Source organism: Diadema antillarum, unplaced genomic scaffold (genome assembly GCF_040938485.1).
Source record: "Diadema antillarum isolate AM-2024a unplaced genomic scaffold, OU_Dant_1.0 seq00000233_RagTag, whole genome shotgun sequence".
Classification (NCBI taxonomy): Eukaryota; Metazoa; Echinodermata; class Echinoidea; order Diadematoida; family Diadematidae; genus Diadema; species Diadema antillarum.
The window spans coordinates 890565-1030000 of record NW_027271282.1 but is presented as its reverse complement, the minus strand read 5'-3'; the positions used below and the strand labels follow the sequence as shown (position 1 = coordinate 1030000).

Genomic DNA, 139436 nt, shown 5'->3' with positions numbered 1-139436 from the left:
TGTTTTTGAGAATAGCCATTTCTCTTTCATCAAAGGAAACACTGTTATACAGATTCTCAAATTTGTGTGCAAACATTTCAGCAATATCCTCTTTTCCCTGCTTTCCATCAACTACATTTGGATATCTTTTCACATTTTTAACACTGTTACATTTTTTTTACCTCTTTCCACAAATTTTTTGAATTACCAGATGCAATAGCCGCAGCAATTTTATCACTTTTTATTGATTCAGACTCTTTCAGTATTCTTTTTAGAGCTTTATGATATTCAGCCCTTGATTTCTGTCTAATCTCAAACAACTGACCTTCTTGTGGACGTCCATTCCCAACCCACATCTTATGCCAAAACAATGCATTTTTAAAAAACGGATCAACATATTCATTCCAGCCAGGTATCACTTTACTCTTGACTTCTGAAATATCTTTATCAAATATCTTTATCAAATATCAAAGCAGAATCCAACGAAGTTTCCAAAGATTCCTCTTCATTTGCAGGTTATTTTATCGAGTGATGTACAAGTATTTGCTTGTTTCAACATCTTTCTTTTTCTTTTTTAAGTTTTCACATAATTATTTCGCGTATTGAATTTAAGATCTTGTTGCTTGTTTATACATGTTTTCACAAAATTGCTCCTTCTTACCTTTCAGAGCTCCTTGTGAAATATGAGCCTATGAGAGTTCCTAAATCGTAAGGGGAATCTGTATGTGATACCCTCGATCCATTACAACAAACTACTATGACAAACGATAGTTTATGCCGCCCCAGAATTGTGGAACAGCACCCCAAGTGATAAAACATGCAAGTTCCATCAATAAGTCCAAAATGTTTTTAAAAACTTATCTGTTAAAATAGTAACATAGTGATTGTAAATGATGATTAATGCAGCATGTTGCTGTTTCTGAAATTACCTTTTCCTGTTTATCTTCTTGTTCCCCCTCTTAATCGCATAGAGACCTTGCCAAAGGTATTGTGCGCTTTATAAGAACGGCAATGATGATAATATAATAATAATATCTTTAACAATAGTCAATAAAAAGACATATTATGTACATTATACATTATCAAAGAAGCATATACAGTATGTGTGTATAGTTTCCTCTTTACTTACAGGTTCACGTAACACAATAATGGTGATTTTTTTTTCAAGTTTCAACATTGCTTTTCCCTCTACTCTCTTAAGTTTCTACATAATATTATCTGTATCAACATAACATATTTACATAAGTTTTCTGTGTATAACTGTAAGCTGTTAAGCTTTAATAAAAATTATGAACTCACCTTTTAATGTAAATGATGGTTTTAATGTAATTGAGTCCATTCAACATACCTAACAACTTTTTGAACATTAAACTTTATTTCTTACTGTATATATGTGTTAAAGAAGTAAAGAAACTATAGCATTCAATATATTTACCCGATCTTGGATTATGGGTTCATCTTTGCTTTTTTTTTTTCTCCATTGATTGCTCCGCCACGAAGTGTCGCCGGAGCCATTATTCTCTTTTAAGTTCATTGTTTCTTTTCGCTTGAAAATTATGGCGGTGTTAACACGGTATCGTCACGGATCTTGCGGTGCAAACACGGAGGATGCCGTTCTTTACACGATGAACGGCGATGTGAACACGGTCCATTTCAAACCGCCAAGACCGCCACGAAAAATTAAACATGTTTAATTTTTCTGGGTGTTCCCCGCGGTTCCCCGCGGTTCTCGGGGTTCATGGCGGATGAGTGACGGATGACCACGGTTTGTGTACGGTGTAAACACGGTCTTTGGCGGAGCACGGCGATTTGCTGAACCGCCATGAACCGCCATCTGAACCGGCGATGTGTGATTGCACCTTTAGTAATGGCGGATCGGGCTCCATGGTCCGCACTCTAGTACGTACACACTAAAAAATAGGAGAGCAAATATGTACCCCTAGAGGTACAGATGCTTGTCGCTATACAAGGAACCCTAGCGGTACTTATATGTACCCCATACAGGGGTACATATAAGTACCCCTGCCTTGGGTACTTATATGTACCTCTAGGGTACAGATTGTGTACCCCTGTATGGGGTACAGATGAGTACCCCTGCATAGGGTACAGATGAGTACCTCTAGGGTTCCTTGTATAGCGACAAGCATCTGTACCCTTACCGGTACATATTTGCACTCCTTTTTTCGTGTGTATGTGACTGTCTAAGTAAACAATATGACACACACACACACAAACACGTACACAAACACGCACACAAACACGCACACAAACACAGGCATGCAATCTATGAGAGTAAGTTTACAGCATACAACTGTATGTATAAGACATGCTAAGGTGTTTTTCCTTGATATATACAAATTACACGCTTTATTTCCTGGAAACTATAACAAAGCAAAAGCATCCACGTGTTGATATTGCACTACAAACACAGAGGACTATACATACGAATAAGGTTGTTGCATGAAAAAATAATACATGTACATGATGTAGTAGTGCACTGTACCAATATGTTGCCATTTTTGTGAATTTGTGAATCATTTTTGGTTTGCAAATTTGACAAGCAAAATTCTCACCAAGCGCTATACTGGGGTATAATATTTAGTGCATTTAAGAGGGTCTCAGTGTCAATTTACGAAAACAAAATCTTGTGACAATACCTGTGACCTTCTCATTCACAAAAATATATATGTATGCAAAGACGAACAGCTTATGCAGTACATGTAGTTGAGACTGTTTATCTTTGGCACAATGTACAACAGTGTAGGTGCCTACAGGAATACATAGAATTGCACAACCAAAAAAATATGTCATAAATACACTCAAATACTAAGATTACACAGCCATGAAATCCATATAATGCTTTAAATTCACATTTTCATAATTTCTCATCAATCATAAAGTTGGCTTGAAGAACACCTTTCACTTGTCCACACATTGAACATCCTACATTATCATATCAAACGAAATATCACTTGATTTAATTTGTTGGTAAATCACTTCAGTTACTTAACTTATAGAAACAGCTGTTCATAATCTTCAAATCACAGGTAAATCTGTGACAGAAAAACACTGTAGCACTAATAGGTAAATATGGAACGAAATTTGGCATCAAAATAGCAAAATGAAATAAGTATATCAGAATTGCTCTGAATTAAGAAGGGTTTTGTTTTTGAATTTTGAAATGGCCTTTTTAATCCTTTACCTTTGAATTTCAAGAGATATGGAATAAAACTAGAAATGTTGCTATGGTAAGTGGTATGTATCCACCATAATGCATGCTTCTCCCAATAGGTCTATGTTACGTCTGGATGAGTGACGACAGTTTCACATAAGTGGCAAAATAGTAAAATGACAAATGTCACAAATGTCACAAATGTGTTGAGTGTTTACTTTCCTTAAACTAATTTTAATTGGATAATAGCTAAGAGAGAGACTTATAGTCTAAGAAAGCAAGTATTTGGGGATTGAAGAAAGTTCTTTGCTTTCATAATGCACATGAACCGATTTTATGTCCCATGTGTATATCCACTTCTTCGCAGTAACAGATACCTACTGTCAATACACTGTAAATGTCTACCTTTGCTCATCAAATTTCCTCTTACTCTGTCACGATGAAAACTACGTTCAACTTGATGCATTATAACAAAATGTACAGTGAGTTTTGATTCAACCAAAGTGATACCCCTTGCTCTTCACACAAGAAACACATTTGTATCTCTGAAAAAGTAAACAGATTATGCACCATTGACAAATGGGTAGGCCATAGATATGAATTGGATGGTGGTAGTAGACATACTGCATGTACATGTATTATTATCGCACTGTTTGCACCATCAATTATATTTCAAAGTAAGATATTTCTTCCTTTAGAACACAATTTCATACACTTGTGCATTTAGTGAAAGAGATTATCTTCATCATGTAAAAGCACACTGGTCATATCATAATGCATCAAATCCATGTAGTGAGTGCTTGTTTTGCACGGTGCATAAATACAGCTTTATATCCAACTGGAGAGAAGATGTGTGAACCCGCTGAAAAGTCCCGAGTATACTGAGGCAAATGTCTATGGAAAATGCGTGTTGTATCAAACTCAAAACGTCCTCAATGGGTTAACATGGTCTTCTCTATCAGTTCACCACTGAAGAGTAACTTTTGGACGAGGATCACATAAATTAGTTTTGACCGTCAGGCTAAATCTAATGGCAATCTCCTTATAGTACTCCCATCGGTTGAGGTAATCTCACTATGCACAACACCACCCACTGGCACTGGTAAAACAGTCCAGGACTCAATCACCGTTGGACCAGTAATTTTTCAGGAATGGACCAGTAAAAATGGACAAACTGGGTTACCTACTGGTCAAACAGATGGATATGGCTAGTAAAACAAAAAATGGGTTAGTGTGCAGCCATGTCATGCAAACCATTCAATTGTCTACTCATGTCTTGCACACCACAGGTACTATGTATATCAATCTGTTCAAACATACATAACACACTGCTGAAATGTAATGAATGCTCTCAGGGAAATGAATAACTTACAATGTAGCTGAATATCGCTAGATCCACGCAAGGTCAACTAAAGCAAGGTTGGTTGCACTTCATATTCATTCTAAATAAGAAAATATAGATTTAGAAACAGCAGTGGCAATTACAGGAATATTAATGAAAGTAAAGCTCATGCTCGTGTATTTGATGTTGATTACTGGGAAACATGTAAGATCCTATTGTACATAGAAGCTATGTGGAAGTTTGTGTTTTGCTTTTGTGTGAGCTTGGAGATCTAACTTCAATATAAGTAAAGAGAGGGCAGGTGTAGAACCCAAAGTAACCAAATCCTCACCATGTTACTAGCAGTGTAAAAACCTCAAGAGTGATTCAATTTTCCATTAACATCTGAACCTTTAGAATTTCTTGTCTCTCCTTTGGCTGTAACACATACACTGCAGTCAACCTATAATTTTGTATGGTAAGCACTCAGGATTAGTATCATTTTTAGTGAACTGCTTCAGTTGCCAATATTCCTGTATCAAGTTAGTAGGCTCTGCCTGCAAAGAATATGTACACTACAAACACATTATTGTCAAATTTTTCAATTGATACTGCATCTGGTGCATATGTACATGAGTACCTCAAACGGGCAAGGCAAACTATGATTTGCAATGAATTCAAGCAACATATTAAAAGATTTCCTTGCTCGTAACTATGATGGAAATCACATTTTAACCTTACAGTGTTAAGAGGCCAGAGATGTACAATCACTGTAAGCAGCAAAACAAGAACCGTATTTAAGGATATTCTTATAACTTCAAGTTAACATACATGAGACATTAAAGCTCTAAATGAGAATTTGTTGCCTAAATTCAGCTGAGGTAAAAGGTTTCTGTCCTATCAATGGGCCAGAAGAAGTAAAACCACCGTGAATTTATTGGGATATAACGTTATCAACTTTCTTATCTTAAGAACGAGATGCTGGAAATATTCAAAGCAATTTCCAGAATTGACCTGAATATATGGGATATTTAAGTTGATCAATCTTTGTACCTTGAATGGTAATTACTTGGAATATCCTAATCTTGTGAGAGAGGTTTGGATGAAATATTGGTGCGCTCTTCGTGTTGGGCTATTCCAGCCCAAATGTGCACTACACAGCCAAAGTTGAAGCAATCCCTGCAGAAATGTTGGTGCAGGTGCAGAGAACTGTTCCTTCCACCTCCACGAGAAGGCCATCTGGTGCAAAAGGAATCCCACATATTGCTAATAGCGACTTTCTGATTTTGTGACACAGCCACCTTTCTTGTACAAGAGTAGTTCCAGATTGCTACAGTCCGTTTGTCACATCTGGGATGATATCGCCCATTTTGATTTTCAGTGCACGTCGTTCACTACGTACTGCTACGACGTCATGGCTCCCTTTCCTCCAACAGGCTGGCGAGTGGTTGCACTAAGCGATGACATCACTCATGTTCTGAATATAGGTGGCAATGAAATCCTTGGCAGACGCGTTTGCGATTCAGGCCTGGGATGTACTGGAGAACATGAAAGTATGCACAATTCCTCAAAACAACGTCATTACCTCGATGTCGACAGTCAGGAGGTGAAATGGATTTGGATTTGGTCCTGCAGGTTCCTGGACAAATAGTGAGAAATGAATTTACAACAAATTTGTTAATAACAACAAACAAACTTTTCTTCACATTTTATCTAGTGCCATCAAAAGAGCAACATTCAAAAACATTATATTATCAGTTAGTTTCAAACCCCGGTTGACATTGAAAATATTACTACATGTATAATCTATGCTCAAAGTAACCATCACCTTTTATATTATTTGAGGTTGATGTGAAAAAAAGAAGCAGCATAATTGCAAAACTTATCAAATTTGCTTCAATGATATCTATCAACCTTTCTTTTTTTCTTTTTTTTTTTGGGTGGGGGGCAAATAATTAACTTACAACTCTATAAACATTTACTTTCCACAAAACATTTGGAATGTACCAAAAGCTCTTCTTATTTTGTGACAAAATATCCAATCAAATATGGACTCATTCCCTTTCAAATCATATTTCACTTTACACAAACCTGTGGTATTACAGCCAGGGTCTTCCATGATGGGTGCCCTTTTGATGAGAGTCCTTCCAGCTTCAGAGTATTGTAAGGGCGAAGAGAACCTAAGTGTGAATCTATGGACAGGAAAAAAAAAGAAAACAGGAAAAAAGGGGACAGTTTACCTTATTTGAGATAAAGGAATTGGTCACTTTATCTGATTGATAATTCATAGGAATTACCATCATGTCATATACATCCTACTGTACATATACAGTGGACTCCCGTTAATAACGAAGTCCTCGGGACCGGCAGTTTTCTTTCTTTATATCGGAATTTCGTTATAACCGAACAAAGAAACAATATACATAGAGTGGATGAGATTGCAGCCCAAATTTTTACTTCGTTATAACCGGATAGCACTGTAATAGGAAAATCATTGCTTACGATACTTGCAAAGTCATTCTTTCTGCAAAGGTCTTGTAAGAATAACAGTAATTCACAGCCTGTCATGGACCGCACATACCACGTATCTTGCCACTTGTTCACTGATGCTACATCCAGCAGTCATGGGGCCATCATGTCACTGCCACACAATCAGTAGTAGCCCTACCCAAAAATGGACATGCATCTTCTGGTGTTACAAGTCACAATTTATCAAATGATAGTATGACCCAGGGCTGAAGTCATGTAACTACGTGTACATCATGTAGTATTGTGCTCTGCATGGTTCTTTCCCGTTTTAACTACAGTACTTATGTGTCATTAAAAGACTTACCATTACCAAGTATGCTTGATAACGTCCTTGAAGAGTTCTTGAATAATCTTTGCTCTCCACTGACTTCCAGATGGTTAGAAGAGATGCATTCCTCTCCTTTGTCACATCCATTCACAAGTGACATGAAGTAATCCACAGCTTGATCGTGAAACAACTGCATTAGGAGCTGCTTGTCTAAATAACAATAACAACAAAAAAAGAAATATGTAAATGGTAGCACTAATATGAGGTTTAGGTCTTACATCAGTTTATTGTACCGTGGTAAGTATTTATTGCCTTGTAAATTCAGAAAGGGAAAATGTTTGGGTCACACCTGCTTCCAATAAGAATAAAAGTTTGTGAAGGTAGGAATACACTGATGAATATTGCAAGTGACATCAACAATAGGTTCATAAATTTTACTGGAATGGGTAAACTGCCAAGTGTCTCGAGTATTGATGACATGATCTAAATAGCAGTAGCAACACAGCTAGACTGGGATGTTCTACACTGTCTTCTCAAAAAGGCCATCATAAATCCATAAAAAGAACTGGGATGTTCTACACTGTCTTCTCAAAAAGGCCATCATAAATCCATAAAAAGAACATCTAAAACTACAGTGAATATTGGTAACTATACACAGCCCTGTCACTGTACAGAAGTCACAACAGGCATGCTTCACATGACGTCTGGTTGGGCTAGGGATGGGGAGACATTATGAGTACACTCTATGATTTTTAGGACAGTATCAGCTTTTAAGTCAATGAACTTATATTCCCTTTTACATGCCATGTTACAATTGTGTTGATTGTATCCATGGGAATGAAGGCCTACATTGTATCAATGCATACGCAGAATGAAATTTCATTGAATGGAAGATCTTTACACTCTTGGCACAGTCAGCATTTGGATTTATATTTCAATTACAAATATATCATCCAGTCATCAGACTCTGTATATCTTAGAAGTTAGACTATTAATACATTGTATTAGAGATCTACCAGTCTATGTAGTTGACTAGACATCACTTAGTCTTGGTCTGCCTTGTGACCATCCGGCTTATTAATTCCGATTACAATAGAATCTATAGACCCTATTATAAAAGTTTGAACTCAATCGGCCATGGGAAAATGATAAGATAAGGTGATCAATAGACTAACTTGTTAAGACAGTGCAATTCACTTGATTCAGTGTGGTTCACTTGATTAAATCAGGGGTGGGTACAGGAATTCCGTAAAGGGGAGGGGTCTTTACAAAATCAAATGGGAGATGCAGGTTCCCCCCCCCCATATTTAACTTATTATTTCTTTGTTTTGGTTCAATCTAATAAAGAGGGAGCAGGCGCCCGGTGCACCCCCCTCTGGATCCGCCCTTTCAATGGTAAATTAAATTCAAACGGCCACGCATTGTATGTGTATGACGCGTAAACCAAAGGTATCCTGTAGTCTGTGGTCTATGTTGGATGTCACACACTGGGCTATCGAAACGCAATTTTATGAGGGTTACAAGGAACTCTTTCTGTAGAGGGATGCAACTGTCTAACCTTACCATCTAAAGCAGCCCAGTAACAGCACAAACCATTGCTGCCTTTCAAGATGCTCCCCTTCCACTCAAACCAGCGATTGGAAGACTAACTTTTAAAAAGCCTCCTGTTGGGAGACAGGATGCTGCAATTCATGAGTATTTTTTGACTCGCACATGGAACACATGTTTTGGTGCCCATGTTTTAATCGTATATCTTGCTTGGTATAACTTGCGCACCATCACATACAGTGACATACACTAGAGCTCTACTGCCACTGCACAACCCTAACCCCTGGGCGCTCCTTGTACGGTACACATTTATTCTCGCGTTGGGGCTGGTCGTAGTTAGCACTACTATTCAGTACAGTGCAGTGTGTACGCTATGCGTATGGGGCAGCTGGTCGCAGTTACGTGTAGGAAGTTAACAGTAACACTGCACCATTGTACTGTATACTAGTAGTTTGGCTGTAATGTAATTGTTGGGACTGTAGACAACATTTCGACAAACAGGCCTTAGAACTGTTAGTGGTCTAGACACTATAATTATATACAAAGAACATTCTAGCTAACACTGTCTTCAGATCCTCAGACAGACTCTTTGTAAGTCCGTTGTGATCCGTCATGATCATGCACTCACTCACCTAGCCCCGGAGACCGCGCCGCCAGGCGCGGTCCTGGCGGCTTCCCCGCAGTTTCGCTTATGTTAAAGTTCAAGTATTCTGTGCGCTTGTGCAAGTGATTGTGAATTCTGTGAACATCGGTGAGCTGCTTATAAGACATCATTTTGTGCATCACAAGCAATGAAATGCATCAAACAGTCGCCGATGATAGTCATTTAGGTTTCATCGACCCATGTAAGTATTCCTAGTAGTTTCTGTTGAAAAATTAAGGAAATATAGCGCCGCAAAGGCACCCGTTTGTTCAACATGAAGATCTTTTATGGAAGCACGGCGCAGCCGCCACACGCAGTGTGGCGGCTGTCGCAGTTATCACTCACCGTGACATTACGAGAAGTGGTCAACACGTCTTGTCCAGTGTCGAAGTTGTGCATGCATCAGTTAATGGTCTTCTGTCGACTGCGTGCTTGAATTGAAGATCCTTGCAGTTGCACGTTTTGTACCAGCTGAAGCGCGATAATAAATGTTTAATCTCGCTAGTTAGCTTGATGATCGGCACATTTTGTTGCTCGCGGTTACATTCGGTTACGTGTAAGCTGTATGCAACGCGATCATCCTGCGTGAAAACCTACCGCTCGGCGACAAGTCGTCGCCGCTCCAGATATTTGAATGAGTGGCCAACTTAGCGAGTTGTACAGATGAGGAAAAAAAGAATAACTAAAATAATCATACGTAAATTTTTAAGTAAATATATCATGAAAGATTATTTTGTAAATATCTTTAGCAATTTTTTATGTAATTACATTAATTAATTGAGTATATCATTTAGAAAATAACGCTGGTTTTTGATAATCGCAGGAATTGATTTCCTTCTTTTCGCTTATTGGTCAACTAGTTAGGCGGTAGGTATTCTCGTTATCAGAACGTGAATTTAACAACCGTAAAGCCTCCGAAAAAAACATTTCCAAGATTGCAGGTGTATTGACACTTTGTCTTAAAACACGGTACTTGCAAGTTTTAGGTATACCGAAATATGCAAAATGTGTACTTTGACATAACCGTTGTATCCACTACCAAGATGTAATGTAACATGTACGTGCATAATTGGTCTTTGTGTCAAAACTATTCACTGTACCGACAAGTAGGAACACCTACCCTCAAGGATGCCTACCCGTTCGCGTACCGACGAGTACCCCTAGACGAACTTACTTGCTCACAAGCCCGATACGGGTACGCAGGCGGAAACGCCTACCCCAATTGTACCGCTAGTTTTTAGTGTGTATAATACAGCTCTATGGGACGGACGTACTCGTCTACTACTCCAATGCATGCCCGACACCGTGGACCGCCTCTACGTGAGAATGTACGAGGAACGCAGGGTGTACTAGTATGGTTACTTTAAAGATTTGATGCCACTGGTTTCCCTGTTCAGTTCTATTAGCTCCTTTCAGAATTCACTCAAATTGTTTTCAAAATATACTGAAAAGATTACTTTGTTATGGATTCTATGTTGTGTATCAATGGTTTTATAAAAATCTCCAAACTGTTTGTTGTTATTAGGAACCCCCAAAAACATTGAAGACACACACAGCATACCATAAACTTTAAAAAAATCGACTTACATTGTACACCTGGGGGTGTTTCACAACGGCGAGCTTAATTAAAGATTGACTAAAAATTATGGTATTTGGATTTGGATTTAATTATTCAATACTTCATACAAAACCATATGAACAAACAGAGAAAATACACAGCAATATGATTGGCATGCCACTGGTTTCCCTGTTCAATTAGCCTACTCACCACCTTCTTCATAATTCCATTGTTAAAAATCATTTTTATCTTGCATTATCAATGGCTACATGAAAAAAAGTCTCCACAATCTTCATTTTCATTAGAAAGTGAGCAACATAGAAGACACACACAGCATGCCATAATTTTCAGTCAATCTTAGATTTTAAGTTCGACTTAATTCGTGAAACACCCCCGGCGCGGTAGTGTTTTATGAAGAGTTATTGATTATATAGCTGATTTCTATCATTAAGTTTATGGCAGCCTGTGTGGTAGGGGAATTTATAACTGATTATCATATCTTTTGATAAAACGGGGCCCTGTACTTGTGAAACACAATGCTGGCAAAATCTAAAAAAAAAGAAGGTTCCTTTACATAACTTACCGGTACCTTAAGAAGTAATTAGAACATTATTGTCCCCTTTAAACAGATAACTTATCATTGTTTTATCAGTGAGAAAAAACAAACAAACCATGAAATGAGGGATGAGACAAATGAAGAGGAAATGACTGATATAATGTATTGTACCTTTCCTTTGTATACCCAACACATTTCACTCTCAGTCACGGACAGTGCAACATATTATTTCATTTTATACCTCATAAGTGAGATTCGTATCACTGATTGGTCAAAAGTATATCACGTGACAAGGTGTAGTCCCGTCTATCTTGCCTTAGGGTTTTCATGTAAGTGATAGAAAGGCAAAACCCTCGTGATAGAAAGGCAAACCCTCGTGATAGTAAGTCAAAACCCTCGTGATAGAATTCGTAAACCCTCCGCGACTTTTGTACACATAACAAGTATACTAGTACACTAGACTTCGCGCATGCACGGTGTCCGCAACCCCTCCAAGGACGTTCACTACGCGCATCGTAGATACAACACAAATGCGCACAATCATCGCACTAGCGCACAGCAGGCATGTTTCAACATGGCATAATGATCGAGCGCTCCTCCGTGATTTGAAATGAGCTGAATCAAAGATCTAAGATCGTGTCTTCAGGATTTCTTAGGATCCCGAAGCAGAGACAAATCTCAGCATGTTGGAAATATCGAATTAAAACACGAGCGACGGGAAACTGGATGTATATGTAATCTTCTGCCAAGATTTTATGCAGGAGCTCGCCGAAGGCCGTGTGACCTACTGTGAGTGATTACCGTGCGTTTTGGGTAGTCGACTACGAAATGCACGAAAACCATGCAAGCGAGCGCTGTGGCCTGATTTTAGGGCTAACGTGAGGCCTAACAGTTAGAATTTACTTCGTATTTGCCTAGCCAACGCCTCGGGGCGGTCCTATAATGCAAACTAATGCAAACTGATGCAAACTAATGCAAACTGACGCAAACTAATGCAAACCCAATGCAAACTCAATGCAAACTACTAATTCATGCAAACTAATGCAAGCCGCTAGCGGTGAAAATTAGGGTGAATTACAGCACCAGGGCCCCGTTTCATAAAGCCGTTCAATTCCATTCAATTCAATAGTTTATTTATTTCCATCATCACAAAGAAAAGAAAAGAAAAAGTTGACATAATCCAAAGTGATACAATTTTTTTTCGTTTCTCTTACACTCGTCTGATAAAGGATTTTTTCAATACAATGCACGAATGATGTAAAAAAGAAACAATGCACTTTGCCATGGCAACACTTGAAAATAGTAAATAATCACAATGATGGAAAACAGTGTTCCACTAAAAAAGCCAAGCTTGTAAGACTTGGAACACTGGAACAAAACAACAACAGCACCAATTTGTTATACCAATAAGACATATATATTCATTTTAAATTCTTCTACACTATTGTACATTTTACTCATTGATATAATGATGCTGATACTATGAACAATACTTACTAGGATTTTAGAATGCAAACGAATAAACTATGTAACATATCACATTTGTGGCACAGACACTATGGGGCCAGGTGTGCCAGGAAAATTGAACGGAAAGGAAGATATGCAATCGGCCACAAAAAAACATAACGACGACAACAACAACAATAACACAATACCCAGAAATAACAGAATTTGAGAAAATGCACTCAGACAGATATACTGGACAACGAAGAACTAGGAAAAGGGAGCAGGGAAGAATAGAGAAGGAAAAGAAGAGGGAAAAGGAGAGGGATGGAAAAGGTCTGCGGACACACTACAAAATCTCAAGGAAAAGTGAAACATGACGGGTTTTTTCATTGACCAGAATTAACTGGTATATTTAGAAAACAAATATTTTTTGAGTTTATACTTAAATGTAATTAACTTCACAGATTCTTTTAGATCATTATCTAAGCTATTCCAAAATCTGGGTCCGGTATAAATAAATGTATTTTGAGTGTGTACAGTTTTCACTAAGGGAAGATGAAATTCTTTAGATTGTCTCGTGGGATAATTATGTACGTGGCAGTTACGGTGAAATAAAGAATAAAATATTTTGGGTAGATGGTTGCAGTTGTAATTAAACATAAATTGACCAAGTTGAAACAAATACAACTCTTTTATTTTCAGAATTTTGTGTTCAAGAAAAAGCTTATCAGTATGTGCTCGGATATATGAAGGTTAAAACGATTCTGAGCGCCATCTTTTGCAGAAGAAAAAGTTTATCTAACAATGTCGAATATGTATTCCCCCAAGCAAGAATTCCGTAATTCAAGTACGGCAATACCAAACTTGAATAAAGCGTAATCAAAGCCGAAGAAGGAAGATAATATTATTTCAATCTATTCATTATGCCTATATATGTTACGTGCAATTACATTACAAATATTATTTTATGTGACACTTCCATGATAACTTATTATCAACACAAAGACCTAAGAATTTGATAGACGAAACCTCTTCTATAGGGGAGTAGTGTCAAATATAACATTACCTGGTAATCTATCTAAATAATTACTGAAAAACATATACTTTGTCTTCTCAATATTCAGTGACAATTTATTTGCATATATCCATTGTGAGACATTCTTCAATTCATAATTCACTGTACTACTTAAAGTATTAGGGTCAGGGTGGGAATAAAAAAGATTGGAATCATCCGCGAATAGTGGGGGCACTGTGGCATAGTGGATAAGACTCCCGAATCCCGATCGGAGGACCCGAGTTCGAATCCCGCCCAGTGCTTACGTCCTTGGACAAGATGTTTTTACCCACTGTGTCCCTCTCGACCCAGGTGTATAAATGGGTACCTGGCCACGCTAGGGTAATAATAATAGCAGGGCCCTCTGGTAGAGCAGTGGCAACACTGAAGAGGCTACCCTGGGTAAATAAGACCTTATTATTAATAGTATGAAAGAGAGTTTATCTGAAGATCTATAAAAATCATTAATGTAAACTACAGTGGGCCTAACAAACTTCCTTGCGGAACACCACATTCTATTTTCTTCATAGAAGAATCAAAACTGTTCACATGTACATATTGAAATCTGTCAGATAAATAACTCGTAAACCTTTGCAAGGCTTTTCCGCGAATACCATAATGGAATAACTTAGAAAGAAGTATACAGTGATTAATCGTATATCAAAAGCCTTGGAAAAGTCCAGGAAGATGCCTACACACTAAGAAAAAATGATTCATTCTTGCACCTTTTAAGGGTGCAAAGTGATGTCACACTGGTGGCTCCCTATGGGTGTTATCTTGCACCCTCGAGAAATGGGTGCAAAAGTGGTACCTTGCGCAAGGGTATAACCTTGCAACCTGTGGGTGCACCTTTGCACCGCCAAAGAAGGTGCAACATTGCACCCTTTATTGAGGGTGCGAAGTGGTTCCCTTGGGTGCATATTTCCACCCACACTAAGTGGTGCTAAGTTGCACCCTTTTCTTGAGGGTGCATCTTTCCACCCACACTAATTGGTGCTGAGATGCACCTTTCTTGAGGGTGCGATCTTTCTCCCTTTAATTTTCGGCGCAACTTTGCACCCTCCCTTGCCTCTACTTTTGGTGCAACTTTACACCTTTCGTGAGGGTGCAAAGAAGCACCCTAAGTTCCAAGATTGTAGCCTCTTTTGAGGGTGCGATTTTGTGCCATATATATAGGTATAATGTTGCAACTATGTGGTGCTTATTTGATCCATAACTGCAGCAAAATTGCTTCTTTAAAGGAGCCAGTCAGTGTCACTGTCTACGCCTTTAGAGGCGCAATGTTGCCCAGTATAACCTCAAGTGAACCTTGAGATTACTGGGCAATATTGCGTCTCTAGAGGAACAGGCAGTGACACTGATTGGCTCCTTTAAAGAAGCAATTTTGCAGCAGTTATGGATGAAAGAAGCACCACATATTTGCAACATTATACCTATAAGGTAAATATACTTAGCATCACATAACAAGGTACAATTTGGTTACTTAACTACTTTAAACCTTGAATAGTGCGAACTAATGCAAACCTGTTTGCTCAGTATATCAAACTTATGCTGTTGTTGCACTCTGCAAAGTAAATAAGATTGGTGTAATTTGGATCCTGTGAATCATGAAATGTGTGCGTGGAATTTGTGAGTTTTGAAATGTTAATGTAGAAGTTAACTTATAGTTGTGTTTGAATGACATACTAAAACCAAATATTTACCCAATTACCTTTCCAATGAGGTGAGCACTATCACTATCTATCAAACAAACCCTCTAGGCAAGAGCATACATCTGCATGAAGGAAGAGGTAAAAATATGATATACATTTGTCTGGATACGTTTTATTCAAAACGTACTTGAATACGTACTTATTCACATAATCTATAAGAATAAGATATGCTTTTTGCCAGTACACAAAGCCTCAAAAAACAAAAGCATGCTACGTACATTTCTAAAGTATGCACCATATCTAAAAAAAAAAAATGTAAGAGGATTCAACAAGTTGTTTGTATGCATTTAAACGAATAGGCCTACATATTTCCATGCGTACAATATTCATGTAACAGTGACGTCATCATGAATCATCAAAAAGATATGTGTCCAGCATAGACATGAATTTATCTAAAATTTAAAACATGTCTTACAATTAGGAGTTTGTTTTATAATGACGATGCCAATTGTCTTAAAGTCCTTATCACGACATGTCTTGGTGTTCACACTTATTCAAATCATGAGATTCTTGGCACTTAGATTACGACTACAATTTATTATGGTTTAGATACTTAACTGACATACGCATACCATATTCAGGTATACGGGCATTTCGATGAAAACATCTAAATACAAGGTATAATTATAATATGAAAATCGAACTTGATACCAGCCCTTATGGGCTACCAATGGAGACTAGGCAGAATCGCAGTTATCATGGTTATGTATTCAGATTTTGTTTTGGGTGATCAATTCGAGTCCCTCGAGCTGAGATTCCGGAACTGCAATGAGCAAATCATCATAATGACTAACAAAGTGACTGAGAATAATACATGCACCAGTTTCTGTTTCGTTGTTCTATACATAGAAAGTTGTTACGTTTTCCAATCCCCTGTAGGCACACAGGGATTTGCAGATCACCTTTGGCTATAACGCCATGGTCGCGTGCAAAATGATTGCAGCTTATCTAACTTGTAGTTTCCGAATAGGGGACTACCGTGCTTATACATATTAATCGGATGATAGACCCCGTCAAAGAGTAAATTGCGGATATCGTATACCATTGTCAAATCCACTTTTTGTTCTGTACACAGTTTCACTGGACTCTTATGAACCACTTAAGCATTACCAAATCATGGAGTATAAGAATAATCTTATGTTATTTCCTTGAAACGGCTGCATTTGTATGAGCGGGAACAGTTTGGCATCATACATGACTAAATGCATGTATTATACAAGGTTTCAGGACACTTTGAACCGTGTCCCCCCCCCCCCCCCCCCCAAAAAAAAACCACAAAACAAAACAAAGCAAAACAACAACAACGAGTGAAATGTTGTATACCCTAGGCCCATTAGTGTATGATCTTTGTCCTTTGAATACATTGCCCATATTTTTCAACGAATAAGCATCTGGATGCAACGTAGGTATATATAAAATGATTTTTTTTTAAAGGAAAATACATTTAACCACTTCAGAAATAACTATGGAACAAATAGCATAATATTGACACGTTCCCTTATTCCTAAATGACGTGACAGAAAACTTTCCTCACCGAAATCATTCTGTCGTTATTCAAGTACAAGACATTGATGATTATATACCTAGTTCGATTAAAAGTATACATGGAGTCATTGCAAAAGTATCTAATGAATAGCATGCTTCAGAACTACATCATTGTCATTTATTCTATGACGCTAATAATAGAGTAATTGTTCCGCCATACTGCCTGGCAGGTTGTAGTCCTCCTACGACGTTTGTTCAGCAAATAAGGCACAAAATAAAATTTTGCGAATTTTACATGCTCTTGCCAAAGTATCTAATCTTCTTTACCACTATTCTCAGACATAAGGTATGCTGATGCTGTATGAATTAGAAACGGAAGCTTCACAAATATTCACCATCTAACAAGGTAAAAGCGAAGTGTTGTCTTGCCCACATATCGAATGTGTGATTACACTGATTTTCAAATGTAAGCTCATTGACTTTTTGACTGTTGACGGAGTCGGACTTCACCAATATCAACACTTGACAGCCATCTTTAGATGTTCTGGGGAGTGAATTTGGTGGTCATATAGCTCAAAAGTGTGGAAAGTTATTAAAAGAACACCACAATACTATGTCGACAGTGCTTACAAGGTGAGATACAAAGAAAGAGCACGAAATCACATCGTAGAATTTGACAATGACCTACAATATTTGACCTTGAACGCTGGCACCCACAAGGTGGTAGAAGTAACTTCATCCAATCGTACATTTATGCAAAGTTTCATTTGGATACATCAAACAGTACTTAAAGGGGAATGAAACCCAAATGTACCCGTGGATTGGAGCAATATCATAAGAACACATAAGTGAACATGGAAAATCGTATGATCCAGTGGAAGTTATGCATTTTTTAAAGTTTCAGTGTCACTTTCATGTATGGAAACGTATATGACGAAAATATCAAGGGAATTCCATAAAATCTGATTCTAAATGAAAAGTACAAATTGCCTCCACTTATTTGTCGTTGCCATAATGTTAAGGGTAATATTACCCCCACCCCCTTCTGGAAGAAGTAAATCAAGTGCTCCTTTTGTAATGCTAGAAACGTGAATCTATGCCTATTTTCTTTACATTTCTTTATATAATTTTCCATGGTTGACGTCAAAGATGTAGCTTTCTCATCTCGTAATGGCGGCACTGAAACTCTAAATATATGTGTATATATAGCTCTTCAACGGATTTTCCGATATTCCTCAATTTGTGACGATGTGTTCAACTGCTAAAGTAATCTCCCTGCATTAACTTGTCCACTTGTACTTTTCGTTTCATTTCCCTTCGTGATACAACGTTGCCATAATCGATAACAGACTGATGTACGAACGGAGGGACAAGCTGAACAACATCATTTCTCTGGTGACAATTCCTTGTAAAAGTATACACCATGAAAACTTTAGGCTGGTAAACTATATCAAGACAATTATTGAACAATATTGTTAATGAAATGCCGTAGGTTTTTCTTCGTGATAGTTGCCTGTTCAGATCAAGGCTTGCAATGTACTGCTGAAGTATGCATCGGGTGTTTCTGCCTTGTCTGGGATACTGAAAGCCACAGAGCACAGCAGGCCGGAAACATTGTAGCGAAGGAAGACACGATTGTATACAGGAATTCGGGCAGATTTCACAACCATCCAGCCAAATAGTGAGCAGCATTCACAGTGAAGATTGTGGGATTTAGTCCTGCCAGGTTCTGAAAGAGATTTTGGCATGAATAAATAATGACTGAATAAAATTTCGAAGGAAATAGGTCGTTTACACTATAGGCGGTTTTGTTGCTTACATAAACTAACAGGTTGCAACTATATGACCATCGACCAGAAAATGGAAAATTAAATTGATTGCATAGATCTACTTCAGGTTTCTAACGTCTTTTGCTGAAATAATGAGAAATGGTTTTGAAATAGCTGCGATATCCAAAACAGAGCAATAATAATATAATATAGGACTCACTTTTTATCACGATCGCTGCGTTTTATTTTGTTTTTGGATGGCTCATCCATTTCAAAACCAATTTTCATCAAATAATCTTTAGAATTCCTCTTAGAATGGCATACTCTCTATTATTTCATAAGTAGGTTCTTGGTATATCACAAAAAGTTAAAAGCCCAAATCCTCACCTCCACCAATACTATACCATCCCTTTAAGCTTTGATATTGGTTTCTAAACAAATCCGGTCGGATAGATTTATTTCAGCTCTTTGTCATATAAGTAAAACATGATAATGTTGCAAAGAAATATCCCTCTTATATTTCTAGTCACAAAGCAGATGGAATTCCCGTCTCCCATAAAAAAAATAAAAGTGCAGCACTTACTTTGTCACAGACATACAGCATGTCCTCTCCAGGCAGACGGGGAATTAGGAGACAGCATGCCGACATCACTAAGTAAGAGCTGAAAAAAAGAATAAATGTGGAATAGCCTGAGTAAAGTCATGTTGAAAAGAAAAATGTGGCGAATTTGGACTGAGATGAAAATACACACCTTTTATGTAGGCCTGCCTACATTTATGACATAGGGCATATTCAAATATTCCCACATTTTTCCTGACCAACTCAAAGTCTTCATAACATGAAATAACAAAGTAAGACAACATCAAATTACATGCCAATTTAACATCAGTTTGCTGTATATTTTACACAGTTAGGAAAGGAGTAAGACTTATATAAGCAGACCTCAGCCATTCAGCCGTTGCTGAACTTGCCACAGATGATGGTCCGGGTGCTGGCCATGGCAATGGGTGTAATGATGCCCATTATGGTTGACACCTCTAATCCTGCTACCACACACACAAAAAAGTGAAAATATAGCCCCCTCTACTTATTCATAACATTGATTTGATTTACTTTGATAATACTGGTTACAGAAAAGAAGATTACCCGCCCCCCCCCCAAAAAAAAAAAAAATAATAATAATGAATAAAATAATATAAAATAAAATAAATAATATATAAATAAATAGATAAATAAAAAATGAAAAAAATGAAGATTCTTGCGGGGTAGAGATGCTGCCTGTATGAGTTACAATCCATCATGGACTTTTCAGGAAAAAGTCCAAAAAAACTGAGAAGACGTAGAACGGAAAAGGCAAGAATGAATGATCGCAATGGTCCACTTGAGTAACATATCTCTCGATTATAGATGGTATCAAAAATTGCACTATAGTCTTATCAAATTTTCCGCAACCCACTAAACGGTGGCTACGTTATAGTAACTGATAAAACTGCGTTCGTGTGTAATAATACGCTTTAATATAATATACTTCACGGATATCACATGCTGAAAATCTAGATGAATCAATAACCTGAAAATACATATACAAGTGTACATGTATTACGGATTAATCCATTAATGAAACTTACATATTCTGTTGAGGAATCACTCTGTCCTTCAGAATTGCATATCAGTTTACGTGATCAGGAGAATGCGCGCAAATCATTGTATCTTGCTTGAATACCTGAAAAGGAAAATCAAGTGTCATGAGTTCAAGGCCACTGTTCATGCGTGTGTAATAATTTTGCAGAAGAGCTAACTTATGTAAATGTGACTACATAACTCTCTCCATGGCAGCTTAATGTATAGTTCAATTTTTATGCACTGCCTTGCTGCATACAGGGTGAACTTAAGTCCACCACTAACACTACCTGACTACAGAGAATTATCCCAGCATAAAGATAAGCGTGCAATGTTTGCCATTATAAGTTTAGTTAGTACACTAGTCTATTTATCCATAAGTTTATCAACAATTATTCATCAACTTCAGTTCCGTTCCTTTTATTCGTTATTAATCAAATGTGGTATGGCACGACGCGATGTATTATTCTTGGGGATGTGTGTTTGTGTGTGTGGGGGGGGGGGGGGAGGTGGCGTAAAGGTTATGTTAAGGATACACTTCCTATAAGAATATCCGATTCCACGTTTTCTTAACTATTTTGTTTTGTTGTTGATCGGTAAATATAAAGAATTACTTGAAATTTGTGATTATGTATGTGTTCACTGTATTGTGAGTATAAATTATGCTTGTATAATTGTGTATGTAGTAAAAATTGTATCATTTATAATGTGTACATGTACATGAATATATGTGAGTTTATGCATGTATGTAGATATTCCTATGTGCACGCCCATGTACCAACAAAAAGAATTTCCTAAATGAACAATAAATGAATCTGAAATCTGAAATCGGAATGCCATGACGTCTTTAGCAAGACATTTTATCGCTAAAGCTGCTCTAATTCCACAGAATGGTTACGAAACAAAACAAAATAGAACAGAAAACAGCACGCATAAAACTAGCCAGTTTTAACAGAACTCTAAAATGAACATTTTAATATTACTGCCTGCAAGCCTACATTTTAAGACATGGCTATACAACCAAAAACATAACAGATACAAGAAATTTGATGAAGGGTAATATCGAGAGTAAGGCCTTGGTCGAGAACATTGTGGATATTTCAAATCATGCTTTACGATGATGTTTTAACTCACCATTTTCCACGTGGTAGGAATCTGCGGGGTCTTGATATTATGAAGTGGACAAAATAATTTTGAAGTCAGAGTTGCAGTAAGCCGCTACGAAAAGCCTCAGAAGAGCTGATCTGCTATGGAAATTGAATTTGCGCTAGATGCTCAGCTCAAACACGCATGAACGAGCTGTACAATGAGCCATCTGGGAGTCAACTTATGTGCACATAAGTTTGCACGACTCAACAATTCATTGAATTCATAAATCATGTTCAAGAAAAGAATGAACATGCCCACACCAGGTGACCAAACTACTGGGTCCGTGAATTGACACTCTAGGAAACATCCATGTCATTATTTTGCATCGAATGTATTCTATGGATTAATAGGCGTTTAAAAAAAAAATTCCACTTTTGATTCTTAATAATTCAGTAACTATATATCAGATAACACTATCATTGATATGGGAGATAGTTGTATAGTGTACAATTTCGTTGGAGGTGGTTTAAAACACAAATCAGTTTCATGAAATCCATGATCAATTTCACAGTTAGGTTACAGATTTTGCTCTATTTCCAACCCTCTGTACAAAATGTTCACTTTGCACAGGGGTCAATGGGTGTGTATGGGAGTATGTGGTTAACACCCTGACTTTGGTGTTGAACAATAGCCAGGGTTTTAATGCTTTATTATTTATTCATGAGAAATTCCACTATCACAGCTAGTCTTTATTCATTCTAAAATGTGGTGTTTGCAAGCACAGGGAAACATGTGCTTACATTTTTCATGTGCATGCATTTTACCCTTAGGCTTTACCGTGCATGAATCCATGAAAAAAAGGGGAAAAAAATCAACCCTTACAAATAAATCGTGTAGTTTGCACCCTTATATATCCGCGAGTTTGCTCTCTAAATGATTTTAGTTTATCATTTCCTTTACGTTCACTTAATAAAATATGCATACATAAAATGTGACAATGGTATGAATAAAATGACAATGTGACAAACAAACAAACAAAGCAAACAAACAGCAAAAGATATCAAGTGAAAGGGTGAGTGAGAAGGCAATTGACCTTATTTAAAACTAATCCCGGAAAAGTAAATACATTGTATATACTGAGAAAAACATTGGTACACACACACACACACAAACACACACACACACTCACACATACACACACATGCATACACAGACAAAAACATGGACCAGCGCATATTAGCAATACACAAGATGTCATTTTCACAAACACACCCTATCTTGCTAGTCTCTTATAAATTCGTAAAATGATATTGGTAACTTCCAGAAAACCTTTCAAGTAAAATACGTTTTAAAGCTTCCTTGAAACTTTGTACCGTTTTCTTACATTTCACATCAGAGTGGATGGAATTCCAGATTTGAGGGCCTTGAAAAAATATTGACTTTTTTTTTCTGTCCCGAGATCGAGTCGCAACGAAAATCTTTAGCGTGTAGTAGGGTTTGATTCCATCATCGCACAGTAAGCATGCAGGGAATGCTGTGACATATTCCATTTCGATTGGTCAATACCAGACGAGCAGTCAAGTATTCTTCGTTAGCTTGTTCGCAGACCCTTTCATCAAAGACTCAACTTCATTTAAAGATGCTCCGATGAATGATTATGAAATTATGGGAGAACATCAAGTTTTATGATGTCTTTAAAAAAACATGTACATAGTAGCACCACGACGGTATGCAATATTGTATTCAAGTGTCAATCAACACCATATGGGTCTTTCTTTGAGACTTGTTATGGGCTCAATATTGCACCTTAGCAAGAATGAACCACAAACAGGAAGATATGTCTTTGTAATGGTAATTACGTTTCGACATCCCAACCAATAAGAGATAGGTTAGGTGAATGTTAAAGACACGGGGATACACGAATAGAAATTGCTAAAAAAAAATGAAATAAAACGAACATTATTCTGATAGGCATGCCTGGGCAGTAATCTGATGTTTCTATTGATAGAGAATTCTATTTGAAGATTCATATCAGTTTGCTTTGTCAGAATCATGAGGAAAAGTGATAAAATAAACCGGCTATCCAGGGTACAGTTTAAACACTTTCACATGAAACAGCTCTGATTAACACTTTTGCACAATAATATTTCTGTTCAGAATTGACTTTTGTTTTATATGTTTTTATCTTAAAGTATAGGATTTCATTTGAAGCAAAATATAGCCAAAATTATGTAAACGTCCAAAATGAATCTTCAGATTGCTCAGTGAGACGGCGGCATCGAATCCCGATCAGCGAAGGCACAAATGCACCTGTGGAATTGTTTTGTACAGCAATAGAAATCTGACGACTATTTGAATAATTACATCCAGTTGGAACTTCATCTGTTAAACATCCTAGGTTATGTGTACAATGTGATCGGTCAATACCAGACAAGCAATCAGGTATTCTACTTTTGTTTTTTTAGTAGACCCCTTTCATCATGGACTCAACTTAATTTGAAAATATACTCTCGATGAATGATTATAGAATATGAAAGAAATTTAAGTTTCCTGATATCAAAAAATATATGTTCATAATATCAGCACAAGGATATGTAATATTGCATTTTAGTGCCGAGCAACACCATAGGATGGCCTTTGTTTTGAGACTAGTTTGGGGCGTAATATTGCACCGTCAATGACCGTGGCAAGATCGAACCCAAAATGAACCATATAAGAAGCAAAGTTCCACCATTTTCTCAAATCGTGTAGTTTGCACCCATTTTCGCGACTTCGAACCCTTCTAGCTCCCTTATTGAACCTTTTTTTCTTAGTGTGTATTGTATGCGAAAATGTATCAAGTGCATGTGTAATCTCTTCCACAAAGGTAAGTAAAGCGTGGGTGGTGTTGTGATTTTCTCTGAATCCAAATTGAAAATTCGTAAATATATTACTCGTATTAAAAAATTTTACAGTTCGGATATATACTATTCTTTCCAAAAGTTTAGAAATTGAAGTTAATAACGATATTGGTCTGTAATTATTGACACCATTCTTCTCCCCTTTCTTATATATAGGTATAACTTTGGCAGTCTTCATCTGACTTGGTACAAGCCCAATAATAAGTGATAAATTAATAATATATACTAAAGGATCTATAATTTGAAGAATTATATTTTTCAACAAATGATTATCGTTTCCATCACAACCTGGGCTTTTCCCTTCTTTCAAATTATAAATAATATCAATAACTTCTTCATTATACGTAGGGTCCAAAAATATAGTTTTAGGATTAGGTATATCTAAAAAAAATCATAAAACACTTTATTAGATGAAGGGATACTTTGTGATAAATTTTTCCCAATCGATGCGAAAAAATCATTAAAAATTTCGGCCATGCCAGCAGGTACATTGATTGAGGTATTACCCCATCGTACTTCTGAAATACTAGATACATTATTAGATGTATTCATAACATCTTTTATTGTTTTCCAAGTATTCTTAATATTATTTTTATATTTCATTATCTGGTGAACATAAAATTTTCTCTTTCGTAAACGCAATAAATTAATAAGCGTGTTTTTATAAGTCACATATTTTTGTCTATTTTTATCCGTAGGGTTACTCCTGTATTTATAAAACAAATTATTTTTTCTATTAATCGATCTTAGAAGTGATTGGGTTATCCACGGGAGTCTTGGAGTTCTTTTGTACGAACTTTTCCTTGTACAAAACGGAATATGTTCATCAATTTTAGAAGTGATAGTTTTCATAAAATAATCATAACACAAATCAAGATCGGTATTGTTGTATACAAAAAACAATCAATATCTTTTAAACTATTTTGCAAAATAATAAGATTATTGGCCGTAATCTTACGACGTCTCTGATGATTATTTTGCCTAGGAGATAGCTTAATTGGCACTTGTGTTAAATATAGGATAATGATCACAGATGTCAGATAAAACAATATCAGACTCGGGGATTAGGAGAATATTACAAAAAATATTATCAATCAAAGTGGCAGATCAGTCAGTAACACGGGTCGGCTTAGAAATTAACGGTAATAAAGAAACAGACATTAAGGTTTCTACAAATTCTTGCGAAATATGTTGGGAGTTGCATTTCATAAGATCAGTGTTAAAATCACCCATTAAATATACATGTTTATTTGTAAAAATAGAGTTCTGCATTAAATTTTGTATAACTATACAACAAAAAAATCATTCGGATTCGATCCAGGGGGTCTGTAAACAACTCCAATCAATATGTTTTTCCCATTCGGGTTTACCATTTCAACAAAGAGAGATTCAACTACATCAGTCATGACATTCAATTCTTCATGGATAGAATATTCAGATTTGTTGGGGATGTATAGAACCACGCCACCACCCATTCTTTCTTTTCTATTTCTGTACACGAAATCAAAGCCGGATATAGAAAATAAATGACTTATATTGGGAGTCAACCATGTTTCGGTCAGACCTATAACTGAACAGTTATTACCAGAGTTTTCTAAAAATAATCGCAACTTATCAAAATTTCTACTTATGCTTCGTATATTCAAATGAGCTAACAAAAAAACTATCATCATCACTATTCATAACATATTGTTTATACTGGTTTACAGTCAGATAAACACATGATGAACTTTGCACAGGATCTTCGGGATCAAAATTATATTCAAATTCTTGTGCAGTTCTTGTGTTCGTAAATTCTTGTGCAAATTCTTGTGTTCGTAAAGTTACGAACAACTTACGAGCGACTGGTGATCAATTAAGAATTTCCATAATTCAGCACAAGAACTGATCACCAGTCGCTCGTAAGTTGTTCGTAACTTTACGAACAGCTTTATGAAACACCCCCCTGGACCTGGCTCTTCCCAGGCCACTCTAGCCCTCTCGAAACAGATATCGATCAAGCAAATCCATCCTATCGAAGAATGATAACGTCACGCTTTACTTCAGTTATTATCAAACACTATGATCTCACCTCAACAGTCAACAATAAGTCGAAAAAAAAATTATTGAAAAATCATCAAATTCATATTTTTGACCAATCAGATGTCGTTTAGATTTTAGTTTGCTTTCAAAATTCAGAAAATGTAGAACAGAATGAAGCGCAGAAATACGGACTGTAGGCCTAATGATCGATCATTGATGGCCGAACTACTACAATGCAAACTCAATGCAAACTCAATGCAAACTCAATGCAAACTCAACGCAAACTCCAAGTAGGAAGGTCTCACCCATAGATCCCTGCTCCAAGACACAACGATATCCTAGCGTCTATCCTATGTCAAAACCAAGTAATATCGATTACAAATGTCGGAAAATGACACCCCGAAATACATTGTACTAATTAATGCAAACTCAACGCAAACTGCAAGACACAACGCTATCCTATGAGAAAACCACATAAATCGATTCTAAATTTCGGAAAATGACACCCCGAAATACTAGCGTAATTAATGCAAACTCCAAGACCCAACGTCATCCTATGTGAAACTGACCTATTGTAAATCGATTACAAATATCAGAAAATAACACCCCAAAATATATAAAAAAATGTACATTATTGACAACCTATGTCTCACGGAAAGTTGGAACAATCAAGCATCAAATCTCACTCTAGCAGAAGCAGAAGTACCATTATTTAGCGGCAGATTAAATCATAATTATTTAAAAGGAAGAGTGGCGCATAGATGTAGAAGAAATTTCAATCCCCAATGTTGGCACTATCGAATTTTCAACCAGGAGCTTCATTTTAAGAAATACCTCAAGCACTTGAATGTTACGCAAGGAAATTTTCATGCAAATTCCGTTGTGCTAATCACAAATCCCATTTTTTTCTGGAAGATATAATCAATTTACTTCAATTCAATTCAATTCATTTTAATCGTTCAATAATAATAAAAAAAACTTTACAGGAAATTCAGTGCGGGATTTTAACATATGTAAATACGAAGCATAACAAATACAATATATATATATATATATATATATATATATATGTATATATATATATATATATATATATATATATATATATATATATACATTTAGAGAAAGAGAGAGAGAGAGAGAGAGAGAGAGCACGAAATAATACATGATAAATAATACATAACTGAACATGCATGCAAAGTCAAACTGAAAAGAACAATCGTATAAAAACGCGGCATAAAACCGACTCAATTGGCATGATGTTAAAAACTCCAGAAACCTTCCCTCTTGCTACGTTCCCAGTCTCGTGCACCCCCCCCCCCATGTCAGCCAGCGATAAACTGAAACAACTCAAACCAACTCGCCCTAAAATATAACACAACAAGCAAATTTACACATGCGAAAACAATATCAGTGATTATATCATCATCTACATTCATTTTCTTTCTCTACATGAATTCCACCATTGTATTGCACATAACATATGCACATTGCACATAATATATTGTAATTATACGTCAATTTGGCAGAAAAAAATATACAGGGAGGATTAACGGTAGAGAAAAGAAAGAAAAATAAGAATGGAAGTATAACAACTCATAAATAACATAATCTATATCAAGCATCAGCAGCTATTACTCTCTAAAAAATCGAGTGAAAATATTCACTCTTGAAGGAGTGAATAATAAGACCATGAGGAGGGACAAATCCACATAAGATTACAATTTTTAGTCTAACGTTAATAAGTTGATTTAGAAATTAAGTCCATTAGATTTGACATTAATAATCTTATTTGGATTTGTCCCTCCTCATGGTCTATTATTATTCCAAGATTCACTACAATATAGGGCACACGTGCCTTTGGCCATGCTGCTCCCACCTTATGGACTAACTTACCTTCAGCCATAAAAAAATTGTTCTTCATCAGACTCCTTTAAAAGCAGTCTAAAAACTCACCTATTTAAGGCCTCCATTTAATTACTCATTACCTGTATTTGATATTTGTGTGTCCTTTATCTCCTTCACTTTCTCTTCCTTCCGCGCCTATGATAGAGCACTCTGCAGAGTGGATTTGGCGCTATATAAATCATATGAATTATTATTATTATTATTAGATTACTTTTTAATCCAACGAATTTAGAGTTGAAAGATGATAATGACCCGTCTGTGGCAATGACTGTAAAAATGACAATGATTATGATGGTTAAGCTGATAATGAAGGTAGCAATAATGTTGTCGTTGAGATGATAATGGTGGTGATTAAAAACAAGCAAACATGGGATCTTCAGTGCAGTTTCACTGTTTTACAATACCGCCTCAACCCGACAACTTTCCAAACCATAAATCACAATTCGTCCATTTGAAAGCCCAAGACTCCACCAAAAGACCCGCTCATCGCAAAAACAATTCCGACACACTCCTGCTGAGCCCTAACCTCCCCCAAATTACTCAATGACAGTAGTAATTCCACGTGAAAACAGTGGAAACAGTTAAACACAAAATTATCAGATAACGGACGGGCAGGCCTCTAGTAGCCCATTAAAGGGGGCAACCTCAAGGGCGGCCTATAGGGGAGTTCAGCTACTAATGAGCAGGCGCGCCGGAAGCAGGTTTGGATTGGGGGGGCAAACATTGGAGGGGGCTCAAGATTAGACCATGCATATGTTACACAATATACACACACACACACACACACACGCACACACATCTATTATTTATATATATGTATATATGTATATATATATATATATATATATATATATATATATATATGTAAAGTGGCGTATACGGTGGGTCGAAACATGGGGGGAACCATAAAGTAATTTTGACGGTCTGTATGCTTGTGCGTGTGTGCGTGAGCAATAATGGGACTACAATACATTACGGAATGTGATACATTCAACAACGCAGTCATTGAGGAACATTGTAAGTTTTCCTTACATGGATTATGGAATGACGGTGTGAAGCGATCGACAAATTATATACTGTCAGCAACATAAGGTGAATGGCATAACAATAAAATGCGAGCGAGCGAAGCGAGCGAGCTTGAAAATTTTGATATTCTACAGTTCCAAAACTGGAGTTTTAATTGTAGCTACATTATTTCGCTTTGAAATAAATGGGGGCGCATCGGGCGCAACTGCTGGCAATATATTGGCAGCAACATTAGGAGAATGGCATAACGATTCAATGCGAGCGAGCAAAGCGAGCGAGCTTGAGAATTTTGACATTTTACAGTCCCAAAACTCCCGTTTGTAGCTATATCTTTCGCTTTGGAAATTAAGGGGTGGGGGCATCGGGCGCAACTACTGGCAATTACTGTCAGCAAGGAGAATGGCATAACGATTCAATGCGAGTGAGCGAAGCGAGCGAGCTTGAAAATTTTGACATTCTAGAGTCCAACAACTGCCGTCGTAACTATGTTTTTCGCTTTAGAAATTAAGGGGGAGGCGCACCGGGCTCAACTGCTGGATGCGAGCGAGCGAAGCGAGCGAGCTTGAAAATTTTGACATTTTACAGTCCAAAAGCCGCCGTTTGTAGCCATATTTTTTCCCTTTTATTCATATATATACATATTTATTTTATTTTCTTTGTTTATTCATTTATTTTTATTATTATTATTTTTTTTTTGGGGGGGGGGGGCTTTTTGGGGGGGCAAAAATGCGTTTTGCCCCCCCACTTTTTGGATTGGGGGGGGGGGGGGGGCGGCCGCCCCCCCTGCCCCCCCACTTCCGGCGCCTATGCTAATGAGTTAACGGGTATTCTATTTTTGTTTTTAATCACCATCATTATCATCTCAACGACAACATTATCGCTACCTTCATTATCCGCTTCATCATCATAATTATTGTCATTAGAGTGGAAAGATGATAATGACCAGTCTGTGGCAATGACTGTAAAAATGCCAATGTTTATGATGGTGAGGCTGATAATAATGATCTTGTCACACAAGTATCACTACTTTCTTTAAAATAGTTGTTACCATGGCAACCATCTTTGATATGAGGTAACCATGGCGTTATAAGAATTGTGATTTTTAATTTGATTAAAGAGATGTTTAGATTGATTTATTTCGGTGTTTTCTGCATGTTTTTATGATGTTTTTAATAAAGAATATACGTTCTTTTAAAGGTAATAATACAAAATTGTGTAATATAATTATAATAAACAAAAATTGATCATTTATTTATCTGGTTTTTCTTTTAACGCGATACTTCTCCTTTCTAGGGAAAAAAGTTGTTGCCATAGCAACGTTAATAATGTGGCGTGAACGTAGTGAAAAAAGCTGATAATTATCATAGCAATTTGTAATGAGTATGCTACTCAAACTTTCCATCTTTTCATGCTTTTTGATGAAAAAATCATTTTCTTTTAAAAAATAGCTGTTACCATGGCAACCGTTATTGCTATGAGGTTGCTGTGACAGTCGGAATTTGTGAGTTTTAATTTGATTGAAGCGTGAAATGTTTATATTGTCTTATTTTGGTGTTTTTAGCATACTTTAGTGATGTTTAATGAAGAATACACGTTATTTCAAAGAAAATAATTTGTTGCCATGGCAACGGCTAAAGATGTCATTTAGAAATATGGCAACAGGTCGATTCGTGTTTGGCACCGACAAAATAAAGGAAATAGCTCAAAAAATCTCACTATACAGAAATTTATCATCTATGGACGTATTGCTTTTCTTTCAAACGCAATGCTCAATTTTTCTTTAAAAGGCAGCTTTTGTCATGCTGTTGCTATAGCAACGAAAGTGATGTGAAATAAACATAGTGGAAAATAAGCTGATAATCTAGATAGTAATTTATGATAAATATTCCACTCAATCTTGTCATGTTTTCTTGCTTTTTCATGAAAAATATGATCTTTTCTCTATAAATAGTTGTTGCCATGGTAACCGTCATTGCGATATGGTAACCATGACATCATGAAAATTGTATTCTTTCTCAAGTCTAATTAAAAAGGATTTATAATGACATATTTTGGTGTTTACATCATGTTTTTATGATTTTTATTGAAGAATACATGCTATTTTAAGGAAAATAATGTGTTGCCATAGCAACGGGTGAAGACGTCGGTTAGAAAAATGGCAACAAGTGAATTCGTGTTCAGCATCCCTAAAATAGGGGAAATAGCACAAAAAATCAAAATCTACAGAAAATTTTAAGAACATTACAACTCGCCGTCGCTCTGGGGTCCCCCACCCCCTGGGTGCGGCACTCTAGCTCTGGGGTCCCCCACCCCCTGGGTGCGGCACTCTAGCTCTGGGGTCCCCCACCCCCTGGGTGCGGCACTCTAGCTCTGGGGTCCCCCACCCCCTGGGTGCGGCACTCTAGCTCTGGGGTCCCCCACCCCCTGGGTGCGGCACTCTAGCTCTGGGGTCCCCCACCCCCTGGGTGCGGCACTCTAGCTCTGGGGTCCCCCACCCCCTGGGTGCGGCACTCTAGCTCTGGGGTCCCCCACCCCCTGGGTGCGGCACTCTAGCTCTGGGGTCCCCCACCCCCTGGGTGCGGCACTCTAGCTCTGGGGTCCCCCACCCCCTGGGTGCGGCACTCTAGCTCTGGGGTCCCCCACCCCCTGGGTGCGGCACTCTAGCTCTGGGTCCCCCACCCCCTGGGTGCGGCACTCTAGCTCTGGGGTCCCCCACCCCCTGGGTGCGGCACTCTAGCTCTGGGGTCCCCCACCCCCTGGGTGCGGCACTCTAGCTCTGGGGTCCCCCACCCCCTGGGTGCGGCACTCTAGCTCTGGGGTCCCCCACCCCCTGGGTGCGGCACTCTAGCTCTGGGGTCCCCCACCCCCTGGGTGCGGCACTCTAGCTCTGGGGTCCCCCACCCCCTGGGTGCGGCACTCTAGCTCTGGGGTCCCCCACCCCCTGGGTGCGGCACTCTAGCTCTGGGGTCCCCCACCCCCTGGGTGCGGCACTCTAGCTCTGGGGTCCCCCACCCCCTGGGTGCGGCACTCTAGCTCTGGGGTCCCCCACCCCCTGGGTGCGGCACTCTAGCTCTGGGTCCCCCACCCCCTGGGTGCGGCACTCTAGCTCTGGGGTCCCCCACCCCCTGGGTGCGGCACTCTAGCTCTGGGGTCCCCCACCCCCTGGGTGCGGCACTCTAGCTCTGGGGTCCCCCACCCCCTGGGTGCGGCACTCTAGCTCTGGGGTCCCCCACCCCCTGGGTGCGGCACTCTAGCTCTGGGGTCCCCCACCCCCTGGGTGCGGCACTCTAGCTCTGGGGTCCCCCACCCCCTGGGTGCGGCACTCTAGCTCTGGGGTCCCCCACCCCCTGGGTGCGGCACTCTAGCTCTGGGGTCCCCCACCCCCTGGGTGCGGCACTCTAGCTCTGGGGTCCCCCACCCCCTGGGTGCGGCACTCTAGCTCTGGGGTCCCCCACCCCCTGGGTGCGGCACTCTAGCTCTGGGGTCCCCCACCCCCTGGGTGCGGCACTCTAGCTCTGGGGTCCCCCACCCCCTGGGTGCGGCACTCTAGCTCTGGGGTCCCCCACCCCCTGGGTGCGGCACTCTAGCTCTGGGGTCCCCCACCCCCTGGGTGCGGCACTCTAGCTCTGGGGTCCCCCACCCCCTGGGTGCGGCACTCTAGCTCTGGGGTCCCCCACCCCCTGGGTGCGGCACTCTAGCTCTGGGGTCCCCCACCCCCTGGGTGCGGCACTCTAGCTCTGGGGTCCCCCACCCCCTGGGTGCGGCACTCTAGCTCTGGGGTCCCCCACCCCCTGGGTGCGGCACTCTAGCTCTGGGGTCCCCCACCCCCTGGGTGCGGCACTCTAGCTCTGGGGTCCCCCACCCCCTGGGTGCGGCACTCTAGCTCTGGGGTCCCCCACCCCCTGGGTGCGGCACTCTAGCTCTGGGGTCCCCCACCCCCTGGGTGCGGCACTCTAGCTCTGGGGTCCCCCACCCCCTGGGTGCGGCACTCTAGCTCTGGGGTCCCCCACCCCCTGGGTGCGGCACTCTAGCTCTGGGGTCCCCCACCCCCTGGGTGCGGCACTCTAGCTCTGGGGTCCCCCACCCCCTGGGTGCGGCACTCTAGCTCTGGGGTCCCCCACCCCCTGGGTGCGGCACTCTAGCTCTGGGGTCCCCCACCCCCTGGGTGCGGCACTCTAGCTCTGGGGTCCCCCACCCCCTGGGTGCGGCACTCTAGCTCTGGGGTCCCCCACCCCCTGGGTGCGGCACTCTAGCTCTGGGGTCCCCCACCCCCTGGGTGCGGCACTCTAGCTCTGGGGTCCCCCACCCCCTGGGTGCGGCACTCTAGCTCTGGGGTCCCCCACCCCCTGGGTGCGGCACTCTAGCTCTGGGGTCCCCCACCCCCTGGGTGCGGCACTCTAGCTCTGGGGTCCCCCACCCCCTGGGTGCGGCACTCTAGCTCTGGGGTCCCCCACCCCCTGGGTGCGGCACTCTAGCTCTGGGGTCCCCCACCCCCTGGGTGCGGCACTCTAGCTCTGGGGTCCCCCACCCCCTGGGTGCGGCACTCTAGCTCTGGGGTCCCCCACCCCCTGGGTGCGGCACTCTAGCTCTGGGGTCCCCCACCCCCTGGGTGCGGCACTCTAGCTCTGGGGTCCCCCACCCCCTGGGTGCGGCACTCTAGCTCTGGGGTCCCCCACCCCCTGGGTGCGGCACTCTAGCTCTGGGGTCCCCCACCCCCTGGGTGCGGCACTCTAGCTCTGGGGTCCCCCACCCCCTGGGTGCGGCACTCTAGCTCTGGGGTCCCCCACCCCCTGGGTGCGGCACTCTAGCTCTGGGGTCCCCCACCCCCTGGGTGCGGCACTCTAGCTCTGGGGTCCCCCACCCCCTGGGTGCGGCACTCTAGCTCTGGGGTCCCCCACCCCCTGGGTGCGGCACTCTAGCTCTGGGGTCCCCCACCCCCTGGGTGCGGCACTCTAGCTCTGGGGTCCCCCACCCCCTGGGTGCGGCACTCTAGCTCTGGGGTCCCCCACCCCCTGGGTGCGGCACTCTAGCTCTGGGGTCCCCCACCCCCTGGGTGCGGCACTCTAGCTCTGGGGTCCCCCACCCCCTGGGTGCGGCACTCTAGCTCTGGGGTCCCCCACCCCCTGGGTGCGGCACTCTAGCTCTGGGGTCCCCCACCCCCTGGGTGCGGCACTCTAGCTCTGGGGTCCCCCACCCCCTGGGTGCGGCACTCTAGCTCTGGGGTCCCCCACCCCCTGGGTGCGGCACTCTAGCTCTGGGGTCCCCCACCCCCTGGGTGCGGCACTCTAGCTCTGGGGTCCCCCACCCCCTGGGTGCGGCACTCTAGCTCTGGGGTCCCCCACCCCCTGGGTGCGGCACTCTAGCTCTGGGGTCCCCCACCCCCTGGGTGCGGCACTCTAGCTCTGGGGTCCCCCACCCCCTGGGTGCGGCACTCTAGCTCTGGGGTCCCCCACCCCCTGGGTGCGGCACTCTAGCTCTGGGGTCCCCCACCCCCTGGGTGCGGCACTCTAGCTCTGGGGTCCCCCACCCCCTGGGTGCGGCACTCTAGCTCTGGGGTCCCCCACCCCCTGGGTGCGGCACTCTAGCTCTGGGGTCCCCCACCCCCTGGGTGCGGCACTCTAGCTCTGGGGTCCCCCACCCCCTGGGTGCGGCACTCTAGCTCTGGGGTCCCCCACCCCCTGGGTGCGGCACTCTAGCTCTGGGGTCCCCCACCCCCTGGGTGCGGCACTCTAGCTCTGGGGTCCCCCACCCCCTGGGTGCGGCACTCTAGCTCTGGGGTCCCCCACCCCCTGGGTGCGGCACTCTAGCTCTGGGGTCCCCCACCCCCTGGGTGCGGCACTCTAGCTCTGGGGTCCCCCACCCCCTGGGTGCGGCAAAATATTCACTTGTTAGAAGACAGAAACACTCGACCAGACAAGACTCAGTATCATGTGCCACACCCAGTGGATGGGTTGTAAACAAGAGTACTCCTGTTTAAACTTCACCCTTTGAGTGTGGCACATGATACTGTGTCTTGTCCAGTCGAATGTTTTTGTCTTTTAAGAAATTAATATTTTTCCATATCGTTTTGTATACTCTTGTTTACTATGTGATAGGACACCACGCCGTCACTCCAACACAAATTCAGTTTGAAATCATTTTGTATACTGTGATGTATACAAAGTGAAGTGGATGTCACATTTCACACTTTGCACTTTCACAACACTCCCGAAATTACAAGCCTGAATAAATGAATTTTATTTTCCACTTTCATTTTGTATGCCAGAGTATATATGGGATAAATATGTCAAAAGTGCAGAGTGTACATACCCCAGGGGGTGTACTGTCACAGACGGTGCTGACAGCACACCCCGTGGGGTCTGTACATTCTGCACTTTTGACATATTTTATCTTATATACTCTGCATACAAAATGAGATGGGTGTCACATTTCAATCTGGGAACTCTGAAAATAAAGACAAAACAGGGTTTGGAAAAAAAACTTTTATTTTCATTTTGTAACGTTATTTCTTCTTTATTGCAATCAACTGTACAAGATATCTACAAGAAGTCCATGAAGCAATTTGTATTTCCACTAAAGATTTGATGCTAAATCAGGTCTTTGAGCGATTTTCAAGTCTTAAGATGAAGCTGTCGTTTTTATATGGTAAGTCATGTTATTCAGCTAAATGTCTCGAGGCAACGGGGAATACTGTTGTACATACGACATGCATCACAAAGCACGTCGCCAGCTATTTTGTTGGTTTCTTGGAAGAGAATTAAACCAAAAGAAGGGTCTGTCTTATGGTTTAAGATATTAGTAGATTTATATCGTCCGTCAGGAAATACCAAAATGGATTGTGGGTCTGATCTATCTAAATATCATCTAACCTTACTCGATGTACAAACGGTTTTAACAGCAGTTCCAGCCGAAAGCACTATTATACAATTAAAAGCGAAACTTGTTCGTAGTCATTTGCCTTCCAAGATCATTCAGATTTTATCGTAAAGGAATAAAGTTATCTGGGATAAAGCAAAGAAGCAGCCAGTTCCCAAAAAGACAGCCAAGTCACTTAACAAGACTCAAGATGCATTACCCGGGATGGTAAATGTCGTCCCCACGTGCACCGTGCTGATCAATGTGAAGTACGGGAGGGAAGGCCCCGGACGTCAAAGATGGCTCTATGGTCAGCTCTAGTAATGGATGTTTGAGCGTGGATTAGTCCCGTTGGTTGTATGGTATGCCACACTAAGGCAATGGGATGCTCGGCATTCTGGGTCGTAGACTGGACAAGTAACCTGTAGAAGTCTTATTAACTAGAGACATAAAAAACATGATATCGATCACAAACTTTTCTGCAATCTATATCTCACTACACTGATCAGAATCGGTATTACTTTTCACTTTTTCAAATAAAAAGAAAACCAAACGGAAGTCGATGATATAGATATGGTGGCACATAGCATGGAGTAGCATAGCAAATTTCTATACTTCCGTCCCAAATATGGAATTCAAAAACCAAAGGCAATGAGAGCTTACAGCCAATACATTATCACCGCTTAAAACCGTATTCTGCTAAAATGATATCCACTTGAGCTAACTGCTAGATTCTATAAATGGTTACGGAACCCTGTACAAGAGATAAAAGAGATAAAGTGGCATATTGGACACGCCCTATACTGTAACACAGGTGAAACAATATCATTTTGCAAGCATAGATTTAAAAAAAACACAAACTAGTAATGCATGGCCCATTCGTGGCGGGTACAGGTGGACTGGTGTCTGCTGCCGGGGATGGCTCCGTGGTCGGTCCAGCAAGTGTTGGAGCTTGGATTGGTCTCACTGGCTGCACGTCCCCCATAAAGGCTGTTGGGACACTCGGCATGGTGGGGTTGTCGACTAGCATTCACCTTTGATACGACAGGCATAAAAAATATAAGTAGCCAGTTTAATACAGTTTCCACACAAACAATGTTACATAACATAACTTGTAAACATTAAAAAAAAAGCATTGGACAGTGGATGCATACATTGTGTGTAGTTTTTTCCTCACTAAGACCATAGATCTATATAGTCTACAGATATTTCGTGAAGCAAATAAATAGATAGATAAATAAATAGACGGCTAAATGTGTTTTACTTACATTTGCTTTGAATACCGGTACAAAGGAGCCAAAGTAGACAGCTGCCCGACTCCTGGGAGAGATGATGTCCACGAAACGGCCGTGTGGTCTCACCGGTTTGATGTCGGATGCCTTGCTGCAGGGAAAAATGACTCGTTCCTCAGCATGTACGACTCCTCCATGAAGCAAAGACTCTCCTCCAGCGGCGATACAGGCTGGTCTCTATCCACGCTGTCCCCTTTAATACTTTTCACCAGGGAGGTGGTCCCACCTTCCTGTTTTCACTGAATCTACCCCCTAGCCAATGACAGGAGTAAAAACTCTCTTCAACGCCCATATAAGAAATCCCTCGTTTTCATTGGTTCTCACAAAATCAGCAGTTTCTCAATATATTCTGTCACGCGACCCAAAGTGGGTGCGGTTAACATTCCTAGTCTCCAATCATAAGTCTAATTTTATTCAAATGCATGCGAATTCCCGCCAACTGATGTTATGTGGGGCAAACTATACTAGGAACAATACAAAAGGGGCAAAATGTCCACTGACTGCCCTATTGACAAAATACCGTGTCTTCATTGGTGCTACGAACAAAATCAGCTGTTTCTTTGAGTAGGCCTGGCCTATCACATGAACCAAACTGGGTGCGGTTAACAATTGGTTAACATTCTTAGTCAAATGATTCCTGTCAAAAACTGAAATATATTCGAATGCATGCGAATTCTCGCTGATGCTGTGAGAGGCAAACTACTACGAACATTACCAAATAGGCAACCTGACCACTCGATCGAAGCCTTATCGAGAAAATGCCGTATTTTCATTGGTGCCAACAAAATCAGCAGTTTCTCAAAGTAGGCGTAGCCTATCGCACGACCCAAACTGGGTACGGTTAACATTCTTAGTCAGTTGATTCCTTTCAATACCTGAATCGTATTCAAATGCATGCAAACTCCCATCACCTGGTGCTATGTGAGGCAAGCTACTACTAACATTACAAAAGGGGCAACGTGACCACTCCCTGCCCCATTAACAAAATACCGTGTTTTAATTGGTTCTATCGAAATCACGCAGTTTCTTTAAAAGAAAAAAAGTCGCACAAGGATCCAAACTGGGGGATGTTAACATTAATGTGCTTGCTTTCAAAACCTGAATCGTATTCAGATACATGCAAACTCCCGCCGCCTGATGCTATGTGAGGCAGGCTCCTATCTACGGACGGTACAAAGGGGCAACCTGATCACTCGCTGCCCTAATGACAAAAAATACCGCGTCTTCATTATAATGAAGACACGGTATTTTTTGTCATAATAGTGCTATCGAAATCAGCAGTTTTTCAAAGTCGCCCAAGAATCCAAACTGCGTGCGGTTAACATTTCTAATCATGATCCCTTTCAAAACCTGAATCCTATTCAAATGCATGCAAACTCCCACCACCTGGTGCTATGTGAGGCAAGCTACCACGAACATTACGAAAGGGGCAACCTTATCACTCGCTGCCCTAATGACAAAATACCGTGTCTTCATTAGTGCAATCGAAATCAGCACTTTCTCAAAGTCACCCAAGGATCCAAACTGGGCGAGGTTATCATTTTCTAGTCAAGTGATTCCTTTCAAAATCTGAATCGTATTCAAATGCAACAAACTCCCGCCACCTGATGCTATGTGAGGCAAGCCAATTTCAACAATACAAAAGGAACAAGATGTCCTCTGTTATGGGTGCCCTATGGACAATTCCCCGTGTCTTCATTGGTGCCATCGAAATCAGCCGTTCTTGAAGGATGCCTATCACGACGTCCGTCTGAGAGGTGTTACAGAACATTTTCTTTTTTATACCCCAAAATTGCTCCATGTCGCTCAGAAGTTACACGCTCTATCGCAGGTTTTATACTGAATTGCTTTGACCATGGACTTTCATCACCCGTTAATTACAGTTTCTGTCAAAGGCGTTACAATAACATTTTAAACATGCTTTCCCACTTGGATCCCATCATAACCGCCGACAGCCTGCCTGGATAAAAACAAGGAGGCGTTATAGAGCGGTTTTGGAACATGGAACACCAAAGCCAGAAGAAATGCTACTTTTTCAACTGTCATGCTATCGGGCCTATGCATAAATTTGCAAAAGCGCGAAGAGATGTCACTTCTTTTCTAGTAACCACCTGCCTGCGCCACCAAACTGAGTGCAGATAACATTTCTAGTTAAGTGAATGCTTTCAAAAGCTGAATTTTATTCAAATGCATGCAAACTCTGACTGCCTGTTGCTATGTGAGGCAAGCAACGGCGAGCATTATAAAGGAGGAAAACAAACAAACAAGTCTCTTCCTTCAAGACGAATTCCTTGTCGTCTTCAGTGCTAACAACCAGAGATTCAGCAGATTTCATACAGTATGTCACGCAATCAAAACAGCTTGTGCTTTACATGACTGTGATGGGGCCTGTCATATGAATCCTGCAAACTGTGAAAATTGAATTCTATGATTACTCAAGCAATTATCGGCGCCTGTTACCTTTGAGACCAACTGCTGTAGACATAACCAAAGGAGCAAGATGTGTAGACCTACTCCCTGCCCTCATGACGAAATCTTTTTCTTCACCAATGCAAATTGAATCAGCAGTCCCCCCCCCCCCCAAAGCTCCTATTATATTTTATGTAATTAGTCGTAATATTGGTCTTAGCAGCCATATTGGAATTCAATATGGCGGGCAAACCGTTCGTCAGACAGATCACATTATTCCATTTCCTAACCAAGCGTGTTATAATATTTATGTGCAACCAATTTCAGCGACATTCGTCATTTAGAACTTAAGATAGGGATTTTCAACTTTTGGGTCTAGGCGGCATACTGAAATTCAAAATGGCGGTCATTCGATATGTTTGTGAGACATTTCAAATCCATCCGTCACATGAATTTGAATTTAGCATGTCTAAAAGCCCTTGTGTACGAAACATATTATTGCCACAAGTCATTTAGAAGCCAAGACAAGAATTTTCAAGCCCTAATTGTTTCATCATGGCGGCCATGATATATTGGAATTCAGGATGGCGGCCGACCCAGTGGTCATGTCTCTTGGATTCTGCAATTTTTTAAATCAGCGCCCCCAAAATACCTCTAGAAACAAGATGTACTCACTAAGATGCACATAATCAGGTGTCGGCGACGATCATATACATCAAAGAAAGACTGCAGTGAACAGCCCATGCATATTATGTCCATGGTAGGGCAAGCCTCCGGCAAGGTTTGCAACTTTTGTGAATCATAAGCATGCATGATATCTTAATACATTACCTGTCTATTCATATCAACAAAGAAATAAAAACAGCGAACATTATCTTTATGCAGGAGAGGAATATGAGCTTTAACGGATTCATCATCTCATCTGATTTGTCTATTGTTGTTCATTATGACTTTGCTGGGAAATCATGAAAAAAGCCCTGCATTTCCAAATTTTCCATAATCTAATCTAATCTTCCTTTAAATGAACTGTTACTATAGGACCTATAATGCAAATGCACGTGGACTTTGCGTTAATTCATGATACCCTCGACGGCATGTGCAATGACCAATGTCTAAATACATGTCATATGTTTCATAATAGTCTTCTATTATTTTTCTTATATGCCCATTAAAAAAAAACACTTCAAAACCAAAATCCTACCAGTGGCCTTATCTGTCAGTCGATTAGGTACTAATGATTAATGAAAGAAATTGGAATGCGGCTTTCCCAAGCCTAACTGTCATGCTTCCATGTTCAAAAGACATTGCAGTTGAACACCCAAGTTATGTCCATTATACTGTGAAGGTGCATTCCAATGTCTTTTGTTAATCAAGTAGTTCCTGAATTTGGGAGCGTTGTGAATGTCGGGGGGGGGGGGGCTGGCTGAGAAAACAGAGGTACATATGTACTGTATACAACAGTTTCGTAATCAAAACATCACTCTGTTATGGCGATCGCGTCTAAAATAACAGCTAATGCTCTCCACTACTATACCCCCCCCCCCCCCAAAAAAAAAAAAAGTGTTGGAGAAGAAGTGGAGTCTCTTCGCAATTTGTGCGAATAGCATATGGGGTCTATAGCAAGACAAACCCTAACGCTAACCCTTAGCATTTCACTGGCTTTGATGATCCATGCTCCACACCGCTCTTCCATAGAGTTTGGATATGGAGACCAAAGAAGAGGTTCTTGGTTTTAAGAATTTTGAACTGTATACAGAGGAAATTTTGAAATCTTGTATGCAATTTGGTGGTAATCGTGTATGGAATAATAATTTTTTTCTTCTTCAAATCTCCTTGTTATTAATACCTCCGGACTGAATATTGATATCTCATAAAAAAGGTAATATTTAACAATCTTGCGTATATTATTTTAGTGCATAATATTGTTTGTCGGGTTCAACACTCAATTATCAAATCTTTCGAATTTAGTATTTGGCAATTGCGTGTTTCTGCCTGTTTAGTCGCATTTTACAGTTAAAGAAGTAAATATTTTACTCCATTCCTTCGTGTGTCCTATCTAAATTTATGTTCTTTGCACACTGTACAATTGCTGCTGAAAATATTGGAGGAGCAGCGCATTGCTGCTGGCTAGGTACAAGTATGTTGTATTTTAGGAATGATGCATACTTAAACAGAAGTGCTGTCTTAGGTCAAAGCAACTTATCAACACCTGCCGTATAGAGTGCATAACTTTTCGGCGGCATGGAGCATGGGCAAAAGAAAAGATTCTCGTTTCTTCTCCTTCTCTGACACGCCCATCATGCTGCTGTCAATGATGGGTAATCCCGGCACGTAAAGTAATGCGTTAAATAATGTGCCAAAGCGGGTAGCGTTTTTTATTCAAATGAAGCCTTTCGATCGTCGAATATCATGCAAATAATGCATGTAAAGCTCGGGGCTGTTGCTATGCTGTACAGGGATTCGCAGAGATACGCTAGAGCTGACTTTTATTTTGAACATGTCCAAAAAAAACAAAAACTGCTCCAGCTTTAGCGTATCTCTGCGAAACTATAGCTACTGGAAACAAAGAACGTCAAACTTGGTGATAGTTATGAGCTATTCTTAAGCATTAGCAACGAATCCGAACGCATCTCAGTTTTTTTTTTATTCGTTTGGGCATTCGTTGTCTCGATAGCCCTTTAGGCTGCGTTCACATAGAAGTATACTATTCGGGTATACGGTGCTCGTTTTCGAGGGCACGCGAATAGCTTGAATCGAACGATAGGATTTCCTAACACCGGTTCACATAAGAGGGCACTATTCGAAAATGCAGAATAGCATAGAATAGTATAGCATAGTGGGAATCGTGCTTGTTCGATTTTCGAACAGCGTATACCGTCTCTCGTTTATGAAATGATGACAATAATGGTCTGGATTTGCCCTTTAGCAAAAATAAGCATGTAGACTGACAGTCTGATGCAGTTTAGAAATTGTTAATAAGATTGCTGGGATGGTTGTGTAGGAGGAAGAAATGCGGATGGTGCGGGTGATGGTGTACTGGGTCGACTTGACGGCGCATAGCGAATAGCGAATAACGAATAGCGAATAGCGAATACCGTATACCGAATACTTCTATGTGAACGCAGCCTTAGAGAAGGAGCGAAATCTCTTCGCACTTTGTGTAATTTTTTTCGTAGATTCATTGCATAACAATTCTTGAATGCTTACAGACATTCCACTGTCTTTGACTGTGCTCTAAGCCGCTCTTTTACAGAGTCTGAATATATTACGGATACCTCCGTTCTGAAGAAATGTGGAAATCCTGTGTGGGACTTGGGGATAATGGCAGGAACAAATCCCTTCAGTTTTTCTTCATTAAAAAAAAATCGATCAACTACCTTGCGCACAAAATGGCTTCGTTTGGGAAGTTCAGAACTTGAATGTGAAATTTTTCTGATTATGAAATGTAATTGGCTAAAGCAGGGACCTATGTGTATATGCTTAAGTATCATGTTACAGTTAACGATCCGAAGTATGCCTACATTTTTTTAACTGATTTTTGTTCACGTGTCCTGTTCTCTATAGACATTGCTGCCGAAAGTATTGAAAGGGGCATCGAACTGCTGCTCGTTCGGTTTGCTGTGATTGAGAGGAACTATGCATATTTAAACAGGAACGCTGTGTTTCGTCAAAGCAACTCATCAACACCTGCTTTAGATCTCATTAATTCTTCCCTGCACGGAGCGACATTAGTCATTTAGAACTTAAGATAGGGATTTTCAACTTTTCGTCGAGGCGGCATACTGAAATTCAAAATGGCGGCCATTCGATATGTTTGTCAGACATTTCAAATCCATCCGTCACATGAATTTCAATTAGCATGTCCAAAAGCCCTTGTGTACGAAACATATTATTGCCACAAGTCACTTAGAAGCCAAGACAAGAATTTTCAAGCCCTAATTGTTTCGTCATGGCGGCCATGATATTGGAATTCAGGATGGGGGCCGACCCAGTGGTCATGTCTCTTGGATCCGGCAATTTTTTTTTTTTTTTTTTGATTAGCGCCCCCAAAATGCCTCTAGAAACAAAATTTCATACTCTCCGCCGATGCAAGCATCTCGACCAATCTTTACAACTGCGCCACTACCAGTGTTATTATATACATACCCATAGGCGTACCCAGGATTTTTTAGAGGGGGGTGTTCAGTGGCGTACCGTGGGTCAAGACATTGGGGGGGGGGGGGGGCGCACCTCATGGAAGCAACATCAGAATTGCATAACTGTACAATTAAATGCGAGCGAGCGGAGCGAGCGAGCTTGAAAATTTTGACATTTTTGACAGTCCCCAAACTGCCGTTTGTAGCTATATACAGCTGTATAATAATGTATGTATGTATATATATATATTTGCTTTGGAAATTAAGGTGGTTGCACCGGGTGCAACTGCTGGCAGTTGCTGGCAGTAACATCAGGAGAATGGCATGACGATTAAATGCGAGCGAGCGAAGCGAGCTAGCTTGAAAATTTTGACATTTTAAGTCCCCAAACTGCCGTTGGCAGCTATATTTTTTCGCTTTAGAAATTAAGGGGAGGGGGCGCACCGGGCGCAACTGCTGGTAATTACTGACAGCAACATCAGGAGAATTGCATAACGATTAAATGCGAGCGAGCGAAGCGAGCGAGCTTGAAAATTTTGACATTTTACAGTCCCAAAACTGCCATTTGTATTAGCTATATTTTTTCGCCTTAGAAATTAAGGGGAGGGGGCGCACCGGGCGCAACTGCTGGCAATTACTGACAGCAACATCAGGAGAATTGCATAACGATAAAATGTGAGCGAGCTTGAAAATGTTGACATTTTACAGTCCACACACTGCCGTTTGTAGCTATATTTTTTCGCTTTAGAAATCAAGGGGAGGGGGCGCACCGGGCGCAACTGCTGGTAATTACTGATAGCAACATCAGGAGAATTGCATAACGATTAATGCGAGCGAGCGAAGCGAGCGAGCTTGAAAATTTTGACATTTTAAGTCCCCAAACTGCCGTAATATCGTCGGTGAAAAGATGAACCGACGTATCTGAGAATTTTTTTCAATTTTATCGAAAATTAGATTTTTGCCTTATTCCACTGTTCTCACTTGCATCTATCATCGTAGAAAGTTGTGTACTTCAAATTACAGCCAAAAGCCATGATTTACGCACACGCCGTACATTATTTTGTCACTGCTGTTGTCGCACTGACTGCATGAAGTGACGCATCCGCATGCGTCTGTTCATAAACTAGCGCGTATTTTGCATGTGCGTGAATGAACCGACGCATCGCATAGGATCGCACGTTGTAACTTCGGGGTGAAACGCCGGTCCTCTGCTCTTCATCGAATCCTCGGTGAATGGATGAAGTGGCGTATTGTCAGTGATCAAGATGACAAACAGGTAAAGAAGAATACATTTCTGTTAAAATTCACCTATGAGGTGTATATCACAGCCTATTTCACATTCACATTTGGTTTTGGAGGCCTATGTCGTGGAAATATAACTAAGTTAGTAATTTTCATAGTTTTATGTAACCTAGTTGCCGTCTCAATTATTGTAGTCCCATTCATTAGTAACCGTGTAAGAACAATCAGCAAGAGTTTAATTCTTTGTGTTCATTGTAGCCTTTATCTAAAAGATTCTGTATCTGAACACCTCTCACTAAAAACTTATTTTCGCTTCAAAATTCCCTAAAACTCCCCTATTAATTGCGTTAGAGAAATTTTCCGTTCATGTAGATATCTACAAAAGACACATACAATTATTTTAATTGTACTTTCTATTTGTATCAATGTAGGATATATACTAGGCGTCTACTCTAGATATCAAAACACTGTCCAGCCTAGCCTAGGCTAGTTGTAGTAGCAGTAGTTCTACTAGGTTGGTAGGAGCCTAGTACTTGTACTATGCCTATGTTATGGCTATGTTGTTTTTTGGTTTTTTTTCCTCCAAGTCCAAGCCAAAAAAAAAGGACAAAAATCCACTCATATTAATCAGATTTTAGAACTGAAATGGCTCTTCTTGGGACCTTGCCTCAACAAGCAATACAAAGAAATGCTGTTCGCTGTCACATGGAAATCTGATGGAGGCATTTGAAAACGTGCAAAGTCTATGGTAGAGTGATTTTTGCGAAGCTGATATCTGGTGTGTGCATTACTATACTAACAAGAGAGGGAGAGAGAGAGAGAGAGAACAGTGCGTGTAAAAGAAATGTATCTCTAGTCATGGTGAGTGGTTATTGCAAAAAACCACTCACCATGACTAGAGATTGTTCAGATTCTAGAGTTATCAAGTTGTATGAAAAGATAGATGGTCTGGTTGGACCTTAAAATCAATCAGGGTATTGTCATTTAACTTGTTTGTGTTCAAGATCATACATTTTTTTAAATACAGAGGTCCACTTGAATAAGAAATATGTAAATTACAACTTCAGTGTCATTGCAGTTCATACAGTCAAATAATTTATGTAGGAAGCAAATATCAACAATCAGAATTTGATTTAGTAATGGGTTTTATCTTAATGATGATGTTAGGTATTTATCTTTAGATATCTTGAGCTGTTCTAGTGTCAGTATACTTACATAAATGGATATAGATTATTACAAAACTTGTACTCTTAGGTATGAATTCACGAAGGTGGTTTAAATTTAGACCATGGTTTATGCAATTCCCTCTGCGTAAATGCATGTGACAGCTTGCATACACTGGCAGATGCTCAATAACATTAACAATCGCTCGTTGATCAGCACTTGTCAAAGGTACACCCATTTTACGCTTATTTTGTACCATGGTCTAAATTTAAACCACCTTAGTGAATTTGGGCCTTAGAGCCAAAAATCAACTTTTCTATCAAAATGAAAGACCACTTGACTAACCACTTTCAGAAAGCAGGGGGAATAATTGCTACCCATAACATATGTCAGTCAAGTTGATGGAATGTGTTGTTTTCATTTTTTTAATGATTTTTTGTAGTAATCCCTTTATATTTTCTTGATATTGTTATCCACGTACATCATAAATTACATGTACATGTATAACATTCAGGCTCTTCTGCATGGGATTATACTATTTGTACAGCTTGTGCAAGCCGAACAGACCAGGGGCAGAGCAGCCAGTCAGAGGCAACAACAGCACCAATCGGCAACTGCCATGGCACTGGTTTTCAAGACCACAGTGCTCCTTCAATACCAACACTTGGTCCCCACCGTGATACTTGTCTGCAAGGGCACAGCACCCCGTCAATGGCAGGAACAGTGCCACTTGCTCCCTACCATGGTACTCTGCAAGGGCACAGCACCCCTCCACTGGCAGTGACAATGCCACTTGTTCCCAAGCAATTAGTCTTCAAGGGCAGAGCACCCCTTCAATGACAGCGACAGCATCATCATGTAATTTCCACTATGGCACTGGTCTACAAGGGCAGAGCACCCCTTCAATTTCAGGAATAGTACCACAAAAGGTATCCACCCAGATTCTATGGCAACAACTGCAGATAAGAAAAAAAAATGGTTTAGTGCTTCAAAAGAATTCTTAAATGTGAGCTAGGGATGAAAATCATGAACCTTAAATGTTTATCTGTATTTATTTCATGGTAAGTATTGGGTATTGTAAAATTTAAAAAATGTGGACAATAGTTTTATCAAAATTGTTACTAAAATAAACCATCACTGGGACAATATTGCAAACTATTTAAATGCTGTGTTTTGCAGTGCAACTGAAGCATACATGTGCATCAAATGTGATGATTTTAGCATATTTTTAATCACTGCGCCCAATGTTAAAAAGTGACTTTAATTGTCCCACTCAAGGTACTGGTCTTCATGTGGAGAGAACCCCTTCAATGGCAGCTACAGCACCACTTGGTCCCCACCACGGCACTGGTCTGCAAGGGCAGAGCACCCCTTCAATGACAGGAACAGTACCACTTGGTATCCACCCAGGTACTGTTTTTTCAAGTGCAGAGCACCTCTTCAATGGCACTTACAGCAACACTTAGAACACCTTGCTAACATTTGCAGATGAAGAAAACAAACTGTTGTCATGCTTCAAAGTAGTTTCTAACTATGTGTTAGGGATAAAAAATCACCAACGTGAAAATATTAATCTCTATTCAATCAGTGTTAAGTACAGGGTATTGTAAGATAAACAAACAGTTAACAATAGTTGAATAAAAACCGTTTCTAGAATAAACCATCACTGTGACAGTTTAATGAGAAAATTAGTACTATCTCCTGTTTGTGGTTTTGTTGCAAAATTTTTGTTGCTAAGGTGTTTCGTGACACAAATAAACCATACATGTGCGATAATATGAGCATTTCTTTTTGATCACTGCTCCCAATGTTAATAAAGTGGCTGTAATTGTCCCTCCAAAGGAACTGCAAGGGTACCACTCTACCCAAGGATACCACATTGTCAGGTGTCATCTGTTCCTGCCTTTACTTTTTTTTCATGTTATAGGTCAATTGCAATTATAGTGAGAATGGATAAATATGACATTGCCAAGATATGATGTGTAGCAGATGTGAACAGCAGGGCTTAATTGGCAGATTCACAAGAATGCACTCATCATGAATCCATGTCAATATTCTTATGATCAATGCAGTGATATTTTTTATTAGCCTTATTCTTCATTCAAATTTTTGTATTTTGTATTTCCCTCACAGCATAAGCATTTTGTTTATCTGCCATAAATCTCAGAAACCAAAAAATAAGTTGAGAATATCAAACCAGCCCTTGAGTTGTCTTTAATGATTCTCATCTTCATCTATTCCATGCCTGTCAATTTACCATTTCAGCATAACACACCTGACTTTTTTCCCCAAAACTTCATCCATGCTTTTAATTTCTCATTTGCTGCATAGCTGCCAGCTTTCCAGAATTTTCTTTAATTAGTAGTGCTGAGCCTGGAAACATAATTCTGGTTCTCCTTTACTGTAAATATCATAATGTTGTTTTAAATAGAAAATGTACGTTGCAATTGAAAGTGTACAAGTGGATTTCTACCTAGAATTTGGTACAGTGTTGTTTTGATTGGTTCATGTTGACGGCTGCGCTATTGTACAAATGTCAATGTTGCTAAGATACAATATAACCCAACATTCTTGCTTTCTTTTCCTTTCCCTACCCTTACCTTGTTGAACTTATTGTGGCTCGTCATGTTTTTTTTTTTATTCATTTTTGTTTTGTGTGTGAAATTTCCCTATTCCCCACATGCACACAGCCAAATACTAGTAAGGCTAAGAACACACGTAAACTGCATTGCAGCGCAGTACTGTAAAAATTTCTAAGAAATCCATGTAGGAATTAGAAGCTTTAGTAATTCATTTCTTGTGACTCTGTGGCCATCAAGGAATACATTCCACTGGTGGATTTTTCAGTTGAGTGCATTATGTTTTCTTGAAAGATTTGTGTGTTATCAAATTCATTCTGGAAGGGAAGCTAGTGTGTTTTTGCTCCCTGGACATGAATGTTCTAATTACCAGGGGCCCATTGCATAAAAGTTACTATTGTGGTAACTTTGCCATCCAATGGTAACTACCATGGCAACAATACTCAACAGCCAATCAAAATCAAGAATTCCATGAGAGTTTCCACTGGATGGCAAAGTTACCATAATAATAACTTTTATGCAATGGGGCCCAGCAGTGGTGGTTGTTGTTGTTGTTTTTGTTTTTGTTTTTGTCTTGCCTGCGTAGCGGAAGCAAGACATAGGTGTCACTGTAGTTGTTGTCATCGTCGTCAACTCATTAAAGGTCAAAGGTCCATAAACTTATGTTGAAATGTACTCAACTCACAAACTGCAGCATGCAGGTGAGATGTTGCTTGGCATTTGCCTTTTTATTTTTTTAGTCGAAATATGCCATGATACCACATGTTGAAATGGACACTTCTATTTGACTCTACCGCATGCTTTTGTTGTGACATGCTGTTGAACTGTGGCTAAGACTTGCTTTTGCAATGCAATGATGCTGCATTTGCTGGATTTCTACTGCTTGACAGACTTATTGCACATTTTTCTTATTTTAAATGCAGTTGTGATTTTCTCCATTTTTCTACTCTGCTTGTCATACTCTTTGCTACTGTATTCGTTTTAGCTACTGTAACAGTAGATACATGCTGCTCACACTATTGCTATCCCATGTTAATGGTAATGTTTTTAGATTACGAACATAATCACGTTATATCATCACTCTTGTTGGTACAAATTAATTTGTCATGTATTTGTGCTGTAAGCTCATTGTAGTGTCCTCTAACAAAATTCTGTTTATACATGTACTTCATCTACCAACTTATATTTTAATTTCAATTGAAGGTCAGTCATGTTTCTGTATTGTATGTTCTGATAATAGTAAGTCCTAAGTGATATTGTTGACACACAATTTGTACTATGTATACAACTTTGTATTAGTATCTACCGGCTACTGTTAATAAAAGTGTTCAAAAAAAAGAAGATAATAATTGTACAGTGTTTCATGTGTAAAGATGTGTGTGATGGATGAGCGCACGTGTTGTCATGTGGAGATTTTATTCTCATTTTGATTCACTAATATCCAGATTGCTAGATAAACAATAAGACAGTTTCAGTATTGCAAACTGGTTGTAAATCTTGATTTGTCAGAGGCACCATCTTGTTTTAAAGATGAGATCAAGTAATACATATCTTGACCACTATACATGTTTAATGTGAAATGATTTTGAATGTAAAAAAAAAAGTGAATTTGCTTTTGTGTTGTCTCTATCAATTTTTCCATACTGTTAGCAGTGATAACGTACAAGAGATCACTTAAGAAATGAAATAAATGGTGTGGCAACTGAATGCTCATCGTAACTTGTAAGTATTATACATGTTTTGTTTTTTTCTAATTTTAGAAAATTTTCTAATTGTTTAAGAAAAAAAATGTCACTCCACTTTTATCATTATTATTTTTTTTTTATTTGGACGATGCATAGGAATACATGTACATAGGGTGTCACAACTATGCCCCTACTTTTTTTCTCTTTTTCTTTTTACCACGGTAGTGGAACTAGAAAAAAGATGAAATTCAAAGTATGAGCGTGATAAGTCCTTTTTTTCCCCCGCTGAAGGCCTTTTGATTATTACTATTATTTTTTTTTTTTGCATGTTAGTTGATGTAACACGGAAGTGGCAGCAAAAGAATAAAGTGTCCCCTTTTTTATTTCATCATCATTATATATATATATATATATATTTTTTTTTTTTTTGGGGGGGGGGGGGGAGCTGGGCACCGGCGATGTAAAATCCCGAAATTGGCGTAATTTGGCACTACTTTACAAGGTTGATAGCAGCAAGAAATAAGAGATGCATAATTTTCTTTACAATGTTGACAAAATTCCAGTACACACTGGTACAAGTCACCTCACATAAGCACTTTAAAAATAAAGATCAATACTGTATTGCATGTAAAAAGTAAAAGTAATCGTTTGCTTCATTTAGCGATGTCACTATTTACATTCGCTTGCCAGAGCAATCTGCCAAATTCTTAGTGTAATTTGTTTGGCACTAAGTGAACTGTAATAAAATATGAAAAGTCATAGGTATATACACCGTACATTAAAATCACAAACATGTTGAATTTTTCAGTTAGAAAACAGTAAATATTGTAATACGCAAAAACCCAACCAACGTGTGCCTTCGAGTCTGCAGAAAAGTTCGTTGACCCATATTGAGCGCCTGTGTAAGCATACCCATACGAGACGGTGCTTGCGCTACGCGTTCACCTACTGTGCGCGGATGAAGCGACGTATCTAAGCGTATATACGTCTGTTTACAACCAGACGCGCAATAGACTTGATGGCATGAACCGACGCAAACCTCCTCGCGCGCTGTAACGGGCAGAAAAGCACTGTCCGAAATTTCAACCTAATTTTCCCCACGTCAATACTCACTGCATGCAGATAATCATGTTATAAATTTACAATGGTTAGAAAGAACAGGTCTTGGGCGTTCTTGTGGTGTAACGTTTGTCTAGATTAACAGTCGATAACTACGTGATTTCATCCGTTGAAAAAGTCCATATTTTCAAACGCGTTTTTCTCCGATTCACATTTGCGCACTTGCGGGTCGGAAACGTCGGTTCATGTTTTCACCGACGATATATGTATATATATTTGCTTTGGAAATTAAGGGGGTTGCACCGGGTGCAACTGCTGGCAGTTGCTGGCAGTAGCATCAGGAGAATGGCATAACGATTAAATGCGAGCGAGCGAAGCGAGCGAGGCTAAAAATTTTGACATTTTAAGTCCCCAAACTGCCGTTGGCAGCTATATTTTTTCGCTTCAGAAATTAAGGGGAGGGGGCGCACCGGGCGCAACTGCTGGTAATTACTGACAGCAACATCAGGAGAATGGCATAACGATTAAATGCGAGCGAGCGAAGCGAACGAGCTTGAAAATTTTGACATTTTACAGTCCCAAAACTGCCGTTTGTAGCTATATTTTTTCGCTTTGGAAATTAAGGGGAGGGGGCGCACCGGGCACAACTGCTGGCAATTACTGACAGCAACATCAGGAGAATTGCGTAACGATTAAATGCGAGCGAGCGAAGCGAGCGAGCTTGAAAATTTGGACATTTTACAGTCCCCAAACTGCCGTTTGTAGCTATATTTTTTCACCTTGGAAATTCGGGGGGGGGGGGGGGGGCGCACCGGGCGCAACTGCTGGCAATTACTGACAGCAACATCAGGAGAATTGCATAACGATAAAATGTGAGCGAGCTTGAAAATGTTGACATTTTACAGTCCCCAAACTGCCGTTTGTAGCTATATTTTTTCGCTTTAGAAATTAAGGGGAGGGGGCGCACCGGGCGCAACTGCTGGTAATTACTGACAGCAACATCAGGAGAATTGCATAACGATTAAATGCGAGCGAGCGAAGCGAGCGAGCTTGAAAATTTTGACATTTTAAGTCCCCAAACTGCCGTAATATATGTATATATATTTGCTTTGGAAATTAAGGGGGTTGCACCGGGTGCAACTGCTGGCAGTTGCTGGCAGTAGCATCAGGAGAATGGCATAACGATTAAATGCGAGCGAGCGAAGCGAGCGAGGCTGAAAATTTTGACATTTTAAGTCCCCAAACTGCCGTAATATATGTATATATATTTGCTTTGGAAATTAAGGGGGTTGCACCGGGTGCAACTGCTGGCAGTTGCTGGCAGTAGCATCAGGAGAATGGCATAACGATTAAATGCGAGCGAGCGAAGCGAGCGAGGCTGAAAATTTTGACATTTTAAGTCCCCAAACTGCCGTTGGCAGCTATATTTTTTCGCTTTAGAAATTAAGGGGAGGGGGCGCACCGGGCGCAACTGCTGGTAATTACTGACAGCAACATCAGGAGAATTGCATAACGATTAAATGCGAGCGAGCGAAGCGAACGAGCTTGAAAATTTTGACATTAATACAGTCCCAAAACTGCCGTTTGTAGCTATATATTTTTTCGCCTTAGTAATTAAGGGGAGGGGGCGCACCGGGCGCAACTGCTGGTAATTACTGATAGCAACATCAGGAGAATGGCATAACGATTAAATGCAAGCGAGCGAAGCGAGCGAGCTTGAAAATTTTGACATTTTACAGTCCCAAAACTGCCGTTTGTAGCTATATTTTTTCGCTTTGGAAATTAAGGGGAGGGGGCGCACCGGGCACAACTGCTGGCAATTACTGACAGCAACATCAGGAGAATTGCATAACGATTAAATGCGAGGGAGCGAAGCGAGCGAGCTTGAAAATTTTGACATTTTACAGTCCCAAAACTGCCGTTTGTAGCTATATTTTTTCACTTTGGAAATTCGGGGGGGGGGGGGGGGCGCACCGGGCGCAACTGCTGGCAATTACTGGCAGTAACATCAGGAGAATGGCATTACGATTAAATGCGAGCGAGCGAAGCGAGCGAGCTTGAAAATTTTGACATTTTACAGTCCCCAAACTGCCGTTTGTAGCTATATTTTTTCGCTTTGGAAATTCGGGGGGGGGGCGCACCGGGCGCAACTGCTAGCAATTACTGGCAGTAACATGCAGGAGAATGGCATATAACGGTTAAATGCGAGCGAGCGAAGCGAGCGAGCTTAAAAATTTTGACATTTTACCGTCCAAAAACTGTCGTTTGTAGCTACATGTATATTTTTTTCGCATTGGAGGGAGGGGGCGCCCGGTGCGCCCCCTGGATCCGCCACTGGTAGTCAAGGGTGTCGGTTTATGTTCATGATTGGGGGAGGTATGACCAGCGAGGGGGCGTCGAAGTGACCAAGCGGGAGAAGGATGTCCAAAATCTGCACTTTATATAGAGCATCCCCTAATTTGTTTGTGTTTGTGAGTGTGTGTTTCATATAGATGGAAAAGTTAGGAAATAGCAAGTCTTATTATTGGCAATGCAAGGCATTTTGATATAGACTAGTATGTAAAGCAACACTGCAAAATGATCAAGCTTTGATAGCAATTTTTAATGTGTACAACCTATCAAACATTGCGCAACGTTGCAGCGACTCTTTTTGCCATTCCGATATTCTGAGTACACTGCGCACATCCTGCTTGTATTCAAAATGCCAACCAGGAATCACGCTGAATCACAATCTTTTGTCGTCTCCGGGCTTTTTGAACAATGTTATACCTCTTTAATTATATGGTCAGAAAAATATATATATCTTAGAAAAATATCTTTTTTTCTTGATCATCGTTTCATGTCGATTTCAAAAGCAGTTTACTAACCCTTGAATTACCATTTTCGTAGGTTTTTTTCTTTCTTTTTTCTTTTTTTTTCATTTTTTTTTAAATCAGCGGATGGGGGGGGGGGGGGGGCACGTGCCCCCCCCATGCCCCCGTAGTTACGCCACTGTTCCTAGACCTAGATATCTAATGAATTTTAGGCGCAATAAAGTCATCCAACCACAATTTGTAGACTCACACTCAGTTATCTTTCAGTTTTAACTTTCAGTCATTGAAAAAATTCATATCTACAATTACTAAAGATTACCAAGTCCATGTGCTATTACTAATTACATTGAGTAGCAAGTAACTTGCTACTCCCAGAGCTTCCAGAGCTTGCTGCTTCCAGTAGGCTACTATACTGACTGTATCTTGGTAGTCAGTGGCGTATCTAGGGAAAACGGCGCCCGTGACAAGCGCGAAAATTGCGCCCCTAATTTCTGAAAAAGTGTTCAACCCCAACCCCATCCCGGTAAGGTCTTTAAAAAAGTCCTCATGATATGCTTTTTGAAGCACTTTTTTATAGAGGGGTCTTTTGAGGGTGATTTAAATGTATAAATAGGCAACCCTAAATTTTGATATATTTTGGCGAGCGAGCGCAGCAAGCGAGCCGAAAATCTTTATATTTCAGCTTTATACATAACATGGAATTCTTGTCATTTTTGGTTATTAAATCTTCGAATTACAATTCTAATCATAGTGACGGCCTTATAGATAACGATTTGTACCAACAGTGTCCAACCCCATCCCGGTAGGGACTAAAACAAGAGACCCGCGGGTCTAGCGCTCACCTGAGTATCGCAAGTTCACCTTTCACGCAGTCACTAATCTAAATTATTCACAGCTCTACCAAAATTTGACGAGGCATTCTCAAGTGGAAGATGAAAATGTACAATAAGGGCCCAATTTTTTCAAGATTCCTTAATTTGGGGGAATTGGGGCCTCCTGGGGCCCTCTGGGTGGGGCATGGTGCCCAGTTTGATAAATTGAGATCCTGACCACCTAGGGATGCTACCTGCCAAGTTTGACAAAAATCCATTATGAGGTTTTCAGGAAGAAGATGAAAATGTACAATTCAGGCCCCCATTTGGACCCTTCCAACCACCCCCCCCCCCTACCCCCAAGAGGGGCACCCCTGGATCTCCTATGAACAAACTTGAAACTACAGTCATTAATGTACTCACTCATAGTATTATCTCAGCTCTATAACTTCTGATTCTAGAGAAGATTTTTAAAGATTCCTTCATTTGGGGGGTTTGGGCCCCCTGGGGGGCCCCCTGGGCGGGGCATGGTGCCCATTTTAACAAATTGAGATCCTAACCCCCTAGGGATGCTACCTGCCAAGTTTGGTGAAAATGGGTCATGGGGTTCTCAAGAAGAAGATAAAAATGTACAATTTAGGCCCCATTAGGACCCCTCCTCACCCCCCCCCTGGGTCCCAAGGGGGGCACCCCTGATTCTGCCATGAACAAACTTGAAACTACAGTCATCAATGTGCTAACTCATAGTATTAACCTAGCTCTATCACTTCTGGTTCTAGAGAAGAAGATTTTTGCGGATTCCTTAATTTTGGGGGGTTTGGGCCCCCTGGGGGCCCCCTGGGTGGGTCATGGTGCCCATTTTAACAAATGGAGTTCCTAACCCCCTAGGGATGCTACCTGCCAAGTTTGGTGAAAATGGGTCATGGAGTTCTCAAGAAGAAGATGAAAATGTACAATTTAGGCCCCATTAGAACCCTTCCCCACCCCCCTCCCCTGGGTCCCAAGGGGGGCACCCCTGATTCTGCCATGAACAAACTTGATACTACAGTCATCAATGTACTAACTCATAGTATTAACTTAGCTCTATCACTTCTGGTTCTAGAGAAGAAGATTTTTACAGATTCCTTAATTTTGGGGGGTTGGGCCCCCCTGGGGGCCCCCTGGGTGGGGCATGGTGCCCATTTTAACAAATTGAGTTCCTAACCCCCTAGGGATGCTACCTGCCAAGTTTGATGAAAATCGGTCATGGGGTTTTCAAGAAGAAGATAAAAATGTACAATTTAGGCCCCATTAGGACCCCTCCTCACCCCCCCCCCCCCTGGGTCCCAAGGGGGGCACCCCTGATTCTGCCATGAACAAACTTGAAACTACAGTCATCAATGTGCTAACTCATAGTATTAACCTAGCTCTATCACTTCTGGTTCTAGAGAAGAAGATTTTTGCGGATTCCTTAATTTTGGGGGGTTTGGGCCCCCTGGGGGCCCCCTGGGTGGGTCATGGTGCCCATTTTAACAAATGGAGTTCCTAACCCCCTAGGGATGCTACCTGCCAAGTTTGGTGAAAATGGGTCATGGAGTTCTCAAGAAGAAGATGAAAATGTACAATTTAGGCCCCATTAGAACCCTTCCCCACCCCCCTCCCCTGGGTCCCAAGGGGGGCACCCCTGATTCTGCCATGAACAAACTTGATACTACAGTCATCAATGTACTAACTCATAGTATTAACTTAGCTCTATCACTTCTGGTTCTAGAGAAGAAGATTTTTACAGATTCCTTAATTTTGGGGGGTTTGGGCCCCCCTGGGGGCCCCCTGGGTGGGGCATGGTGCCCATTTTAACAAATTGAGTTCCTAACCCCCTAGGGATGCTACCTGCCAAGTTTGATGAAAATCGGTCATGGGGTTTTCAAGAAGAAGATGAAAATGTAAAAAGTTTACGCACGACGCACGACGGACGACGCACGACGGACGACGGACGACGGACGACGGACGACGCACGACGCACGACGGACGCCGGACGAAGGGCGATCGCAATAGCTCACTTGAGCCTTTGGCTCAGGTGAGCTAAAAAAGTCCACATGATGTGCTTTTTAAAGCACTTATAGAAGGGGTCTTTTGAGGGTGTTTTAAATGTAATAGATATTGAAGAATTTTGGCGAGCGAGTGCAGCGAGCGAGCCGAAAATTTTTGTATTTCAGCCTACAAAACATGGAATTCTTGTCATTTTTGGTTATTAAATCTTCGAATGACAATTCTAATCAAGATATAGTGACGGTCTTATAGATAACGATTTATACCAACAGTGTTCAACCCCAATCCCATCCCGGTAGGGACTTTAAAAAAGTCCACTTGATATGCTTTTTCGAGCACTTAAAAGGTTTTTTTGAGGGTGATATAAAATCTGATAAATTTTGATAAATTTTGGCGAGCGAGCGCAGCGAGCGAGCCGACAATTTTTGTATTTCACCTTACAAAACATGGAATTCTTATCAATTTTTGGTTATTAAATCTTACAATTCTAATCAAGATATAGTGACGGCTTCATAGATAACGATTTATGCCAACAAACCAAGGACTTGGAAAAATACTCTGAATTACTACGAGTGAGTGAGCCGAAATTTTTATATTTCCACGTCATCATTACGTTTTGTTCTTCTTATTTTTTTTTTGATAAATTTTTAGTGAGCGGGCGCAGCGAGCGAGACGAAAATTTTTATATTTCAGCGTTACAAAACATGGAATTCATGGAATTCATGTTTTGTTTTTATCTTGTTTGATTTGGTTTTCTGTTTGCGCGTCAGCTTCGCCCGCGGTGCAGTAACGTAGTATTAATACGTACTGTACACGAGTTCTTTAGTGCGTATGATATTATGTAACTCCATAATGTATCATCATCCACACAAACATTAAAACAAGGAAGAGAGAGAGAGAGAGAGAGAGAGAGAAAATGAACGCAAAAGAAAGGAAAGGCGGAATTCAAAACGGAAATAAAAGCGGTAAAGACAGCTTTTGTTTCATTTGTCAACATCTAAGCATTGCTGAAGAGGGGTGTTGAATAGCTCAAACACCTCCCTTTTGCCCAAGGGGGGTGTTTGAACACCTTAAACACCCCCCTTTTGGAAAAGGGGGGTGTTTGAACACCCAAAACACCCCCCTCGGTACGCCCTTGTACATACCAACAGCATGCATGAATTCCTGAATCTATCATGCCTAACAAGCAAGCTATGTTTGGTACTTTTCCAGGGTAATCCAGACATGAGGAGTCTACAATAAACATTCTTTATTTTGAATCAAACACACCATTTCTAATTGTCCATTTCGCTACTCGTCCATTTATGCTACAGTGTATAAGGGTTTGGAATAAATCGTTCCATAGTTTATAAGTGACTAATTACTGTACTTGCTTCATTCAAATAGCTAACAAATCAGCGATTCCGTTAGATTTTCCATTACTCAGCCCAAACTGCACGTACAGTATATGGCATAACCAACTGTCAGATAAACCCCTGCAATGTCGAATGTCATAAAAGATTCTATACGGAGAATAGATTCTTTGATATCATGCGAAATCAATGCTCACTAATTCTCGGTTGCCAGTATGTGAGGCACTCGTGTAGACCAATTCGGTTTGGGTACTGTTTTTATGCTAATTTCTAACCGGGGGCTTCAAGAATGCCTGACAAAAAATAATTCATGCACTGACATTGCAACGCCCTGACTCATCTCATAACCCATTGAAAGTGCTTTTGTTCTTCTTTGGAAGCCCCCAGTTATGGCTGCCATAAGCTACAGTGCTCTGAAGTCAGATTTATCTATAGGGCGACTTGCCCTCGGGAGTGCTCAACATCGCTATTAAACTATCTGTTACGATTAATGTTGTATTGTTAGGCAGAACAGTGAGGCCAAACAAGCAGATATTGGTAGAAGTTGAATCCAGAAATTAAATAATGGAAAACTTATAACTATCGAAGTTTATTGCATTTTCCGAAACTTCAATGGCCGTCACAAGCACATAATATGTGACGAGGACATTGTCATTGCCTCACAATTGATATTTGACTTGTTTGTTCATTTGAAAAAAAGATATCTAATAAAAGTGTGTGTTTTTTTTCTTCAATATGGACAGGGAGGTGTAACCTCCTTGTCCATATTCACAAACAACATTGTAAAGCCGAATGCCCCGTCCTACTAATTGACGCAAACTAATGGAAACTGATGTAAACTGATACAAACTAATGCAAACTCAATGCAAACTACTAGTTAACGCAAACTAATGCAAACTACTGATTAATGCAAACTAATACAAACCGTCAGCGGTGAAAATTAGGGAGAATAAGCCAGTTCGGAGATAGCTCATGTGCACATGGATACAAATGACCTTTCATTTTTCTCAGTTGGTTGGGCACTTCACTTAATTCAAAGCGACTTAATGCATCAGCTTGCCCAACATACCGATTTATGGCACTCGTATTCAAATAGAGAATGAACCTGCGTAGATGAAGTGACCAGATTATGGTTCGTCAGTCAACACTTTGGGAAGCATCCATTGTGCTGTTTTGAACACATTATCGGTGGATTTTTTTCTGTTAACATTGCCAAATACCTGGCAGGCTTGCTGTCAGGTGGATGTACTGTCAGGCACCATTTATAAGGATTACATGAATAATCATAGCATTAAAAAGCAGCCTGTCTCTCAGTACAAATGACTTTTTCTGCTCATGCTCAAACTGGAACCCCGAACTGGCTTATTACAGCACCTGACCCGGCTCTTCGTAGGCCACTTAGTCGTCTCGAAACAGATATCGATCAAGTAAATCCGTCCTATCAAAGAATGACTAAAGTCAGGTTTACTTCAGTTCTTCAAACAGCTCACTTCAACAGTCAACTAAAACGCGGAAAATCATTTGTACTAGAATGTTAAAATACAGAACAGAATGATTAATGATTACTTTGAAGGCCGAATAACTAATTAATGCAAACTCAACACAAACTCCCAAGCCCAAGACACAACGCTATCCTATATGAAAACCACGTAATATCGATTACAAATATCGAAAAATGACACCCCGAAATACAGTGACGGGGCGATCGTTAATTGGCAATTAACTATCGCCCCGACACTGTATACAGGCATGCTAACCCGGAAACATTAAACTGCACATTACTTGAATATGAGACCATTCTAAAGCAAATAATTTTCACACAATAATAGATATATAACCAGTATATAACGTACTCCACAAGGATTGGAACAATCATCCCCTAGCATTCCCACTGATTCCCACTGATCAGTTACTAGCCAATCCCTTTAAGTTTAGTATCAAACAACTATGATAAAGTAAATAAGAGTGGCATGCGATTGCTGAACAGAAACAAAGAAGAATGTACAGAAACACATGCTTTATATAAACAATATAGTGAACAAGAAAGGAAGGAAAATATGACGACAGATGAGAGAGGGAGAGAGAGAGAGAGCATAAATAAAGAGTGAGAGGAAATAGTAAGAAGGACACAAAGCTGATGACAAATTCCTTGGACAAATTAACAAAAGAAATATGAGTAACGTATAATTGAGAAAACAACACACAAAAAAAGAAACTTAAAAAACGTAAAAACGTATAGATATATATTCATACGATGAATAAAGAATGTTAAATGTTTCTTAGGGGCAACATGTGTGGGTTCACATATCTACGGGCAATAGTAAATAACTTTTGTGTCCCCTGACTCTGATTTTGGCTCCATTTATTTCATTTCCATTTTGTGTGACATATACAGTTCCAGTGTATTCCTTTGTAATGTTCATTCTGGTTTTGTTTCATGTTTGAAATGCTTATAGTCGATATGTATCCTATATTCTTTACTTGGTCGAATAAAAATTACATGAAATATGGACACAAGAGCGAGAAGAGAAAGGAAGAGAATGAGGGGAGAGTGGGATACATGTTGCAGATAAGGCACAGGCTGTAAAAAGGGTTATGTATTATATAGGAATTAAGAAAGGGTCGAAAAAATATTAGTCATCTAAACATATTTCGTTATTAACTTTACTACCCTCTTTTCACAATAAATAATTGATCCACCTTCATTTTGGGTATTTCCTGTGATATCTTACTAAGTATTTCTTTCCCTGCTCATTTAAGAGGCTGCAATGAAAAAGTAATCACCAATCTTATTCTCATTGCAATGGGTACAAAACCTTTAATTTCTAGGAATGTGATTATATCTTCCAGAAACAATTGGCAATTTGGGATTTGCCCGACGGAATTTGCTTTAAAAATTCACTGCGAATCATTGAAGTGTTGGAAGTATTTCTTAAAATAAAGCTCCCGATTGAAAATTCGAGAGTTCTTAACATTGGGAATTACAATTTCCTCTACATCACTACCCCATTCTTGCTGGAAACTGTTATTCAGTATGGTGCTAATTAAATTTGCGCTTCTGCAAGAGTGAAAATTTGATACAGGAAAATAAGAGTGTTTTTTGAGTCTCGTTTTAAATGTGCTATATAATCGTGTTTTTTTTTTTTAATATCGAGGTGTTATTTTCCGATATTTGTAATTGATGTAGGTAGTTTTCAGGTAGAAAAACTTTTTGTTTTGAAATTTGCAGTACTATAGTGTTTCGATGTGTCATTTCCCGATATTTATAATCGATTTAGGTTATTTTAACATTGGATAACGTTATGAGTTTGCATATTATACATCAGGTGTCATTTCCCGATATTTGTAATCGATATAGGTGATTTTCACATACTAGTAGGATAGCGTTGCATCTTGAAGTTTGCATTAATTAGTACTAGGTGTTATCCCCCCCCAAAAAAAAAAAAAAAAATCAAAAAAAAATCCCACTTTTGATGCTTAATAGCTCAAAAACTCGATTTTGAAAGTATTTTTATGAAATCGACATACCTGCTGGAAAGAATATTTTGATTTGTGAGATTTATAGACCACCAAATTGTAATCATACTGCTTTTTTGATGTATTGAATTCCGTATTGAATTCTGAGTCTTTGCATAATAAACATTGCTTTTTAATGGGGGATTTCAATTTTGATTTACTGCTGTATCACGAAAAGCCCTATTGCCAGGATTTTGTAGACATTGTGTTCTCATATGCTCTTACGCCGTGTATATCCAAACCTACCAGAATATTTGATTCAGCGTATACAATTATTGATAATATATTCACTAATATTCATTATCCAACTGATCAAGGTATAATAGTTTCGGATATGTCTGATCATTTCCCAGTGTTTGCTTCCAGTCCATTTATACTAAATCGTTTTAAGCCTGCAACTTTTGAAATAAAATCTACATCTCGTGTTATGTCTGAACAAAATATTATAAGATTTACGGAAAGCCTGTTAAATATTGATTGGTCAGTGGTTATCAAGCTCTCGAATGGTTTAAATCATACCTATCACACCATTCACAGTCTGTTCTTTTGAATGGTGTCACATCGTCTTCAAAGCCATTAGGCTGTGGTGTACCTCAAGGCTCTGTTGGCGGGCCCACCCTTTTTTCTATCTATTTGATCGGTCTGCGGAAAATATTTCAAAGGCATTCTGTTCGGTATCATCTATATGCAGACGACATACAAGTTTTTGTATCTTTTCCACCACATCAAATCCAAGCATCTCATGCACTGCGCTGTCTAGAAAATTGCATCATTGATATTGATGCTTGGATGAGGTCTAACTCATTGTTTCTAAACCACAGCAAGTGTGAATTTATCCTTTTTGGTTCTAAATCTCACTTGAATAAGTTGGATATTAATTGTATTTCGATTGTAGGTAATGATATTCCTCTGTCAAAGTCATGTCGCAATCTGGGTGTTATGTTTGACTCTCACATGGCTATGTCCGATCAAATCACCAACATTTCTAAATCAGTCCGTTATCAATTGCGCAATATTGGTTTTATTCGCAAGTATTTGACTCGCTCTGCCACGGAAAAACTTGTTCATGCACTTATTTCTTCACGCCTTGATTTCGGTAATGGTTTGTTTTTCAATCTACCAAACTCGCAAATTGCCCAATTACAAAAGCTACAAAATGCCGCTGCACGTATTGTTTCTTTGTCAAGTAAACGCAGTCATATCACACCTATCCTGAAGAGTCTTCATTGGTTGCCTGTACAGGAGCGTATTCGGTTTAAGATACTTCTTTTGGTTTATCATGTTATTGAGGGAACAGCTCCTGATTACAATGTTTGTTTGTTTCGTCAATACCAACCTTCACGAACTCTTCGATCCTCAACTTCAGGTCTCTTACATATTCCGTTTTCTAGGAAATCTTGGGGGGAACGAGCTTTCGCTCACGCTGGACCAACACTGTGGAATTCACTTCCTCGTGAGCTGAAAGACTCGAGCTCTATAACATCTTTCAGGAGTAATTTAAAATCCTATCTGTTTAGCAGTGCATTTTGAAGACCAGTGTCTTTTGAAGACAGACTTTCATGTCTTTTTTTTTTCTGCTTCTTCATCCTTCTTCTATTACTGTGATGTACTTGTATTTTCAATCTGTTTGCTTTGATGTACAATTGTAAAGCGCCTTGAGCATTTAATCAAAGTGGAGAACGGCGCTATAGAAATTGTATGTATTATTATTATTATTATTAATGCAAGTGAGGCTAATGACGCATAATATTAAGTTTGTTGATCTGATCGCCCTTCTTTTCTCTTTTCATTTTCCAATAAGATCACAATCTAGATCAAATTATAAAAAGATACCACGATCCCCCTGGATATAGAAAGCTTTGTTGAGGTCTATCAATAGGAAAAATAAGCTCTATTATGTATTCAAGTCTAAAAAAACTGATGTGGCTAAAAGCAAATATACTAGCTCTATCGCAATATTCTTACTTCTGTATTGCGTGAGGCACTGTTTCTTCTCCATGAGGACATTAAAGGGACTGTAGAGTACTGGTTGAGGTAGGGATTCATGTTTTGAACATTCCTAAGTGAGATAATGAAAATCCTCTAATGAAATATGAAAGAGCAAGTAATTTTAAGAAGGATTCAACGTTTATTTGATGAAAATTGGTTTTCAAATGGCTGAGATATCCAAAATGTGCTAATAATAAAAGGCAACATGCCACAACTTTATCAGGATCTCTTTGTTTCACCTTGTTTTTGGATATCTCAGCCATTTCAAAACCTATTTTCGTCGAATAAACTTTTGATACCCCTTAGAACTGCATGCTCTTTGACATCTCATAGAGTGGTTTCTGAATATCTCGCAAAACGTTAAAAGCTAAATCTACACCTTGACCAGAACTGTACACACCCTTTAAATCCACGTGGAAAGTTATTAATAATGTTCTTCAGAAGAAACGAAATAAATCGGATATTCATAAGATTTGTTTAAATGACATCGAGTTAAGAGATGATAATGAAATCTCTGAATCGTTTAATCCATATTGTAACGTAACCGTAAGTATCTTCTAGTTTCTCTCTCTCTGAACAGTCAGTAGACAGTATCTTATATACGATGTATTCTATGTAGGCTCTACGGTCACGGCCTTTACGTTAAAAATCACGCCAACACACCACGCCACATCATATTCGCAGAATTGATCACACTAAATCACGCGAATCATAACGAGTTCATGAAGATAAAGAACTTTATTACCGTATAATGACGATCCAGTCGACACAAAGTGGGTGTGAAGCCGACGCCTAGCACCTAACACCTACACACGTAACCCTATGGTAACTCGTAGGTGACGATTAGTCTGCCGGAGAGAATTCAGACAGCACGTCCGTCCGCTGTAGTGAACGCTCAGCAACTCTCCCCAACTACGCGGACGCGCTCGCAGATATACCCATAGCATGCATGTAAAGGAGCGCTAAGCGCGTCCGCCCTTTACACATGTACTATAATTAGTTGCCGAGCGCGCACGCCCTTCCAATACACGTACACGTAAGCTATATACACAACATACTAGTACTTGTACGCAATCTACTTAATCGTCATTTCATTACATTGCCCCTCCCTTAGAATAGTCAGTCCCTTGACTATCTATCATATGGCTTGTTTGAATAATAAAACGACCAACCCCGAACACCGATTTTTTTTTCATGTTTCCTTCCAAGCAATTAGCCTAGCAGCCTCTTCACTTATATTCTTGTAATCATGCCATACAACTAAGTACACGTGGATATGTTACAAAAACACATTCTCTCCTTCAAGAAATTACTGAATACACGTATTTACACAAACTAGTGTTTCAACATTTCAAACGTTATATGAACTCCTCTGCTAACAAGGCACTTGCTACCAGCATGTATCGGGTTTCAGCCCCTCAAAAAGCAAAATTGATGAGGTATTAAACTGTTTCACTGTTCCGTATCACTAGTCCTCCGAATACGCATCATTGTTAGAACGCTATAGTGCAACAGTTCAACAATAAAATCTTTTTGTCACCTTGACAACTGTGGAAGACAATTAAAAAATCTAAAACATTAAAGACTTCATAACCTCACACTTCGTACAACATCATGAAATGTCTTTTGACTCCATAGAACACCTTGTAAACATGTCATTCTCCGTGTTAATTACATCTCCATGCCACGTGACTACCACCGCCCTCTATAGGCCGGAAACGTTTCTCAACTTCAACTTTTAATTACTTACGAAATGTTCGGATACAAGTTCTCGCAGGAACTTTCAAGGTAAGAATGTTTACCTGAAACTGATAAAATTTGATGTGTATAAATTGTTACACAACAAGAAAGAAAACCAACAGTCTTTGCAACAAAAAAGCTGAGTACAGCGTCCCTTAAAGTTCACATGTCCTTCTTTAATGCCAATTAACAAGCTCCAAGGAATCCTGCGTCCAGACTAACGTCATACACGGTGGTCATGTCCTCCTGGAAGACGAGATTTCCGTCATTGTAGGTCTGGCGTTTCGCTGTCTCTTTGATGCGGTAGACTCGGCCGACGCATGCCTCTTCAACTTGGGAGGTGCTCATTGGAGATCCGACCTCTCCCCGTGTCAGCTTGCGGACCTTCGTGGGAGGAGACGACGCATGTACCGTAGCCCGTCGCAGCACTATCACTTGGTAGCGCCGTTCCTTATGCTCCTCAAACACCTTATCGTCATCACTGTAGCTTGTACTGGAGGTTTGCTCACTGACGTTGAGCAATTGACCGGGAGTCAGCTTGTGGACGCTTAGCTCCTGCAGTGGACGGCCAACCTGAGTCGCTCTCAAAATTGGCGCATTTCCGTTCCCAATCCCATCACCCTCAGCCTCTTCCGTTTCCTCTTCCTCAGATGAGTCTGTGAATGCTGCTCCATCCTGAATGAGAGCAATCATTCCCCTCGGCTTTCCATTCAAAGGGGGACGAACAATTACGGAAGATGGACGAGCTGGCTGTACCTGGGCCTGATGCAGCTCAGCCTCTTCACCAACAGGCTCGGTTTCATCCAGATGAACTGCACGTTCCTCGCTATCAGAAATCTCTGCCGGACCGTTCGCTACCTCCTTCGATGGCAGCGCTTCCGACGGCTCTTCATCGACAGCCTTCCTAGTTGATGGCGACACAAGAATTTCAATACCCGATTCTTCCTTCCTGCTCGCCACAGGCTCAGCCCGTCCCTGTCTAGCTGACGGGCGCTCTGGAAACATGCCGCCCTGACTCCTGCTTCCTTCCCCACGACGATCCCTTCCCTGGTGACGGTGCCTAATGTGGGCCTGAAGATTGTCCCTTCGATTGAATGCACACTCACACTGGTCGCATTGATAGGACATTGGCCTGCGGTGCTCCACATCTATATGCCGCATTAAACTTCGTCGATGACGAAAGAAGCGTCGACAAGTGTAGCACTTCAAGGTGGCGCTCTCGTACCGAACCATAGTGAAATACCTGTACAATTAAGAACAAAAACAAACAAACAGGACACATCTTTACTGTCCTGAAGACCTGTGGTCAAGTCAAGTGTAATCCAATATAAACAGCAAATTACCACAGATGCATCACATCGGCTTAGTGGCTCAGTATAAAAATGACTGAGCATTATATTTCTTGAATCAACCGCTTTGGTTCTCTTCTCTGTCTCTGTGGATTCCTACGAGCTGCTGATGCAGGAGTCTGACGCCCAATAGGTAATTGATTATGGTATTCCTGTTGGTGGTCCACAGCAGTGTTTACATCCATGGTGCTTAGACCAGGAACTTCTGACTCGATAAGTGGTGCTGCTGTTGGAATTACTAGTTCGCCCTCTGACGAATCGACGTCTTGTTGCTTTGGTATTGTGCCTGGTTCTTGGTTCCACGTTTCTAACTCCTCGCCCTGATACGGTTTCAGGCGATCTGCATGGACAACCATCATCTTCCCCTGGGGTTTTGCTTGAAGTCTGTAAGTGACATCTGATAACTTGTGGATGATAAGGTAAGGTCCTTGCCATTTCCTCTGGAGTTTTGGTGACAAGCCCTTAGTTTTGGCTGCGTTAAAACACCAGACGAATGTCCCCACCTTTAGGTCTCTCTTACCAGCAGTCTTATCGTAAGTCATCTTTTGGTGTCTAGCGCTCTTTTGCAGATTCTTCCTTGCCCTTGCATGAGCTAAGCCCATGCGTCTTCGAAGATTTTCCGCATAGTCCGTCTGCAGTTCGTCCTCGGTCTGCTCGTCTTGAAGTACCTCTGTCGTGAGGTCTATCGGCAGACGTGTCTCACGCCCAAGCATCAGCATGTTAGGCGTCTCGCCTGTAGAGTCCTGAGGGGCAGACCTGTAAGCAAGAAGAGCTAATGGCAATTTTTCATCCCAGTCACGCTGCCTCTGAAGTGGATTGATCATCAACGATACCATGGTTATTAGAGTTCGATTGAATCTCTCAATCAAGCCGTCAGACTTCGGATTGTAAGGTGTCGTACGGGTCTTTTCGATGCCTAGAATCCGACACATCTCCTTGAACACTCGGGACTCAAAATTTCGGCCCTGATCAGAGTGTAACGTCAAGGGAACTCCAAATCGGCACACAAACTCTTGCACGAACTTGTTTGCTACCGTCTCTGCTGATTGGTCTGCTATTGGGTAAGCCTCCATCCACTTACTAAAGTAATCCCCAACGACAAGGATGTATCTATTCCCCCGTTCCGTCTCCGGGAGAGGTCCGACTATGTCCAGAGCAACTCTTTCCATTGGCATTCCTACTGGCCTTTGTTGTAGCGGTGCTTTCTTGTGAGCATTGGGAGCTTTCTTGCTGGCACACATGTTGCATGTTCTAATCACTGACCTGATGTCCGCATCCATACTGGGCCAGTAGAATCTCATGCGCACCTTTGCGATGGTTTTATTCATGCCGAGATGGCCTCCTGTGGCACCACCATGCAGTTCTCTGACAACTGCTTTGCGGTGACTTTCCGGTAGGACTCTGTGCCATCTCACCTCGCCTCCATCGTCTGATTCCCATCTTCTGCACAATACACCACTCTTCAACTCCAGCTGATCCCATATTCGCCAATATGTCTTCTCAGTTCCAGGTTTGCCTATCATCTCTGACCAGTCTGGTCTTGGGTCAGATTTCTCCTTACGTTCTATGATCCACTTCATGGATGAGTCTTCCAACTGTGCAGCTTTTATGTCTGCGGTGGTAACATTCGGCTGAGCAGTCACAGCCTTTACTTCTACTGCAGGAACGTAGTTGCTGTCAGATACACCATCGGCTCTCAAGCTCGATTCAGGTTCTGAAGAACTATGACCCGCTTGTCCTTTGTCACTTTCCGGTAAAGGGGGTGCTCTCAAGTGTGAAACTAGTCCAGTCGAGCCCTCGAGATTACGATCACATTGCCGGCAAGTCCCACATGGACGTCTGGAGAGACTATCAGCATTCGCGTGGGAGCGACCTGCCCTATGGACAATGGTTAAATCGTATTCAGCTATGACCTGAAGCCAACGGGCCATCTGTCCTTGTGGATCACGGAAGTTGAGAAGCCATTTCAGTGCCCCGTGATCAGTCCTGACTGTGATCTTACTGCCGTACAGATATTGGCGGAATTGCTTAAGAAAGACAACTATGGCAAGCAACTCCCTCCTCGTCACACAGTAGTTTCTTTCTGCTTTTGTCAGAGTCTTGCTCGCGTATGCGATCACCCTTTCCTTCCCATCCACCTCTTGGGATAAGACCGCACCAATGCCGACATTGCTTGCGTCCGTATCAAGGATGTACTCCTTTCCAGGGTCTGGATACGCCAAGATTGGAGCCGACACAAGGTGGTCTTGAAGGATCCTGAAGGCTTGCTCACAGTCATCTGTCCAAATGAAATCTCGTCCCTTCTCTGTCAACTGATGTAGAGGGCGTGCAATAGACGAGAATCCCTTGATGAATCTCCTATAGTACGAGGCAAGGCCAAGGAAACTCTGCACCTCTTTCACACAGGTAGGGGTTGGCCAATCCTTGATGACTCTTATCTTGTCTGGGTCTGTCGATACCCCTTCTGATGACACGGTATGCCCAAGATATAGAACACTTCGACGGAAGAGGAAACACTTCTTTGGTTTCAGTTTCAGACCAGCATCCCGCAATCTTTGAAACACTGTGGCCAGACGTGCTAGCTCTTCATCAATTGTTCTCGCAAAGACTATGATGTCATCTAGATACACTAGTAAGATGTTCCAATGGAGTCCAGAGAGAACACGTTCCATGAGGCGTTCAAAGGTTGAAGGTGCATTACACAAACCAAACGGCATGACTCGCCAAGAGTACAGCCCTCCTCTGACAACAAATGAAGATTTCTTCCTCGCGTCATCGTCCATACCAACTTGCCAGTATCCTGAAGCAAGATCCAAGGTTGAGAACCATGTTGAACCTGCCAAAGAATCTAGGGAGTCGTCAATGCGTGGGATAGGATACGCATCTTTGATTGTCACATTGTTAAGTTTGCGATAATCCACGCAAAACCTCTTAGTCCCATCTTTCTTCCGCACTAGGACAATGTTCGATGCCCAGGGACTATCTGATGGTTCAATCCGACCTGTCTTTAGCAGATTCTGCACTTGTCGATCCACCTCATCTTGCTCCTTGGGAGGAAACCGTCTTGGGCGTTGTCGAATAGGTGATGTGGTGCCCGTTTCAATGTGGTGCTGAATTAGGTTTGTGTACCCGATGTCTTCGTCAGACTTGGAGAAAATGTCTTGGTAATCACTCAACAGCTTCGCGATCTTAGAGTGAAGTAGTGGATTAACCCCTTCCAAACTTTGTTTCAACAAATCGCTCAAGTGTTCAGGGACTTCGACTTCCTGTTGTCTCTCAAAACAATCTGTGTTGACTTCCTCCACATCACTTGCTTCTAAAGGAGTGAAGTACCCAGCAGCTGTTCCCTTTCTGACCACACACACTCTCTCTCCTGGGTTGAAGACTCTAACAGGTACGATATTACCTTGTGCCGATGCTACTACCCGTGCCACAATTACTCCCTTGCTTACTATCTCACTCTTCTCATTTGGTTCCACCAGTCCGAGACCAAGCTCCTCAGGTCGCCCTCTCACTAACCCCGAAATCAAAGCTTCATGGCCAGGAGGTATGCTTGTCGTAGAACTAACAACCACTCTCCTGCAAATTCTGTCGCCATACCTGCTCTTGCACTGGATCTTCTCACCATTAAGTTCCAGATGCATATCTCGGAGGTCTACGCGGGCTTGTGTTTCCAACAGGAAATCCATCCCAAGGATTCCTTCTAGATTCCCTGTATCACCAAACACAACACGTGATGTACAAACACTGTGCCCCACTTTCACTTCCATGATGGCACTGCCCATGGTTTCCATTTCACTCCCATCGGCATTCCGTACATCAGCTTCAAATGAGCTCAAATTCGGCCTCTGTCCATGTGGTATCCTATAGTACATAGATGAGGAGAGAATTGTGTCAGTTGCCCCAGTATCGACCAGGAGTAATGCTTTAACTCCTCGTACCTGTACGTCGACATAGAGTCCACCTTTCGCACACCCTCTTGGAAGAAATATTGTGTGATCACCTCCTTTAGATGTCGTGGTATTCCTTTGTCCCGTTCTGATTGGCTGGAACCCTGTACCTCCTACAGCCTCCTCTCGGGTTCCAGAGTTGGCTGGTTGTCGTTTCCCGAGGAGGTTTTCTCAGCAGCCCGTTTAGGACAGTTTCTAGCAAAGTGTCCAAACTCGTGGCAGTTGTAACACTCTTGACTTCGACCTGAGATCTTCTGTCCACTACGGTTGCTACCTTCCGATTTTTTCTCTGCGTGTTCTCTTGCTTGCTTTCCTATTGCGTCTTTTAGCTTCTTCATTTCCTCCCAAATCAGGGACATCGAATCCTTCTCCTTGTCATCTGCAACTCGTGCATGCTTCAAATAACTTCGACCCCTGCCATTGCGTTGCTCCTCTAACCTCAAGAAGTTTTCTGTCGCTAATGCAGCTTGAATGGCTTCGTCCATGGACACGGGCCTGGCCCGGAACACACCTTCTCTGATCGCCTGGTCCTCAATAGCCTCTGTGAAATGTGTTCTAGCCAGACGGTCCTGTGCTTCTTCAGAGAGCTCTGGGTAAGCTAAAGTTGACATTTCCCGTATCACTTGTCCGAGTTCTTGCAGTGATTCCTTAGGTCCTTGACGCTTGAACCGTAATTCGAGCAGATAATTTTCTGCTAACTGCCCTGGTCCAAATCGTTTGTCCAGAAGCCGCACCAACTCCTTGTACTGCAAGGAAGAATCATCCCCAAGTACCTTCACTGCCTGACCTCGAAGACTCGCCGCCAAGAACACCTTAGCTTCCGCATCTTGCCAATTATTGGCTTCTTTGCACGCCTCAAACTGTTTGAAATAGTCCCTCCAAGATGTCTTCCCGTCGAATTTCTCTGGTAGAATATTTGGCTTGGAGAGATTCCTCAGTGGCATGCAATTCTGTCTGAATTGAGGTGATTCGGAACCATGTCTAGTATTATCTTTTCGAGTGGTTGTGACAACATCGAGGTTCATTTCTTCCGTTGCTTTACCAAGCTCTGGGAATCCTCCCTGACCGACTCGCACTCCTCCATCTACATTTACCCTTCTCCGTGAACGATTATCTGTCGTTGAAGTTGCTTTAGGCATCCATCCTGAAAGCTGAATATCAGCGAGATCGTCTGTTACCCTTTTCACCTTGTTCTGAGAATCAGGTACGGAGAATGCCGATTGCGGCAAAGAGGTTGGGGGTGTCACTTTGCCATCTGCGGCCACTCCTAGTGTCAATTGTTCAATCTGCAGTCTGAGCAAACGGTTCTGTTCTAGCAACAAATCGTTTTCCTCCTTCGACTGTTGTAGGTTGTCTTCACTTTGCTTCAACTCCGTTGTGAGAACGTCAAGCTCATCCTCAGCTGAGACTTTTCCTGTCGCCATTTTCTTCCACTTAGATTGTCGTATAGAAACTAAACTCAACTATTATTCTGTAGGCGCTGTAGAGTGATACAATAGCCGCTTGGTAGGCGCAGTGTCAAAAGGTATACCTATATGTAGGCGTCATGTAAATGCTATATACTGAAGAACCATTTAACACGCTCTATCTATCAGTATCTATGGAAGTAAAAAGCTATAGTCGTATGTACGTTATACTGTATCTAAATGACGTAGGCGCATAAGTCCTTCATTTGAGTACACATTGATGTATTCGGTACTTGAATACTGTTGAATTGCACTTTAAGGCGCTCTGGTTACAGGCGCTACTGAAACTGAGGCACCCACATCCGAAAATCTTTATGTGGAACTTTATGTAACGCTATGCTACTATACCTTGAAGACGCATTAACAAATTTAGTGTCTTTTTTTTTTATAGCTTGCCTTAAGAGCCGTTCACATTATTTAACAATACAGTAGGCGCTTATCTCTCGACATGTCCAATATGGCTGCTCTTCATATAGAAGGCGCCCTATTTTTCTTCAACCTGCATTCTATAGGCGCCACATAACTATGCAACACACTATAGAGAGCCAGAACGAGGACTTACAAGAAGCCGTGGGGGCCTATAGCGCTCTACACAAAAGGCGCACTAAACTGAGAAGGCGTATGTAGCGCTCTACATAGGCGCTCTATATACCTCACTGGAATATACAAATATATGCGTGGTGAATATATCGTACATATACTACAGTAGTATAGGCGTAACCTACTTCCACAGGCGCTCCTGCAGAAGGTGACACATGCGCTCTACTGGTAAGGCGCAATATAACCTATGCCAACACGTCACAATACTGGCAGGCGCACGTAACTAGGCGCCGTGTCATCTAGGCGCGTCTGCCAGGCGCCGTGTTGTACTCGCACTCTCCCGTTGTTAGGCGCTACTAGGCGCACTCTGTGTACATTGAGATATGGTAGGCGTCAGTGTTACTGCGGGCGACACAGGCGTCGATGTAGGCGATGTTGCCGACGTCTTTCTGACATCTTCGGCCGTAATCGTAGACTAATATAGATAATGAGTATCTGTATACCGTTGTTGCATCCCACCGCTGCCGCCAAAATGTAACATAACCGTAAGTATCTTCTAGTTTCTCTCTCTCTGAACAGTCAGTAGACAGTATCTTATATACGATGTATTCTATGTAGGCTCTACGGTCACGGCCTTTACGTTAAAAATCACGCCAACACACCACGCCACATCATATTCGCAGAATTGATCACACTAAATCACGCGAATCATAACGAGTTCATGAAGATAAAGAACTTTATTACCGTATAATGACGATCCAGTCGACACAAAGTGGGTGTGAAGCCGACGCCTAGCACCTAACACCTACACACGTAACCCTATGGTAACTCGTAGGTGACGATTAGTCTGCCGGAGAGAATTCAGACAGCACGTCCGTCCGCTGTAGTGAACGCTCAGCAACTCTCCCCAACTACGCGGACGCGCTCGCAGATATACCCATAGCATGCATGTAAAGGAGCGCTAAGCGCGTCCGCCCTTTACACATGTACTATAATTAGTTGCCGAGCGCGCACGCCCTTCCAATACACGTACACGTAAGCTATATACACAACATACTAGTACTTGCACGCAATCTACTTAATCGTCATTTCATTACAATATTTTGTGAATGTCGGATCCAATTTAGCTAATGCCATTCCGGAAACGGACATACCGTTTTCTACGTATTTAAGTTATCGCAATAATCAATCTTTGTTTTTATGCCTGTATCAGAATCCGAAATTGTTGATATTGTAAATAATCTTAAAGCTAAAAAAGTACTGGTTATGATGGAATTTCTAATTATTTTCTGAAATATATTGTACATGAGATTGTTGTACCTCTTGCCCATTTGTCTTTAATGAATGATGTAGTGCCTATACTAGGATGGAAATCACTAAAGTTATCCCGATACATAAAAAGGGCAGAGAGGATGAACTGGGAAATTATCGACCAATATCGTTATCAACTTCCTTTTCTAAATTATTTGAAAAGATTGTGTACACACGTGTGTTCCGATTTTTAAACGAGTGTAGTGTAATAGATGATAATCAATTTGGAATTCGCAAAAAGCATTCAACAATTAATGCTATTTTACTAATGATAGAGAAAATTTACCAAAGCGATCGATGCCAAGTGTCACACAGTAGGTATCTTTCTTGACTACTCCAAGGCCTTTGACACAATCAACCATGAAATATTAATATACAAATTACAACACTATGGGATTCGTGGAAGGGCCTTGGAGTGGTTTGGAAGTTACCTTACTGGAAGAACTCAGTTTGTTAGTTTGAATGGCCATGTGTCCAGCTCACAGCCTATAACTTGTGGGGTACCGCAAGGATCCCTTTTAGGTCCTCTACTGTTTATTCTTTATATGAATGATTTTCGCAGTTCGTCCTCTCTGTTCTATTTTCTTCTTTTTGCCGATGACACCAGTATTTTTTATTCGAATCGAAACTCTCATGTTTTACTGAATACCATTAATACTGAATTAAAGTCAGTATTGAAGTGGATTCAGGCTAATAAATTGTCATTGAATTTGATTAAGACAAAATTTATGGTTTTTAGCAATATGATCAATATTATACCGGGTAAGTTGTTCGTAAACGACGTGGAATTGACTCAGGTTGAATATATAAAATTCCTTGGTCTTTATATTGATTGTAAGTTGACATGGAAAGTTCATGTTGATTCTCTGCGTAAATTATCATCAAAAAATGTAGGTGTTATGTATAAGTTAAAACAGTATTTTCCTAAGCATGTTCTGCATTCATTGTATTCCACTATTTTTATTGTCTTATACAGGTTATAGAATCCTGGTGTGGGGAAACTGCTGTACAACTATACTTAATTCTTTATCATATGATACAGAAAAGAGCTATACGGATAATTAACTTCGCTGAATTTCTGGAACACACTAATGCCTTATTCTTTTCCACGCAGTAGAACACTTAAGATCCAGGATTTATATTATTTCAATATCGGATCGTTTATGTATCAGTTAAACTCAGGTGGACTCCCTCATGATGTGTTTTTTTCGATGTTTGTTAAAAATACTGAAGTTCATTCTTACCCTACTAGACAAAAATATTTTTTCATCTTTCTCCTGTACGAACCGTATTTGCTTTAAAAACAATAACTACTATCAAAATACAGGACCTAAATTTTGGAATGATTTGAATAGAGAAATAATCTAATCTCAGTCTCTTAATTCATTTAAGCATAAACTGAAACTAGTTTTTCTGAATACATACTTAAAGTTATTCTTCAATCCTCCTCGACATTCTCTGTTCATACTTTGTATTATTGTCATTATCGATTATGTCATGTGCCTCGCTGGTGATTTCTTATCTCCTGAACCTCTTTGTGCATATTTTGTATTTCTGCTATTGTACACTGGATCTGACTTGTACCTCGCTCAGGTGATCACGCAACTCTCAAGAAGTCTTGTGCCGCGGACATTGTTTTCTTTGTCTTTTCTTTGTCTTTTTTATTCTTCGACGTTTGTATTTCCCCAAATCACAATGTCATTCCTTCAATTGCATATCAAGTAAGATTTAATCTAACATCCGCATCTGGGAATCTACACCCTATACAAACAATGCTTCTGTGTAGATTCCTCATATTTCACATGTCAAATTGTCTTATAAGCTGTACTCGACAATTAATCCATGCTTTTGTATTGTTATGTTTATGGTTACATATTTGTTGAAATGTGGAATATTGAACAAAAAAACAACAACAAAACAAAACTATATATCAGATAAAACTGTCATTGATATGAGTAATAGCTGAATAGTGTACATTTTAGTTGGAGGTGATTTGAGTATGAAAACCTATCAGTTTCACGAAATCCATGATTAATTTCAAAGTTAGGTTCCAGATTTCGGTCACATTTTAACCCTCTGTACAAAACCTGAACTAAAGGAACTAATGACGTGCATGTGAGGGTGTATACATGCAATGACCCTGAACAATGGACCTGGATACCACCTGTTCAGAGCTCTGCTCCAAGGCACATGAATGCTTTATTAATTATTCATGATGGATTGCCTGGCCACTGCTAGATTAAATTCTAGCAAAGGGCGAAATGCATGCACATGAAAAAAAGTAAGCACATGTTTCCACGTGCTTGCATACACCACATTTCAGAATGAATAAAGACTAGCTGTGATAATGGGATTTCTCATGAATAATGTAGCATTCAAATCCTGGTCGTTGTCCAGGACCATTGTCTGGGTGTCAACTACACACTCCCATACACACCAATCGACTTCTGTGCGAAGTTAAAGTTTTGTACAGAAGGTTGAAAATAGAGCGAAATCTGAAAACTATCTGAAAAATTAATGTTTTATTTAATGAAACTGAATTATGCTGTCATTTTGAAATTGCCTCCAACTAAATTGTAAACTATTCAGCAATTGCTCATATCAATGTCAGGGTTATCTGATAGTTTTTGAACTATTAAGGATCAAAGTGGGAATTGTTTTTTGTAACACTTATAATATTAAGGGGTGTCATTTTCCAATATTTGTAAGCGATATTCGTGGTTTTTACATAGGATAGCGTTGTGTCTTGGAGTTTGCGTTGAGTTCGCATTAATTAGTATTTCGGCTTTTAATGATCGGTCATTAAAATCCGTATTTCTGTGCCTCACTCTGTTCTACATTATCTGAATTTTGAAAGCAAAATGAAATGCAAACGACATCTGTTTGGTCAAAAAATGTGAATTTAATGATATTTCTATAAAATGATTTTTCCAAGTTTTTGTTGACTGTTGGGGTGAGATGCTTGAAGTAGCAAGTACTGAAGTAAACGTGACGTTAGTCATTCTTCGATAGGATGGATTCTGGATCTGGATGAATACGCTGAAAAACTCTGGATAGAGTATCACTCAGCACTGTGGTGTGTGATGTGCAGCTAATCACAACGGAGGTGACGCTGGAGCGCTTCTTTGAATGTGTCAAATTTATGAATCTGCTTTATGTTACTCGGCAGATTATTCCAATCCTTCGCTGTTCTATGGAAGAAGGAGTTGGCGAGAGCAGTTGAGGAACCGTGTAAAGTAGAGTAATTGTCCGGATGATAACTTCGGGTTGTCATACCTCTCGGTGCTTGAGCAGGACTGATATAATCCTCGAGATTTAGATCAATATTGCTGTGCTTTATTTTATGAAATGTTGATAGCCTTAAAAGCTTGCGTCGTTCTGGGAGTGGATGAAGTTTGAGATCCTTTATCATTCCGGAGACGGAAGATTGCCACTTGTAATCATTACAGATGAATCTGGCTGCTCTATTTTGTACTGCTTGAATCTTGGAGATGTTACGTTGAGTGAAGGGGTCCCATACTGTACAGCAATACTCCAAGTGGGGACGCACTAGGCTCTTGTATGCTTGTAATTTAACATTTCTCGGTGCATTATGTAGATTACGACGGAGAAAGCCAATCATGCTGCTTGCTCTGGCTGTAGTTATATCAATATGTCTATTCCATTTTAAATTGTCTGATAAGACAACTCCTAGGTATTTGTGACTGGACACTGTTTCTATCTGGTGACCGGCTAAGGTGTACGTGTGATGAATGGGACGAGACTTCCTTGTGAAGCGCATAACGTTGCATTTGTCAAGCTTGTATTTCATTTGCCATTTTTTTGGCCTAGGAAGAGCCAGGTCCAGGTGCTGTAATTCACCCTAATTTTCACCGCTAACGGTTTGTATTAGCGTGCATTAATTAGTATTTTGCATTAGTTTGCATTAATTAGTAGTTCGCATTGAGTTTGCGTTGAGTTTGCATTGAGTTTGCATTAGTTTGCATTAGTTTGCATTAGTTTGCGTCAATTAGTAGGACCCCCTCGGGGTGATAGAAGGGTCGGTATGAAAAAGTCTTAAACGATGAGTTATATAAAACAAATATCAACTGCTCTGTATTCGGATGGTGGTGGAAATTATCACTCCCTCGGTGCTTTTCATACCGACCCTTCCATCACCCCTCGGCTAACGCCTCGGGGTGATAGAAGGGTCGGTATGAAAAGCACCTTGGGAATGATAATTTCCACCATCATCCTCATGAGCAGTCAATATTTGTATACTATTTCCCACCGGTGTATAGTACGGATATTGTCTTATGTTTTATAATCCATTTCACTGTTATGCCTCTATAACTCCCATGTAGGCTCCTAAATATGTACAACTTTTTTTTAAATCTCATGCACGCATCATTCCCCTCATCATTTTCGTTTTTTATGTAGGGCCTATATCATTCTATACTTTATTTGTACGAAGATTGTAAATTACACATCATTGCATTATTCTTGATAGGTTTAAAGTTATAGCCTACTGTTAAGTTGGCTCTAAAAGAGTGGTTGGCTCCTAATTTTATTATTATTATCATTATTGTTATTATTATTATTACTATTATCATCATCATCATCATCATTATCATTATTTTTGCCATCATTCTTGTAAACCAGCATAATGGACTTTGTCTATCGATCCTGTTTGACCACAGGGCCTACACTGATCAAAGTTAAAACGAACCCTGCATGGGTGCATGCCTTATATTGATTGGAACTGTTCATAATATTAAATTAACATAAAGCCCAGATTTTAATACCCAATCTCCTACCCCTTTGTTTTCATTGTTCTGTGTCCCTAGCCCCTCCCACGTGTGCACTATTATGTTGTTATAATAGATGTATAAATAGGCCCGTGTCAAGCCCATCCGTTTTCCCTCCGAGGAATTCTTCTAGAGACGAAAGCTCAGGTGCCTTTTTTACTCATTTTTTGGAAATAATTCATCAATTCGAAATGGGTAGAAATGCGCTTTTTATTGGACCTTTATACTTACAAACTGTATGCAATATTGTAAGATATCCCGGAAGTACCGAAAGTGATGTACGTTACTTTGATGGCCATGTTAGAAAAAGCGGGACAACCTTGGAACTTTGAGACCATATTGCGTTACCAAGTGTGTATTCTTATATCATTCGTTATCGTTGGAGTGTAACAAACACTGCAACAACGGTGTCAATCATGCAAAATTATGATTGATGATGTTGTTTGAAAAAGATAACGATCGATAATGGAGATTTATGTCTCACCAATGGTAACACTATAGCAGTCGGCGTAGGCCCTACATAGGCCTATAGCTATACGGGGAACATGCAGTGTAGGCCCCTATTATGGTAGTAGATTATAGTTATAATAACAATAAAGGATGCATTATCAAAGTGGACACTGAAAAGCATAAGACTCGCGTTGTATGAAGTAGGCAACATCATTCTCTTCTTAATCCATTCTACATTATACATAATTGCGTTGGAACTGAAATATCGAGAGAAACCTCGTCTCATTTTTCTTGTTTGTAAAATCTTTCTAAGGAAGAAGAACAAAAAAAAATTTTTTTTTTTGTTCTATGATGTTTTGGTTTGTGTTTTCTGTAGTTTTGCACTACTGCAGCTTCTAAACTGGTATGTAAATCTCGCTAAATAAAACAGGTGGCATAAAATGATTGTTTTCTGTAATAAAAGATTTAGAATGTGACGCATCATTTTTTCTACAATAAAACACATGCATAAAAGACTGAAATGCAGGATGAAAGCAAAAACCTTTAGGTCGACAAAATTGAAAAGTTCAAGATGTGCCTATGAATGAGATGTTTAAGTTGGCAATGAATCATTAGAACTTATATTCATGATAGAGATGTAAAGTAGTTTTATTTTTAGATAAATATGCATTTTTTTTTTTACAAGGCAATCACTATACACAATACCCATCATGCTAAGAATGTAAAAGAAATGTCTTGTCTTCTCTCTTAGAGGACTTTCCTTTCTCATCCAGCTACGAAAGCCTTTAGGTAGTCACTTCTATATTAATAATGATTATTGGTAAATACAATGTAATACTAATATCACTCGGTTTATTTGACCTTTGATAGCTTAGTTTGGCTAAATTTGTTAATTCTAGTTTTGCCAAATTGTAGTTCACTTGTACTTTAGAGCGATTGTGTTTTACCAATAAGGATTGTTGTATGTCATCTTTAAAAAAAAAGTAAGATTCTTACTAACATTAATTTTGAGAGATTGTAAGTCAGACAGGAAGACATTGGAAGATTAAACATAAGATTACCAGTCTCAATAATACCTCTCAGATCAGAGCAAATGACAAGGGATTATTATACACTACAGATAAAATGATACGTAATCGTGCTTCTTTCATACATAACAAAAACAAAATGCTGCAAAGGGAAACTGGTGACAATAGAGTCAAATCTGACGAATCCAAGGAGGGAAATGGTTGGAGCTCCAGGGTGTATGACTTGTAACTGATCCCGAGGATGGTGAAGCCACCGGCAAAATGAATAGCGCCAGCTATCATCACATTGCCTGTCTGTAAGTACATTGTACTGTACGTTCCATCGATACTGTAGTCCAGTGCATACTCTTTCATGTTGCCCGTGTGTACTCTACGTATGTACGTACATATACATAGCTAACGTTAGAGGTGCGTGACGCGACGGCTTACGGATACTGTACTCGAATATTCAGATGTGAGGTGCTGGTACCTGGTGACAATACAGTATTTGGTCTGCTGGCTAGGTCCTCAGCGAAGGTCAGTATACAACTTTCATCTATTGATATTGACTCAGTATACATGTAGTATAATGCTAAGTTATACATAGCCCATAACATATGTAATAAATCATAGAATTAGGGTCTAGATCCAGGCCCTATGTTTGTAATTGTATTAGTGGTATCATTGGTGAGTGTGACTGTACTGTGTTGCAAATGACTTTTCAGGTGTCGCCATGTCTCGTGCCGTGCTGAGGTTGGGAATGCTCGCTTCCAGCTCGCGAAGGGCAGCCCACTTCTGCGTGCTTGGAGCAGCGGCCGTCAAACTCCCTTGTCAGCGAAATCATGTACAGATGCATGTGAGTTAACATTAATCTTTATTTAATTATAAATATCAGGGTTGGACTTTTGAATGTCTGACGTTTGTTTGTTTTTTTACATCATGCCATGGACATGGTGTACAGTAGACCGTTCTACTAAAACACCATTTAGACTGATGGTCGTGATGGTATCTGTCTCTTCACGGTGGGCTTCTTATCTGACATTGGGACATGTATGGTCAGCCCCCGTTCTAATAAATGGGGGGATGACCATCATGTCCCGACGTCAGATAAAAAGCCCACCAGGAAGAGACAAATACCATCGGTCTACTAGAAGCTTCTAGAATCTAACAGTTAGGTGTTGTTATTAGATAGAGTCTAGCAAGTCCTGTAAAGCATGATATTTTCATGGCATGATATTTTCGCAAGTTGCCTCTAACATTCAATGCATAGAATGGATCTATAGAGTAGACAAGAACTTTCATGTGCATTTTAATTTCGCAAGTCTTGGCTCTCGCAAAATTCGCGAAATTAAAATGCACGAGAACATTCCTCATTTTACAGTGTTGCACCTGCAATCTCGAGGCCCTCACCACTGTGTAGAGTATTCTTGGGCCGGGGGAACAGTTAAACTTCTTTTAGGAAGAATTGGCATTGTTGTATTATGGTTTGAGTGCTTGTTATTGTTTTGCTTAAGTTGCATGCGCAAGGGTCTATAACCAATTCCCCTATTTTTTATTATTATGTATGAGACAACGAGGTTAAAGCAAACACATATCAGACAGTTCGGTTTACATTGGAAATGGCCTTCTCAATCGAACAGACTTTATTTACAACCGATCAGGATCATACGTGCATCGACATTCTGTCAGTTGTAGCGTTGTAGTGACAGACAAAAATCTTATATTATTCTGGCATTCAGAATAATGCTTACAACTTGACCATAAATTGAACAGATGTACATTACCCTTCTTGACTTGTTCAACATCAAGCTAAATAATGTGGATCCACAGATATTATCCGAATTAGGAAATTCCAAATATTGTTATAAACATTCACCACCAATAATCTAACAAGGTGTACCAGGGCAAGAAATCTCCAGTTTATGTTAATTCCGGAATGTTCTGCGAAAGTCCACTGAATGGTGTGCGTCACTTTGCGAGGACGGCGTCGTCGAAGATGAGTGCAAAAGACGAGACCAGAGCGAAAAACTCGAACATGACGGGTCCAGAGCGTGATGAAATGGGAACAGGATGACAGTTGACCGGATGCTCGACGTGAACGAGGCTAGGAGCAAAGAGTCAGAGTTGACTGAAACGATGTAGATGCCGCATTGTGGTAGTCATCGGAAGAGATTGAGCGGACATTATCCTCTTATACACGTGTGTATGTAGAGTCAACAGTTTCTAATTGCCGGTTGTGATTAAACACTGATTTTGGGCTGCGGTGCTGTTCTCCTCCCAGAAAAAATGCTTATTTTCAGGCTGTCGAGGCATGGGGCAGAAAAGCAAGGACTGCCAGGCGAAACAAAGTCCTCTCAAAGTTTTCAGCCAAAAGTTGTGTAGAAACAAGGACTGCCTAACGAAACAAAGTCCTCTCACAGTTTTCAGCCAAAAGTCATGAAGTTGAGGAGAATAATCAGCTAGACGAGCTGATCTCGGGCAGCATAATCAGCAGTCAATGGCAATTTCAGTGTCATGCTATTTCCGAGTTTTCAGGGTTTTTATATGGCTCGGTCATGACAGCGGAGTGGAGGTCGTGGTCATCCTCACTTCCTCTTCAGGGGTCAAAGATGCACACGAAGTCTCCGTCCAGTCTGGGGTCAGATTTTGTTTTTAGCTGCCTGGCTTTAGGATGTGTCAATCAGACAGCAACTGGTATATTTCCATGTCATCTTATTTCTATTTTCATTCATACGCACAATGAGATCTATTTGCCCTGAACTTGGAAGAAAAACGACCCCGGAAACACTAAAGAGTGAGGGGTCAGTGGCGGTGTTCTTCCCTAAGAGGTGGTGATTTGTTATGGTCAGTGATAATGAGGCTTTGGGCCAAGGGGTACTTTATCAAAAGGTCAGGCAGAGCGGTCAACTGTCAGCTGTGGTGCTGTGCTGCAGTGTGACATTTTGCAGTGCCCACTTCTACTGCCTATATCATAATAAGAAACTGTACAAATACAATAGCAGGCACCCGTCCTAGTTTTAAACAGACTTTCCTTCTCTTTTCCTAAATCAATGTAAATATAAGCTGCAAGAGGGTTTTGCACATTTTCACTTTCAGGACGGAGCAGTGCACTGTGGTCACCATGGTAACGCAGTACAGCGCTGCTACATTCTAGTGGACAAGTCAACATTTGTAGTTTACTGTAGTGTACTTTGTAGTTATGGCATGCATGTAAATTATGAATCGTACGATGTGATCATCATGATCATGTATTACGTAACATTAAGAGGTCTAGTCTCTAAATTGTGGACTCTTCCATCTACATGCAGTATACAAGTTCACATCCGCTCCACCCCGCCCCCTTCAGCTGCTTTGTTGTTTCTCACTCCCAGCCAGTTGAGAAACTTGGCATCTCTGTAATAATCAACTCTCGGCTAACATGCAGAAACTTGCATACAATGTAGCAAATAGTTTTGAAGGATTTTACCATAAGCCTGACCACAAGAATTTGAAGTCCGTTATGAGATATGTGGCATGCCTTTTGATTGTATATATACTTATGTACGTACTGTATATATAGGATTTACTGTTGCTCCTTAGCTTTTTGTTTTTGTTTGTTTGCTGTATGCATGGAAGCATGGGCAACATTGATATTCAAATTCACTCCTTCAGGTCTTGAGAAAATAGAAAGTATAAGATATTAGATAAAAAGTTTGGAAATGATAGGAACAGGGGCGGATCCATGAATTTCGTAAAGGGGAGGCACCTTTACAAAACTAGGGGGGCACACGTGCCCCCATTTTTTCTTTTTATTTCTTTTGTTTAAAAATAAATAAAGAGGGGGCGCACGCCCGGTGTGCCCCCCTCTGGATGCGCCACTGTAGGAGTGACAGGTATATGCAGGTATTGTAAATGTAATGAACCTGTGCTTTAACAAGTGTTTTCTTTAATTCCCACTTAGCAACCAAAAAGATGTCGAGGTACAGGAGGCATTCTGGGCAACCTCTTTGGCTACAAGTTCCTCGACAAGTTTGATGAGAGAAGCAAGATTATCGTCGTAGATGGGAACATTGGTGCTGGGAAGAGCTCCCTGGCCAAAGGTCTTGCAGAAAAGCTTGGGATGCGGTACATGAAGGAAGCCACTCTGCACTACTTTGATGAAAAAGATCTGGGAGAGGGCAAGAAATACGATGACAAATTCGTGGGTATGTAGTCTGAACATGTTTGATAGATCAAGCTTAGATTGTTGTCTGGGACCCCATTTACAGTGCGAGGCTCGGCCGCGGCTCGGCCCAGCCCCGCTTCAGTGTAAACGCGCAAAAGGCCAAATGTGGGGCCAAAATTGGCCTCGCATTTGGCCTCGCTCTGGAGGTGGTCTGGCCGCGGCCGAGCCGGGCCTTTTCTCGGTGTAAACGCAAACTGGGCCAAATGCGTGGCCAATTTTAGTCTGGCTTCCGAACCCTCTGCCCGTACTATTTCGTTATTCAGGATATTAACCCCCTCAACGTCGAAAACTAGTATACACTTGTAGTTTAAGGTGGTTTTGTCCTGCAAAGGATTTTTCCTTCGGCAAAGGCCTATGCCCGAACGGCGACTTCGTTGCCACGGAATCCAGGTGGCAAAGGGTCTGAAAACCAGACTATACCAAATTGCGTTTGTTTACAAGCAGAGCGCCACTACGACAAAATATTGAAAGGTTTGAATCAAAAGCGCGGCCGAGCCCGGCAGTGTAAACGGACAAAATTGTGGGGCTCGGCCCCGCAATTGAGGCTGGGCTCGGCCGCGGCTCGGCCCAGTCCTGCACTGTAAACGGGGTACAAGAACTCCTTAAAAATATAGGGTAACTTTAAGAGTGTTTTACATGAGCACTTCAGGTTTAGAGAAAAACTTTGCTACTAGGTGTTTCAAAAAACATTACCCACTTTTGATTCTTAATAATTCAAAAACAATATATCAGATAACACTGTCATTGATATGAGTGATAGCTGAATAGTGTACACTACATTTTTGTTGGAGGTGGTTTAAATATGAAAGCATAAATCAGTTTCATGAAATCCATGATTAATTTCACAGTAAGGTTTCAGATTTTGCTCTTTTTTCAACCCTCTGTACAAAACTTTCACTTTGCACAGGGGTCAATGGGTGTGTATGGGAGTGTGTGGTTAACACCCTGACAATGGTCCTGAACGATGGCCAGGGTTTGAATGCTTTATTATTTATTCATGAGAAATTCCACTATCAACAACTAGTCTTCATTCAGCCTCTGGCAGTACATGTGTAAAGTCAAACGCCTGCCGATACTGTCGTTGAGTCACGACAGTGCTCTCCCTACTTCTGAAAAAGGAAATTACAATGAATACCTTCTGTTCTGTGGTAAACATGGTGACAGGAAGCAAAGAAAATCAATTAGAGTATACACTTGTGTATATGGAGCCTTAAATAAATCTACTGTGAAACAAATCGCCCCAACGAAAAATGCTGCTGAACTCTTTACCAAAAATGATCTCTTTTTATCGAAAAAGCGACAAATTTGTCAGACTATTAGTAGACAGTTGTATTAAAATAAAGAACTTTAGATCATTTATGCTTATTTATATCCCAAATTTAATGATATGTGAAGCAAAATTTGAAAATGATTGTCAGATGGAATGGAATGTGGTGTTTAACAAGCACATGGAAACATGTGCTTACTTTTTCGATGTGCATGCATTTTACCCTTTACCGTGCATGAATTCAGACTAGCAGTGCCTAGGGCAATCCACATGAATTATTGATTAAGCATTCATGTGCCTGGGAGCGCGAGACTGACGCCTAGTCAACAGGTGGTTCAGGCATGTCCATTGTTCAGTGCCATTGTCAGCACACACTCACATACACATCATTGGTTCCTGTGCAAAGTTCAATATTTGTATAGAGGGTTAGAATTTGACCAAATTCTGAAACCTTACTTCAAAATCAATCTTATATTTAATGAAACTGATTTATGCTTTCACATTCAAATCACCTCCAACAAAATTGTACACTATTCAGCTGTTACTCGTATCAATGACAGTTTTATCGGATGAATAGTTTTTGAACTATTAATGATCAAAAGTGGGAAATGTTTTTTGAAACACCTAGCATAAAATCAATTTGTACACAAACCTTACAACTTATTGTATGAGCCCGACATACTCATATATAGTTTTACTATGTTTGTGTACATTAGCTTTTAGCAAGTTTGTGTGTAATTTATGGCAACAATAGGATTGAGAATTTCAAGTGTTTGTATCAACACCAAACCACTAAGCATTAGGGTCCCCAACAGTCTACTCTAACAAGTACAACAAATATCCTGTTATCTGCAGATGAAAGCTGATAAGTGTTTGATAGTAAATGCTGAATTCTTTGACAATATTTATATAGATTTACTTTTCATACTTGTGTAGGAGAGTACAAATGATGTTACATAGTAAAATATTGTGTTTTTTTTTCTGTCTACTGTCCACAGGCTACTGTTCGTTAGAGCGGTTCTATGCTGACCCCTTTGACAAGGATGGTCATTCCTTCCGCTTCCAGCTGATGATGTACGCTGTCCGCTTTGTGCAGTACGCAGACGCCGTACAACATCTACTGGAGACTGGTGAGCCACTGGATGTCTCATGTCTCACTCTATGACACAAAACACAAGCCTTATTTTTTTCTTTTGTTGAGCAGATGTGTAGTTGTTCTTAACCTAACAGTCAGTCTTAGTTGCTAGTGGCAGATATTGGGTATTAAAGCTTGTGTAGCACGTTAAAAGACTTTCTTGCTGTAAAGATATTTTGTCAATGAAACCGTTGCCACAATGTTTATGGGTCTTAAAGTAGATTATACTGGCAACACAACTGCTATGATTAGATTGCCTGCTTTTGAACAATGCAATATTTTGAATTTTACAAATTTATGTTAATATATTTGCCTCAGTAGTGGAAACAAACATGGGAAAATGCAAGCTTTATAATCATTCTTGATTGTTTACATATAGTATACATGGACCCATGTGAAATATGAGTACAAAATGTAGATGTAATGTGTACTATTTCATTGGCATTATTCTCATTGTTGGAAAATCCACAATGACAGACAATTCAGTAAGGGTTGTCACAAGCAATTCACTAATTGTTTTAGTCTCAATAGTCATACACATGTGCACCATTCTGTTGGGTTGGGTTTTTTTTTTGTGAGGTATTATTTACATTTACATTTAGGTTAAATGCAACATTAAGCACTATTAAAAAAAAACAAAACCCCAGGGTATAGTGATGGTGCATTCAAACATGAAATACAGTGTTCTAATGAATATCACTGGTATGCTATTCTTGTTTAGTGACCTTATAATCGTTTCCTCTGGTATGTTATAGGTCAGGGTGTGGTGCTGGAGAGGTCAGTATACAGTGACAGTGTCTTCATGGAAGCCATGTACAAGATGGGCTACTTCAGGAGAGAGTGTGAGTCTCCCATTCAGATACATACTAAATGGAATACTTTAAGCCTGAAGGTACTATTCACGTTCTTCACTAGAAGAAGAATACAGTGCACTCCTGTTATAACAAACATGGTTATAACGAAATTCTGGTTACAATGAAGTAAAAATTCAGGAAGTTTCATAACTGTCATATTTCCCTGTGATGTGACTTTTTTATGTGCAAGAACTATGCTGTGTTTTTAATAATTCAAGTTGTATTTGTATTCAATTAATTGTCCTCTGGTTTGCCTTTGTTTTGTTTTATGGACAAACCCAATTAAGTTCTGCAATGCTGTAGTCAAATGTTGCAGTGGGGATTTAGAGGATTTTTATTCCCTATTCACTGACATTTGATTTTAAGACATTGGTGCTGAATGGTCAATGAGCACAGCAGCAGATGTGCCAGCGAGGGTTAAAGCAGTGCATATCTTGTGATTCTCCATAGATTATAGGTAAGATACAATGTACCACAGGAGACAACTTCACATTTTAAATGGTGTACACATATATAATTGTGTGCAGGTAATCTCTAGGTACATACCTAAATATTATTTCAAGTGTGTTATTTTATGTAGACTCGGTACATCCCAGTGGATGATGTTCTATTCCGTCTCACTCATTCTCCTCCAATTCTCACAGGTTATGACTACTACTACGAGGCACAGAAGATTTCCTTGTACCGCCTGAAGCCACCCCATCTAGTCATCTACCTCGATACTCCAGTCTCCCAGCTAGATGCCCATATCAAGGCAAGGGGTCTTGTAAGCATGCATACTTTGACATCGCTCCATCTCCGCATTTCTGAGCTCGTGTGTGATCTGCTTTCAAATCTTTGTACCTTACATTCTCACAAATTTTAAAGCTATCTTTAATTCTTCTCTTTCTGCCAGAGCACGTTGTGTGAGTACATGTGCATGCTGAATTGAAAAGTAACCTCTTGACTGAGAAAATATGACATTAAATGTCAAATGAAGTATAAACGATGATGGAGTGGTCTCTGTGTGGACCACTGTAATAACATCTACAGTCAAAGAGATAAAAACACAGATGTGTCTAAATTGAGGTAATCTGGCCTTAACCATAGATTCCTACTTTCTCCTTGTAAAATGATGAGTGACATGTCTAGTACTTCGGGTTCCATGCAGCTACTGTTGGCGAGCAAAAAAAGTGTTAAGGTAAAGCTACTGAGGTAATGTGATTGCATTTTGGTAAAGAAATGTTGTTTGCTGTGTGCATAGTTGCTATACATGGATACATCGATTATCAAAGCATTCAGCAGTCACCTTTGATAATTTATCACACAGTAATTCCTAATATAAGGTTTGAATACTGGTTTTAATATATTTTATAGGCTTTGTGGAAGCTAAATAACAGATCACACTGGATGCTCTACTTGCTTCAATCATAACATTTATTGATTTGCGTCATTCATAATCACCAAATGCAAACTCAACCAAAGCCATCTGTTGCATGTAATTGTAGAATTAGATGACTGCAGTGACCAAGCAAGCTAGTCATATTTCAATGATATAGTAAAATTTTCAGGTAACTTGGCCACTAAGACATAAGACTCATGAATTGGCATGAGTTTCCAAACTTTTCTATGTCTATGAATCAAAGGGTCACCTGGGAACTGTAACTCTACATCTTTTAGGTGAATTGAATCTTGCAGTTTTGAATGCTAAAAGAAAATAATCCTTTTTGCCTCCTTTGCATCTCTGATTCTTACCAACCTTCCTCTTCTTTGTCTTAATTGTATGTGACTGCTCCCCCAATCTGTATGCACATTGCATGCTGTATGTACCCTGTCATTATGATCATGTTTAATTTCATTCTTACATTGTTGAACTACACACATTTTTCTGTGTTACCTATTTCATATCTATTCCCATGCATTACATGTTGATTACTTATCTGTACTGTTGATCACTCCACCATATCATCCCTTTCTTGACAATTGTCTTTGTGCATGACTCATTGTCATTTCTTGTTCTTGTGACTCTCCTCTCTTACCTTTCCTTCATATCTGTACTTGTCTGCCATGCCACTGCAATCCATTTTTCTTCTTTATTTCCTTCATTTTGGCACAAAACAATTTTACCCATTTTCTCTCAATCCTATTTGATATCTTACATGTCCGGTGATATTGTTTGATCGTGATAACCTTTGACATGGTTGTGAATTTGGTACTAATGTATCCTGGCGTCTGGTGGCAATCCTCCCTTCCCTCCATCTCTCCATCTCCTTCCTCCCTGTCCTTCTCCATCTTCCCCTTCCCTTCTATCTGTCTTTCTGCCAGCCTCATGAACAGGACATCCCTGTGGAGTACCTGCAGCACATAGAGGATGAGTACAAGGAGAAGTTTCTTCCCGCCATGGGAGAGACATCGGAGGTCCTGGTGTACGATGTCAACAGTCCCAGGGATGTGGACAGGGTAAGAACCACTCGCCCTTATAGGAGGTATCTGGATATCTCATGGGACAATTCAGGCTATACATATGATTTAAGCTGCTGTGCCGCCATGTTATTACGCACACTCTGTGGGGACTTGCACACATTTTCCAGCAGAGCTTTTCACACAAAGTGTATGACGATGTGCATGGTAAGATTGGGGCACGGTGGCTTCAAAGCGATTGGCTAATGAGATATCTAGATACCTCCAAAGAGATCAGTGATAAGACCCCATAAAACCACAGTTTAGACTCGGAATGCATGATTAGGTGATACGCCATTGGCGTATCATCTATTGTATTTGTACGGAATCTTCCTTTTTTTCCCCTTGTTTCGTAATGTGTTTCCTCCATTTAGGCTATGGCTGCTTTAAATTGACATTTGCTTCACACAGGTAATCACTTTGACAGAGTTGATGATTGGTTTTGACTCCTTATCTTTTCATGGTAGATGGTTGAGGATGTTGAATTCTTGAAGTACGAGCATCTTCCATGGAATGAGATGACTGACGACAACTTTGACAGGCTCTACAGATTGTGAGTACTTTGGTGTACTTACCCTCTCTTGTACGCACTTTCCCTTGTTTAAAATTTTGTTTGTTTGTTAAGGAGGGCATTTTTATCAGGATACATTGTACATTTAAAACTTGCATGATTCTTAAGAGAGCATACCACTATCATGTTCTGTTCAGTTTATAAGCAAATTAAGAAGCACTGTATGTGGAATCATAGATAGGAAATACATCATGTGATGCGATGGATGTATATTGTAGGGCAATATATCGCTGGCCCCCGCATGCAACCAGTCGCAACTACTAAGTGTGCATGCATGATTAGCAAGTCTATATGTATTGTATGTGGGTTCATGCAGCCTATGCATCATTATTTTTTGTGGAACCAACAATTTAGAAGCAATAAGCAGTGAAAGTATATCCAGCATTAACATACAAACACACAAAGTCATGCATTGAATTAATGTATTTTATGAATTTTGCAAACGCGGTAGATCATTTCTTGGTTCCTAGTATCTCTTTGCAGAAATCAAAGCCATAATACATGTCTCATTAGCATAAAGCAAAAACAGGTAAACAAAAGTCTTGCTAGCCTGGCAGTCCCCTTTACAGCAAAAACAGATATAATACAAAAGTCGTCTGTATCTTGGCGCTCCCCTTTAAGGACCAGTTAAGATCTGTAAACTGCTTCTCCTGCTTAGTGTTAAAAGGGTGTTATACTGAACTTTGCTTCTGAGTAACTTAAATTGCTATGACCACTCCTTATAGTTCTTCATTTCTCCTAGCCTAGTGGGTGAAGAAGAGAGCTTTGCTTCCACGTGTCAGCATTTAAACTCTGCTTAGAACAACGATTTCCTGTATCGCTAGATTGACTGTTTTCTGGTACATTAGCATGGCATCGTTAACAAAGAGAATGGAAGAAGCCACACACAATGCACATACAGTAGATATGGACAGGACATGACTTTCTGTATACCTGTCATCGCATCACAGCACTGACATAATACATCAATTTCAGTTTGGGATTATAGTAGTTAGTACATGGGTATAGATGATAGAATGGTGGAGGTGATTTTGCATTGAAACCGAATTTTTGTCTGCCTGCAGTGTGCGTAACAAGATGGAGGTGACGCGGTCTATGTGGATGCCAAAGTATCTCCCTGAGATCACCTTTGGAGCTGACCAGTTCAACAGTCTGACCCGAGACTTTGAGGAGGTGAGTGACCAGGCCCTCTGTAGACAGAGTTTTGCCAGCTCAGTTTGAGACTGTCATCATGTTGCTTCCAATCACAAGGACAGAGCTGCCAACTAGTACTGATTTTCAGTAATTTCTACTGAAATTGGGAAAGAATACTGAAGGTTACAAGCAAATAACTGATTTTAGAAATCATTGTCTGTGATGTATTCTATTGCACTGTTAAGGATTACTGATTTTCACTCAAAAAAGGTGCAAATTACTGATTCTCAGCCATCAAAGTACTGAAAGGCTTTTACAAAAGTTGGTAGCTCTGGGAAAGTCCTGTGTTAGGCAGATGTGTTCACCATGTGAAGCCTTAAACCGTTTGCCGTGCAAAGTTTGACCTGCTGAAATTTGACAGGTTCCCTACCTGTTGTAACCAAGCACCAGAGCCCCTTTTAATTTGAGTTCGACCAACTCAATTATAGACAGTTACAATATTCAAGTGTAGACCCTTATAACGTAAAGTTTTGCCAATTTTAGCTCACGCTTTCACTTTGGTGTATCCCAATGTGTATTTTTGACAGTGTTTAAATAAAAGCCCATGCTTGACTTTTTTTGTTGTTGCTCACTTTCCTTGCAAACCTTTGTCATAGAATAGATGTAACATCTAGAGTTGTGATTTACTTTGCACACCACATTCACGGCACTGTGTGTGACTTGGTGACGAAATTGTATTGATGGCAATATGGTTAAACCTTTTTTGTATGAGAGACTCTTGCAAGTGACAATGGCTGCAGTTCTCAAATCTCATTCACCGTGCTTTGCGGTGTTCCTGCAAAAAGTATTTTTTTCCCTGCATTTGCATATTTCTGACACTGAGTTTTTATGTCCCTTTTGAATGAATATGCCTTATGAGTGTTATGTTGTTGCGTCCAGTTGTTTTGTTCTTTGTTAACTTGATTTTTTTTTTGGGGGGGGGGGGAGGGTCTGTGAATAAAACTTCAAAGTATTGCTAGGATAAATGAGAAACATTTTGTCCCATTCGTGTTTGACAGAACCACTCCATTCACAAGGGATTCAAACCAGGGTACAGTCCAGACCAACCCATCTCCAAACTCTTCTTCAAGTAGGTCAGAGTTCACTGCCATGGCACCATCCAGGGAGATGTAACCATGGAAATCTAGCAAACCTCACTTGATTGGGTGGAATGAACTGTGATGATGAGGATGACAGCAGTTGCGACTTACATCTAGCATGTGTCTGGTGTGTATGTCTCACTCTACAAGTTAACTCTATGGCTGCAGACAAGGCTACAATTATGTTTTGTTACAGAAGCAATAAACCATTCTCAGTGGACATTGCTTTTAATAATCGTATCTAGTCTTTACAAGCTTCTTGCTGCATACAAGACTTGACATGCTAGTGACAGGTTGAAAGACTAGTTCAGCATTATCTCAGTGCTACTATGATCATTAGATTTACAAGGTCTCCAAGAAAAACTGACATATGTGCACCCATCTCTGTGGAAGAATGATAAGGACATGTTCACATAACTTAAGGGAATGAGTGCCATTGACAGGGAAAGTTTAATGTTAGGTCAAGGTAGAAGACTCCTATTGTTTGTTGTACAGGAAACATTATAATTGTTCCCATGCTGTCTTGGACTACTAAAAACGAACAAAGAAGGACACGCCATATTGTATAGGAATCATTCATTTATATAGGACGGCTGTGTTTTGATACCACCATGGTCTCTTAATACTGTGAAGGTGGCATGGTCATGTCAAACATGTTTTGCTTTTTTCAACACACTTCATATAGCTATGCACCATGAGTGCCAGAATCATTGCTTTAAAATGCACTGTATTTTGAACAGTTTTCCGCAGATGAAAATGTTAATGTGCTTCATGCTTTGGTGCACATGACATCAATGTTATGCTATTAATGATGCACCACAAGAGTGCATTTTGTCTATTTATGATATACACAATTTGTAGAAGAGAAAGCATTAATGAGATGGCGGAGTTTGATGTCTACATTGTCACAGTTCATTCAGCATGAATGGCCTAATCTAGTGAGGGACTTATTTGTAAATAAATGAGTGTATGGAAACACTGATGACTTCTGAGAACAGATAATACAGATAATAAAGTCATATTGAATGTTGAAAGAGAGGAAGGTTTGGGATGTTTTGTAATTTGTGTCCAAAGTTATCTTGAAGCGGTCATTATGGTTTACTAAAGCGATTTGACTGATTTTGCAGAAAGGTGTGGATTGCATACAATATGTGGCTTTACCTGCACACTGTATACATGCATCTGCAGCTATCCTTGCCATGTTCGAGTGACTGTGACTTAGTGTTTGATTTATGTGATAGATCATAATAAGCTCTTTTTTTTTTTCTGACCCTACCAAATAGCGTCTGTAGAGTCCCTTCCAAACTTTATTGTTGTGTATTAAAGTTAGACAAGCCCACTCAAGTATGTTGCTGACGTTGCTACAGAAAGGCTATTGTAATACATTAGAGATTAGATGATTACATCATGCCCATCCATGAACAGTTTCAGGGCACCTTTGTGGATTAGTGAACAGGAGTAATGTAGTAGATGAGGCCATCAAGGAAACAGGCCTCCTAAAGGATGGCTTAATGTCACAGCCTTCGGAAGTTACTGAAGTAGCGATGACATATTGTGCAGTATCTGTCAACAACAGCATTCATGTATTGAGAACTTTTATGATGTGTCTTCCATGTGGTGCAGAAAAAAATCTTCCATTATAGTAAACCCCAAACAACATTTATGACTTGCACTTTCATAGCTGGTGGGAAAAGGTATCTTAAGGACCGATACATTTTGCTTCCCTTTGTCTGAATGATATGTTGGCAAGGATAGAAAATGTTTTGTGAGTGATATACTGTACGAGCTGAAATTTTCGCGGTGGTTTTATTTTCGCGAATTTCGCGAATCGCCTTTGAACCGCAAAAACAACACACGAAAATAACAACGCGCGAATAACTAAGTTCAGTTAGACCCTCGCAACCGCGAAACTAACAACACGCGAAAATGTCCTCCAAGTAGCAATTCGCGAAAATATCTGTACGCGAAAATTTCAGCTCGTACAGTATGACTTTGTGCTCAGTGTGCTTGGTGAACATCGATCAAAAGACCTCCATGTGTTAACTCCACTTCTCCATCCCTTCATACTTCCTGCTATCCGTAGACATACACGATATCACCGTTCATCTATCCTTCCATGTGTCCATTCATTCACTTAAGTCCTACCCATCTATCTAAACTCCTTCCACTTTCATTTTACCTACCTCTCTCTATCATTCTCTATACCAGTCTCCACTTTTCTATTTCTATTTCTACCTTTCTACCTATACTGTTTCATCAAATCTTCTATAATGCAAACATTCAAATCTGACCTTGCCCCAGTGTTCACACACCAAACATTCATCCAAACTCCAAGAAGAAGGACGATGCTTAGTGTCAGTATGTACATGTCATTGTCACACTGATGGTAGACTTACATGTGGATCATATTTTATTCAGTAGATCTTTCTTTTATCTGTCTATGTACACATATAGAAACACAATATACAGACCATAGATGTATCCACAATTATTACTTTTCAACAGTTCTGGAAAACACTTCCAAATATAAACTTTATATTCACTTGCTATGTACATAGCATTGGTGATATCACAAACTGCACCAAACAATGCCATTTACTCTGGAGCTCGATATCAAACACACTCAAATGGTGAGCAAAAATATAAAAATCTACACAATGTGCACACCAAAAAAAAAGACATTTAGAAAGTACAAAATGTGCCTGGGATGTCCCTGGTGGGACACAGGTATACTTCAGTTGGGGTTCTAATTTCAAGATAGTCACATATTTACTCTGTGTTTGTGGTTGGGATAAGGGCACAAGAACATTTAATATAAAATCACCAAAATAGGTCAATAGTCTCAAAAAAGTATATTAACTTGTCCTGCAGATATTCTGCAGTCTTTTCAAACATAGTTGTTCCTCTGTGGACCTTTAATACATATATTGTACTTCACATCAGATCTCAATTAGATCTCTTATGATGCTACAACACCATATTTAGCAATCTGCTAGAGTAGTCTTGTGTGGCAGTAGCACCTTTTCTCCACATATTCCTTTCACAAAGGTGTCTGTGTAACAATCAATTTTATAAACTAGGACAATCACAATTGAGAACCTCTGGCCAAGCTATCAACATTTTACTTCCTCTGAAAATCTGATGAGAAAACTTTCTAGTTCTTGGCTCAACTAAGAAAGGTTAGAGTCGTGTGGGCCATCTCTGCAGATGTATAAAGTTGAATGCAGTGGCTGTCCCTCATGATGAAAGCCACGACTTCACTCTCTTAGCCTGGTGCGTTCATCTTATACTGTATCTCTCACAGGGGTTCTCGATGGTACAATGTATCTACAGATGTTTCCTGAGGTTTACTTAGCACTTTCACCACCTAGCAACAACAACAAAAAATGCATCCACATGCATCAATATATTTTACTAACAGTGCTTAAATCATCATATAAAGAGAGGTGACAGCAATACAGCCTGTACATGAATGTACTCTATAGATGCTCAAAGTCCAAAAATCTACAGTAGTAATAGCAAACAAATTAGTTGAGAAGTTTACACTTCTAATTCTTGAAGAATTACCTTAAACCAACAATATGCAAAACTCAAACACTGTCACTTCGTGAAGTGATGAGCAAAAACACAAATGTGGAACAATTCCATCTAGTATATTTTCTGTAAAGACCACACACAGGAAACTTGTGAACAAATGCCTTTACACTATGTTTTTGGAGCTACTGAATGCTCTTTCAAACTCTCTAGATATTATCCCATGATAACTGTACATGGCATAAACATCACTTCTCAATCCTCCTTTTACCAGTCAATATATGAGATAATACCCAGAGAATACAAAGTGCATTTGAGCCATGTTTTCTTATTTCTTGTCTTACAAACCTTTTAAAGGATAAGAAACAAGATGGCAGTACAGTGAAGTCACCTTGACTTGTTTTTACACAGTGGAATGTGCAGTTTATGTTTGCTTAGATCTCAGTACTTGTGTTTAACTTCATGCTTCATGATTTCATGTTAAAAAAAAAACACAACAAAACAAAAGAAAGAAAAAAAAGTGACTTCATAATCCTGGATGGAAAATTCATAGAGAAGATTGTGCCAAACAAGTACAAAGACATATAAAGATGAATTACTTGAGTGCCGAGTACTATCTTTGGATTTGTAAAAATAAGCTTATTTACTGATGTGAAATCAACATGTTATTTCTGATGTTACATTCACGCTGTACACATTCAACATATAATTTTGACAGTGTGAAAGTAATGGTATCAAAATCAGAAACACATTCATCTATTCATCCTTATCTGAAGTGATGTAACAATTTGCACATAGAAATCTTCTGAACATGAGAGTTCCTCATAACTATTAAAAAAATATATAAATTGTAAATACCTGCTCTTGGGAGTGATAGAATGCATCAGATTAATAGGATAACCCTTTACTGAACAGTACCTGTAGGTGCTTGCAGATTTGAAAAAAAAAAAAACAAACAAACAAACAAACAAACAAACAAACACCACATATCATTACAAAAAATTGCCTTGGCTCTGAGAGGTCCAGATATGTTTTGCTGAGAGAGAATGGGTTCAGATCATAATACATATGTTTGCTTGCATCATTACCAGGGAGAATCTTCAGATTCTCTTTGCTCTATAAAGCAGAAATGATTATAGAACAGAGAATATTTGACATACATGTGTGTTTTGAGAAATCTTTCTCTCTGCTTCATATGAGATACAAGTTCACAGAGGCTTGAATGTCACAGCTTCTCTTTAAACATATCCACTCATCTTCCCCCCCCCCCTTTCCCTTTATTAATGGTTTGGATAGAACAAAGTGTGAAGGCAGGTGGAAAACACTTTGCATTGAAGTCAGCTTTTTAAGAAATCTAAGCATGAACAGGGGGGGCATTTCATGAAGCAGTTTGGTTGGATATTTTTCTGACTAACTGTTACAAACTACTGAAATCCTTGCATCTGATTGGCTGAGAGCAAATTTGTCGGACAAAATGCTTCATGAAATGCCCCCCCCCCCTCCCGAACAAAGCTGCACAGCATTAGACTCTAAAAAGTAGAAGGTCTTTGCCATTTCACTACCTCCAATGGCAGTAAGATGTACATGTATAAAACACTCACACACACACTGCATGGGCAGTTAGTTTATACAGAAAAGACACTCACATATACATTGAATAAATTCAAATCATATCATGTTCAGAGACATCTTCCCGTATTGTTTTACAAGCTACTGTTGGCCTTCTTCTGCAAAGCACAAGCTACTTCAAACATGATTCAAAATGTCAGAATCTCCATGACTTGTTATCAAAAACATTCCCCAGAACAATGGTATCATATCCCCAGCTGGACCCCCTCCCCCCTCCATTCCATTTGAATTACAATTGTACATGAAGCATTGTCCAACCACAGCCAAATGTCACAATACATCTAATAGCCTGTCAAAGACATATAGTCTTGGGGAATATATAGCCAAATCAAGAACACATTACCAGTTGCAGAAAGAGACAGGTAGATATGCCCAGTAACAAAAAAAGACAAGTAGACACTTTGAATTCTTTCACCAAAATAATATGACAAAGCATTCTAGGCATTGTCGCTTATTGCACAAAGGTGAATAATCAAAGCACGAGTAAAATCAGGTGAAAGTATAATTATTACTCAATGCTGATTATGTTTAGTCCTGAATGTCTGACAGTGGAGAAGGCCCATGTGATGTTGAAACAAACCTGCCTTGTGTATGATACTACACTCATGAAGGAGTGTACTGTCCTACATGTAGACCATTGGTACAACTGACATATACTCTGCAAAAATGCCTATTCTAATCTCTGTCTCTCTTCCTTTTTTGGTATGTAAATACAAACAAATTATTCTGTAAACTTTCAGACCATGACTGATAAAGATGCATAACTGTTTGTCTCTAAAACTACAAATATAAAGAAATGAGAGTAAAATTTGGATGGAATCAATTCATTTCATCTGTAAACTCTGTTAGAATGCAACTTCTTTCACCTGTAGGTGATCCGTAATCATATACACGAACAAATTCAATACACAACTCAATGACATATACTCCTGTAGACATTTGAAACAGAGGTGATAAAATGCATGTCATGCAGTAGGACTCCTACACATTGCTCACTATTTGCATGGTGTTCTGACACAGCACTACATAAATCACAGACCAGAGCAAGAAACACGCAGCCAGTAATGGAACTAAAAGTTACATAACAAGGCTAACTTTTAGTCCCAACATAAATACACTCAATGAGTGTTTCATTTTATTGCCGTACATATTGTACATACTTGTGTGATGCACCTTCACTTCAATCATCAGCATTTGGATGTTTGTTTGGAGTCTTGAAAGCAAAGCAAAAACAACCAGCAGGGTTAAAAAGGTTAAAGAAATGAAATGAAAATGATATAATTACACAAAAATGCTGGACACACTCTAGAAAGAACTTAACATTTAATACTTAGCCTTAAATTCACAATGTAGAACATGGCACTTGGAACTGGTAACTTCACACAACACTTCGTACTATCAACTTCTGCTAAAAAACTTGATGTAATCTCACTAGTACAGACACTATCGCTATCAATCATAAATTGATAGCATCTTACTTTGTGCTGTTACATGTATGCAGACTGTAGCCTGGATTTCATGGTCACAATTAAGTATTCTACATAGAGCCAGTTTAATGAGCAAATTACATACATGTAGATGGAGGTTCATAGCCACTTTGCGTCTTGTCTCAGTACCCTTTACAGTAAATGCTACATACATGCATTACAAATTCCTCAAGAACATCATACACATTAAGATGCATTATAAGCTTGTTCAGACCTCTTTAAACCAAATCTCACTTCAAATTGACTGAAACAGCTCTCTTATGTCAGGGGGTTCACTTTGTGGGCTGACTGCACTGCAAGTCTTTGATATTTCTCAAATTTCCTCAGATCTCTACAAATACCTCTTCTTCACCTGATCTATTTGCTTTGTAAAATGACAACAAAAAGTGTCATCAATCAATAGTGGGAACTGACCGATAGTGGAATGTCGAATCATCTTATCCATACAGCGAAATGAAATAGATAAATAATAATAATTTAAAAAAAAAAACTTTACACATACCTGGTCAGGAGTAAATCTATGTGGCATGATGGACAGATTGTTATTCAGTCAACCAAGACTGACACATATTTATCATTATTATTATTTTTTTAAATTAAACTTCAAATCCAGCTTGATATTGATATCTCTCACATTGCAGCTGGTGAGAGCTGGAGAATGCAGATTAAGAAGTCCATACCCCAGGACCCTCTCTGTACATTTCTTTTGCTCATTTCAGTGCACAAGAAGAAAAACACCCAATAATGTCATCTTTTTTTGTGTGTGGAAAGCATAGTGAAGGCAGAGTTCATTCCATTCTCTTTAAGACAGCTACAGTACATTGTATTGCAATTTCTCTTACTCTCATGTTCTTGCTGCAAATAATGTTAGAAATACATGACACACTTTTGCTTTGTTTTTACATAGATTGCTGTAATGCATGGTTCTGATGTTACACACTATTCACCCTTTATTCTTTTTACATGAATAGATCCTCATAAAACAGTTCACTGTGAAAGACCATCATAAAACTTTGAAACAAAAACAAAAAATAAACCATTTTCTTAACCAAACACACACATTTTATAAATAAAGAATAACCAAAAACAAACAAACAAACAAACAAACATAGCACTTCTATGGCAGCAAAGTAAGATCACATACACTCTTTCTTTTCTCTAATAAATGGTTCTACATCACTAAACCAATTTTGCATTGGCAAGTGCTGTCAGGTCATTCATGTCTGGTCAAAAAGCATCCCCCAAATGAGATGATTTCACACTATCTCTCAAAATATATTTGTAACTGCCCAGCTCAAAACCCACAAAAAGTCTATGATTAGGATCCTCTCTAATGGATCAAAGAATGTCATTTGGATTGACTATTTTTTTTCTTTTATACTTGGGACAGTACCTTTTTCTCTACTTACTGTGAACATTTGGTGGCTTAAAACAATACAACATCGAGATAGTACCAATTTTTCTGGACCATATCTTTTTTTCTTTTTTTTTCCAGGCACTGCTTTCACTTGGAAAAAGAATATACTTCCTGCACAGCATGCCTGAGTAACTCTTATCTTTAAATCTTCGTTTCTCCCTTTTCTATGAAACTGCATCTCCCAAGTCTGATGTTTAAATTTCTTCATAAATGTGTTGGGATGGCCCAATTTCAAGAAGTTATTACTTTGATTCTTAAAGTTCACTCTTATAAATGATGTAGAAAGGTGGAAATTCATTTTGGTCAATATTTTGAGGGTTTTGATGGTCCAACTTTAAGGAATTCACTCTTATAAACAATGTAGAAAAGCAGAAATTTAATTTGGTCAATATTTTGAGGGTTTTGAGCGGGGAGGACACATTTGATATCTGAAATATATTTGAATGTTTAGAGGGGAATGATGGCCTTCAAATTTATACAAAATATTGCTAAAGTCATTTCACATTGACACAGATTCTGCAGTAGACTAATGAAAATAATGGGTTATTTTGTCAGTAAGAAATATGTTACCAACTGTGTTATGTATCATTGCGTTATTAAAGTTAAGGAGTAATGTGTTATTTAACTGTAGTGAAGTAGCTTTGAGAGTGCAAATTTTTCGTCAGAGATCTATTGACTCCGAAGCATACCTAGATTTTCCCATACACACAAGGACACCAGAAAATATCTGTGACATGATATCATACCTCACCTTCTGTCTGTATAAACACAGGACAACAAGTGCACCAACAACAACATAAGAAAGACATTCACCAAGATAAAGGAGATCAACTGCTACATTGTCCACATGATGCTGCAGAAGCTAGGCTGGTATACATGTTACTATCAAAGGAAGCAATGTGCATCCTATCAGTTAATTCAGCAGTGAGCTCACAGCAATTACACACAGGCCTGGATATCTTAAAAGTGGCAGTATATCTTGGGACTGCAGATTTGCCAGCTACATTTTTCAACCTTCCACTCATATTGCACAAGCTATCATGCTCAACGGCAACAATCACAAAATCAAAGATAAATATGAGATCACATTCATGACATAGGAGATGTTGAAGCAACTTGCATATAATGGGATTGTTGATATTGCGAACCATATTCAGATTTGATGAATGCCAAAGGGTCATATGTCACTCTACAGAAAACAAAGCTGCTTCTAGTCGAGAAAGAACACATCACAGAGCATTAAAGACATCATATTCATAGAGTAAAGATTATTAATATCAATCAAACACAATTACATTGCACCTGGAAAAAAATTTGCAGTGAGGAGTTCCTGTAAAAGTAAAAAGAAGAAAAAAATGATGCATGTGAACACACTTTGTGTTGACTTTAATACCAGGCTAGTGATACTTCAGCAGATTTTAAGTGACTATGTAATTATCAGCATGTCTAGCACACTGTGACCTAGAGACTTTATTTCTACCACGTAGCAGTGACATATTTGAAAAGTGAATGCAGTATGGATTTGTACGTCCCTATGACGTGTGTAACACATCTCTTCTCATGGAATTTAAAGCAGATGCTTAAGGCATATATTGGTGGTCCTGTCAAAAATACCTCTCGACACAAATGTCCAACAAGAAACAATAGAAAGTGCTTCCGAATATTGTGTAGGTATAAATGCAGACATGACAGTGTTGAGACTAAATGACAGGAAATGGATTGAGGAAGTTTCATGTGAACAACACAAGACACAGTAACACATATCTGTGAATATTCATAAACCAGAGACTTACAGGTGTTGCCATAGAGATTGGACCCTCCCCTCTCCCACAGATGTTCCATCTGACATGTTGACTGTCTCCAGCGTACAGTCAAGTCAGATCCATTGTGATACACAGAGAAACAAAGACTCAGGGTTGGCAAGTGCTGGTGCCGATTACAGATAGAATGATCTTTGGCGAAGAGGATGAATCTACAGTCCGGTGAGAGAAATCTCTTGGTCTGGCACCCTTCTGGCCCTGTGTCACCTGGCGTCACGGCGACGGCGCATCTCTCGCTCCCGCTCCTGCTCCTGCTGCTTCTCCTTGCGTGCCCGTATCCGTGGCGACTGCGAATGCAGTTTCTGGAAGATTTCGTTGAACTTGTTTTCCGGGAACAGAGTCTGAAGGAGGTTCTCCAAGAGGACGTAGAAGAGGCGCTTGTTGAGCATCTGGTTCTGGAGCATGTCAAATATCCTCAGCATGCCACGCCTTGTCGTCTCGGAACCAATGAAATTTTTCAGATCATCTAATAAAAAGAAATAATGGGTTCTCAAGTGAGCCTAGATTATCAGTTTATTAACATTACTCCTGCTGCAAAACACATTGGGACTTTGTCACATCCAAACATTCCTTGGTTCAAGTAGTACACTTAAATTTCAAGCGTTGACATGTCAAGTTTATGGAGCTTTCTAAATTCAATTCAAATCATATCAACTCAAATCAGGTCAAACCATGTTACTTGCTTCTCCCTGTAAGAGGGTGTGAGGACAATACCTTATGGTATCTTGTTGATTGTCATTTCTTTAGATGTATGGTATCAGATAATTTCCACACCAGTTTTCCTTGAGCAAATAAAAAACAAACAAACAATAATATTCTATAGCACACCACATAAATGAAACACCTAATAGTCCCCCTATTTCAGCCTACGTACATCGCAATGTACATTTAATAGTGTATATCCCTTCCATCACTTTATTGTATCATGTGCTCTGCTCTTACTCTGCTAATCTAAGTCATCTGCAATCTCCTCCATTCTACAGATTTGATTATAAAGGAGACCTAAGTGCCACTGATAATGCATATTTGATTCCTAAAATAAACCCGACACTGACAAATACACATTCTGGCACTGGTCTTACATCCCACTGGGGATTGTAAGGGTTAAATTATCAAACTAATCAATAAATAGTAAGGCTGGCAGCTGCAATATCTCAAGCTACTGAAATGTTCAAACTTGAAAGCTACAACACTACATCTCCGCCGTAGAGGACATGAGATAATCTATGTAGTGGTTCTATGAATCACTAGTCATTATGACTTGATCTGAGGTCTCACCTGGCACACTGCCAAAAAGTTCAGCCTTGGCTGCCACTCTGGTCCTAAGTTTAGTTGACTCTTCCCTGGGGGTAGGGTCCTCAGCCAAAACACCCCCAGGCCAGAAAGATTCTCTGTCAAGGGGAGGGAAAGATATCACCATGTAGACAAGCAATCAACAATCAATGTGACAGACTCGTCCAATGCATGTGAAAGACAAATACCAGTACTGTGGATGCCTCCATACCTTTCGTGCTTACGTGACTAATCATTTCAAACACTCTATGTTCATATGATTGAAGAGGTTGCATTCTTTAACAAGCACTTAACCTGATTGATTAACATTGCTGCCTTTGAATTCTTGCCTCAGTGATGAATATTAAAGGGGAACAGGGTGAATGATTTACTATATATCTAGCAGATCTGCACTCAATTTTCCCAAATCTTTTCTATCACTAAAAAACAAGCAGTAGCTTTCATTGGCTTCTCACAAACTGAAGTACATTTGCATAGAATAAAGTAAATCATGATGGCAAGTATTAATGTAACTAGTTGTAAACCAGTGTTGTGACATGTAGGAAATACCAATGAATAAAAAGTATTCAAATTTTTGGTAAAATTTAAGTGGGTAAATATAAATGCAAGCAGTATTTGAAAAATTAGTTCAAAATATCCTACCTGTTGGGAACCTCTAAGGAGAGTTTACAAAACTTAATTTTGGCATGGTTTTAGTGTGTAATCAGAGCAATAGGGGAAATTTGTCTGTAGACAAATCAACTGCCTTGAAATGAGTCACTCAGTTACATGTATTTTATGTTTATATTTCCCACCACTGTTGCACTCATTTCTGTGCTCTGGAACAATCTGAATTTTCCTGCCTATAACTGTGCTAGCTGTAATCTTTTACTTACATGCTATAGTCAGACCCAAACCAGACAACAGACCCTGATGCTCTATATGTCATTTCCACAATACGTCAGTCCACAAAATGTGATTGTAATGATCACATTTGATAATTTTTGTTTCTGGGATCTTTAATTACCTGTTCACAAAACACAGACACATTTCCACAAATTACAAGCAGGTTCTATAATAGAGACTCAAAACTTGATGACTTTTCTTGACAGAGAGGGGTATTAGACTCTAGAATGATGTCCTTACTTGAATCTTTTCACGAGTTCAGCGACCTGTCCCGGAGCCGTCAAAGCCTCAACGCCCTCAATGATGCGAGAGTTGATTTTGGTGCCGAATGCTGCCTTTATGATCTGGCGTAGCAGTGCGATCACCTGTCGCCGCAACCACTGGTCTCGGTTCTTGAGGTCAAATACTTCATCCACCAGTAGCAGCATGACTCGAAGTGGGATGTTGTCATCATCCTACCAGAGAATACAAGTAGAATGGTGGTAATAACAGGACAAGAATGGCAAAATTAGGTTATAGATAAAAACAAAAGAAGACACTAAATATGAAGACAAAAGAATATATAACAGTTTGTAAATACAAAGATAAAAGTGAGCTAATTCTCAGTACTTGTTAGCTGCAAACCTTCTATTGCTTGCAATGTAATCCTCATTATTTATCAGTTTTATTCATTTAGTACCAGTCCTTGATATAACTCTCTTCTCAAAACAAGTACTACATAACTGAACTGTTCATTAAGATGCTGTGTAAACATTTGAAATCTTATCAACCCATTCAAGATTGTAAACGCATGGTGGTGGGGTTCAAGACAATTGATCTTCAGCTTACAAACTTGTCCATGCTTGCAAGATATGCAAACCTGCGCCAGTAACGAGGGCTGTATCAGCAAATCTACGGTGAATTAAACATCTTAGACTAGGTACACTATCCTGGAACATGTAATATTTGTTTTATTTTTATTTTCATTTTTTGAATTCCAAATGAGATGTAATGCATTATTCATGATGGTCATAATAGACATTTAAAGAAAAGGCTTTGTATGATGTCCAGGTAAACACTAAAAAAAATTTATTCATGTTGGAAACTAGGGCCAAATAATAACTAAAAAACGTGAAAGCAATGTTTTACTGTCTACGATATAGAGTCAATTCACTTTGCACTGCATGAACAATGATATCATCTTAGAACAAACTTGCTATGGGTTTGGCTCTTATAAAATTAGAAATCGGTTTGTACTCACTGATGATCCAATAACTGAAGAGACTCTGCCTATATCTTGAAGTTGTTTGTGTGGCTGGAGGGATACAGAAAAGGGTCAATCCAACTCAATGTAGTAATGCTAAGGCATTTCAATAATGAATGATTTAATGTGACCACAAAACAACATGATTTTGAATAAGGAAATAAATATTGACAACCAGCATCAGCATTTTGCTCTGCACATGTCAAACACATGTCTACCATTCAGATCTTTCTTCATGAATGGATGACTAACTTAACATGCACATTTTCAACAGCTCGCTATCAGTAGATGGTATTTAAAGTCCATGTTGCCTGCCATCTGCTGGGCTTACATTGGATATTGATCATTTGTTCTGCTGGTCCACATGACACTAAAGTAAACTGACCAGAAAATGAGGAACAAGAGTGAGACAGGAGGGAGGCTCATCAATCAAAAAGCAGAAATATACTAGAAATGTCGCTATGGCGACTGGTATGCCTCCGCCATAATGCATAATTCTCCTAATAGGTCTATAGTACATGTGGACAATGTGTGATTACATTTTCACAAAATTGGCAAAATATTAAAATGACATGTTTGTCACAAATGTATTGAACGTTTACCTTCCTTGACCTATGTTTAATTGGATGAATAGGAGAGCATGTATTTGGGAATTTAAGAACTTTAACTTGACTTTGACCCTTTCATAAGTTTATGCGCTGAGTAATTTTCAAGGTATGGAGAAAAAGTGCAATTTCTGTATTGAACAGTAAATTGTTATCATTTTCTTCTGGCCTTTGATTTATACGAGAATCACTGTCAGGCAGAACATACATAAATATGTACTAAGTTTCAAATTAACTTGAGCCACTTCCGAGATATGGAGAAAGAAGTAAGTTCAGCACTTTCACTTGATCTTTGACCTTTTGACCTTTGACCTTCTTGGCAAAAAAAAAAAATCCCAGAGAATCTCTATTGGGTTATACATGCATACATCAAGTTAAAAAAAATAATCCTGCTGGCATTGCATAAATATAAGGAAAATAGTAAAATTTTGAAGTATTGTCCTTGACCTTTGACCCCTGACCTTTGACCCCATGAACCCTAAATTCCCTAGATAACCACTGCCAGTCAGTACATGCATATATACTATGTTCCATGAAGATACCTTGAACAATTTCCAAGATACAGAGAAATAAGTGAAATTTTAACATTTTACTTGACCTTTTGACCTTTGACCTTTTGACCTCATGACCCCAAACTTTCACCAGAGAATCTTAATTTGGTAATACATGTGTACACTAAGTTTCAATAAAATATCTTCAGGCATTGCATAGATATGGGGGAAATAGTGAAATTTTAAGCATTTGACCTTGACCTTTTGACCTTTGACCTTGAGCATGTGCACCCAAAAGTTGATAGGCACAACTTCACCCCCTAATACACATACATGCCAAGTTTCATTAGGATACCTCAAAAGGTTTTGGTAGTTACCCTGTCCACAAAATTCATTACGGACGGACGGAAGGACGGACGGACGGACGGACAGACGGAAGGACGGACGGACGGACGGACGGACGGACGGACGGACAACCCGAAAACATAATGCCTCCGGCACCACTTCGTGACGGAGGCATAAAAAGGGTAATTCCATGAAGTTGGGGCAGTGTCCACGTAGCATCGTGATATTTAAAAAATACATTTCAGCATAACTCAATATTAATCATGCTATACATTTATTGTTTGTAGGCTTTACATTTGCATTGAGGCCACACATTTTCCTGGAAATTTTGTGCCATTCAGACTCAATTTTGATGAAGTTATTAAACAATATGTAACAGTGTCCTGTAGCATCGTGACGTGTCCATGTAGCATCGCGATATTTTAAAATTTGGTCCTAAGAGACAAATTATGGCAATTAGCTTGACCAAAATTTGATGCAATATGCATATTTACAAGATATGAATGAGATAGCTAAATATCTCAAATTTCCTGTACACAGTTTTAATTTTAAAAGAAAATTACAAAATGTATCATGATGATATGCGGTGCCCTTTTTTGTGACATTTGGTGGACACCGCGTAGCATAGTGACACATTGTGTAATTTTCTTGTAAAAATAAAACTGTGGAAAGGAGAGTTAAGATATTTAGCTATCTGACTAATCTAGTAATTATGCATATCATATCAAATTTTGGTCAAGCTAATTGCATTAATTTGTCTTTTAGGACCAGATTTTAACTATCACGATGCTACATGGACACATCACGATGCTCCAGGACACCGTTACATATAGTTTTCATAACTTCATCAAAATTGAGTCTGAATGGCACAAAATTTCCAGGAAAATGTATGGTCTCAATACAAATGTAAAGCCTATAAACAATATATGTATAGCATAATTAGTATTGAGTTCTGCTGAAATGTCACACTTTGTGCCCCAACTTCACGGAATTACCAAAAAACATAACTTACAAATCAGAGCTGCACCATTTGCTACATCTGCTACATTAGTAGACTTTTGTTGTAAAGGAACTGCCTGCATATTACTATTCTAATATACATTCTGCCTAGCAGGTAATGATTTGAGAAAAAAAGCTATGGTATGAAACAAGCTGACTAAATTAAGTTACCATCAACATCAGACAGTCAGTATGTCTAAAATGACTACATGCTTTCTTACCTTGTTCATAAAGACTTTATTAATACTGTCAGTCATCTTGTCTGATACCATGTTCACACCATCAAACAGATTGCCTGGGACGGATTTAACTGTGTGCGCCACATTGCGTACGCCTGTCTTCAGTGGGTTCACTATGTGATCCATCTGTTCAGTTGTCACAGAAATGTGGCATGATAAGCAGAGTGAATTTCCAGTGGTTATTTAATGGAAAACACTTACTTGATATAAATTCATGAGTAGACACAGCTAATGTGTCACTCAATGAGAGTAACTTCCTTATTCTCAATGACACTTAAGACCTTGAAGTTAGTGGAGACCAAAAAGTGTTTAGCATCACACATACTACAAGACAGCACCCTGCATGTGATAACAAATGGGATAATGGGCTTTAACCCTGTGTTTCATGAACTGGATGTGAGGGCCATTACTTCATTACATATAAATTGTCGAGTAACAAGCAATACAAGGTCTCAATTGACACAGGGATGTTTTTATGTATTTCATTCCTTTCCTTATAAATGCATGGAAATGAATATGATACAAGACTATAGGAGACTTCAGCTACATCCTGAATAAGAGTATTGATAGCAGTATAAACCTTTTGATGTAAGTTGATTCTATTGCATTGCTTTGACATGGAAACCAATTCAGTACTCCTGCCATGTACTGTCAAAGTTATTATTTTCACATACAGATACTTTGGCGAGATGTTGTTTTCACAATTTGACACCTAAGCTATAGGAAAAGCCCTAATGCCCAGCCCTTCATGATATTTTTGAATGTCGTGACATGTAATTCACCTCGTGAAAATAAAAGCTTTTACAGTACGTAGTTGGACTCACCCTCCTAGCCAGTTGACCTTTGCCCCTTGTGTAGACTCCTGGCTCCAGGAAATGACATACAATGGACTGCAGGCCAGGATTGTTGCTAATCACATCCTGGTTTAGGAGGGTCTGATGATAAAGAATAGATGACACATTGAGGTTATTACTTTGATGGCACCATTTAGAGAGACAAATAAATTAGTCTTTAGCTAGATGATAACTTGAGGTTCATATCACATTGATATCATCAATGCCATTAAACATTTCAAATGAATAAAGTCAAAGTTGTAAAAGGAGACTTTGTACCTATGATGCTGCAAAGCTGCAAACAGATAGTACCGGTACTAATATATTTTCTACACACCCAAAACAACCTGCACCCCTCCTGAAAGAAATAGGGTGGGGGTAATTGTCAAATTTCTGGATTAATTCATTTTTTGTTATAATGACAGCAAGTTAACAACAACTGCAGATGTATGCATGTATTATTATTTCTTTAAAAATGCCAAATGGTTTCACACAAATGTCATTCTTGTTAAATCTGACCTATATGGTTTTGTAGACATAATGACAAGCAAGTAAGTTTCAATGCCATGCTGTGTATAAGTTCTGATTATGCCACAAGGTATCTTTCAACAGTTAATGTAATAAAGTTTTGTTCCTCACCTGCAAGTACTGAGTAAGTGCCTTTGCTCTTTTTTCCAGGAAAGAAGAGCTGGTGTTCTTGAAAGCCCGCTTGGCAGGCAGCATTAGCGTCTTCAGTGACTCGTACTTCTCTGTCAGACACATGTGAAGGTCGTGGAAGTCACTGTATCGTCTGAAGACATCCCAGATTTCAGTCACCCCTTGGGGGTCTGTCCGCGTGACGTGGATAGCGTACACAGCGTATGACTTGCTCTTTTCTTTGACAATGGCTGGTAAATGGAAAAGCATTCAGTTGATGGTATCAATATATGTGACAGTGCACCTCAAAACGAACATAAAGTCGCACACACTGATTTTGCGTGAGGACTGAAAATAAGTGAAATGGGTCAACCTAGCCGAACTTGACTTTTTCATATTTTCTGAAAGAGCAGGTCTTCTTTTACATTATGCTAAAATTTGGTATCATAAAACGGGCAGGAAAGTGTGTTTTTTAGCAGTTTATCTTGAACATTTTTGATAGAATAGTGTGATTAGGTGTGTCTTCAGAATCCCTTTTTCATTTCTGAAAAACCTTGTCCACACTCTTCACTTTCAACTCTAATAACTTTTGAAAGAATAGTGCTACTGCTTTGAAAGTTGGCATTAATTATGGACAGAATGTGTTAATGAGGCATGCTTAATTTCAGTTTAATCTGATAATCCCTTCATTGTTGTTACTCCAGTGGTTTACTTCCTGTTTTTTGTCCCATTCATCGCACAGCCAGCACGGTTTGGTAAAGATTAAGCGCTTGAATAGACACTGTACTTCAGAGCCTCTTTTCTCAGTTCACACTTTTCCTGAGGTTGTGCTTTCTTTCCAATACTAAGATAGGTTAGGAGAGTCCATTTGATTTGAGTTATACATCATTTTAAAGCTTAAAGTCTGCTCTTTCAGAATATGGTCTTAACTAAAAATTCATGTCTGGCGACTTTTTGTTTGTTTTGAGGTGCACTGTCACATATAGTGTCAACAGTCACATTTTTTTTTTTTAAGATGAAGATGATTTGTGGTGAATTATGGATATGCTTAAAAGACAAAATGATATGTGACATAAAAACATGATGTCACGCTGGAATCATGTCTCTGTTGCTTCTTCATGTTCATTACTATTTCTTCTGCTCAAAGTCTGTTAAACTTGTCAGCTGTTCTACAAAGTGCACCGCAGCAAGTTTATTGGCTAAAACCCAGCTTATCTCTTGGTATACAAAGCAAGACTCATGATTTTAAGATAATTCATTTAGTGTTATTTTAGACAAGCTAGTGGATGAAAAAAAAAAAATTGTGAGATTGACTTACTGGCATGAGTGATACATGCCACAATGTGAGGTTTGCTGGTGTCTACATCACCCAGAGGCTCTAGTTCACTCAGGGCTTCCACTGAGCCTCGGCTACCCAGAGAGGACAGGTCCTCTGATGACTGAGTAGGGAGAAGGAGAGAAAAATTGCCACTCACAGAAATTTGTAACAACACAAACAACATACATTCCTAATTTTAATTGTTTTCTGAAACATGTAACGGTCCGGCATCTCACAGTTAAGGTTACGATATGGACCACATTTAATGCCAACAGGTTCACATTATTTTCTACTCATATTTGGCACAGTTTCAACAATGCACATCCCCCTAAAGATATGGTTCGTCAACACAATGCAATATAAGCATTAACTTTTAACTGTGAACCAACACGCTTGGTTGTTCTGTAAACAAGGAATATTTTGCACTTTGGTAATCTTCAAGAAATTGCTCGTTTTTGAACAAGTGCAACAATAAGAACACGTAAACATTTCTGTGAGATATTGAAATACATGCATATGCACAAAAATATTTTCATTTTACAATTACAAACAAGTTACCGATATTAGCCCAATACAAAATATTCATTCCGAAAAAAAAAAAAAAAAATCACTTTGACAATTTCTGTCAATATCACTCTCTTTGATTATAGAATTATGACAAAGGTCACAGAATTGCCATAATCACTGTATTAGACTTGGATGAAGCCAAGAAGTACCCACTTTTGTGGTCTTTGTGGGAAAAAGTACATGACATGAATTGCTGCTGGCTGGCATGTAAAGATTAAGCCACTCACTGCAACAGTGCTATTATCTGGAGAGGAATCCAGCTGGACAGAGGCATCATCTCCCAGCCTTGCAGACTCATCATCTTTGAGGAGGTCCAGCTCAGCTAGACACTTGACATAGCTGGGACTCTGCTTGAAGGCTGGCAGGAACCTGTCCTCCTCCAGCAGACTGAAGACCTGGAGAGTCATCCGTTACCATGGCAACAGATTGATAAGCATTACGGATTAACTTCTCTCCTAATTAATCTGCAATGCAGTCTCTACAATAAACTGATTCATGACAGAGAGACAAGAGGTCCACAGGTGTAAGCCATGATATCAAAATGGGAAGATACTTCTTATATGGCCAAAGGAATAAGGTACAAGAATCAAACTATATACAAACAGCGTTTTCAATAATTTGACACAGATGGAGATTATAACATGCCATAAGGTTGATATGATTCAGTTTTGATATGAGTAGCTAAAAGAACTAGAGGTATTATAGAGGTCAGTATGATTTCAGGTTGTATTTACTGCTCAATGCAGAGCATAAAGAGCCTCTTTCTCCCAAAGAAAGATGCATTTTGTCATTACACTGATCTTACTCACCCTTTTCTGTGCTTCATCAAAGACTGTCTCTAAAGAGTCGTCAGTCTTGATCTTTTGACTCGTTCTCTTGACAATTTGACTGTCAACCTTGACTCTGTTGGTTGCCTGCAACAACAACAAGCATTTTGCAGAAGCATGTTTGATGCAAAGCACATTGGTAGCTGGCAATTCCTCACTATCAACACTGTCCTTGAGGAAGTAGATAGGGTAGAATTCTTCTTTACCCTCTGTTCAGAATCACATACCGGTAAATAGCATATAAAATCTAGAAAAGCACTCTGAGAGCGCAGACCTCCGCCAAGCAGTTTTTTACACCACTGATCTTAATTGTTCTTCCATAGAGATCAGTGATTTCCACTCATGCATGCTGAAAATTGCCCACTTTCCCAATATAGAAGCCTTTTGTTACGTCATCAACCCTCAGCTGCACGGCACGCCTCACCCTTTAGTGCGCGCATGAAAACCTCAAATACGCGCAGCTTGAACTCCCAAGTTCATTGACCCTACCTTCCAAAATACTGAAAATCCTTCATAAAATCCATAAAAATTCCCCGATCACTACCAAAATTTAATCATCTGTTCCTTGTGTCATTCTCAATCTTGCCTGTAATTTTCATCCAAATCCATTCACAACTTTTTGAGTTATTTTGCACACGGACAAACAAACAAACAAACCAACAAACCAACGCCGAAGAAAACATAACCTCCTCCCTTGGCGGAGGTAATAAGGGTACATCCTACAGAAGGAAGTTAGCACATATCTACCTGTCTGTGCTATGAGGGATTCAGGTACACAGAAACACACACTAGATACCTCCTTGGGTAATACATGAGGTAATTCAGGGTTGCAATTAATGTATGTGCCTTGTGTGGGTTGCCTGGTTAGAGATGGATTATTCACTGTTTTTCAGAAAACATCCACAGCAAAACTCAACATCTGTAAATTACTTACATATAACTGAAAAGTACAACTCTGTATATGGGACATCTCCCCAGCCTTGAAGTCATAAACTCATTTGCAGAACTACAACATACAACTTCATATGTAGGTATGATTAGGTGAAATCTGACTTTTGCAAACATATATCCCAAGCAAGCAAATAAAAAAAAAAAAATCCTATGCAATTGCTTAGATCTATATCAGATTTCAATGAAAATACAACAGTGTAAATCGAACACTCACATCTTCGGCCAAATATTCTGTGAAGATGTTGAGGGCTGCTGATCTGAGCATCTCTATGGCGGCTGCCTCTTTTTGTGGCGCTCCCTCGTTGGGTTGAACCTTGGCCAGGTGAATAGCAGACAGCTGCTGCTCTGCCATAGCTCGATAACCCTCCACAGTGTGCCAGAAGAACACATAAGACTGACAATCCTGCTTACGCATGAAGTCTGCACAAACAAACGGTCGCATAAGACTTATGTTAAAAAGATGATGAGGTGCATTCACTTATCAATGAATGAATACTAACTTGAAAACCACAAGGATATCTACAAAAATTGAAACAATTCATTTGTCATCCTTAATACTTGCACTGACCAAATTTCACACTTAAAGCCAGATCAGAAACTAACATATTTCTTTCCATTTACAAAGAAACATTATGATCATGTCATATCTCACAAAGAAATATTACCTCTTGAAAGGATGACTTATCACGGCACAGGATTAGTGTCCAGCATGAAAAACATATCCTGGATTATGTCATTAACTTTCATTACAAAAAAATCACAGAAATTCATGGAATTGTTTCTTTGTTGAAGTAAAATTGAAACAAACAAACAAACAAACACATTCTTGCCTTTTGGACATACATTGTAAGGGTGGAAAATGCCTTTGGAACATTGAATATTAGAACTCACCAATGAAGTAGGAGAGGGCAATGCTGTTGACTAGGACAATATTCAGTGGCAGCGAGTAGAGAGTCTTAGGATCCAAGCACTGGGTCTCTCCTTCCTACACAGACAGACAGACAGACAGACAGACAGACAGACAGACAGACAGATGCACAGACGGACAGGAGGACAGACACAGAGGAGAAAGAAGAGGTGGCAAGGACCATGAAGGGTGGCTCTAATAATAGCATGATGTTACATGATGCATGAACTTACTTCAAACTGGATGAGGTTTAATACTTCTCAGATCTTTTATACAAACACAAGTTAGTTGACCACAGCCTAGGATTGAAGAGAATGTGGATGACCTTATTAGGCAACTACAAACTGCTTTCTTTACACAATCTGGCAATATCTTCAGGGAGCTGTAAATCACAGGTGTCCCTTGTTCAGCAGTTCTCCAAAATATAAACACAGAATACCTCAAGTCACAGGGTTCTAATGCTACTCTGCAAGAGAAATGAAATAGGAGGGTGTGTCATATGAATTGGTGTTGACTCGCGAGAACATGTGATACTCAGTTTGTGTCCTACAAGAAGCACTGACGGCTTAATTGTCTCTCTATAGACGGAATGCCATGACATCATAATATGATGGCTTCAGCTGGTCTCCATGGGGCTTGAACCACAAACCTCTTACGTCAAAGCCAATGTGTTAGCATGCTGCTCATAGCAATTCATAACAGATCTGAATAAAACTTCGGCTAAGCCTTTACAATGCATATAATGAAGGTAAGGAAACTAGTCTACAGGAAAGTGGTTATTACGCCATGAATGCCACGCTAAATTTCAATGTGTGAATAATTGTTAGTTATAGCACCCCTTACAATTGATGAGATTTATGATAGCATCCCTTATGATAGATGTAACCAAGGAGGCAATGGATATATGCTGCTGTATGTGAGCTTTGTTAGTGGATAGCCTCTAGAGAGAGAATACTAGAAAGCGATTCTCTCACACACTGACTTGTACAGAATCATAACACAGATAATTCATCTGACGTATCAAATGGCTATCAGTACTAAACATAACTTGAGAATGATACAATACCGGAGACAGGAACCAAACACAGTACAGCTAAGAAGTATCATGAATCATTTTGACCTAGAAATACCAGAACACCACATGTTCTACACTCTCTTTGTCTTTAGTCCATGTAAAGCATGTATCCGTGCATCTACTTTCTGAATGCCTTTTAATTTTGACTTCCATTTTTTCCCCATGTGTCTACTTTCTTTTTTTTCCCCTCACAAGGACTCAAGTTATTACTATAATGATGAACACATGTATATTCCTACATCTAGCATCATAAAACCAGATGTAGTGTTGAATACCATGACATCCCAAAAATTTGTTAAAAATAAATAGCATAAAAACAGTAGCAAGTAAAAGTATGCATATTTTCTGATTCTTTTTTTTTTTTTTGTGATAGATATGCATTTAATGTGGCATGAAAGAATTCTGCACAAGTTTGAAGATTGGAGATAAAAGAGAAAACAAAATATGCACTAAAGAAATGATATCTGTAATACATAAACAAAAAATATAAATGAGATCCAAGGATCATCAACATTGGCATCAAATGGGGAAAGATTCTCTACCAGTGATCTGTTTCTGTTCTCATAAGAAAACTTCAATGGAAATTTTCACACTATGTAAATTATTCTCAAGAAATCAGTGACATCAAAGCCTACGATGCACAAAACATGACAAGTAATTCAAGACTTTTAAGGAAAACTAAAAATAATATCTTGTTTTTCTTTTTTGTGTAAATAAAATGGATTTGATCATGATACAATGTGAATTGAGACTACATATCTACTGTGATTCTCCCAGTCTGTTGAGCTCATTTCTCTTTATTGCTCTGTTTAACAATCATCAAGTGGCATCCCCATAGTTACACACAGGTCTAGTCATGGAGGCCAAAGTGTGGTAAGTGTATAGTAAACATACAGAGTCATAAAAATTGAACAATACATGGGAATTATGACTATATGTTGTGCGTTCCAAAGTTCAGATTTACACTGAGACTACAATGCAGCTAATTGGCTCCCACAGGGATCACCTCTTATGCTTCTACCATCCACCACAATTAAGATATCTTATAATTTGCCTTAGCATTGACCAATATGGCTAACCCTCTAATAACGCACCCCAACAATGCCATGTTCTGCTTTTAATACTTGTAAGAATCAGTGACAGTTTTGAATAAAGTACAATTCATTGGACCAGCTTCCATAAAGTATGGGTTATAAACACCTGGCGTGGAAGACTAACTCCTGGCAGTAACTTACCACCTCCTCAGCAGCATCCAAGTCTTCTCCTGAGAGAATCCTGTTGATGGTGTCAGAACACAGCTGTCTCAAGTACTGTAGACTCTTCAGCTGGGTCTTAGCATCTACTCCTTCTGTACCACAGCAAAAGTACAATAAAGAACACTTTACTTCTAATCTTTTTTTTGTTGTTGTTGCTACATTTGGTTATTACGATGGGAGTGTATGTACAAATGTAAATATTTGATAGAGATATATTCTCTACAGATGAGCAAAGACAAAACAGAAAGGCTGGTTCTTCCTTCTCTTTATGACTACTTTTACTAGGTCTGAGGACATTTCCTCAAACCAAGCAAAAGTAGTCATAAAGAGAAGGAAGAACAAAATGGGACAAGGTGTTTAACTTGTAATAGCAACATGTGACAAAGTCAAAAGTTTGGCTTTTTTTTTTTTTTTTTGGTGAGGCCAATACATGTTGATGAGATTTAACATACACTCTGTCTGGATTACAAACAAGACACAATATATATAGCTTTAAGACCTAAAATTGACAAGAATAGAGTTAAATTGTTTTGTGATAAAACTCTTCAATTGTAGAAGCCTCTTCTCCCTCTTTGAATAGGCTTTGAACCCCAGGTAACAGACCCTCGTTTCCTCACCTTACTTGTGAACTTTCCTTGTCACTGCCAGGCTAAGGTAGCAGACCCCAGCCAAGCCCCCTTTTATTATTACAGATTTAGACAAACCCATTGAGGTGAACCAATTGAACACACCCACAGAAAGGTCTTTGTGTCCCAAGGGTGACTAGAGGATTAGGTAACCTAATCCCAATTCATTGAGAGCTTAAGACACCTGAGCAGTTCAGCTATGGAAGCATAGAAAAGGGTTACAATGTGTAATCTCACCATCTCTGATCACTTTGTTTGTGTCCCTTGACCTCTGTTTGTACATCTCATGTTCAACGATGTCAATCATGGCTTCCAGCTCATCAATGTTGGTTGCAGTTTTGATGGTCAGGAGAAAGGCTTCAGTCGTGAAAGTACTGTCCTTGCACTGCACAGGCCAAACATACAACATTGAATTGTGTCAATTGCATTTTCTGAAATATTTTGCACTGGAAATAAAAGTGAAGCTTGTAACAATCACAAGGCTTTTCAGGCAACCTATCTACTATTTATTTCTATCCTTCTGACTACATGACACGACTACCTTTGGTGCTGTTCATAGTAAATGGTACTTTTTAACTGAAACGGAAACCTTTGACCTTGACCTCTGCAAATATTTTCTACCTTATCCATCAACTTACATCAGCCCATATCATTCTCAGCTTAAATTACAGTTGCTATGACATTGTTTTTCTTTTCATCACATATGATTCACTGGCTTATTTTCTCTAATATTTTCATTTCTTGACATTCATGATGAAGCTACAGCTGAAATATCAGAAAAATCTTATCATTGAACTTTGACCTTTGAACTTTGGGATTCTGCCCAAATTCTAAAAAGTGCATTTACACCTCGTGAAGCATACCTTTGTCATGCACACACACAAAAAAACCCAAAACAAACAAACAAACAAACAAACAAACAAACAAACAAACAAACAAATAAACAAACAAACAAGTAAAGACCAAACCATGAAACATATTTGCCACAACAATCTGAGATAAGAAACATCAAAGTATGATGCTTCTGGCACCCTTCAGGGAAGTGGCATAAATTGTGTTATGCACCTAGTGAGCAGACTTTGGTCCTCAAATGTAGGTCTCTTTTACTTGTGCTTCAACAAGATTAACTTTCATTTTTGCCAGGAAGTTCAAACAAGTATTTAAGAGAGTCTTCCTGTGGTGTTTTATCTTAGCATATAATACAATCCTCACTTAATATAGTGCAGTCCCATTATTTCATAACAAAGTCCTTGGGACTGGCAGTTTTCTTTGGTCATATCGAAATTTCCTCATAGCAAAACAGGTAGGTATATAAAGATATATGGATGATAATTTTGGGACCTGAATGTTTACTTTGCTGTAATGAGAATTGAGATAAAACTGTGTTCGTTATAAAGGGGGTGCACTACATCAGATGACTGTACACACGTAATAGTGGGTCTAATTTTTTCACGAATCAGGACTTCCTGACAATTTAGCTGGTGGTTCAATTTGTGATCGAGGAGTACAGGAATGAGAGGAGAAATGCACCCGTGCATGTCGCATCCACGTTTACATCGGAGTTAATATTTTCGCATGCTTTTTGAATTCACGAATAGCACCCGACTTGCAAAATTGTGAAAATATAAACCTTGTGAAATATATGGTGTATACAGTATACACCTCAGTCCATGCACGTTTATCCAACTTACAAGCCATATAATGGTTTGATTGACGTAGTCTGGGTCTGTCACATGTTCTATCATCATCTTGATCACATCGTTAGCCACGGCTTCCCGCAGCACGAAGCAGAGTGGCTTGCTCTGGAACTCATCCTCAGGAATCAGCAAGAAGAGCAAGATCTCCGAAATGGCTTGAAGGTATTCTTCAAGACAACAACAAACGCACAACAAACTTTAGCTGTCAGTTACCTATCTATTCATTTTTGGGTACAAACTTTCATCAAGACAAACACATACAGTAAATGTCTTCTATGAAACTTCACAAAATATGACATACACTTGTAATGACTTTGGATATTGCACTCTTGCCTGTAATCATACATAGATTGATCACAAGACTCAGGAATATTTCTAGCTTGTATCATACATACTTCCATCTTAATCTTGGTTGTGGTGCTTGCTAGTAGCACGTACAGCCTACTTCACAGAATGTATTTCACATACAATTTACTCTTTGTGTGCCATGGTGTAAACGCCCTGTGTGCTACATTACTCTAAGAAGAGCGATTTTGTTTATTTTTGTTTTGTAGTCTGTTTTTCAGAGCCATGTAACTTTTTACGAAAACGTTAATATGCGAGACACACAATGAGCAAAGTTCTAGAGAAAATTCCAAGCTTGACTGTGAGTTGAATTTTATGACAAAGCTGGGCTTGTTTTTCTTGCACATGGCCAGTAGTCATGCATATATTGAAAAAGGTTTAGGAGGCATGCATTTTGCAGACACAATGACAACCACTACAGAAAATTAAAACCCCCATAGGGAATGCTCCTGTTCAACCCCCACACCACGCAAGCTGTCTGTGTAAGGAATGGACTCTCAAGTGAAGCTTTCATTGTACGATGGCATTTGGTGATTTACAGTGTATTTAGCGATTTGGGCAGGGTTGTGCGTTAGAGGAAAATATGCGAACTTGGCAACTTGGCATAAAGAGTTAATGGAGATACACTATTAAAAAATAATAGTTTCCTTGTGCTTGATCTGCAAATCTCTCTGAAGGAACCACCACAGCATTGTAGTGTATAGATACATGCACACACACATAGAAACAGAAACATACAAAAGTGAAACTGAAATTATTCCTAAAAGTAGATCTTCCTTTCTGGACACAAACCTTAATACTGTCCCGAAGGCTAAAATCCAGAAATAGCTCCAAGAAAACAATTATATAAGTGCAATGCTCAACACTGGCACTGGTCCGGCGTACCCAGACCAGTAAAAATCACAGAAAGGCCAGTAACTTTTCAGAAATTGCCTAATTTGCTGGTCCAGTGTGATGTACTCTAGGGATGATGTGGCCCGTTAATGGTCTGACAATGAATATCAATGACATTCACAAAGGCTATGAACTCAATTAAGAGTGTGATTCCCAGTGAAACTTTGCTACAGAGCTGGAGAAGGAAGGAATAATTATAAAGGAAACATTATTCCTGTCGGGTTCAGTGGATTTTGGACATTATCAATTGTTACAAAAATCAGTTTTTGTACAAGCAAATATTGAAGAGTCATGTCACATTATAACTAACTTATTTACCTCCAAGCTGCAGTTGCTAAGAATCACTTCTTTCACTTCTTCTTTTTGTGTTTTAAATGTTGTCCTTCCATAAGAAATGTTTGTGTTTCTATGTGAATGTGCATACTGTCTCTGAAGACCTCGTATCTACAAAATGTCAAATCTTCTGGAGAGCAAAAAAAAACATGACAGCCAAAGCCCTAGATATCAAATGGGATAGCCTTTCCTTTGGTATGCTGTGGTGGCTTCAGTTTTGGGTAAGACAGCTAGGATTCAGATAATACTTAATTTATCTGATTATCTGACCATTAATCCAAAAAAAAAAGTCATTTTGATCAGAATTTGAGATACAAGGTCTTGTCACCCCAGTGATGATATGGGTTTCTTCACTGTTGTAGCAGACAGGATGTTTGGCTGGAGTCCATACCTGCTTCCTTCTCTGCTGAAGTACAGATGAGGTCTCTGCAAAGACCATTCTCCATTTCAATCTCTAGGTCAAAGAAAATGGACTCCAGGTCTGGTGGAGGCTCTACATTGTCTGTTGAAAGTATTTGCAGAGCTGACATATTAAGCAAAACCAAGTCCACGTAACACTTACTAGATAAAGCAATAAGATTTGAAAACTTTAAATGCAAAATTCAGGTCAGTAAAAAAATGTAGCTAAGACTTTGGGCAATCTACACATTACTGCTGTGAAAGTGAACATATGGGTTTGACTTTCTCACTCTCATTTTTGTTTGAATCAACTATATCCCCAAACCATGCTGATACACCATGTCATGAATTATTCAAAATCATTCTGGTTAATCTGTATCTAATCATACTTTAACCCTCATCAGGCTGGGGGGGCGGAATCCCCCCCCTCGACGTTTCGCGCAATATCTTCGCAGCGCGATAAGCTCCCGCCGCGATGTTTCATGACTTTTTTCTTTCAAGTATCGCGCAACTTTTGAGACCAAAATTGTTACGCCTGCGCGTACCGTTTTGACGCGACGCCCGTTCGAAAAAAATTTGTAAACCCCAAAATTACTCCAAAACGTGATTTTGTGTACAAATCCAATGCAAATTGTGTTTTTTCAATTAATTCACATAAAAATTCATATCTTGACTTAGAATGGACGAAATTAATTTATTGTAGCATAATAAAGCTTCGAAAAATGTCTGTGACAAATTTTGGCCAAAAAACAAACAAAAACAAAAGGTCGAAAAACAGAGAAATACATAAGAAATAAAAAACAATCAAATACATGAGAAATTAATTTCGATACAGATTTTTTTTTATCCTATGTCTCAGGAGAATGATACAAGAAACATTTCAAAAAAGAAATTAGCTTAATTAGAGCATTAATAAGTGATTTAGAGCCCAAAACTGATTTTATGCATAAATTACAATAATTAATTACTATAAAATATAAGAAAAATTTTTCGGAGAAAGCAACCATACATTTTGATAGTATACGTTGCGGGCGTCGCGTGTGCTGATTTTGATCACGCGTTCCATAGGCGAGATCGGAATCCCCCCGATATAGCATAGCCAAAAAAGCCCAGCCTGATTAGGGTTAACCCATTAAAGACGGGTTAAATTGTACATGCCATTCATTCAAATACATAAAATGTACATTGTAATGACATAGACAAAAATGGCAATAAACAAAGAAGGAAATAACACAAGGCAAAGAAATGGAAGTCAAATAGTCTATGTTGGAGTTATGGCTAAGTAAAGCTGCCCCTCCCCTCCCTTCCTTACAGTCCCTACACCCTACCCCTAATCTTTAGGAGTCCCTGAGCAGCTTACCTTCAGCATTGATGATGACCTTCAGTTTGTCCTGAGCCTTTCTAAACAGTCTGACGTGGGATGCTACATCGTCCACCAGCTTCCTTGTGAAGTAGTCTAGCCAACCTACATCCTTGGACCTGGGGCAGTGTAGACACAAACACTTCTGGGTTTAGAACATGACCTTAAAGGGAATCAATTCAAATGCATGTTTGCTAGGACATGGCTAACTAGAATTTGGGACTGGTGATACTTCTGGTAGAACAGTCAGCGAATACGCAAAAAATGCCAGTCTGTCTAACACGTGGTATTCAATATAAAAGAGCTACACAGGATAAGAATTGCTGCATAGATCTGTGGACATTTGCAACAAAGTCCAAGTCTGGAAAGCAAAGACTACGGCAATAGTAGGGGTACAGTTGAGTCGTATCTCTACAAGTCATCTACTAAGTTTGAGTGATGAAAAACTTGGCATTTGAGCCGTCTTTCATCATGGGCATCCGACTGTTGTCAGGATGTATTTGCACATAACTTTAAGTCTGACACAGGACAGATGCGTCACAAACAAGATCAAACTGCCCTTGAAGGCAAGCACCTCCCTATTTATACAACCTGCTACACATGACATTTAGCGATAGCCAGACTATTTTTAATGACCATGTCCACAATGCCTTCAAGGGTAACTCAGCAAGGAGCATCGTCATGACCAAAGCTTTGAAAATCAAGCTTCTAAGTTCATAATCTTCACAGAGTCCAACATGCTACTTTAATACCCATATCTGTGTTGGTATCTGAGGCCTATGTGATATCTGGTAAGTTTTTATCATACCTGATACAGTAAGATCATTTACCTATTAATCCAAATAATCAACACTGCATGGAAAATTGTATCATTACCCTTTTAGAACCACATTCAGTTCCCCTTCTTTCCCTCATTTGATTTTCTGTATCAATGTCTGATTACATTTTGTTTACTGAAAATGTTCTGTCTCATCCAGGTGCATTTAGAGAGTAACAAATGTAGATATCACAAATAACAACCACATACATTGATTACCTGCCATTGAAAGAGCTAGAGTCAGTATATACTGAAATCACATGACATCATCACATGATCGGAACAGGAAGTCAACACAGCCAACACATGGCAAACAATATCGTGTGCATAAAATGGTACATTGCTAATTAACTTATTTGAACTCTTAAATAGCCTTGCAAGGCTAATGCTCAGAAACTCATTCGCCAACGTCAGCTCCATTCAGAATTGATAGCTGAGTGATTGTTTGATAAAAAGTATCGAGATTTCATCCAAGGAATCTGAAGGAGTGCCAGAGTAAGAATAAAATGTAAGGGAGTGAAGGGCATGGTAGATAGGCTTACACCCAGGTGTTCACCACTACATGATCAATGTGATGCATGGGTATTGAAACCATTGTCAGAAGATAGTAGCAGCTTTTGTTACTGTGCAGTGTGTGAACAGGACTACGGGGGAAGTTACTTTAGTAGGTACAGCTATGCTGCAAGAGCACCTTCTAAAGGCAGAATGTGCGTCCGGTGAGACTGTTGAAATGGTTTTACTTCGTCTTTATATATGAACTGGAATTACAACTTGCCAAACTTCCTTTTATAGTGAACATGCTTTCATATTGAATAGAAAGCGATACATAATGGAGAGAACACTGCGTCGTATTCAACAATACAATGATTCATGTGCCTCATGTATATATGTGTAGGCTACTGAGATATTTCAATAAGTTTCTCATACAGTGGGAAATCTAGTATGAGAAATGATTCAAATGCTATCTCAGTAGTTTGTCAAAACTGAATATAAATATACATTTAAATATGTACAGGCTAAAATTGGGAGTGAAAAAGAAAGAGAAAAAAAATGGTACGATGATGGCTATTGATCTAAATAATATTCATGTAAAGGGATACCTAAGTTTTTAAAATAGCTGACTTCTTCCCCATTAAGTCAACTGTGCTCCATACAAAGCCCTACAAGTGAAGAGAAAACAACAATAGTTCTTTTTCCTGGTATTGTAAAAATAGGTGCTGAGATTAAAAGAAAATAACAAAAGTTGATGGAGCACACTTTTGAATCTGTTATTCATGTCAGCTACATCACGTGTACTGTACAGCTAAACATTATTCCATGAATACGCTGCCATTTTTGCAATTAAGCTATCAAGATTACTGATTAAACCATCATTCCTAAATATCTGACATGCTAATCACTTTTGAATGATACCATCACACCTTTGCCATATTCAAAGCACCTGTTGACTCAGCTCTGTACAGGACAACTCAATGACACTATATTACAGGTCTCTAACACTGTACACTTCATCATCTAACACTTTCTCACAACTCACACACTGAATTCACAATAGGACACTACCATAGTTTGAACTCTGTGTGAACTTTGTATCCCAAAACACATTATTGAGTTTTCCTGCAGTGTGAAGCCAGAATCACACTGTCACTAGGTATTGTACTTTAAAAATCAGATAATGACTTTAATTTGGCCTGACCTTGTCTTAATGAATGGCTTGGGAATCATATATTTCCTACTTCTCATCTGTTGCCTGCTGTTTACAAAGGGGGAAAAAGAATAAACCTTCAACTTTGTAATACATAATCTACACTGTATGATAACATCTCTTTGCAGTATATTTGTATGGCTGTTATAATGGAACATCACTATTCACGATGAAAAACAATAAATTTAGGATATCATGTGTAGAACATGGGAAAAGTATAATAAAGTGGACTGCATTACATCATTCTTTTTTTTTAAATTAATTAATTTATTTATCTATCATTATTATTATTATAATTTTTTTTACTATGGACATATGATGACACAAGTACCATCACTTAAGATGATGTTTCTTTTGGCACTTTTTCAATGCTTTTGAGTTCAGCTGTCGAACCAAGCTGGTTAACTATTAGTATATTGATATCAATACAGCCACTATTGTAGATTTAATTTTTGTGAACTCAGTTCAGCAGAAAAAAAAGGTTCCCAAGCAATGAATAGAATAACATAATTCAATGAATATCCCATAGCAGTAAAATATAAAATTTCCTGTTTAACAATGGGATAAAAAAGCATGAATTGATTTTACAATGAAGTGTTACACATGGATATTTGCATGGAAAACTCAACTTTATATAATAATATACACTATACTCCATCATTTATTTCTTAGTCTGAATGATGCATCCTCTATATGATTGTTATGATGCCAAATACATGATCATAGTTCACATTATTGTGCCAGGAGAAAGACACGATAAATGCAATAAGGATATCATTAGTTATAAAATCCTGTCCTGAAATGATTTGTATACCATTATTTAAACATAGTTTGTCTAAAAACTTCAATACTATTCACAGGACCAAAACTTGGAGTATATTACCTGTAATGTTGAAACAAAGTAAATCTACATATGAACATTTTTAGATGAAATTTAAAATAATTTTAGTTAGATAAGTAATTAATACTGTATAAGCTATTATTTCCGCATACAGATATTTTCCCGAATGAGGAGGTCATGAACATTTTCGCAAGATGTTGTTTTCGAGAACAGACACCGCGGCTACTGTGAGTGCACAATTACCCTAGTGCATGGGGATATTTTTGTGTGTTGTTGAATTCCCGGTCCAACAGTGATTCGTGAAATTCATGAAAATATGTAACAGCTTATACAGTACACTAGTCTGTTTTATATAAGTAAATAAGTCTGCAATGTATAGATACACTTGTAATCATATGCTGAAGGTCTGAGAGGTAGTATTTCATATTTATGTAATTTCATGCTTGAAATCTGTTAAGTAGTATTTTGTAAATTTATGTAATTTTTTATGTTTACATAAATGCAGTTTTACAGGGGACTAACCTTGACAGGTCAAGGATCTTTGCTAGTCCCCCACATCCATTGCATTTAGTGAGTTGCATTCAATCGTTTGTTTGTCATTGCCCTTGTTTATAATTGTTGTTGTACTTTGTGATGTCATTTATTTTGTTAAGAGACCAGAATATGAAATAAATTTGAATTGAATTGAATAATGATGTTATCTCTACATTCCAGTTTCCACTCAAGTAAGATGCTCACTTGGTTGCCACGGTGATGATGACATTCTGGATGACTTGTTTGAGGTGATGCAGAAACTCCTCATCATTGCTAAGCTTGTGGTACCAGGGATGGACGTAATCACGCAGCAGCAGCACAACAACCTGTGAGGGAGAGAAGGAGCTACTGTATTCAGAGACTGAAGTGTGGATGGTGTACAATACAGAGTGTGCAGTAGATCCACACACAAAGGCTTCCCAGAATCCAGTACAGTCATGGCAAGCTGCAGTCTGCAACTAATGTAATTACACATAAACTAGAGCAGATGACACAGGCATAAATCACTGATGTCCAGGAAACCAATCACAGACTGGGAAATATATGGTTGTTTACCATAAAGACATATCATATTAAGTTGGTAATGAATACACTGACGTAGAAAAAAAACCCCAACAACAACAACACACAGACACATCAAAGAAAAAAACAACAACACACACTGCACATACACTTGCCTAAGACTGAAGAGAAGAGATCTTCTCATACATACAGTACATCAAGAGACTCTTAAGAGTAGAGTACACAGCGCACATCCACTTTGCATTCAGAGCGAGAGCTTTACAGACATCCTACACTCACACACAACATATCCTTGGCTTGTGCTTTTGTGCATACATATCAAGTCTCTTAACATAATTATGGTAACTGCATAAACTGATGAGAAGATGCACAGAGGATCAAGAGAGAGAGAGAGAAAAAAAGTTGCACCACACGGAGGATTCAGCTGCAAGTAAGTAAATCAGATAAATCCTGTGGCTGCAGCCTGCAATGTTTTCTTAATTCAAGCTTTTAAATTAATTTCTACTCAGGCAAGAGAAAGCAAGAGAGGGAGTGAAAGTGAAATACAAAGCCATTTATAGATCTTTAGTTAAACAGAAACAGAAACAGAAACATATACAAAGACAGAGGATAAATAATATGATACATGATACAAATCCTCCCTCAGTGAAGTAGAGACATGCATGAAACAGAGATAGCATGAGAAAAGATATCAACTAGATGACAGCTATGAATGCCAGAACTGAATACCATTCATTATGGAATCTTAACGAGAAAGGCAGAGAGACTAGGGAAGCATGGCATGAAATGCAAAACATGACTAACAAGAGATGACAGGCACGGGGCAGAAGGAGAATGAGGAAAACAGACATATCCACTGAATCTTAGCAATACACAGAAATGATAGCATTTCTACAGAACCCCCCAAAAAAAGAAAAAAAAAAAAGGCTGGAGAAGAGTAACAACACAAAAAAGAAAAAATTCTGTGTGTTGGAAAGAGGAACAAATCTATGTGAATTAATCATCCAAATAGTTTGCATGCGAGCCAAAAAGATTAAAAAGTCAGTCATATCCTACTACGATACCAAACTAAACAATGTAACAAATCTAGTCTGCATTTAACGAAGCAAGAAATGACTTGAGTTACACTCAACAGAAATTTCAATTCAAAGTTTGGAGATGCAGCCGCTGCTTACATACCAAACTGAAAGAACAAGTGTGCACTGGTAAACATGCCATTATTAACTACACAGAGCTGACAAGAAATATGCATGTAAAATCTGGAGTTTTGTAGACATAAATGATCAATACTAAATGAATCATCCTACAAGCACTCAGTGCACTGAGTACATGCCATTATACTACATTTGTATGCATGGTTCCTATTCCTCTCTTAACCTCAAATCAGTATTCATTCCATCCGATACATTACGGATTGGTATTCAGTTCACGCACTTTTCAGAGTCATGCCTGATGAGCCATTCAAAAGGAAATTTGGACTGCACTGCAAGTAGTGGAGAATATTAAAGGGACATATCTGTTATTTCCCGACGTACTTGGGTAGCAAAACATGTATGTAACTCTCCTGAATGTCATAATTCATACTGGATATTAAAAATTTACCAAACAATCAACTTTGGTTTTATGAGCAGTCATCTCTACTACAAAAAAAAAAAAAAAAAGAAGGAAAAATAAAATGTCACAAAAACAAAATAAATGCTTGCACACAAGAGGCTTGAGATCCAAATTTGATGAAATTGCAGTATATCATTTAAATAAAAATGGACAATCAGAGAGAAAGAATGAAAATTGGTTGGACTTGAAATGACAGCTGCTCTATGACAATCAAAACAATCAGCTACTATACTAGATCCTCACAAGCCATATATTGGAGACAAAAACAAAACCAAAAAATGTTCAGCAAAAATGCAGCCAATTCATACAGTATGGTATGTATTTTGAATGAGCAAATGGAATTCACTCGACAAGATGAACACTTGGTGTTCAAATTTTGGACTGTATGTAACATGTACTATGCACAATCCTTCCAGCTCTCTATTCAGGGTGTCAATCAAAACACACTCAAACACAAACAAGAGGATCCATGCATACAACAGGTGAAAGAAGTGACGTATGATTCATGAAGAATAAATCTTGAGTGATAAAGAAAACTGTCATCGGTTAGGGAAAGATCACAATCAAATTGGGCTTTTACCGAGCTCTCCTACCAACCTTCATAATTGGCTGTCTAGCCTTCATTTAATCCTGTCAACTGTTGAAGACTAATCCTACTTTGAATAGGGACTCTGGATACACATTGTCACCTATCTATGCTCCAGTAATCCCAAAGTTTCATCAAACAGGTAGTGAAGGTGTGAAGGAATCATTCTGCTTTAGAAAGTCTACAGTCGTGGACGAAAGCTAGCTAATCAAATCTGAAGGTTGGTTGAAGCTTAATTTTATTGCGATAAACCATGAGTGTTTGTTATTTAATAAACAATGCATTAACAGGCAATTTTGGCTGTCTTGCTACTGATGAAGGCACTGTTATTTTGTGCTGTGTTGCATCAGAACAGGTTGCTACAATTTACACTGAAATACGTCAACATAGCAGCAGTCACGAAACAAATTATGAAACTTGAATACTTTTATACATCAGATTGACCTAGCTACTGTCACATATTTTAAGTTATAACTTTTATAGTCTGTTCTGGAAATATCGCCCCTAAATTTCAGCTTGTACAGTAAGTTGTATTACTGTTGTTGAAAAAGAGACCCCTGAATCTCATCCTCTGCTCCTACTGTAGGCTTCTTCAAAGGACAGAAAAACTTTAAATCTGCATTATCAAATTTTCTGGGACAAACACTGAATTAGGGCTTTCTACAGCTCAGTCGGTAGAGTACTGGGCTAGCAATCCGGAGGTCTTGGATTTGAATCTCAATGGAATCCCATTTTCTTTGCTCAATTTCCACTAATTTATTATAACAATGACAAACATAATAGAGTAATATAACATCAATTTATCAAAAGGAAAGATATCTAGGACCACATCTTTCCAGAGGAAAATGCAATCACATAGGGTACCAAAGTGTGATGTCGTAACGGTAACCAGTCATCGCTATGGAATCAGGTTCTAAACAACTTAACCTGGCCTGAATAAGATCTGTGAACACTATTGCTGCTAATGCTTGCACCTGGTTCCAACCCATGCTATAACTAGGGTGTGACATCATCACTTTGGTACTCTATAATTGTAAATTTCAGAAGATGTCAAGAATGTCATTTTCGCTACCAATAATTACACAGTGCATTCAGAGCACTCTAGGAGTGCTCCTAACTTCCTTTAACTCTGTATTAGGCAATTGGGCCTTGGAGTGCTCTAAAGTTATGCCTTTCTTGATGCTAGGTTCAGGAGCACTCCTGAAGCGATCTAAACTCCAGGTATGAACAGACAACCTGGCCCTTGGGTGCTCTAAAGTTATGCCCCCTTCAATAGGCTAAGTGCTCCCGAAGCCCTCTAAACTGATCATTAAGGTTTAGAGTGCTCTGGAAGAAGTATGTGGTGCATCCTGTGCATACAGTTTGTATGTTACAAGTTCCTGCGCACCTGTCACCATGACAATCAAAGCCCATCTCAGCCACTTCAAGTGTGGTCTCAGTGAGCTGTGAATCTCCATATGAACAGACTCAGAGGGGCATAAGTCGAGGGACATAGACAAAGTCGAAGTGCTTCAGGAGCGCTTCTGGGCCCGACTGTGTATTCTTTATAAATGGGGTAAAAGAGCAGCAAGACTCATCCCAGCCCTGTGGATGCTTACCTCCTGCAGCTGGTCATCAATGATGCTTGCTCCTGTCAGTCTCTTGTCAATTTTGTATGTCCTTGGCTCTACCTGCATCCTCTCCACATCCTACACCGGCAAAGGAGAACATAGGATATCAATGGAGTATACACAGAACACAAGATACATGTACTAATGCACGGTACGGAGTATGCACGACGAAGTGGAGTTGACACTGAACACAATATTCTAAGTTTCACTGAACATAGGATACCAGTAGAGTATACTGTTAAACCAGAAACATTTGAAGCATTAAACTTTTGTAAATTGGAGCCAGAGGGTTTTTTTTTTTTTTTTTTTTTTTTTTGGCATGAAACTTTCATGAATAGCCACTGGCATTCATTGCATTGCATCTAAAGACAAATACTTTTGCTTGCATTTAACTTAAATTGTGAATCTTGGCTCCTTGCAAACAAAAGTTTCATGCACACAGAATTTTCTAGTTTTACAGTTGACACAGAACACAGGATACCAATACAGTGTACAGAGTATGCACAACAAAGTGGAGTTAACACTGAACACAGGATATCTGAAGCTATACTGTACATAGGAAAACAGTGGAGTTTATACCAATAATCAACACATTTATCATTGCACAATGATATGTCAATCAACACATGTAAACACTCTGTTTCACTCTTCAGTATGTGTTTGTTCACTGCAACATCTTAAATGTAGCAGGTATATAACACCACAAAGCACATCAATACAACTGTTTACTTTGCTGAAAACACACAACAACAAAAGGCTTGATTATCAATATCATCATACATTGGTTGTTACCATGTGGCTACAACCTGCATTCATCATGAAAATCCAGAACTCTTTGGCAAAATACAATTTGCAGAGCCCTATAAAATTTACCCAAGAACATTTGGGATTACAAAGTGTATGACAAAGATCAAAGCAGACTGAATATTATCATTTTTTTCTTTTATACACAAATCTACAAATCACAGTTTTGTTGAAGACACACACTACTCTAAAAAGAACAGATTATGTACGAGTTGTATCACTTAATAAATAGAAATACCTGTTCTCTAATATAATACTTAAAGCCCTCTGATGGATCTTGCAAGTTATTTGAATATTCTGTTTTTGTCAAATTCTTCACATGACACACAAGGAGATGAGAATTCGATGTAATTCTTTCAAATGCGAAAGCACAGAATCAAGGTTTACCAATGTCATGGTGTATTTGAAATCTGTAATTGCAACTCCTTTCAATATCACTCTCAAACTTTGTAATAAACACCTTGTACAGTATTGGGATTTAAAAAAAAAACTCAGATTAATGCTGCCATAATATTATGATCAGCCCACATTATTTACAATAAATTAACTGAGCTAACATGACATCGAAGTGTTAGGAGAGTTCTACAATTGTAAGACATATCTTGGAAACAAATATTAGCTAGATGATAACACATGTTTACCCTGTACACCTACAAAGTACCAGAGTACCTGACACAGCTATGTTGCAGACTTTGTTTTTTTTCTTGATAAGACCACTCCCCCAAACTTCCTTATTAATCTGATACAGGAGGACATTACATTGTATCCACACACACACACACACACACACACACACAACAACATGCATGCATATTATACAAATGATGCACAGGATAGAGTGTGTTAGTGAAGGTGCGGCGTGCTCGAGAGTATTGACAATGGTGCGACATGCACGAGGCGCAGCCGAGTGCATGTTTGCAACCGTTGTCAATACTCGAGAGTGAGCCGCACCTTCACTAACACCACGAAATAATCCTGTGCATCATTTGTTTTATAAAATGGGTCGAAAACTAACAGCATTATTCACGTACCTTTGTGGGTCAATACCAGTCAGCTACATGTAGCACTCGCTCAAAAGTCAAGATGTCCGAAGATGTTCGTCCCAAACATTTACGCACGTCGCACTCGGAAATCCCGCACATAAGTACTGTACGTACGTATAAGAGTATACGTACGCCACGTGTTATGCACAAGAAAGGCCGCCGGCTGTTGTGGCAGCCCGAACTAGAAGTTGTTTACAGGATTGACAGCGCGTATAGTAGCGCGTGACGCACTTGTAACAACTGATTGAGTGCGCACTGCTAGTGTAAACATTGTGACGTACGTCAGGCCCCGGCCGTGCATTTACTAAGAAATTAATGCACGCACATGTGACTCATTTCAGCGCTTCCAATTGGCTACATTCTTGAACCCATTTTATAAATATGCACAAACGCACATAATGTACACTCCCTTTCTTTCTCACCTTTACTTACACACACTATGAACATGGAAATCTATTCAGAGACTTTTCTTTCTTGATCACAGGCCAGAACAAGCTGACCAAAAGTCTTTTTTATAATTTATGAATACACAAATAATTTTTGACAAATTATTCAAAGGACAACCACACTACATTGTAGCAAAAACAAACAACAAACAAACAAACAAATAAACAAACAAATAAACAACCCTCTAAAAGTCTAAAGTCTACTTCTCTGCAGTTGTCTTTTTGTGCAGACAATACCTTTGAAAAGTTTTATGTAGACCTATTTAAAGCAGTAACAGTCAGCTGATTGGTCACACGCAGAACCATGCCCAGTTCTGACGTTGCGTGACATATATATGTAGTCCACTACAAAATCGAGACTTACATTGTTTTGCCGCAACAAAGCCTGGTTAGGTTCATGGGGTAAAACAATGTTTGCATTGATTCATTGAAATTATTCCGAAATTAATGGTTCTAGTTAAATCAATAATTTGCATTATGAAATATTATTACATGTAAAACAAAAACACAAAAAAAGCTCTACTTTTGCAAAACTTAAACCCGAGTATACTGGAAAAGAGGTTGCATGAATACATTAATTGTCTTGCCATCTCATGGCTGTACACGGAACCACAGTAATGAAGACACTATTGTTGAATATTATCACTGGCAGCTAATCTGTCCAACATCCATATGAACACTAACCACTGAGTTCTATAGATACATATTGTATCATTGTGTGGGCAACAGTAACACAAATATTGATCAGCCATATTAACAATGGATATAATTTACACAGTAACTGTGGAAGGCGCGAAATATAAATTAAATATATTCCAATCCGTGTAGTCTGTATTTCTTTCTTTTTTTTTTGTCAGTCAGATGAACCAAACCAGACTTGAAATGACTCATTTCCCTAATATAGTACAATACGCAGTTACTGCCTCACTGAATGAAAGATCAGAAAAAAAAAAAAATTTACAAAACTTCACCGCTGAACTGGAACCATTGTTCAACTTTGTTTGACTTCCTATAGATCACCCTTTGTTGTGGGTTAGTGCTGTCTCCATGGATCTCTGTCACCATCAAAACTGGTGCTTGGTATCATTCATCTAACACTTACAGTGCACATCTCATCTGTCTAAAACCCTTGAGATTCAAACATTTTTCTTTTCTTTTCTTTCCTTAAATTGATGAAACTTTCTCTGCTTTGTTTGTGTTTAAACTTTACAACATATCAGGGGTCGCACTTAACTTTTTTTTAAACTAGCCAAGCGGACTACTTAGGATCAATTTTGACACTGAAGCGATATTTTGGCTAGCCAGACGGACCAGTAACTTCAGAATTTTACGATTTTTAGCTAGTCCGACGTGATTTCGGGTGGCCAATGGCCACCGGACTATCGCCAATTTCGAACCCTGCATATCCACTTAGACTTGGATTGAACCTGTAGATTTGGACATCTTCATGTTCAATGCATGTTTGCTGGGTTTGTGACGGCAATCCCAATTGATCAAGACACAGTGCGCTGTGGGATCTTGACCATTCTTTTTCTCTGTATTCAAGTATAATAGCTGGGTCATGCTAAGATACAATGTACCTCATGGTCTATCATGGTATTGTGATGGCGGGGGAAGGGGCTACTGAGTCCAGAGAATCACAGGCCTGCAGTCTACCAGGGATACCAGAACATTCCTTCCCAGCCTGTCGGTTCTGATGGGGTCCATCATGTTTCTCATGTTCTGATCAAGGTCTGACACATTTTTCACCTTTTGTCTAGATATCTCATGGTCTACCATCGTGGTATTGTGATGGGCAGGAGAAGGGGCTGCTGAGGCCAAGAGAATCTATGTGTCCACAGCATAACATGAAGGCCTCTCATGCAATAGCAATAATCATGTGTACATCCTGAGACTTCAAGAAGCCAACATCATGAATATCCCGGATGAATAGTCAAGATTTTGTGTTTATATAACAGAAATGGGATCATTGGGTCTGAGAATTTGGAATTCCAGAAGTTATCGCATATACATGGTTTCACATTGGTTAGGAATTGAGGAGTAGATAATGAAAAAACAAAAACACACACACACACACAAACATGTCATATCTATTAACTAATGAACAAATTTATGATTATTTCCTTTATTTATGATGTAATAACTCATAGACAGTAAGGGAAAAATTGGCAAATAAAACCGCAAAAAATCACTTTACAAAGTTCAGATAAAACTCATTTGGTTGATTACATTTTGTATGAAGAAGAACAACATGATAAACAAAAAGGCAGAAAACTGTCTTAGATCACATTTGAAGTGTCCATGGATTTTGCCATTTTGGCCTAGCTGAATATCACAAAACATAAATCAGACCAAATATACAGTCAGATTTTCCTTTTCCAGAATCAAGCTTGGCATTCTATAGTACAGTAAAGTCTAAAATTCAGCTAATTCTCCTGGTCCTTTTCTACAAGCAAAATTTTGGTATAAGTTAATTTTTCAAGCATGCTACAGATTTTCTTAAGAATACAAGATCTGAGTTTACCTGTCGGATGCCAATAGTTTCCTCCCGAAGCTGGGTTGTAGCTGTGATTTCATCTAAGATGGCTGTAGAGTCTACGGAGGCTGGGCCCTTATACACTACCCACAATCCCCTGCGTGGACAGGATATGAAAGAAAATCACAGTTATAATATGTACAAGTTAGCATTTCAGGAACATACGCATACACTTATGAAGTTAAAGTTGTGATTTTTAACAACGTTAAATCAACATTCAGTTGCAAGCAAGATACAGTAACCAGCATTCTCTTTACATGCTTCTTTGGTCATAATAAATTATACATTGTTCTGGGGTCAATTCTAAATTGTAAGGACCATAAATCACCTGGGACTTCAAGTTTCATACATCAATTAATTGTGTGTGTGTGTGTGTGTGTGTGTGTGTGTGTGAAAGGTACAGTGTGCATGGACTGACAATTTTTGCATGTGCTGCATTTTATGGAAAAATGCATACAAAAAAGTATACAGTGTTGTACAATCATCTAACACTAACCCATTTTTCTATTGGTAATACACACATATGGACCGCAGACAATGATAGGAAATATATGAGTATTTATTTTATTAACAAATTGTTGACAAAATCAGATTGCACCATCAGTGGGCTCTTTATGCATACGCTGCGTCTGTGTACGTACAGTATACAAATGTACCAACAGGGAGCTTGAGCTAAAAAGCACACCCCCCTGCAGATTGGACATTGCACAGTGCAGTAATCTAAAGGGTGGCTGGCCTGGTGCGCGCATTTTCACATGAACTGGAAAGGCGATGGAATTACATCATTTACACGCGTATAAAGTATGTGAAATCTTCTGTGTTTAAATGCTCCCCCATGCAATGTGCAGTTGCCGATCATAAACGCATCTTCTTGTGTGTTTTTAAATGATGTTTTAAAACTATGTTTTGAAACGGCGTTTACATCAAAATGAGCAAGGATGCAACCACATTTTGTACTATTATCCCATTTCCAAATGCTGATTATGGCTAGAAAAGGGGAAGCATAAACACAGCCATACACCAACACATTTGTCTGTGCTCCTCGCCCCCCTCTCCCTCCTTTACAGCTAGTCCCAACCTGTGATCATTCTTCCAATGGTTTGTTTAATACACAACTACTTTGGCTTCCTGGTGACCTCCTCATACAATAAGATCTGTAATCTTCAAATTTTGCACTTGCAGTCTGACATTTTGGTACTGTACTAATTGTTTATTTACATTTTGATATCTTAATTAAGTGAAAATTAATAACTGAATTAGATTGAGTCAAATTCCAAGGACTTCTTGCACTCATAGTGTTTGTGAAATGATTTTATGTGCCATTGTGTATAATCCCTTGCGTGCCACATTAATTTGAGACTGCAACAGAAAATATTTAGGCATGCTTTGGGAATACATTCTATTCTTCAAATCCATATCTTTTTACAGATTTTTCTTATGCAGGACATGCAATGAGCAAATGTGTAGAGAAAGAAACTGCCAAACTTTGCTATGACTGATAGGACAAATCTTTTTTCTCTCAAATGACCAGTAGCTACAGTATTGTCCAGGCATGTAACTTTTGCTCATGAAACAGTGACAAAAACTTTGAATTTACTTGAAAATCCAGTAGGGAACACCTCTTGCTATTTAATCATCACACAATGCAAATTATATATAAGAGGCATGTAACTACATGTACCGTTGTATTTGGTGATTTATCAATCAATTTGGGCGGGTTTGTGCATTTGAGCAAAATATGCGAACTTGGAATGCTGTAGAGTGCGCAGGGGGCGTGAACATGGCACATAAACAGATGAATGAAGCAACAACTTTTCCTGAGCATGTGCAGTGATGCTACTTTGCATAATGAAGTCTCCCAGGACAGGTAAAGTATGCTCACAATCATTCAAATACTAAGTACTCACCCAGCTAAGAAAGCCACAGAGCTAATAAGAAGGATGATGGGATAGCTGAGGCCGAATGTCGTCAGGAAAAGGCCCACAGCCAGCCCCACCCAGCCAACAGTCACATGGTCCCCCTGGAATGAAATCACAAGAAGACACTATGGTGTAAACAGAGAGTCATCTATACCTTCAAAAGATTTAACAACTATTCAATCTTATGTACACACATTTTTCAAAACAAGTTTCATCGTAAATAATACACAGTGTAAGCATAAATTACTGTACTTTCTCAATTATAAACAGACAAAAAGAATACATACAATGTAAATCACACGATAAATTATGTGCATTAACACAATAAATATATGCACAATATACAATGTGTGAGGTTTGAATTTTCTTCAATTTGTTTCCTTCTAGCAAATGAAGGTACAAATGTAAGATCGCTACTGCAGATCTTAATTAAACAAACATGGCGGAAAAAAGTAACCACGTGACTCGTACCTCTTACATGTACTGTATCTACTACTTTCCGGGCAGCGACACTACCCCCAGGCTATCCCTGGTTGCCGGCTGTGATATGATGAACTTCGAACTTCAA

At 39.4% G+C, this 139436-nt stretch overlaps 2 protein-coding genes across 2 annotated transcripts; one reads left to right on the top strand and one right to left on the bottom strand.

The window, feature by feature from the left end:
* The first annotated feature begins 81577 nt into the window (after positions 1–81577).
* Positions 81578–93874, top strand: LOC139729269 (NADH dehydrogenase [ubiquinone] 1 alpha subcomplex subunit 10, mitochondrial-like). Its single transcript, XM_071640198.1, has 10 exons — positions 81578–81674; positions 81863–81993; positions 85078–85321; positions 87607–87738; positions 88499–88585; positions 89242–89363; positions 90902–91036; positions 91504–91589; positions 92672–92780; positions 93800–93874. Exons 2-10 carry the CDS (start codon positions 81871–81873, stop codon positions 93872–93874), a joined length of 1113 nt encoding a protein of 370 aa, XP_071496299.1. The 5' UTR covers positions 81578–81674; positions 81863–81870.
* A 5089-nt stretch (positions 93875–98963) lies between these two features.
* On the bottom strand, positions 98964–138964 carry LOC139729300 (sorting nexin-13-like). Its single transcript, XM_071640228.1, has 21 exons — positions 138857–138964; positions 136938–137046; positions 132109–132198; positions 127993–128114; positions 123892–124010; positions 122524–122634; positions 120555–120727; positions 119101–119248; positions 118217–118329; positions 115891–115984; positions 115214–115419; positions 114031–114135; positions 113449–113616; positions 112655–112775; positions 111340–111587; positions 110692–110802; positions 109850–109993; positions 107186–107239; positions 106186–106400; positions 105046–105158; positions 98964–104233 (listed from the first exon to the last, which is right to left on the bottom strand). The coding sequence occupies exons 3-21, from the start codon at positions 132184–132186 to the stop codon at positions 103971–103973; spliced, it is 2706 nt and encodes a 901-aa protein (XP_071496329.1). The 5' UTR covers positions 132187–132198; positions 136938–137046; positions 138857–138964; the 3' UTR covers positions 98964–103970.
* Positions 138965–139436: the final 472 nt, after the last annotated feature.

Excerpts from the sequence above, each read along its gene's own strand:
- LOC139729269 (XM_071640198.1), top strand. The coding sequence starts at position 81,871 with ATGTCTCGTGCCGTGCTGAGGTTGGGAATGCTCGCTTCCAGCTCGCGA. Across the intron at positions 81,994-85,077 it reads GAAATCATGTACAGATGCAT|CAACCAAAAAGATGTCGAGG; the intron begins GTGAGTTAACAT and ends ATTCCCACTTAG. Across the intron at positions 88,586-89,241 it reads GGGCTACTTCAGGAGAGAGT|GTTATGACTACTACTACGAG; the intron begins GTGAGTCTCCCA and ends CAATTCTCACAG.
- LOC139729300 (XM_071640228.1), bottom strand. The coding sequence starts at position 132,186 with ATGCAGGTAGAGCCAAGGACATACAAAATTGACAAGAGACTGACAGGA. Across the intron at positions 128,115-132,108 it reads TTGATGACCAGCTGCAGGAG|GTTGTTGTGCTGCTGCTGCG; the intron begins GTAAGCATCCAC and ends TCTCCCTCACAG. Across the intron at positions 106,401-107,185 it reads CTTCAGTTATTGGATCATCA|GATGATGACAACATCCCACT; the intron begins GTGAGTACAAAC and ends ATTCTCTGGTAG.